Below are 137,816 nucleotides of genomic sequence, written 5' to 3' on the forward strand. Positions count from 1 at the left end.
TTTCCATTGACATGGTTCCAGTTGGCACTAAAGGGCAGCTTGTGCCTGGGCTGGAAATAGCCGGGTCGATTGTGGTTCTCCAACCCACCGCTCTCAGGAGGGTTTGTGTGCTCTCTGCACAAAGCAGGGTGGAGTCCATCCCTTTGCAAGGCTCCTGGGAGGATGCTCCTGGCTGCTGGAGATCTTCCTTCCCTCCCACAGAGGCCAGACCTGAAGCCAGGAGTCCTAGGTGAGGCCGACTGCTGTTATGGAAAGGGATGGTTGGGGTGGCAGAGGGTGAGGCAGGAAGGGCATTGCTGTCTCCTTCCCCTAGAGGCAAAGTGCATCGGAAAGGTGAAGGCAACAAGCCTTGGAAATGGTCTGGGGCTGGGAATCCCATGTGGAAGGAGCCACCTCCTGGAAAGAGTAAGGCTTGCAAGCACTGGAGGAGGACAGTCTCCTTTCTTTCTTGCCCTTCTCCTCATGAGCCCTTCCCGGTGCGGGTTGTGCTCCCATCACAAGAGCAAGATGCTCAAAAGCTCGGAGCTGCAACCCTATTGTGCCACGGCCATAATTCCCCTTGAGGTCTAGTGGATGATGCTACATCTGCATCCCTCAGCTTGCAGGAGCCCCACTGGCCTTTTGCACAACCACCAGTGGCTTCTCCTAGGAGAAAATAAAGGAGTGAAGGGCAAGATGTGGCCAAGATCCACAAGGATTGGGTGGGAGAGCAGTGGGAATGGAACCAACACAAGAAAATATCACTCTGGAGACCTTCTCTTGAGTGTCCCAAGAAGCCATAACTCTAAGTGTCAAACCCTGGTGATAATTAGATGTATTAGATATCAATGAGTTCAGTGCTTTTGAACCCTTTACCTGGCATTACAGCAGTTCAACGCCTTGGGTTGCAGTTGGTTTAACTCTTCTGAACAAAGTCAAACTGAAACCCTCAGACTGGACCTCTTTTTGCTGATGGCAGCTGACTTCTCATTTGGAAACGGAGCTTTTCCCTGGATGAATTCTTGAATTGAAGGATGGGCAGAAGATGAGCTCCTCACACGGGACTGGGAGCTGGGAGAGCATGACTTGCAGTAGGCTATTGAAGGAACTTAACCCATTCAGTGCATCAAAACCCAAGAGCCTCTCAACCCATCATTCAGCTGTGTGTCTAGTGACACTGGGAAATACTGGATTTGATTAGGCTGGAAAGGGATAAAATGCATAACACTAGTCAATGGCCAGGACTTGCAGGTAGGAGCAGTCGAAGACACTGGTTTTGGTGGTGACTTGGCACCGTGAAACTGAGGAAAGCATTGAGAAGTTTGATGTGTGCAAACCCAGAGCAGATGCTCCTGGAAAACACTATAGACATTGGGCCTGGCAAGCGGTTGTTTGGGATGAAAACTCCTATCCTGGGACAAACATAAGGACCGGAACTGCTTTCCTGGCCCCTAAATCCCAAAGCCTGTGTCTGAGCAGCGCATTGGATGCTGCGCTCTGTCCCTGTCCAAGTGGATTCCCCCCAGGCCCTCTGTCCCCCCACCTGCTCTATCAGATTGACTGCTTCCCTTGGTCTCTGGCTTAACGGTGCCGTTTCCCTTTCCAGTTTGGACAGGGAGCTCTGGGTTAATGCCACCCGCACAGGGTGTCAGCATTGCACAACCATTAACCCCGGCTGGGGAATGAGGAGTTGGGGTAAACAAAAGGGAGAAGCAGCAGCAGCGAATTCTCTGCCGGTGACACTTTCCCCCAGCCAACAAACACAAGTTTTATGAGCTAACCCCTCTGGATGCTGCATTCCAGCTTGGTAACAGTTCGGTAACACATTGCAAACGTTTGACTCATAGAAACTTGGAAGGCTGGAGCCGGGGGAGGGGGAAGAGCGTCACATTCCCGTCCCCATCCCCGTTCCCGGGCAGGGGTTTGCTTGTTGGAGTCTTGAATTTATTTGTATCTTTACAAGAACCGCAGCTTTCCCCTCTCTGTTCCATGCAAAAAGAAGCCTTGGAGCCCGACGGCTTTCCCTGTGCTGGGGAAAGGGGCTGGAGGAGGAGGAGGAGGGCTCTGCCAAGGGAGGAACCCGGGGCAGCTCAACTCGCTTTCCTTCTGCAAGTGGGTTCTTTTTTTCCCCTTTCTCCCTCTGTGTTCCCAGGGCAGGGTTGGCTTTCTAGGTTTGATAAAGCATTTCCTTCCATTGTCATTCTATACGGCCTCCGGGCCCGTCTCTCAGTCCCTCCCCTTTCGCCGTTCCCCTCGCTTTCTCTCTCTCTCTTCCTGATCTTTAGTGAATCTTGAGATATAAAGAAAACAGCTGCCTCCCTTTAAGCACCTCTTGAACAATGAGACCTCCTCTCCAAGGGCTTTAATTCCTCTGGATGCAAGGACAAAGCCAGGGTGAGTAGCCCGTTAGTAACCGTGATCACCGCATCCGCAAACGGGGCCGCTCCCGGCGGGTGCTCGCGTCCGGCCGCGTCCTCCCGCTGCTCTCAGGCGGCGGAGGTTTTGTGTAGCACAAGGACGGATGCTGTAAGCGTTAAAACTCTCCCCACCCGATGCTGTCCCCATCGGAGAAGGTTTTGCCCCCACCCTGATTTGGGTCACCCGCTGCCTCCCCTTCCTTGTGAGACCGGGTAAAATCTCCGCAAGGTGGGAGGAATCCTGGGCTCCAAGGCAAAGGAAAACAAACATGATGCAATCGGGAGCGATCCGAGCTGGGCTGCGGGAGGGGGATCCTCCTGCAGCTCCGGGGCTCTGCAGGCCATGGGGGGACAGTAACGGAGGAGCTTGGAACGGCACAGGGTGGGAGACATCCTCCTGGTGCCTGGCTTCGCTGTGCTGTGCGGATGCTGGGGACCTTCCTGGGGGGTTTCTGCTCTCTTGCCTTCGACAGGAATTTTCCAGTCTGAGTTTAAATGGAGACGGGAGAGATGTGCTGGAGCGCTGGGGATTTCTGCTCGGAGCAGGGAGGGCATCGGCGGGTTGTAGCCGCTGTGTCCGTGCTGGGGACCGCGGGAAGCAGGCAGAGACGCAGTGTGTGCTGTTGTAAGGTGTTATCTGGAGTCTGGTTTTGCCCAAGGGATCTATTCAGATTGTTTCATGCACAACAAAGCAGGAGGCAAAGTACAGGAGGTCTCGGCAGCAGCGTGGTGTCTGTCAGCTAAGGGAATTCGGGATGAGTGAGTGATGAAGCTGCTGCCGAACACGCACTTCCCAATGCGGGTTTCCAGTCTCACCCTCCCAGGAAGCTGTAACCCATTCCCATGGGAAGCTGTGATGGGCAAGCAGGCCGATCCCAAAGGAATCTGTGAGGTCTTCCCAAGGGATTGCATGCCACAAAAATACAGCACTTTGCAAACCTGCCAGCTCCTCCTCCAGAGCAGCTTCCCAGGACACTTGCTCCATTCGGTGCGCACCAAACCAGCTCCGTGCTCTGGCACTTCCCCGCTGCTCTTTGTGGCAGGCCTTTGCCAGCAGCTGAAATGTGCTTCTCTTAGGAAATCTTCCTTTGAAGGTGTTTGCATTCCCTGTGTGGGGAATCTCTGATGGTCTCACTGCTCTCATCACCCCGCTCTTTGCCACAGCCAAACTTGCTTTGCTTGCAGTGCCCAGGTGACAAAGGGAGCAAAGAAGCGGGGACCATGGCTCTGAAGGGTGTCAGAGGCCAAATAATCCCCTCTTTCACTTGTACCAGATCCTGTAGTTGCTCAATAGCTTGCAGTGCATTCCCTCCATTCATGTGAGTTAGGGGAACTGGGGGAAAACTGGTGGTGATGGGATACAGGGGATGGATGCGTGGTGATGGTGTGGGAAGCTGCAGTGGGACAGTGGTAGGAGATGTGCTTCAGCAGGTGGGAAAGGCTGCATGCTCAAGGGAATCACAGAATCTGGGGCATTCACAACTTAGGTTGGAGATAAAGAAGCTCTTCCTTGTGAGGGTGGTGGGACACTGGCATAGGGTGCCCATGGAAGCTGTGGCTGCCCCATCCCTGGCAATGTTCAAGGCCAGGTTGGACACAGGGGCTTGGAGCACCCTGCTCCAGTGTGAGGTGTCCCGGCCCATTGCAGGGGTTGGAGCTGGATGATCTTAAGGTCCTTTCCAACCCAAACCATTCCATAATTCCAAACCATTCAAAACGTGGCTGGAAGTTTTCTCGGAGACCTGCAGAACTTGTGGCTCGTGCCAAAGTCACCCTGGGTGTGAGCCTGTGTGGTCTGCTCTGTGGCAAGGCAGAGTAGGGTAGACAGATATATCTTTGAGTTTTTCCTCTATAAAGCCACATTTCTGGTCTAGATGGTGTTTTCCCTCCATCCCAGCACAGCTGTGTTTGTGCCGTTTGCTCTTAGCCAGGGACATCTATTACACCCAGCAGCTTCGGGCAGCGTGCTGCTATCTCTGAAACCAGACTCGGAGTTGTCCTCGGGGATGGCGATGAGTAGGATTACTCCAGGAGGATCAGAGCCTATCGACACAAGGGAAGCTGTCACGTTCACCTTCCATCCCACTGGCTGAGTTGAAGGAGTTGGATAAAACTGGGCTTTAAAGTAGCAGAATGAGGGAGGTGAAATGAGCATCTCCAGACTTGATACTGAACAGACCTCAGCCTCCGAAGCTGTTGTGCTACTGCCTGGGACAGGCAATTTTCCAGCAGGAGCTGGCATGTGTTAATAGAAATGTAGATGGAACCTTCAAATTAATGAAGCTTTCCAGAAGCATAATGGTGTCCTCTTGATTTTCAGGAGGAGAGGAGAACTTTATTGCCACATCCATCCCTGCAGGTCTTCCCCACCTCTGTGCCCATAGTCCCCTCCATAGCAGCCTCCAGGAGCTCCTCCGGGCTCTTGGCACTTGCACAATGAGGAAATTGGCCAGCAGTTCCATATTAGCAATCAACTTTCCAGGGATGTTGCATGTATTTTCCAGCAAGGGATGGAACAGCATCAACAACCCTCTCACCTGCCAGGCCAGGGCTGCAATCCTGCACTGGGAAGGACCAGATGTTGTTAAAGAGGCTCAGACAAGAGCATTCAGAGGGCAAACACCCAGAGAGGCTTTTCCTTGTAGTCAAACCGTGTCCTGGCTCTTGGCCATCACGTTTTCTCCTTGTTGGGGTGGTCTGGCAAGGCACAGGGATTGCTGCTGCCACCACCAGCATCAGCCCCAGTGTCACACCAGCAGGCAAGCGGGTAGACTGGGCAAAGGAAGGTGGGATGGCAGTGCTGCTCTGTACACACTCAATGTACCATCGAGTACTTGATGCTCTTGAGGGACTGACTTTGGTACTCATCATCCTGGCTTTACGGCTCTATTCCCTTGGTGAAGCTGAGCTTGGGGTTGCTCCGTGGGGCTGCCACACGTGGAAGGGAAACTGGGCCAAAGAGCTCGGAAACAGCCACCTGGAGCAGGCGGTGTGTTGGGATTGAGGTGGCACGATGTGTTTGACCACCCTCATGGTGCACAGGAATAGGAGATGCCGGTGACCCTGTTGCAGTGACACTCTCCTCTTGGTATCTGTCCTGCTCAGACACAGCCGCACATTGTGTTTGCATCAGGAGGACGATGCACGTTAAATATGTATTAATTGGGCTTGGTTAATTCATCAGGAAGTTTAAAAGCAAATAAAGGCAGGGAGCAGCTCTAATGGCAGGAAACAGGTTTTCTTCCCCCCCCAAAACCAGGCAGATGAGGCAATTCCCATCTTGCCTGAGCTGCAGGCGTTCAGGCTGTACCTGATGGTTATAATATCACCATCAGACTGCTAAATAAGGAGGTTTTGTGTGGTGGCCACACAGGAAGACCCTCATGGCCACACACATCCCTCCATCCTTGAAATTTGCTCTTCAAGCCCATCGTGGGGCCATCAGTGGCTCTGGAATAGTTATTTCTTCAGCCTGTAGCTGGATCTAGCCTTGCTGTTGCTTCGGCATCTTTTAAATGCATTGAAGAACAGCATCACTGTGCTCTGCTTTGTGTGGGGCTGTGAAACCCACCCCGAGCTCTAATGGAAGGTGATGCCCACGGCAGGGGTCGGAACTGGATGAGCTTAAGGTGCTTTCCAACCCAAACCATTCCAGTGTGTCAGGACCCGAGGTGCTGCAGCTTGCACCCCCGGAATGGGGATGGGATAGGAGGAGATGGGCACCAAGTCCTCCCTGGTGCTGCTGCAACCCCGGGCTGCCGGTCTGTGGCTTCTGCTTGTCCCCAGCAGGCCAACAGGCAGGTAACACTGGGGTTCAGTCTGCTTTAGCCTCTCTTTCTCTCACCCCAGCCTTCTCCTCCCTGGTAACTGCTCCCCATCCTTTATCCTTGAACCATTTCTCACCAGGGCGCTCTATGGGACGAAGAAAAGCGTTTGCTCCCTTTCAAACCCCAAGGCCCAGCACAGCTCCAGCCTCTTTGTTCCTTTCTTTCTGTGCTCACTTTCATGCTGGGAGAGGAGTTTTCCCAGCCAGCCTGGCTTTGGGAATGCCCAGAGCACAGGACATGGGTGGAATGAGCAATGTGCAGCATCAGGGCTCAGCCTGCAGGACCCTGGGCTGGCTGGATGTGGATGGAGGACCTGGAGGCAGGCAGAGGAGAGGGCTCACCTGGGTTTTGGGGACAGAGCATGCCTTTGAAGGGAATATAGGCTTTCCAGGGATGGATTTCATGCTGGATGCATCCTGAGGCTTCAAGTGTGGAGCAAACCCATTTCCTCTGTCTCGTTGTGTCTGTGCTTTAAATCTGGGAAAGAGCACCCGGTTGGTTTGTGTCACTTCTTGGGTGAGACCCAGACCCTGTCACTCACGGGATGAACGCTGCAGCAGAGTCTGCTTCTGGCACGGAGGCAGATCCGAGCCCTGCCAGTACATGGGGTATGGAGGACGTGGCTGTTGGGGCCTGCTGACCTTTCAGATCGATCTCTTTGCTGTGATTTATGCAGACAAAAGGGCTTTGGCTCTTTGGAAAACCACTGTGAGATTCCTGGGCGTTTCAGAGCCCTCAGCATCCTCTGGGCCCTTTACTGGAGGTGAAACCCTGCAACAGAGGCTCGAGATCGTATTGCTGCGCAGTCCTAGGCATGATTTATAGTCCAGGGACTACAGCTCCTGCTCAGATGCAGTAAGAAAAGACCCCTCTTCCCATTTCCTGAATTCATTCTGTATAAGACAAGTGAATCTGCATTAGAACCAAAAAAAGGCGATAATCTCTGTAGCAGATCAGAAAGGAAACATCCCTCTACATGAAACCGAATCTCCAACCAAAACTGAGACAAGCAGAGGAGAGACCAGACCCAGGGACCTGGCTTGAAGCCACGTGTGAAGTCACAGGTATCCAAGATGGGCCTTGGGCAGGAGGAAGGAGCTATCACCAGTTTAGTGGCTTACACAGCCCCACATGGGAGGTGGGCTCCCATCTCTCGTGGAGGGTTGGAAGGCACTGAGCTCTTGTTGTTGTCCTTGTGCAAATGCTTCTCAACCTCTTCTTCAGAGCCATAGGGCTGGAGCAGGAGGGATTTAATGAAGTTGGGGTTCCTGCAGCGCTGGAGAAGCGTGGGGCTGAGCTCAGATGGTTCCCAAACCAAACCCAGGGGTTGGGCACATTGCTGGGGGCCACCTCTTCCACTTTGAGTCATAGAATAGAATCAACCAGGTTGGAAAAGAGCTTCAAGTCCAGCCATTCCCAGCACTGCCAAGGCCACCACTAACCCATGGCACCGAGGGTGTGTGAACACTTGCAGGGATGGTGACTGCAGCCCTGCCCTGGGCAGCCTGTTCCAATACCTGAGCACCCTTTGGGGCAGGAATTGTTCCTCAGCTCCATCTAAACCTGCCCTGGTGCAGCTTGAGGCCGGTTCCTCTTGTCCCATCCCTTGTTCCTTGGGAGCAGAGCCTGGCTCCATCCTGCTGTCAGTGAGCGATCAGGTCCCCCCTGAGCCTTCTCTTCTCCATCTAAACCCCCCCAGGTCCCTCAGCCGTTCCCCATCACCCTTGTGCTCCAGGCCCTGCACCAGCCCCATTGCCCTTCTCTGGCCCCTCTCCAGCACCTCAATGTCCTTCTTGGAGTGAGGGTGGCTGGGCCCTGGGATGGCAGCACCCAGCCCAGAGGTTGCCCAATCCCTTCTGCTTGCCGCACATGCAGCGTGAGCAGCGTCTCCGCGAGGGGAAGAGGACGAGGGCCCTTTTCAAGGTTACAAGCTTCTTATTGTTGGCCGCCTTTCCCTGCCGCTGGAGCCGACCCAGGCTGCGAAGCTGTTGAAGTTTGAGGGCCTTTGTTTGTTTAATTGAAGTGCTGTTTGTTTTTGATCACAGGCATTAGATAGGCGCTTCCTCTGCAGGCAGGAAGCAGTGATTTCCTGTTCGCTCCCTGGCCAACTCTCACTGCGCAGGAAACCTCGCTCTGCTGAGTGCTCACTTTTCAGGCCCCACTTTCCGAAGGCCTTTTCGGAGGGGTTTGGTTTTCTCTTGGTTTCCCTGCTTTTTCTTCCCCTCCCCTCTGCAAGTGGCCCTGGTGGTGCCGGGGCTCCATAGGAAGGATGCGTAGGGACAGCCCTGAAGCAAGGCGCAGGGGGCTGAGTGCGCCGAGTGATGCTCGGTGCTGAGAATGGTTCCATTGAGGCTGAAATCATAGACTCATGGAATATTTTGGGGTTGGAAAGGGCCTTAAGATCGCCCGATTCCAACCCCACGCCATGGGTAGGGATGCTCCACGCTAGACCATGTTGCCCAAGGCTCTGTCCACCCGGCCTTGAGCACTGCCAGGGATGGGGCAGCCACAGTCCCCTTTGTAGTATCACCCTACAGTAGTAGTGGCATCCTTGTGGTCCCATTTCACATATGGGGGGCTGTATATCCTGTATCTCCTTACAACCATGTGTCCAGGTCAATCCCATGAAGTAGCAGGGATGGGGTTTGAGGAGATGCTTCACACCTACCTAGGTGTTTCTGGGGTGGAAAAGACACACTTAGGTATTTCTATCATGGGATGGTTTGGGTTGGAAAGGCCTTTAAGATCATCCAGCTCCAACACCCTGCCATGGGCAGGGACAGACAGGCAGCAGAGTGGCCCCTTGGCAGCTGCATGCACACGGGGATGGTTTTGCTCGTCGTGTTTATCGTGGTAGCAGCTAGGAGCTAACCCCATTAGGGCTTCACCGCTGGGCACACCCAGCACTGCCGTATCAGATAGCTCCAGCCCTGGGAAGCCCGGACAGGCAGATGGACAGGGTTGCAGGAGGGCTTTCCAGCTGCCCGAGGGTTTCATTCTGGTGGTGTTGTAAAGGGGCTCCCCTGCAGGGAGGGAATTGGCGATGGGAAGAAGAGCCAGCTGCAAGGAACAAAGCAGGGAGAGCGAGGGCAGGGGAAGGGGGAGCAGAGCAGCTCAGCCCCCGAGGCGAAGGGTGGGAGGGATTAATGCTGTGCATGGGAGCGAGGATGCTCGGAGGTTGCACAAGAGCGGCTGCTGTGGCACACACAGGGATGAGAGGCCGAGGGATGCACAGAGGGATGGGAGCTGGAGGAAGGAGAGGGCAGGGTGGGATGGTGTCCCTATAGCCACAGCGCCAGGCTCAATCCCGCAGCAGTTCAGCCGTGGCTTGTGCTTGGGTCTATCCAAGGGAAACATGGCCCGGGCTGCTCTCCTACAGCCCCTGCAAGCGTGTCCCAGCCATCCCAGCCTCCCCTCTCGCCTTGTTCCTGGAGAGCTCTCCATCCCCCAGGCCCCTCCTGATCATTGCCCGTCGGTGACATCATTGCCGGTTGCCATGGAAAAGCCAGGTTGTCCAAAAACATGACCCCTTGGCCTCATCCCGTGTGTGGCAGGAAATGAAGGGTTTATGGCACATCTCTTTGGCGGAGCACAAAGAGCCCAAGCAGGAACCCCAGCGCTGGGGGCAGGAGCGCAGCCCACCCTCCTCATGGGCTGCCTGGTGTGCGACAGCCCCTGATGGGCAAACGGGGACCTGTTGCTTGGGGTTTCGAGGCTGATTTATGTCTCCTGAGCTGTTTCTGGCCTTTCTGCTCGGGTTTGAATTGACCCAGAGGGGAGGTAACGTGAAGCAGTTCTGCCTGGGGAGGAGGCACAAAGGCTGCATGGAGCTCTGAGCAGAGGCAGAGAGCAGTGGGGAGACCTGAGAGCAGCTCCAGCACCTAAAGGGGCTCCAGGAAACCCGAAGAGGGGCTTTGGACAAGGGGTGTAGGGACAGGCCAAGGGGAATGGCTTTAACCTGCCCGGGGGGAGACTGAAATGAGCTCTTAGGCAGAAGCTCCTCCCTGGGAGGGTGCTGTGATGCGCAGGGCCAAAAGCAAAGGCAATTGGGAGCCTTGGCCACAAAAACTTCCCTGAAGCCATAAGAAACCTGCCCCAGAACTGATGATTTCCAAAGGCCTCACAGATGCCGCCAGGGCTTGGGAAGGGAAGCATCAGGTGCTGTCCTATGGCAGGGATGGGACGCCGCTGTTAAAGGCTGCCTTTGTTTGGGCAGGAATTACAACCAGACTCTCTCATCTCTCCCACAGTGTTTGGGAGCGGAGGTGTTTCCCTAAGGGAGGGCTGGAAGCTTGACCCCTGGATTCTCCAAAGCCAGGCCAGGGAAAGCATGAGGTGTCCTGCTCTGCCCACAGAGCCAGGCTGGATGCACTCCCTCGGTCTGCAGGAGCATAAAGAGCTCCTGGGACCACCTTTTCCAGCCCTGGCTTCAGCTTCCCTTCCAATCCCATGGCAGGACCAGCCCTGCATCCTCACCTGGGCATCACTTTGGGTGATCCATCCTGGGTATCACTTCGGTTGATGCATCCTGGGCATCACTTCGGGTGATGCATCCTGGGCATCACCTTGGGTGATCCATCCTGGGTATCACTTTGGATGATGCATCCTGGGCATCACTTTGGATGATGCATCCTGAGCATCACTTCAGGTGATGCACCCTGGGCATCACCTTGGGTGATCCATCCTGGGCATCACTTTGGGTGATGCATCCTGGGTATCACTTTAGGTGACACATCCTGGGCATCACTTCGGATGATGCATCCTGGGCATTACTTTGGATGATGCATCCTGAGCATCACTTCAGGTGACGCATCCTGGGCATCACTTTGGGTGCAAAGCTCAGATTGTGACATGGTTTGTCTTCCCCCTGCCCTTCCTGCTCTCAGATTGGCAGGGAAAGGCAAATGCTGCTTCTCTCGCTGTTTCCAGATAGGGGCTGAGCATCTGTGGCTGCATGAGCTGCAATGGGAGAGCAACCCTAGTGTGAGGTGTCCCTGCCCATGGCAGGGGGTTGGAACTGGATGAGCTTTAGGGTCCCTTCCACCCCAACCCATCCCATGCTTCTCTGAAAACAGCGGCTCTGAGCAGGTTAAACAGCTCATTCCTTCAGGGGATGTGCTGGAAAACAACACGTTGGAGCCTTTTGGCTTTGCATACCCCATCCGGGCCCACGGTGCCGGTGCTGAGCACGGAAAGTGCTTGCGTGCCTTGTTTTGGTCTCACTTTTCTTGATGATCTGCCAATGCCACAGTCCCATTAGCCCGGTAAACAAGAGCAGGAGGCAGAACAGTGCTGACCCACTGCAGGCTCCCCCCCACTCCCCACTGCCGGGGGGTGTTTTGGGGTTAAAAATAGCCTGCAGGTTTCAGTTAGTGAACGCGGAGGCAGGGAGCAGGGAGCTGTTTATCAGGGCCAGGGTTTCCCCTGCCACGCTGAAATGAGTCAGATAAGAGATGGGCACAACCGTGCGCATCCCCTGCTTCACCTGTGCCGCTGCCCCATGCCAGGGAGCCTTTTCCTATGTGCCACAGAGCCCCTGTGGATGCTCAGGGTGACTCCTGCCCCTGCCACATTTAGATGCTTTCCACCATCCTCTGGGGCCTCAGAATTACCCAAACCCTCGCTCTTCAGAGGGGGATGGCCCAAGCAGCCCCCAAATAAACCCGGATCTGGAGGAGGAGATGGGCAGCATCCCGGCCATGGCAGCTTCGTGCTGGCCTGGAAAACGGGCTGGAGCCATGGGGCCAGGTCCTAAGGGTGCTTCTCCTCCCTGCCTACCACAGCGGGTGCGCGGCAGCGGCTTCCTGTTTGACTCACACCTGAGGAGTCGGGGCCTCTCGCGCCTGAATGGGGCTGTTTACAATTAGAGACCATGGGATTCCCAGAAAGAAGCTCAGCCCGGACATCCTGAAGCGAAATACCCCGGGCGTCACCGGCTAAAAATAGCCCCAGCGCCGCCAGCAGCGCGGCAACACCGGCACCGCGCGGTCACGTACCCCATGGCACTGGGGAGAGGCAGCCGGAGCACCGCGTTCGGGTGTAATAGCGTTGAATCATGGCATGGGTTGGGGTGGAAGGGAGCTTCAAACTCATCCAGTTCCAACCCCCTGCCGTGGGCAGGGACCCCCGCCGCCGGAGCAGGGTGCTCCAAGCCCCTGTGTCCAACCTGGCCTTGATGGGATGGAGCAGCCAAACCTTCTCCATTGAACCCATCCCAATGTCCCAGCACCCTCTTCTCCCTTATCTCCAAGCTGAACTCCCCCTGTTCCAGTCTGAACCCATCACCCCTTGTCCCATTGCTCCGGTCCCTCTCCAGCATCCTTGTAGCCCCCTTCAGCCACTGGAAGCTGCTCTGAGGTGTTACGCAGCCAAACGGTGGTAGCTGCCACTTGCAGTGTTTCCTCTTTGTTTCTGTTTCATTTCATGGGAGGGGGGAGTAAAATCAGGGCTAAAATAGAAATAAAGCAGGTTTCAACTAGAAATGGCTGGTGGAAATCAGTTCATCCACTGATGGGCTGGGGGAGGCCATGGAGGATGGGAAGCGAAGCAGGAACAGCCTCTGTGAGGCATCAACAAAGTGGTTGTTAGGAGCAGATTGCACGTGAAGAAGACTCAACAGGGCTCACTCATTCCTTAGGGAATATTCCAGGATCTGAGCTGGAGCTCAGGAAGGGGAAGGTGCTGAAGTCCTTGGTCCTCAGAGCAGGGCTCAGAAAATGGGGCCATGATGGTGTTGAGACAAACCTCAGCCTGAGCTGAGCTGCGCATTGTGGTAGCCCCAACCCGAGGCAGGGAGCTGCTGGCTTTTTGCACCTCCTCAGTGCTCAGCAGCTTGAGGAAAGGCAAGAAGATGGATGAGAGCAAAAGGGCACAGAAAAGAGGACACAGACTCAGCCCAAGAGCCCTATGGTCCAGCCAACCCCTTTCTAACAGGGATGTCAGCAGGCAGGAGCTCCCGTTACAAGGCACTTGTGCAATAGGTTGCTATGAGAGGAAGTTTCTCTTTAACCCCAGGCAGTTGGTGGTTGATTTATGTCCTACAGCTTTAGGTTTTATAAGTTGCAGGGGTGTTGCGTAAGAAGATCATTTGACCCTGTGTGTCTTAAAACCTTTCTCTGTTGGGGAGCATCTGCCCTTATACCTGTCTCTCACATGCCTGGCACCTTGATGGTGTAAAGGGAAGGAAAATGATATGGCTCATTATCATCATACTGCTCATTATCATCATATGGCTCATCAGGTTATCATGAGATTCAGCCCCCAAGTTTCCCAGAGGCAATGCTGGATTTGGGTCTTACAAAGCTTTACCTGCCTGCTTCTTGCTATTCCCCCTCCAGAGCAGCAGAGTCTCTGTGCTGTGAGTGCCCTCAATTTCCCTTGCTTTCTTCATGCCCGGAGTTATCGCCAGTGGCTTTTGCTGTTCAGCAATAAATACCGCAGTAGGGATGCTCCAGGAGTGGGGATGTGGATGGTGGAGTGCTGGGGACAATTCCGTGCCATGTTCCTTAGTTCAAGCCCTGGATTTAACAGCCCTGGGACCACTTCCAGGCCTGAGGTCAGAGCTATTGCTTAGTGGGAGTCCATTCATTTCATAGCAGGGGAGACAGAGGAGTCTTCTGCCTCGTGCAAACTGCACTGGGGCTCTCCTCTGATTTGCCATTTGCCTTTCGCCTAAACTGAAAGTCATTTAGTCTAAGAGCACACATTAGCAGCTTGTGAACAGAAGGGCAATTACAGGGAGAAAACTAATTTCCACCAGTGTGTGTGGGGGAAATAGAGACTTGAACATTGGCAGAGCTGGGGTGGCCTTCCCAGCAGAAGAACCGGGCCAGGTTCTCTGCTTCCAGCTATTCCAAATGATGCTCATTTGTGAACTTGCCTTCTTGCTCTCGGCCTCCTCCTTAGAACCACCCGTGTCCAAAGCTTCGTTTGCTCTGTGGAAGACCAGGCTCCATCTGTTCTCAATCAGTGCAGAACCTGAGCTGCAGCCCATGAGGGATGGCTGCAGAAGCAACCAGGAAACACTGGCACCGGAGGGACAACGAGGATGATGTGGGTGCTCTGAGATGCTGGGTGGAGGGCTGGGGCAATTCCTCTTCGTTAGTGCCTCCCCCAGTACCCTTCAGCAAGCCCGCTGCACTTGGGCATCTTTTTGCCCTTCTTGCAGAGGCAGATCCATTCTCTAGTCTCTGTCTCAATTGGGACCATCCCTCTGTTTGTGTGGATGCTGCTGCCACGTGGAAATATCCTGGGCTGCATCCACATCAGTGTGAGCAGCAGGTCCAAGGAGGTGATCCTGCCCCTCTGCTCTGCTCTCGTGAGACCTCACCTGCAGCATTGGGTGCAGTTCTGGTGTCCTCAACATAAAAAGGACGTGGAACTGCTGGAACAAGCCCAGAGGAGGCCACGAGGGTGAGCAGGGACTGGAGCACCTCCTGTATGAAGACAGGCTGAGGAAGTTGGGGCTGTTCAGCCTGGAGAAGAGAAGCTGCGTGGAGACCTCAGAGCAGCTTCCAGTGTCTGAAGGGGGCTGTAGGGATGCTGGGGAGGGACTCTTCATTAGGGACTGCAGTGACAGGACAAGGGGTAACGGGTTCAAACTGAAACAGGGGGAGTTTAGATTGGATCTAAGGAGGAAATTCTTTGCTGTGAGGGTGCTGAGGCACTGGAATGGGTTGCCCAGGGAGGTTGTGAATGCTCCATCCCTGGCAGTGTTCAAGGCCAGGTTGGACGGAGCCTTGGGTGACCTGGTTTAGTGTGAGGTGTCCCTGCCCATGGCAGGGGGTTGGAACTGGATGAGCTTCAGGTCCTTTCCAGCCCTGACTATTCTATGGTTCTATGATTCTATGATTCTATTTTCCCCCTTCCTGGGTAGCTCCGAAGCTGCTCCCATTTTGGTCTCCCCCCACCACCCAGACACAAACCCGGGCATCCTGCTGCACCTGCTCCTGGCATCTCCATTGTCCGGGAGCCCCCGGGTGACCGGTGACGCCAGCGGGAGCGTTCATGGAAACAGCCCATTTTCTGCGACAGCCCCAAGGCTTTGCAAGGGCTTGGTGGAGCCCCAGGAGCTTGCGGCAGCTTCGTTTTTGTTTTGAAGCCCGTTGGCCCCCAGCTGGGTGCGAGAGTAAACCGAAAGGATGCGCGGCAAACCCCGCTTGTGCGAGAGCAGCGCCGCAGCAGAGGTCGTCATTCTGAAACCAAGCATGGAAACTGCAGCGAGGAGAGGGCTGGCGAGCAGGGCTCGGGCTCCTCGCCGCACACGCTAAAGAACTGCTCTGCCTTGGGGCTCTCACGTGCATCGGGGCGAAGGAGAGGCTACGGGGCAGCAGATGAGCGCTGACAGCAAAGGTACCCTCCTCTTCTGCGGGCTGCTCTCAACCCATCTCTTGCGTCTCAATGGGCTTTCTTCATCCTCTGCTCTTCGCTGAGCATCTCTTGGTGCGTTGCGGTGATTGCGGGTGGTTTTAGGCGTTCCCTGCTTGGGAGGATGAGGAGATGCAGAGATGGAAGGGAAGGAATCCATGGAGAAGAGGAGGCTCCAGTCGGTTGCCAAAGCTTGTGTTTGCATCTTGTTTACAGCTGCTGAAGAGCCTGGGTAGGGGTTGTCAGGAAGCACGGATGGGTTCTGTGTTTGTAGCTCTTGGCTCCCTCCCCTGCCCAAGAGCACTCAGGGAATGAGGGATTCTAGTCCAGCTGACCTGGGTTTGTGTGCTATTCCTGACTGCTCCTGCCTGCAGAGCCCCTGGTCAGCATCTCCATCCCCTCCGCTGGTACCAGCCTCTTGTGTTTCAAGCGGCTGGGAGATGCTTTAATGGATGCGGGCTTAATGCAGGGGCTCTCATCAGCCAGGAAGGGAATGGCTGGCAGGGCAGGCAGTTCTGGCTCATGTTCACTATCGGTTCCTCAGCAGTTCCTCAGTGCCAATCTCCTGCCGGGTGGGGAAACCTCCCCTCTTTCAGGTGAGGAAGGCGTTGAATTGATGCAGCATGGTGCAAAGCAGCACTGGGTCGTGTGGGATGCCAGAGCTCTGAGCTTCCAGGCTGGATGCTCACTTACAGGTTTGCACCTTCAAAGCATGAAGTTCTCCTTGGTGGTCCTCAATACCCTCCTGTGTGGGCTGTGCTGTGGGCACTGTTGCTGTGTGACCCACAGCATGGATATGAGCTCACCTGAGGCTCTAGCTCCATATGCAATACCTGCACCATCTGCTTACATTACAGGAAGGACTTTCCTCCCTACATCAGTATTCACCTTGCAGCGCCCTGGCCTGGACCAAGTGATTGGAGCCAGGACATGGGGAGCATCTTTCCACTCTCTCCATCCCATCACAGCTCTTCTCTTGCATCCCCTTGGTGCTTCCTTGCTCTCTTCCTGTGAATAGGTTGGGAAACTGCATCAAGATAGAAACGTGCAGGTCCCGAAGCTGTGATGGAAGAATTGGTTGTGTTTTGCTCTACCTCAAAAGTGCTGAGACCGGTGAAACGCTCCCACCTGGGAGTTTCCAGCTAAACCCAATTGGTTTTGGTTCTCTGGCCTATAGAGGAAACTGAGTGCCTGCTCAGGATGCCCGAGATGGTACAAACAGCAAAACCTGGTGCTTTAAAAGCACAGGGACCCTTAAAGCTAAATCTCATGATCTGTAGGCATCTGAGGTGACTTTGGAGGGTTGATCTTGGCAGCACAGCTGTGTTTCAAGCACTTCATCTCCTGGCTTGGAAGGGGATAGTGAAAGGAGAGGGAGAGGACGCAGACCTAAGGAGAGCTGAGCCCCACACGTGATGGGATGCTGTTGAAACAGCACCTGATAACGGCCAACAAGCAGTGCAGACGAGAGGCAATCACAGCCGGCAGCAAGGGGAAGGAGGTAGATGCGGCAGCCTCACTCCTCTCACCCACTCTTTCCTCTGGTATTAAAGCTTCATCAGTGATGAGCTCTGGCTTGGGGTTGTCTTTGTTCCCTGGCTATGGCGATGAGGCCAAGTGCTGCTTTGGAGGAGAGAGGGGAGGAACTGAGTGAGAATAGCAGCTAGAGATGCTTAGAAGTGCTGAGGATGCTCCAGGATAACCAAAGGCTTCCAGGAGAGCTGCAGGGGGTAAAAGGAGCAAAACATTAAAGATCCTTTGTATTAGAGGTGATGAGCTTTATTTACCAACTTGTACCTGAGTTATCAGGAGCTGGTACAAGCCCTTGGGTAACAGTGCAGTCACAGTGAGCCCCATCTCACCATTACGAGGCTGGGGAGATCCTTTTTAACCAAACCAGGATGATTCCCAGCCTATTGGTTTGAGTGTGAAGGATGAGTAAGTGCAGTTGTGTGGATGGGGAGGCTACAGCTGTTCAGTGGAAGCCTTAAAAGACATCGAGTACTGTGCTCATAGCTCACATGAGGGCAGCACCCACGTAGTGGGGGCACTGTGCTGAAGGGTTGCTCATGAAACCTCAGGCTTGATGGTTCCTCTTGGAAATGTTCATCTCCATCATGGACAATTGCAGCAGAGAAGGCTGGGAGAGGACATGGGAATGTGCATGGGGAGGATTTCCTGCTCCTTGTTTCGGGGATAGCTCTTTAGGAAAGGAAAAGAAACCTCCAGCTCTCAGCAAGAGGAAGTGGAGAGGAAAGGGACCCTGATTCAAAGCTGAAGAGGTTTATTTGCCCCTCTGAATTCACCTTGGAGCAGGCACTTCATGCTCCCTGCCCTGGACCGTGAGCTCTGCTCCCCAGCAAGCTGCAAGAGCATCTCTGTACGTGGCTGTGTCCACTTGGTGGCACTGCGAAAGCCTCGGGTGCTGCAGGTGAGGGCATCCATCGTCAGAGCAGGTTATACCATAGGGAGGGACTGGGGTGAGTCGCAGCAGCGATGCTTTGGGTACCTGCAGCCACGATCTTCACCACGGAGGAGCAACGAGCATGGATGGAAATAAGAAAGGTTCTGGCTGGATCTGGGGAGGATCTTCCTTATGAGGACAAACAAGCACTGGAACAGGCTGTGCAGGCTTCCTCCTTGAGCCTTTCAAGACCAAAGCCCCAAGCAACCCTCTCTGATCCCATCGCTTTCCATGCTTCAAGCATGGAGATTGGAGTAGAGACCTCCAGAAGCCCCTTCCCACTGGGATTATCCTGCGATCCTCCTCCCAGCCACCTCCCTGACCATCGGGGTGTCCAGCTCCTGCCTTTCCCAGCCTCTCTCAGTGAGCCCTGAGCATGACACAATCCGTTCCACGCCGCCCATGCGTGCTGCTGATGGGTTGGCCGAGGAGCCGGCACCAAGGAGCTGAGCTCATCGCTCGCTGGGTGGAAAGATTTACTAGCACGTTGCTCCTGATGTGTTTTCTGAGCCCTTTTGGAAGGCAGGAACCCACCTTCCCCTCCAGACCCGCCTCGTCTGGTGGAGCGGCTGCTTTGCTAAGTCTGGAGACCGAGCATCCAGGTGGACCCTGTCCAGGAAGGGGACAATGAGGTTGCTGTCATGAAGCCTTGAAACACATGGGTCCTCCTTCTCTAGCCCAGTCCAGCCTCATGGTGTTCAGGTGCTGGGACTGGAGTGCTTGTGTGAGCTCTGCATCCTTATTCACAGCGAGCAGGTATTGAATTGTTCCTTGCCCCTGGCTGGGTTCTGTCATCCTTTAGATGCTCCTTAGTCTTCACTGAAATCTGTGTATGTCCATTTGGGTCTTGCTCTGCTGTTGGATGAGAAAGATCCTTCCACACTGAGAAACACTGCCCCTTGCAAGTACCTCTGACCGCGGCTCATCCATCCCATAACCTTCCCCTGGCTGCACACAACGCTTTCAGCCCCTCGTTGCATTGCAGGACTCTGAATCTTCACTGATGCGCTCTGATGTTTTACCACCCTTCTTCAAGGGCAGATACCAGAGCTGGAGCCCATCCTTGTGCCTTCCGAGGGCTGTTAGGCTTTGGAGGAGCCAAGCACATAGATCTGACAGTGGGACTTTCCTGAAGGCATGAATTCAGCTCACCTACCTTGAGATGCCTTCACCTGAGCATCACTTTAAAGTCAATGGTAGGAGAAAACTGCTTTTCCGGGCCATGAGTCATCTGGGCTTATTTTGGAGCTGCTCTGCCCATGGATTTCACACGTGGGTTGTCACTTGTGTGCACATGGAAAGTCACCCTCTGAGGTCCGTTTGGTTGTTTTCTATCAGCCACCCTATGGCAAGCTGCTGCCTTCAGGTCAATGTTTCCAGCTCGATAAGAAAATCTCAACTGCCTGGCCCAGGTTAAGAAACTGCTGCTTCTCTTTCAGCAGCTGCTGCCAAGTTTAAGTTGAACTCGGGTGCTTCCTGTGCTCACACTGCCTCGGAAGGGCTTTAAGATGAGATGCAACAGTTTTTGCTGTGACCTAATGTGCTTTATACACCTAAAAGGGTTGGAGAAGAGAAGCCACCGCAGAGCCCCGTGAGCCACCCAGAGCCCTGTTTGCTGGGGAACCCTCTGATCCCATTTGGGGACCGAACATGGACTGATGGCCAAGGAGATTGGGGGGTTCCAGCCGCTGATGCCAGTGATCCCAGCAGCTCAGAGCAGTGCCCAGAAGCTTTTGTTCATTCTCCTGGTGTTTAGGAAAACACAGATCTGCCGGCTATTATTTCTTTATCTGGATACAAACCCTCTGGGCATTTTAAAGGGAAATAAACAGTTTCCAGGCACTCAGGGGGTGACATTTGCAAACTGCTGTAAGCTTCTACAGCCCTTTTGTGCGAAGCTGTTTGACCTGAGCTCCTCCAATGAAAAAGGCAATGTAGACATGCGATGGGGCTTTTGTGTGTTTGCCATATCAGGGCTGCTTTAAAGATGTGTTTAAAAGGCTGAAATCCATAGAAAGTCCTGTCTGAGTTGAGCTGAGAGCATAGAATCATAGAACGGTTTGGGTTGAAAAGGACCTTAAGATCCTCCAGTCCCAACCCTTGCCATGGGCAGGGACACTTTCCACTAGAGCAGGTTGCTCCAAGCCCCATCCAACCTGGCCTTGAACACTGCCAGGGATGGGGCACCCAAACCGTCTCCATTGAGCTCATTCCAGTGTCCCAGCACCCTCTTCTCCAACCTAAATCTCCCCTGTTCCAGTCTGAACCCATCACCCCTTGTCCCATCGCTCCAGTCCCTGATGCAGGTCCCTCTCCAGCATCCTTGTAGCCCCCTTCAGCCACTGGAAGCTGCTCTGAGCTCTCCACGCAGCTCCTCTGCTCCAGCCCCCATGTTCTCAGCCTGAGGAACCCATCAGAGCCTCCAGATCCCACCTCAAAGGCTTGAAACCGGAGGGAGGGCGATGGCGAAGCCCCCGACTCAGCGCGTTCGCAGCCGGGCTCGGGAGGGGGCGCGGGGCCGCGCTGGCTGCGCGGAGCGGAGTCGGAGGCAGTTTCGAAAGCTGAGCTCAGCGGCGCGGCCCCGGCCCCCTTCCCCTGCCCATTGTTGCGGTTTTACAATCACATTTTCCTGTTTTTCAAGCCCGTGTTTTTCTCTCCCCTGGGGCCGTCCGAAAGCCCCACGAGGAAAGCGGCTGCAGACGGGGAGCAAGCCCCAGCCCTCCGCTTGCTTTGCGCAACGCAGGGGTGTGTGTGTGGGGGGGAACCAGGCAGAAGCGTGATTGATTTTCATCAGGAGGGCATGGAGATGCCTCGGGGCCACGAGGATGAGCAGGGGCTGGAGCAGCTCCCATAGGAGCCAGGCTGAGAACATTGGGGCTGGAGGAGAGAAGCTGTGTGGGGACCTCAGAGCAGCTTCCAGTGTCTGAAGGGGGCTACAAGGATGCTGGAGAGGGACCTGCATCAGGGACTGGAGCGATGGGACAAGGGGTGATGGGTTCAGACTGGAACAGGGGGAGTTCAGGTTGGATGTAAGGAAGTTCTTCCCTGTGAGGGTGCTGAGGCGCTGGCACAGGGTGCCCAGAGAAGCTGTGGCTGCCCCAGCCCTGGCAGTGTTCAGGGCCAGGTTGGATGGGGCTTGGAGCAACCTTCTCCAGTGGAAGGGATCCCTGCCCGTGGCAGGGGGTTGGAACTGGAGGATCTTTAGGTCCTTTCCAACCCAAACCATTCTGTGATGCTATAAACGCTGCTGTGTTTTCAAGCCGCCGGTTCCTCTTTCCCGTGCTGCGGTTTCGCGCTCGGCAGCAGGAGGGTGACGGTATCTCTGCCGCTCTGATTCAAGAAGGGCCTATTTCAAACAAAGCTCTCAGGCTGCCAGGCTCCTTGTTCGGTTCAAAACACAGGCAGAGGAGGGGGGGCGTGGGGAAATGGGTTGGCTGGCGGCAGCCCCTTGTGGGGGCTCCTCAGAGCCCAAGTCCCAGCTGAATCCATGGGGTGGACCCATCCACGGCGCAAGAGAAGGGCTGGTGAAGGAGAAGCCAGGTTTATTATAGAAGTTCCTGTATGCAGTGTTTGCACGCTCCTTTGCATTTAAATATGAAGGGGGCCTATAGGGATGCTGGGGAGGGACTCTTCATTAGGGACTGCAGTGACAGGACAAGGGGTAACGGGTTCAAACTGAAACAGGGGAAGTTTAGATTGGATCAAAGGAGGAAATTCTTTCCTGTGAGGGCGGTGAGGCACTGGAATGCGTTGCCCAGGGAGGTTGTGAATGCTCCATCCCTGGCAGTGTTCAAGACCAGGTTGGATGAGGCCTTGGGTGAGATGGTTTAGTGTGAGGTGTCCCTGCCCATGGCAGGGGGTTGGAACTGGATGATCTTAAGGTCCTTTCCAACCCTAACTATGATTCTATGAAGGGTTTTACATGTAGTGAATGCAAGTCAAGACTTTGAAATGCTGAGCTCATCCAGTGGGATGCAACCGGAGCTAAAGCTGCATCGTGAGTGGGTCAACGCTTGCCCAGCACGGCCAGGACCTGCTCTAACCCCTCTTTCTTCACTTGTACAGCTTAGACCCTGAGAAAGGAAACACAAATGCTTTAGTGCTCGGGATACATCCCAAGGACCCAATCGATTCCACTGCTCTGGGCCTGGTTTCCCAAGGCATCGCTCGGTGCCTCCTTCCCAACCCAGCTGAGTGTTTCCCAATGCAGGGTGGGAATTGCTGCTCCCGTATCACACATCCGGAAATAAAACAAGGCATCAAGGACTCTTGTACCCGAGTCAGCAGCTCGCCCGCCTGCTTGTTGGGATGGCCTCAAACCTTCCTAAGCATCCCCAATTCTATCCCAGCAGGGAAGAAATAGGGGGGAAAAGGGGGAAATCTGTGATGGGAAGTTAGGGTTGAGAGGAATGCTGTAATCCTTGCTTTGATCCCTGCTTGTGCTGGCTTGCAGAGAGATGCCAGGCAGCTCCATGCAGGGCTCCCCAGTGCCACCAGCACCATGAGGCTGGAGCTGAGGTCAGCAGGAGGGTGGTTTTATGTGGGATCTGAGGAGATGGAGCAGGTTTCTGTTCCCATTGCATCTCCAAACCTGCCAGTGCTGGGATGTGCTGCTGTGGCGGCTGTGCTCCTTGTGACAGCTTCATCTCCCGCAGTGGGGTAGTAACATCCCTGCCTTGGCGTGTAGGTGGAAGATAGGAGCATGCTTGGAGCAGATGCTGTGTGCTGGAGCATCAGCAGATTTGCAGCTCCTGAGTGAGAGCAAGCTGATTTTCAGCATCTTCTAATGAGGCTAAAGCATCCTACTGCAGTCCAAGGAGCCAAACTACACCCGAGACAAGCAGAGCCCCGTTTCCCCTGGAAAGCAGGAGAAACCTTCATTGTTTTACCTGTTTGTGAGGCCTATAAGGGAAGGGACCTGATGAGAGGAGAGCTTTGTGGTTGCAGGCAGCAGAGTGTGGGGATGGAGGGAGGAGGACATCAGCAGCGCAAAGACAAGGCAGATGGTGTTGGGCTGTCCCTGAGGCTGTGGGTGCATCCACAGCTCTGGGCACTGCCCTCTTACGCTCACACAGCCCCTGTTTTACTCCCTGCAGTGCCATAGGGATGCAGTCAGTCCCAGTGAGAGAATGCTGGCTGCTGCTGCCTGATTTTCCCATGTTCTTCGCTGGGATCATGCTTGAGCAGTCCTCCCGGTGCCAGGCGTTCTCCTGGTCACCACCAGCGGTCCCAGGCAGTGTTGTGCTCCCAGGGCTCGGGTTAGGACAGCCCCATCATGCCAGGAGAAAGCTGGCTGGTACCCAGGTTCCCAGCGTGGCTCCATAAAGCAGGGCGGGCTGGGAGCAGAGCACGTCAGAGGATGCTTCCTCCGGGAGCATCGCTCGTGGCTGATCGAAACCGCATCCCTCCTCACCTGCCTTCTCCTATGGGGCCTCTTCCTCATCCCAACGATCCCACTTGTAGCAGGCATGGGGAGGGGAATGCGGTGGCCCTGAGCGAGGCAGGAGGTGGCAGCTGGGGGCCTCTGAGGTGGTCCTGGATGGGGACAGAGGCTGGATGGAGAACAGGGCTCCCGATGCCTCCCCATGCACAGGTCTTCGCTGGGCATATGCCCAGCCTTGTGGCTCCTGCCATTTGGGAGGCCGGGAGTGCACCCCCAGCCCTGGGGACATTCCCAGCCTTATCCTTACATTTTCCCCTCTCTCTGGCTCGCTTCGGGAGCATGGTGGGATGGGTGGGAGCTAGGAAAGCACGCCTGGAACCACCACCATCGTCCACCCTCCATCCCCATCGCAGGCAGACCAAGAGCATCTCCTGGCTCTCCTGCACCCTGAGCACGGGGCTGAGCCCATGCAGGGCTGCTGCAGGATGAGTCCCCATGCACCCTGAGCCGCTGCTGGGGAGCTTGGCCGAGTCCAAGCAGCTCTGGGTGCCTTTGTCTCCTCCACCAGCCCTCCAAGGGTTGCACAACGGGTAGGGATGAAGCACATTCATCTCCATCAGTCAAAATAGCACACTTCTTCTGCACACATCCCCTCCCCGGGCACAGCAGAGCCCCAGCCCTGCTGGCACTGGTCTGGGTGGGAGGAGAGAGTCCAGAAAGGGAAGCTGTGCCTAAAAATACTGCCTGGCCTTCTGAAATAGTCCCTGGTGGTGATCTCGATTGTCCCAAGGCTGCGGCTGCTTCAGTTCCCCAGTAACTTCAGGCTGAGTGTGGGCCACCAGCATGGAGGAAGACCTTGGAGCTGGGTTTTGCTCTTTGTATGGGGTTCTAAGAGGAGGAGTGCCCCATCCCTGGCACTGTTCAAGGCCAGGTTGGATGGGGTTTCAAGCAGCCTGCTCTAGTGGAAGGCGTCCCTGCTTGTGGAAGCGGATGAGCTTTAAGGTCCCTTGCAACCTAAACCAGGGCAGCCTGTTTGTGCCTCAGGATCAGTGAAGTTTGGAGAGTTTGGAAGTGAAAGGGAAGGAAAGGTTGATCCAGGTGAAAACTGGCACGAAAGAAATGGAACGAGAAAGCCCCAAAGGTGAGGTGCACCATGAACCCCCAAAATAACCACTTGGTAACTGAGGCTTACAAGTGCATGCCAGCCCATGTGCACACGTGTGTGCTTGACGTGTAACTTCCCATATTCTCTCCTGGTATAGTAAGAACAAGTCCAATAGCTCAGTAAAGCCACAGCCCTCCCGTGTTTCAGTGTTCAGCTCACTGCATATGCATGGATGGAGCTCTGGAGACGGAGGGGAGCAGTGGCTCCTCCAGGTCTCCTCACTCTTGGGATGAAGTTTTGCATCTGGAGTGGTTTCTTTGGACAAGAGAAGTGTCATTCAGTGGGCAGAGAAGCCCCTGTGCTTTGGATTGGCTGGAAAAGCAGCTCTTCTCCTGCAGAGGGTCTGAGGGCAAAGAGCCACTGTCACAGGCTGGGCACCCTGTGCCTTTGAATGGGATTTGAAGCCCCTGAGCACCACTTCCTTGGGGCTGAATTTGGCTCATTCTTTTCCTTTGGGGTGTCAGATCCCCTGTGGGGATGCTCCTGTCCAGGGGGATGCTCCCACTGTCCTGCCCTTACCTCATCCCCTTCTCACCCCACTGTGCCCAGCTGCATCCCGGCCCTGATACCCCCGAGAGGGTCCATGGATGAGCTCCTGGTGCGGGGTGATGGGAGAACCCCGGGAGCAGGGTGAGCTGCTGGGAAACATGAAGGAGAAAGGTGTGTCCTAAGCCTGCAATTCCATACTATTGAGGAGTTTCACTCGGGGCTATGTGGAAGTGTCTGCAATCGGGTGTGCAAAGCTCTCGTGGGGTTAGGGCCTCCTGCCAGCGGGTTTGCTGCCCTTTTCTCAGCACTGCTGTGGCTTGGATGCTCACCCAGCATGGGGGGGACTCAGGGTCACGTTTGGCTTCTAGCGACAAGGATCTGAGCCATGGTCCCACTGCCTTGGGTCTTTCTAAGCACCCAGAGGAGCAAGCAGCTCGTAGTCCCTCCTTTCGAAGCAGCTCTGCTCTATATAATATCGTATGTATTGGGTATGAGACGATGCGATGCCCTCCTCCTGGAGATGAGGGTGCTCCTGGGTGCTGCCATGGGTGAGCAGCCTGAGTTTGGGTCTTATTCTAATGAACTGGAGCCTCCAGAGCTTTGGTCAGCATCTGAAGGCATCCACCTGTCCCAGGGTGGCTGGTGTTCTAAAGGGAAACATCACCCGGTCCCAATGGGATGCAGAGATGGGGGAATACTGGAACCTGGCTGGAGTACCAGAAACCCGGGATGCTGCCTGCTGGCTGGCTGAAAGGCAACCTAAATATTCATGTGGGGTTTGGAGCACCTGAATAGGAATGTTTGGAAGAACTTCAAGGAAAGAGCTGCTCTGCTGCTTGAATTTAAAGCAGACTGTGATCCACATAATGTTCTGGATTAATACTATTTAATTTTCAAAGCAAATACACTTCTGTCTAATATAAATAGCAGGGGAAAAGGCTGGCGAGCTCTGTGGCTCCTTCCTGCTTGCACATCTTGTATCTTCCTGGAGCCACCCTTGTCCTTACCGGCCGAATGCATCAAATCCAAATGAGGGGGCCACTAGAAAGGGCTTGTCCTGGCTGACTGAGTCCCAAGGAAAGGGGCAGGAAACGGCACCAAAGAGAGCCCCGCGTTGCCAGCTCCGAGTCCTCCGTGCTGCTGCAGGGCTCCAACTGCAGCCTTCGGGCTGGAAGTAAATCCATGGTGGAAGAGCGGGTTCCAGAACTTAACGAAGTGAATGAATGTGGGCTCGGGGTCCAGCCTCAAGAGGTTTTAAACGGGCACGTCCTGCGTTTGCCTCTTGAAACGTGCCTGTGGATTGTGCTGGTTTCTCTCTAGCAAAGAGCTGGCAGGGCTGGGGAGCAGCAGCGCTTCCTACTGAAGAGCTCTTGCTGCAAGAGGAGTTCTCTTCAGTTGCTGCGTGTAACCAGCCTGAGCCTTACCTTTACTGTACCCGGGGTTTACCAGCTGCAGGGAAGCTTCTCTGGGGCTCACTGGTCTCAGTGGGATGGGTTTGATAGGGCCAAACACAGGGGAGGAGCCGCTGAACCTGCAGAGGATGCATTCAAGCGCTTTACGATGGGACTTTGTATGATGTGTAGATAGAACTGAAACAGCCTTCATCCGAAGCAAATGTGAAACCCAAGGATGGCACCAAAGACACAGCTCAGAGCAAGCCTCCAAAGGCAGCAGCCCCAGCACTTAAAGGCTTTAAGGCATTTTGCTGGGGGGTTTACATCCCACTGAGCCATCACCAGGGTTCTGCCCCTCTGCTCCCTGTGGTACAGAGGATGCTTTCCTGCTTGCTGCACTGCCTGCCCCATGCATGTGTGCGCACGGATGGCCCCTGGAACACAGTGACCGGGCACCATGGAGCATCCCGGTGCTGCAAAGAGCAGCAGCGCCAGGATCTGACCCCAGGCCTGATCCATGGGGATCCCAGTGCACAGGCGATGCTTTTCCAGCCCGTGTGTGCAGAGGGATGGACCGAGGGGCTCTGCAAGCCCATGGTGGGGGCCCCGGTTTGGCTCAAATGGCTGAATCCTGGTTCTGCCCAGAAGTGCAGGATCCCGGGTGCAGGATCCCGAGTGCAGGATCCCAGGGGCAGGATCCCGGGTGCAGGATCCCAGGTGCAGGATCCCAGGTGCAGGATCCCGGGTGCAGGATCCCGGGGGCAGGATCCCAGGTGCAGGATCCCGGGGGCAGGATCCCGAGTGCAGGATCCCAGGGGCAGGATCCCAGGTGCAGGATCCCGGGTGCAGGATCCCGGGTGCAGGATCCCAGGGGCAGGATCCCAGGGGCAGGATCCCAGGTGCAGGATCCCGGGTGCAGGATCCCGAGTGCAGGATCCCAGGGGCAGGATCCCGAGTGCAGGATCCCAGGTGCAGGATCCCAGGGGCAGGATCCCAGGTGCAGGATCCCAGGGGCAGGATCCCAGGGGCAGGATCCCGGGTGCAGGATCCCAAGTGCAGGATCCCGGGTGCAGGATCCCAGGTGCAGGATCCCGAGTGCAGGATCCCAGGGGCAGGATCCCAGGGGCAGGATCCCAGGTGCAGGATCCCAGGGGCAGGATCCCGAGTGCAGGATCCCAGGTGCAGGATCCCAGGTGCAGGATCCCGAGTGCAGGATCCCGGGTGCAGGATCCCGGGGGCAGGATCCCGAGTGCAGGATCCCGGGTTCAGGATCCCTGGTGCAGGATCCCAGGGGCAGGATCCCGGGTTCAGGATCCCGGGGGCAGGATCCCTGGTGCAGGATCCCAGGTGCAGGATCCCGGGTGCAGGATCCCGGGTGCAGGATCCCAGGGGCAGGATCCCGAGTGCAGGATCCCGGGTTCAGGATCCCTGGTGCAGGATCCCAGGTGCAGGATCCCGGGTCCCAGGGGAGGTCCCAGGATCCCGGGTTCAGCAGGATCCCGGGTTCAGGATCCCTGGTGCAGGATCCCAGGGGCAGGATCCCGGGTTCAGGATCCCGAGTGCAGGATCCCGGGTTCAGGATCCCAGGTGCAGGATCCCGGGGGCAGGATCCCGGCTGCCCCCGTTCCGGTCCCGCTGCCCCCCCTCCCGCTGCCCCCCATTCCCCGCTCCACGGCCCCGCTCCTCTCCCTTCACCCCCGGTTCTGCCCAGCCCGGGGGGGGCGGCGGCGCCATTGGCCGCTGCGCGGGGCGGTGCCGGCCGCAGACCGCGCCGGGGGCCGGGCCGGGCCGGGCCGCTCCTCCCCTCCCCGCCCGGTTCCGGTGCGGCGGCGGCGGCGCAGGTGGAGCCGAGCCGCCCGCGGAGCCTCCGCGCCCGCCGCCCTGCGCGGCCCGGCCGGGGGCCGCTCCCGCCCCGCTCCGCCGCCGCCTGAGCTCCGCGGACGCAGCGGCCTCGCCTTTGTCCCCGCCGCCGGCCGCGGCCCGGCCCTGGCCCGAGGTAGGCACCGGGGACGCTTCCAGCGCGCCGGGCTCCGACACCCTCAGGGCCGAAACCCCGGCCCGGGGCGGGAGAGGCCTCCCCCGGGCCAGGCCTGGCCCCGTTCCCCGCACACGCCCCGGGGGCAGCCCCGGCCAGGGCCCTGGGGCTGGGCAGGCTCCCGGGAAGGGGTGGCCCGGAGCCGGGCCCCGCGTTCAGCGGGGTCCGTGAGCCCCCGCTGCGGCCTGGCCTGGGTCGGGGGGTCCCGTTCCCAGGGGGGTTTGTTGGAGCCCCGCGGCCGATGGAGCCCTGAGGCCACCGGGTCTGCAGTGAACCCCGTATCGATGCCGAGGTGCTGGTTTGGTGCACCCCATATCAATGCTGATGTGCTGGTGGTGGTGCACCCTGTATCGATGTTGAGGTGCTGGTGGTGGTGTACCCCATATCGATGCTGAGGAGGTGATGCACCCCATATTGATGCTGAGGTGCTGGTGGTGGTGCACCCCATATCTGAGATGGTGGTGGTGCACCCCATATCAATGCTGAGGTGCTGGTGCTGCTGCACCCAATATTGATGTTGAGGTGCAGGTGGTGGTGCACCCCATATCAATGTTGAGGTGTTGGTTTGGTGCACCCATATTGATGCTGAGGTGCTGGTGGTGGTGCACCCATATCGATGCTGAGGTGCTGGCTGTGGTGCACCCCATATCAATGCTGAGGAGGTGGTGGTGCACCCCATATCGATGCTGAGGTGCAGGTGGTGGTGCATCCCATATCGATGCTGAGGTGCTTGTGGTGGTGCACCCCATATCGATGCTGAGGTGCTGGCTGTGGTGCACCCCATATCAATGCTGAGGAGGTGGTGGTGCACCCCATATCGATGCTGAGGTGCAGGTGGTGGTGCACCCATATCGATGCTGAGGTGCAGGTGGTGGTGCATCCCATATCGATGCTGAGGTGCTTGTGGTGGTGCACCCATATCGATGCTGAGGTGCTGGTGGTGGTGCACCCCATATCGATGCTGAGGTGCTGGTGGTGGTGCACCCCATGTTGATGCTGAGGTGTTGGTGTTGGTGCACCCCATATCGATGCTGAGGAGGTGGTGGTGCACCCCATATCGATGCTGAGATGCTTGTGGTGGTGCACCCATATCGATGCTGAGGTGCTGGTGGTGGTGCACCCCATATCATTGCTGAGGTGCTGGTGGTGGTGCACCCCATGTTGATGCTGAGGTGTTGGTGATGGTGCACCCCATATCGATGCTGAGGAGGTGGTGGTGCACCCCATATCGATGCTGAGATGCTTGTGGTGGTGCACCCATATCGATGCTGAGGAGGTGGTGGTGCACCCCATATCGATGCTGAGGTGCTTGTGGTGGTGCACCCATATCGATGCTGAGGTGCTTGTGGTGGTGCACCCATATCGATGCTGAGGTGCTGGTGGTGGTGCACCCCATATCGATGCTGAGGTGCTGGTGGTGGTGCACCCCATGTTGATGCTGAGGTGTTGGTGATGGTGCACCCCATATCGATGCTGAGGAGGTGGTGGTGCACCCCATATCGATGCTGAGATGCTTGTGGTGGTGCACCCATATCGATGCTGAGGTGCTGGTGGTGGTGCACCCCATATCATTGCTGAGGTGCTGGTGGTGGTGCACCCCATATTGTTGCTGAGGTGCTGGTGGTGGTGCACCCATATCGATGCTGAGGTGCTGGTGGTGGTGCACCCCATATCAATGCTGAGGAGGTGGTGGTGGTGCACCCCATATTGTTGCTGAGGTGTAGGTGGTGGTGCACCCATATCGATGCTGAGGTGCTGGTGGTGGTGCACCCCATATCATTGCTGGGGTGCTGGTGGTGGTGCACCCCATATTGTTGCTGAGGTGCTGGTGGTGGTGCACCCATATCGATGCTGAGGTGTTGGCTTGGTGCACCCCATATCATTGCTGAGGTGCTGGTGGTGGTGCACCCCATATTGTTGCTGAGGTGCTGGTGGTGGTGCACCCATATCGATGCTGAGGTGCTGGTGGTGGTGCACCCCATATCAATGCTGAGGAGGTGGTGGTGGTGCACCCCATATCGATGTTGAGGTGTTGGCTTGGTGCACCCCATATCGATGCTGAGGTGCTGGCAGTGCTGTCACCCCAGTACTGGGGTATATAGAATGCCACAGTGTGTGTCCTGGCCACAGCAGAGAGCCTGGGCTGGTGCTGGGGTAGCACTGGGTGACGGTGACTTCCAGAGCAGCGGATCCACCCCTGCAGGAGATGGGTGAGAGCCTGGCCAAGCTGAGGGAGAGATTGAGGCTCATGAGGCTGGGTGATGCCTGCAGCCTTGCAGCCGCCTGGGATGGGTTTAGGTAAGGTCAACCTGAGCCTCTTGTTTGCTGGGGTGCTTTTGTCACCTTTCCCTTCTGAAGGCACTTGCAGGCAGGGAAGCTTTAGGGGCAGAGGAGCGACAGCAGGAACAGCTCGGCTGGGCTGCATCCTCCTGGGCTGTATTTAAAATCCCTCTTTCTCTCCGGATCCCTTGTTGGGAAAGGATGCGAGGAGCTGTCAATACCCCCAGTAGCCTGGCTCTATCTGGAGCCAAAGCAGCCCACAGATCTGTGAGTCGTCCAGGATTTGCCCTGTGCTGGCAATCCCAGAAAGCAGATCTTCCCACACCTTGTTCCATGGGAAAGGTATTATCCAGGGCTTGGCCATGTCAGGAGGCTCTGCTGAGTAATGGGACGTTGGGAGGCTCCTGCAGAGGCGGTGATGAGATGCGCTGGACCCGGCTCAGTGGCGGGTGTGCGGGAGAGACGAGGTGTCACTGGTCATGGGAGAGGAAGGGAAGGGAGCGCTGAGGATTTGGGCTGGTTTTACCCAACTGGATGCTCTGTAAGTGGCTCCTGCGCTGGGTTTGTTCCAGCAGCACAAGCCAGGAGGATGGGGAGGGGGGGGCCCATGCTCTGAGGGTCCGGATGCGATGCCCCTGACCAGATGCTTGCAGGGGATTTCAGCCTGGAAATCGGAGCCGGTCTCAGGACATCGCTGGTGCTTCCTGGTTTGCAGTGAGGAGCAGAGGATTTTAGCACTTCCTACTCGGCTGCCTGATGTGAGCAGGAAGCGGGAGCATGAAAATGGCAGCAGAAGCTCGACAGGCATAAGAGTGTGGGATGGCAATGAGGTTAGACCTGTCCTGAATGGTCCTGAGCCTTCTGGATGTGACCTTTTGGGAATGGCCGAGTCACAGTGTCAGGGCCGTCTGCAAGTGTCTGTCTTGTCCTGGGACAGCGTAGCAGGAGGATGGAGGTGAGTGTGGATGGGTGCATGTGAGTGTGGCTTTTCCTGTACTTTAAGTGGCTTTGTTGGATCCTGCTGAAGCTCAGACTGGAACGTCCCCAGGGCAGGGAGAGGCTCCTGCTCTGGCTTGGTGCTGGGTGCTGTCCCGTGGGGTTCTCATCTGATAGAGGTGTTTCGATGCGACCGGTGATGTATATAGATAGAAACATGATAAACTTCGTGTCCTCATGAGATTGTGGGTCTGGAATTGCCCTGTGCCTCTGGCAGAGATGAGGAATCCAGGCTGGAACATGAGTGTCACCACTGTGGCCCTGGGTTCTGTGTTCACCCTTCACTGGGCTGTGAAGATCCAGGTTACACCTGGTGCTGGGAGCAGAGGTTGGTTGCTAAGGACTTTTGATACCTAGGGATGTGAGTGGCCACCCCGATGGCTTTGGGATACATGGCTTAAACCAAACATTTCTCCCACTATGGGGCACTGGGATAGGAACAGCTTTTGGGAAGCTGAAAACCAGTGCTGCAAAGCCCCAAACCACTTAGAAACTGTTGGAGAAAAATGGGGCTGGAAAACGGTGTATTTGGAGTCGGTGGCTCAGATTTTCAGGCTTTTTTCCTGTTCAAACACCGGGCCATAATGGTTTTACGTGCTTTTCCAGGGCGCCTGGGAGATCCTGCCATCGTGTTCTGAACAGCTGGGACCTTGGGGAGGGGAGAGAGCAAACAAGTGTGTTGGCACTGCTCCGAACGAGGCAGCTCCATCAGCCCCGCTGCCTGCCTCTCATAGAGCTGGGGTGCGAATCGCCTCTTCAGCGTCGGTTCAAACATCAAGACCTCAGTTTTTCTGCTCTGATTTATTCCCTTTTGATCTCCATCCAGCCCCGCAGCTCCTCTCTTGTACAGAGGGACGGGACGTGAGTCAGTCTGAGCTGCTGAGTCCTTCCCGATGTCTGCGTCTCATTCCCTTGCTATGCTCCCTGAAGGCAGGAATGCATCCGTCCCCAGCTCAGGCTTTGCCAGCTTCCTACGAGCAGCTTCTTTGCTGACTTTTTGTGACGCTGGTAAAATGGGGGAGATGGCAGAGAAGGCAGAGAAGCGTGTCCTGGCCAGGCTGAGCTTGAACAGACTGCTTGCAGCTGGGTGGGCTCGTGTCAGACTTGAGCAGCGCTCTGTGACCGAGGCTTTGAGAGCCCCGCATGGTCTCTCATCTGCTGCTCTGGCTGCCCTAAAAATACTGCCAACCCCCCTCCTGCTTGCACCTCACTGCATGGCTGTGCTGTTTTCCTGCCGTTGCTGGTGCTTCAACGCATGGGGTTTGTTTCTGGTCTCTTTGGGTGTTGTCCAGGCTGAATTGCCTTACCCAAAGAGCAGGGCTGGGCCTGGAGTATGCTGGGAACAGCTCTGTCGCTCCCAGGAGGTCTGAGTTGGGCCATTTGCTGCGTGATGTGATGGTGTCTTGAAGCTTTCAAGGGGGTGTACAGAGCTCCAGAGGCATACAGGGGGTGGTGGGGTTGCAGTGGGAGTTGCTAGTGTTGTGAATACGAACTTCTTAGCAGGAAAACTGGAGTCTGGTGAAGTTTAGGAGTTGCAGCTCCGTCCTGCAGAATGCAGACGAAGGATTTGTTTTCTTTCCCTGCCTTGGAGAGCTCTGTCTTCTCTTGAAACTGTCTTCCAGATATAGCAGCAGTTGCTAACCCTGAATGAATGCGTGCTGAATTTAGGCTGCTGTGCGTCGTGCAGGCTTCAGTCGTCTGGCTTTGAGCTTAGCCAGAGCAAGCGAAGCTGCTCTGCTTGGGTGGCGTTGTCCCAGTTGTCCGACTATAAATAGCAAACGGAGCCCAAGTGCTTCTTGAACTGGCTTTGGAAATTTCCCAACCTCACCTTGGAGGAGGGGTTTGTGCCAAGGCACATCAGCCCTTGGCACAGTGGGGCTGAGGGCGGTGAATGCGCAGCGTGATGCACAAGGACCCATAAGTGCGTCGATGAGGTGGCAGGGTTGCTGTGGGTGCCGTGTGTCCGTGTCCCTGTGATCCCTGTTGGGCAATACCTGAGGATGCTGAGGAAAGAGCGTTGAGTCAGTGCAATGCTGTCACACGAGAGGTCTTCAGCAAGGAGGGAATGTCCGAAGTGGAGACACGGAGATGGAAGGGCTGGAGTGAGGTAAAATCACGGAATGGGTTGGGTTGAAGGGACCTTAAAGCTCATCCAGTGCCAGGCCCTGCCACGGGCAGGGCCACCTTCCACTAGAGCAGCTTGCTCCAAGCCCCTGTGCCCAACCTGGCCTTGAACACTGCCAGGGCTCTGTTACCCTTTGATGCTTTAACACATCACACCCTTCATCCTTGAAGTTCAGTCCATATTCAAGGCTAAGAGTGGTGGATGATGCTCTTGTTCTGTTGGTGTTATTGTCAATGCAAGAATTCTGCAGGTGTCTCTGAGGCTGGAGTGTTCCCCAGTGTCTGTCTGGCTTGCTCTTTGCACCTCAGCACAGCAACAAACTAGATGGCTCCCCCATGGGTGGATACTTTGGGCTTCATCCCATGAGGTGCTTGTATCCAGGAGCAGTGCCAGCAGGGGAATTAGCTCTTCCACAGGGTTGCATTGCACAGTTGAATCCAAATACTGCTCACATCAGTGCAAAACAACCACTTGCTGCTGGTCTGGAACACAGTCCCACTCACCCCATGGCCTCCCTGTGCCACAGTGAATGACCACGTGTGCTCAGGAGGACAGAGGCTCCATGCTGGAAAGGTGGGTGCTCAAGGTAGGGAGTAGGAGGAGCACAGAGTAAACCAAGCTGGAAAAGCCCTTTAAGCTCATCCAGTCCAACCATTCCCAGCACTGCCACGGCCACCACTGACCCATGGCACTGAGGGCCTTGTCTCCATGGTGTGTGAGCACTTGCAGGGACAGTGGCTGCAGCCACTCTCTTGGGAGCAGAGATCTACCCCACCTCACTACCACCTCCTTTCAGGATGGAGGTAAATACCTGGGGAAAGAGCTGGAAGCTGAGGGTATCTCATATTCATCTCCAGAAGAGACTCATTTCTCTCAATGGAGAGGTTTTCCAGGTGCAGAGTGTCCCCAACAGTGGTGCCTGCCTGGAGCATCCTCCAGTGTCCATGAGTGGGACAGGAGCAGGAGTTGCTGCTGGCCCTGTGTGGCTCCGAGCTTCTGGCACTGATAGCTGATGGCTTTTATTGGTCTGTTTGTGCATTGTGGCGTGTAACGTAGGATCCAAAAAGCACTACTGGTCTGAAGTAATCCCTCAAACCAAGACCCAGACCTTTGCTTATTTTAGAAATGACTCATTTGATGTTATGGAGATGAAATAAGCAGGTAGGGCTTCCTGGGGCATTTGGGTTACTTGACAGGATTGCTCTCATCTGTACTGATTCACTGGGTCATGTTAGGTGATCCTGGACTTCTCGTCCATCTGCTTTCCCACTTTCGTCTCCTTCTTTGCCTCTTTTATTCCCTTTCTCCACCTTTTATTAGAGTAGACCCAGTTCTCCTGCAGCTCCTGCTCTGCAAGGAGAGTGAGGTAACATAGGAAGGTGTCCTGATCCATTTGGTGTTCCAGTTGCAGCCAGAAGGATATCAGCCTCTCACCTGGGTCATGGAGCAACATGTCCAGGGAACCTCTGGAGCATACTGCCATCCTGGAAGTGCCTTGGAGTTCAGCTTCCACAGAGGGTGGAAGAAGGGCATGGAGGCAGCCTCCAGGGAGAAGTGGATTCCCTGATGCTGCAGGAAGGAGTCAGGACATCCCCCTGGGAGCACTTCTCCTGGGGATGTTCTTGAGCCTTCACGGAAGGAGACTCTCTTACGCAACGGAGGGGAAACCAGGGCTGATGCTGAGGCTGCTTTTTCAAGCGCTGCTCTTGTGTAAGAGCGAAGCCTTGGGCAGCACAGAAAATGTGGAGAACATCCTCCAGTCACTCAGGCCAGCTCAACGTGAGGGTTGCTCCGTGAATCTCTGCCTTTATGAGTACCTTCAGCTTCAAGGGTATGTAAATTCTCCAGGTTTGCTCAGGGCTCGATGCACTTCAGTTGAGGAGGAGATTTCCATATGTAGCCTGGGGGTGCGACTACCGAGTGAAAAGAGTCTCTTCTCTTCCTGCCATAGACTCTTTTCTTCATGTCGCTGCCTTCAGCAACACTTCAGAGGCTGGGGAAAGCGGCTGCTTTCCAGTGTTCCCTTCCAGTGGCTGCAGGGTGGGAATATTCACAGCAGAGAGGCTGTATCTGAGATGGGAAACACATCCCCACATGTCCTTTTTGCCATCCGTGTGGGCTCACCTTTGCTCCTCTGGCTTCTGGCCCTGGCCCAGGGTTGTGGCAGGGACCAGCACATGGCTCCTTGCTGTTGCAGGGATGTGGAGGATGGAGGGCTGACCGTGGAACACTGGTATGCAGGAGCTTCCCTTGGGGCTCATGTCCTGGCTTCTGAGCTCCTGGCTCCTTCTTTCCTCCTTCCAGCACTGCACCAACACCTCACTGCAGCAGGAGAGGGGTCCCCGAGTGAGGATGTGGTGGTGTTGGTGGGCAGACTTGCACTATGGTCCATTTACCTTGAGCACTGCTTCCACAGAGACCAAGCCTGAGAGCAGACACACTTCCCCATGTCTCAGGGCTGCATCAAAGCCTGATGAAGCTACCAGCCCTGTGCTCAGCCCCCTTTGTGGCCTTGCTGCTCCCCTCTGCACTGGGGCTGAGATGCGCTGGATCCTCCTCATCCTCGGTGGCACTTCCATCCCCACAGCACAAGTGCAGAACAGAGCAGAGGTGGCAGTGGCTCAGGAAAGGGGTTCCCCACGCAGGGGGACAGCCCAGGGTGGCTGGGTTTGGTCTGGGTCCCTGTGGCATGGGACAGGCAGGACCAGCAGTGCTGCCTCACGCCGCTGTAAGCATTGAAGTGCAGCGTTAAGCAGATCTGTGGCTTGTGATCTTCATTCAGCGTGGTCAGCCTCTTTGAAACTCTGGGTTAGTTAATACAGAGGCCTTAATAAGCAGTTGCTGTCCGGGTGATGACTGGAACTGGAGGTGCCCTGGTCCCTTGACGCTCTGTGGAAGGTTTGGAGGGTGGTTTTGTAACAGACAAAGCTGGGGGGTTTGGGGAATTCAGTTGTTTAGTGCTGTAGACTCTCAATCCCTGCTTAGGACATACCCCTGTCCAGCAACCAGTGGAAAAGACAGTTCTTGGGTTTGAGAATAGACTGTATTCAAATGATGGGATGGACATGCTATGACCTAGCAGAGAACTGCTGCAGGGACTGCTTTCAGGTGGTGGGTTTGACTTCCGGAAGCCATGGCTTGTATGTTTGTTTTCCCAGTATCCAAGGGTTGAAATCAACCACGCTCCAAGTGTTGCCACTTAGATTTCCCTATATTAATGTTGGTTGCTAACCAAGACCAGATCTTTCCTAAACACGTCTGGTGCCTGGGCACGATCAGCCTTTCTTCTAAGGCTGAAGAGCTACGAGGGTCTGCTTGAGGTTAGAAAGCACCGCCAAGGGTTGGGGTTTGTGGCTGCGTTGGTTGCTTTGGCTGTGGCGGCTCCCTTTGAGGCAGGATCTCTGGCACGGAGCTCCATGGAGGTGCCTGGGCAGGTTGAACCTGTGGCAACACGTTCTGCTCCACGTGGGCTGCGTGCTGGAGCTGTGGGCAGCACAGGAGGTGGTTTGCTGGGGTTTTGCTGGATCCCATGCGGGGAGAAGCGATGGTCACACCGGGCTGCTGCACCTTGGGCTCCGGTTGTAGAGTTCTTGGTGGGCTCAGATGGGCCTGGAGATGGCTGGTGCTGGACCCAGGACAACCCGCCTGCTCCAAACATGGATGCTGTGGCTTGGGATTTGAGGAATGAGCTGGCAAAGCGGCATGGGGATGGCCTGGAGGATTCCTCACAGCCTCAAAAGCACGCACCTTCTGTTGCCCCAGTCTTTCGTGGTGAGGTGAGAGTTGTTGTGCAGAGTTTCCTCTTTATATCCTCTTATGTCACGCTCCCTCGCCGGCTGAGTGCACCCAAAATAGCTGCCAATCCCAGGAGGTTTCACTTCAAGGTCTCTATTCTTAGCTTGCTGGTTAGCTGAGCAAGCCGCCTGCCTCAGTAGTCATGAGTTCAAGGAGCGTAGGGTAAAGACTCAACCCTAAGTCATGCAGGAGTTCTCTCTTGTGTTTCGTGGCAGCCTTGAAGGGGCAGTTTGGGCAGAGCCCGACTCAGCAGCCTCAGCCTCGCGTGCTCAAAAGGAGAGCCGCATGGATGTGAGGGTGAAATGAGAGCTGCTGGAGCTGGGATTTAACTCCGGAGGAGGCGGACGGCTCCGGAGCCGGGATGACTCAGTACGTGAGAGTCTCTTCAGTGGCCTGTTGCGTCTGCCCCATCTAGGAGCAGCCTTGTCAGAGAGCAGCCTTCTCAGATGCCTCTTACCGCTGCGCTGATGATCGGATGCGTGCGTGCGCGGCAGGGCTGAAGCAGAAGTGAATGTGGGATGCGGAGCGGTGGCTTCCCAGGAGCGGAGCTGGCTGGTGTTGCGCCGAGGCTGAAGATACCTGCTGCGCTGGTGATGTTCAGCCCATCCTGTAAGTGCCTGTCCCATCCCGTGGGGACTTTTTCCTGCCTTGCATGGCTGTGATTCCTTGGTTCGCTCGTGGTGTGTATGGGAGCATCCTTGTGTACACAGCGGTTCGCGCAGGGGTCTGAGCTGCAGCTCTAATCTGTGTCTGGTGGATGCGGCTACCTCTGGGGCAGGTTTGAGGTTTAGATCGCCCCTATGCAGAGTCCCTGCTCTGGAGCTTTCTGAAGCCTTGTGGCCACAGGAGGGGAGCAAACAGCATCAGTCCCAGTTGCACCAGCACACACAGGACAGGCTCATCGGTCCCCTCTCTGCCTTTTCTGGCTGTTTCACTGGCAACTCAGCATTTACCCACCAGCTCTTGCTCGGATCTGCTGAAGGTGCTGCCTAGATGGATGCAGAGGCACCTCTCAGAGTCTTTCATCAGGACTTAGCTATTTTCAGAGTGTGTTTTGGGAGAGATCTTGTTTTCCGGGCTCCATTTACATTCCTTTGTCCTTCTCAAACTATTGTTGAAGCTTTGCTTGGGTTTAGATGGGTTTCAACCCTGGAGTGGATCAGAGCACAGCATTCCGGCGTTAGGGTACGGGTAGGAGCGGCATCCTGCACCTCAGGGACTTATGGCACAGGAGGAGCAAGCCCATCCTGAGGACAAAAGGTGCTGGCCGTGGCTTTTGCTGTGTGCTGCGGGGTCGCTTGGGACGTGGGGTTGCTGGGGAGGGAGCGTTGTGTACGGAGCTCGCATCCTGCCTACGCTGCGGGTACCGGTCACGTGCGGACGAGGCCTTTGTCCTGAGCCTGGCTGCTTTTTGAGAGTTTATTTTTAGGTGCTCTCTGGCTTCCTCTTCCTCCCTCGCTGCGCTCCCTCCCTCTTGCGAGCTCCCTCTTCTAGGATTGCTTCTTGAACAATCAGTTCCTCCTTAAACCCAGTTTTGCAGGGCCTTTGTCTGCGCTTGGGAGCCGGCCCAGCTTTCGCCTTAGCAGCTGCTGGCTCCTTTGGGGTAAGCAAGAACAAATCAAGGCTTACACTGCATGAAGCAGTTGAGCCTGAGCTGTCTTTCAAACTGGAGACAGCTGTGCAGCCTCTGCACGGAGCCTGCCTGGAGGGCACAGAGGCTCCTTGGATAGAAACTTCTCCTGCCAATGGCCTGGGCTTAATGGGTTTGTGCTGCTGATCCCTGCACTGCCCCAGTGAACTCCTCTGGGTGCCTCTGGTTACAAAGCACAGCTCTGGAATAACTCCCTTTCCTTGAAGGCTTGGTCTCCACCAACTTTGCTTACAGGCTCCTGTGGGAATTCAGCTTTTGGAATCATGGAATCAACCAGGTTGGAAAAGCCCTTTAAGCTCATCCAGTCCAGCCATTCCCAGCACTGCCAGGGCCACCACTGCCCCATAGCACTGAGGCCTTGTCTCCATGGTGTGTGAACACTTGCAGGGACAGTGACTCCAGCCTTACCCTGGGCAGCCTGTTCCAATGCCTGAGCACCCTTTGGGGAAGGAATTGTTCCTCAGCTCCATCTAAACCTGCCCTGGTGCAGCTTGAGGCTGTTTTCTCTTGTCCCATCCCTTGTTCTTTGGGAGAAGAGACTTTGGGATGCTGTGAGTGGTTTGATCACCATCTGAAAGCACAGATTCTGGCTGCAGAGCATCGTGGTGGGACCCACATCGTGGTGGGACCCATGCAGTGGACAAGCTTTGGAGGCAGCGAGCTGTTGGCATCCCCTTGGGCTCTTTGCTAAAGCAGAGGGACACGGCAGAGTGGCAGCGCTGCAGGAACCCTGGCCTGGCTCTGCTGGTTTAAGGGCAGGATTTGTAGATAAGCAGCATGCGTTGGTTTAAGAACAGCAATGTGGGAGAAGGGAGGGGAGCAGCAGATAAGCCTTGGGCTCGTGCAGGAGAAGTTTCCATCTGACACTAGGGCAGGGAGTTGCACCAGGGACGGTGTTTTGCTGAGATGAACGGGGCAGTTTTCTCTCCCCTCATCTCGTTGTCCTCATCTTCTGGTGCTTTAGATTAGACTTGGGTTATCCTCTTTCGACACCCGGCCTAACCGTAATGAAGAGCTCCCCAACAGATCTGCTGGTGTTCAGTGTGCTGCAGCCTTGTCCTTCTCCCAGCTCCTATCCCCTGGTTCTCAGAGCTCATCCGAGCCAGCAGCAGGCTTGGACATGGGATGCAATGGTGGCAAACTCCTCAGAGCTTCTTGCAGTTTCCCTTTATTTCAGTTCTCCAGAGGATATGTGCTGCAGGTCCTGCCCATGGTCCCAGGTTTGGGCTCTGTGGTTGGGATGCACTGCGCTCCTGCAGACTGGAGGTGCTGGTGGAGCTTCCTAACCTGCCTTCCAGGTTTGATTCATCCCACACTCAGGGCTGTGTATTGAGACCAAGAAAGGGATTTGGTGGCTTTGGTGCTGTAAGGCATTGAGGACACACTTGCAAGACCAAAAGTCCATCCTTTCTGGTGGGCCAGGCATTGAGAGGTGATGATGATCCCTTCTTTGCATGGTAGCATGGGCAAACCTTGCTGTTGACTCAATAACAGGAATCAGGGGATTAAAGCAGACCTTGGCTCCTGAATGCAAGCGGTCTTGGCACTTGGACTCCTCTATAGAAGATCCAGAGGCTGCTCAGAGCTGGGCTTGTGGAGTGCATGGTGGGTCATGAGTTGTCAGCAAGGTCTTCTCCTGCCTTGTTGGTGACCCCCCTAGGGCTCCCTGGAGCTGGGTTTGCTCTTATGGCCAAGGCACTTGCTCTACAAGCTAAGGCAGTTTGGGGCCAAATCCAGGGAGCTTTTGCATGGAGGGTTCCTGAGGGATGCCTTCAGCTTCCTGCCACCCTGTACCGATTACTGCTTGACTTCTGCTCTCTCTGCCCATGGGAGGCAGACTCTGAGTGCCCCAGTGAGCAAACAGGGCTTGGACAAGCGTTCCAAAGCTGGGGCTGGAACCTGCTTTTCTAGTATGACAGAGCAGCTCTCAGCCACTCTCCCTCTTTAAAGCAAGTGTACTCACAGAGGGTTTGGCTTCTCTGTCTGGAACTGATTTTTTAGCCATTAGCCATAGACGGGGCAAAAGTCCCTGCAGGCTTTATCCAAGCAGCTCATTGTGGAGCTGTCGGAGGTGCTTTGCATTGCAACGCTTTGTCTCATGTGGTGGGTCCATCCCTGGCCATAATGGGCCTGCACGGATGCTGAGTGTCGTCCCCCCCTGCCTTCCTCATCAGCTGGATGCTCCATAAAGGGAGCAGGAATAATTCCCCTGGATTAAATCACGGCTCTTCTCTCTCTCCTTCCATCTCCAAGGCTCTGCCATGGTAAACAGCCGCTTGCTGGAGTAGGTAAGTGGAGGCAGCGCAGTCCTGCCAAGCCCTCGTGTCCACAAATGACTAAATCCTGCCTGAAAAGTCAGAGTATGAAAACATTAGTTTTGGGGTTTGGCTGAGCCTCGGGGAGCGCTGGGATCGAGCCCAGCAGGAGAGCAGAGCCATCCCTCTGAATGCGGCTGGAGGATGGCTCTGCTGCTGCAGACGTGCTTGGGGGGGGGGGGGGGGGAAGACAGGGGTCTGGGATGCTGAGGGGTGCTGGACCAGTGCTCCCAATGCTTGGACCATCCCTATAGCCGGGGCTCAGAGCTCCTGCAGATGCTGTTGTGCCCCTTGGCAAAGCGTGCTGGCTGCAGGGTGGTGCTGTGGCTGCGAGCCCTCCTGGGTCATCAATAACTGCTGTCTGGAGAGCTGGTGGAGGAGCTGTCTGCCAGCCCTGTGCAGATGCAGCAGCACCTTGCCTGGGTTGTCTGGCTTTTAAGCTGGCTTTTCTTCCATGTGCGCTTCCACGGTGGGGCCCTGCACGCAGCCACGTTTCTGGGTGCTGCCCTCATTCGTTTGCTGCTCTGACATCCCATGGTGGGACAGTGGGGGGGGCTCGTTGCCTGCTTGGGGCTGAGGCAGGAGCCTTGTGGAGCTGTGTTGGGTCCATCATCCTGGCACAGCCTGGCTGGTTGGCTCTGCCATCGGCTCATAGGGAATAGGTGGATATGAGGTGTCCCTGCCTGGGGCAGGGGGTTGGAATTGGATGAGCTTTAAGGTCCTTTCTGATCCAAACCATTCTATGACATAGGAGATACTGATGCTCTGGGAAAGGAGAGCTCTGAGCAGCTCCGTGCTAAAGCCTCTTTGTGCATTTTGGTGTCTGGTTAACATATACTGGAGCAGGAGCCTAAAAGGGTGGAGAGCAGCCTGGTAGTAGCCCAGTCCAGCTGGGTGCCCTGGTGTGCTCCTGGGAGCATCAAGTCTTGCTGCCTGAAACATCCAGCATGTTTCACCTCAGTGGCCCAGGCTGCAGCAAGAGCAGGTCAAGCAGAGCAGTGGCAGGCTTGTGATGCTCTGCTGGCTGCTCATCTGCTCCCAGTGGCTTTCGGTGACCATTCCCTGCCTCCACAAAGGAAGCCCCACTCCAAAGAGCAACCTCTATCGCTGCCTGCAGGATCTGACCCTTCTCAAAGGCTCTGCAGTGTCTGCATAGAGATAAGGGTAGGGTTTAAGGCCAAAAATTAGGAGAATTTCCTGCTGCTAGAGATGGAGCCTGGATAATCCCGATTTAGGGCTTTGACTCCCATCTGCCGCCTCCCTGGGCTCCCATGGGATGCTGACCTGCTTCCCAGCTTGTTGGGCTCTCCCAACTCACGCCCATTGCAGGGTCAGTGCCTCGCTATGGGATCTGTAGGTGGCTTGAGCCCACGGATCCCTGCACTGAGGGCAGCCCAGCTCCCAGGTGCCGCCTCCTCCCGCGGCAGGGCAGAGCCCGGCAGCGGGCCGCCCGCTCCGCGTGGCCAGGCTCCGTGGGGAGACGCTGGTATGTGAGATGTAAACTCCATCGCAGCGTTTCGATTACAGCCCTGTGAAAAACATCAGCTCCCCTAAATGGAGCCCAGATGGTGGCGGAAGAAGCTGTGCAACGCATCGGAGCCCAGGGCCAGGAATTGCAGGAACCGGGTGAGCAAAGGGACCGGGGCTGAGGGGGAGGGAGAGGAAGGGAGCTAGGGTTACAGCTCATGGAGCCTGCCTCTGCACCAAGGGTCAATTCCTAAACCAGGCTGCTTAATCCAACTCGCCCCCCCCAGAACAGCTTTGGCCGCCGAATGTCTCCCACGTTGCATCACTCAACGCAGCGTTTCCAAAGCTGAGGTTTCCCACAGCTGAACTTGTGGATGGCGAGAGGCCAAGAGCTCTTGGGCAAATCCGAGGGGACCAGGTAGATCTGAGGCAATGAATACAGAGCTCAGGAGCTCTTCCAGAAGAGGAGCTTCCCAGCTTCCCCATGCCAGCAGGTTCAGTGCCCCGGGAGAGGGTCGAGTGTGCACAGGGAGCCTGGAGATGGAGACATGTCTTAGGTGAGACAAGCTCTGACACACACCCCAGCAGCCGGGTGATGGCATGGTCAAGGGCAGGCTGTGGGGAGGCTGACCATGACTCAGTATCCTGGTCTTGGGATAAAAGCATCCCTGGGCACTGAGAGAGCTGTCTGGGAAGCTTGGAGTGATCCTTCACCCCGCTGTGCTGCAGGGGCCTCCAGCAGACCTTGTTCTGGGTGACTGGGAAAGGCATGGGGTGATAGAGGGGTACTGGGGGGACCACGGAGCATATCTGGTAGGGCTGGACCCCATGAAGTGCACACAGGAGACCGAAGTGGAGGCTTCCAAATGATGCTGAGGTGATGTGAGAGCAACTTAAATTTGTTGGTGATGGCTTTGGACTGCAGCAGGTAGACCTTCCCTCTGGGTCAGGACAGGTCCAGTGGTGAGGAGGTGCTGGGAGGGTTTGGCCACATTACATGACCATTAGGAATGGCTGAGTTGTGACTTGGAGAGCTGAGGGGGATGGTGGGAGCTGAGGTGTTTATGAAGAAATCAGTCTCTTCCTGAGGTCATTGTGTGAAGAGAAGTTGTGGGGAGACCCCAGACAGGTCCAGATGGGATTGGGGCTCCTGTTAGGAGCCCACCCTCCCTCCATTCTCCCTGCTCTGCCCTTCCTCTGTCTCCTTCTTTTCCCTTCCAAGAGCTGCTGCATTCCTCAGTGCCACCCACTTGATGCAAAAGGGACTGGGGTGAGCTGGGGACAGGAGCAGGAGGGACAAGGGGGGCTGAGCCCAGCGCAGGTACCAAGCTGTGGGCCTGCAGGTAAGCTTGTCCACACAGCCTTCACCTTAGAGGAAGGCCCACATCCCTCGGGATAACAATGTGTGCAGGAGCAGCGCACCCTTCCCCTCAGAGATAAGTTTGTGTGCAGACACAGCCCGGAGATAAACACCCTGGAAGGCAAACACCCGAGTCCTGCACTAGCAAACAGCCATCGTGTGCCTGTGTCTGCCCTCCCAGGGTGCCCAGCAGAGCCAGGTGGGTGCTCAGCACCCACCGCACCAGCCCTGGACCTGATTTTGTCCTAGAAAATCATGTGTGGTGCCCCCAAATGGGATGTTCGGGAATGGAGAACAGGAGGAGTTTGGTGTCATCTGCAGCTTGAACCGGCTGCAGCTTTCAGAGATGCTCAGAGCATCTTTCTGCTCAGCCCCCAAAGTGCTGTTAGACCCCAGGGTTTGTGTGCCTGAAGGATGCTGGCATCTTTAGGCTGGGGATTTACTTTTCCAGTAGCTCTCAGGTAACCTTCACGTGCAGCACAGAGCTTTTAAAAGCTCCTTTAAGCTGCAGGAGGGGTTTTGTTAAGCTCCTTGTGTCTTGGGGAAGTTGTGAAATGGTCCCAAATGAAACCATCACACTGGGAATGCTTCTCAGGGGGTTTCAATGTGTGTTTTGGGACCCTCCCTGTGAAGGGAGGTTGGTTGGGTTCCACTTGGGCCCTCAGGAGCAGCCTGAACTGGGTTTAAGACCATTTGGGATGTCCATGAGGGCTTACTGCTGGTGTCTCTGCAGCCAGCTCAGCCATCTGCACTGAAATGCCGACGCTGGCAGCTGCATCCCAGCTGGAGCTGCTGGATTGGGATCTTTCCCCGAAGCCAGACTCCAGAGTTTTAGTTTTCAGGACTGGCTGGGAAATCTTTAGGGCATCGTCCCATAATCCCAGCTGAGATAAGGGGGAGTTGTGGTGACGTTCAGCCCTGCGTGTGCTGCTGCGGCCGCCTCCCAGCACATCCTGCAGTATCTCTGAGTTGAAGTTTAATGGCAAAACAACAACCAAGAGCATGTAAACCCATGTTTTGGTGCAAGTTGTGCTGTCTCAGGAGCGGGGAAGCCAACAGGCTGCTGTGGTTTAAGCAGGACACAGGCCAACAGCTATTACAGTGTGAGACTTGTGAAATGCAACGGTGCAAGTGCGCAACTGCAGTTTATGGACAACGTGAAGGAAGGTCACGGGTGCTACTGCCCCTCTGCTCATCTCTGATATGGTTTGGAGATGTTCAAGAGTTGGAGGTAAAGGCAGTGCAGAAAGAGACCCTCATGCCGTGATAATTGGAGGGGCTCTTGGTGACATTGCAGTCACCCCATAGTTACTCTGATGAAAGACTCATCATGGGTTATAACCAAGCAGGGGTGGTGGTTCCATGTCTCACCGAGAGGGCTTGCTCCAGTGCAGCTCAGTTCTGGGCTGAACAGCAGCTTGAGGAATGCTGTACTGAGGTTTGACTTGTGGATCACCAGCATCCACATCCAGGACAGCAGGAGCTGAGCTGTCAGCAGGGAGATGATGCTGGTCCTGCTCAAGCAGGGCCATGGTGGCTGTGCTCGAGTCCTCAAAAGTAACAGAACAGGGTTGAAGGCTCCACTGGGTCTGTGCTTCCTGAGTGATGCCAAGAAGGATCAAGCAGGAGTAAGGAGATGCCGTCACCCCTGTAATTCATGATTCCTGAGTGATCTTAATGCTGGGGCTAGCACTGTGCTTCAGCAGGGGCAGTGACTCGATGGGAGCAACCCATAACTACCAAAAAGTAGGATGTGCTTTGCAGGGAGAGATGATGATGATGAAGCTCGGGCTGCTTATCTCAGCAGAGGAGTCTCAGAGAATTGGCTCCTTTGGCTGATGGACCAAAACAGTGATGTGTTGGAAGCTTGTGGTTTCTGTGTTGGCCCTGTCCATCTGATGTGAACAATCTTGTAATGCCACATCTGATCTCTTCTGGTGTCAAATCACAGCAGAAGGGAGTCCCTGGAGACACGTCTGGAGTCTGCTCCTTCCCTGGCAAAGATCTCCAAGTCTCGCCTGTGGTTCCTCTGTGTTTTACTGGCTGCCTTTTGTGTTTGTGTTTTGAGGTGTGGGTTTGTAACAGCGGCGATGACGAGCCCTTGAAAGATCTGTCGAGACCAAGGAACTGGGAGCACTTTTAGCTCTCTTTCCCTCGGTGGGACCTTGCTGTCAGGGCTGGAGGGCTTGTTGGGTCTGGCTTGCTCACGAGTAACTGTGCTGCTTGGGTGGAGGTTCACTTGCTCTTCTGCAGAAGGCCAGACTGCTTGATAGCCTGGGACAGCGATGGGAACAAGTGATAGCGCTCGGCTGCTTCCCTGCTGGAGAGGTTGGGATGCTGGCACGGAGAGGCCCCATCGCGCCGCGCGGACGTGTCTGGGATGCCGTGCCAAGCGAGTGAAGGTGTGTCTGGGGAGAAGCCTGGGAGGGGAGCAGGGTGTAGGATGGGGTGCTGGCACATCTGGAGGTGGGACACACAAGCTTGCAGCAGGATTTGTGGGCTCGGCCTGCTTTGAGCTTGGGTGTGTGTGCTGCATCTGCACAAAGCGGCATGGCCTCCCTCCTGCCGCCTTATCGTCGGGCTTGGTGGGGCCTCCCAGCAGTGCTGCTTGCTGCAGGAGAGCCTTGCGAAACCCCATGGCTTTCCCCTCTGCCCGTGTGGCTTCTGGGTTCACCTCCTCACAGCCACTCTTGTGCATTCATGACCCTGGAATGAGGTGAGGCTTTGCCATAGCTGGCCCACTGACCAACATCCCAGTTGAGAACAGAGGTTCCCCATTACATGCTGGTCGCTTTTCTGATGTACTTGGCATTAGCACAGGGCTCTTCTGGTCGGAGAGATAGGGATACCCCAAACAGCAGGCTCTGGGATGAGCATCTCTGGCATCTCATTACAAAACCTGGTGGGTTTATGTTGTCAGCATATCTGAATTAATGGCAGAAGGACCATGAATTACGTGACTTTGAGGCGAGGGTTTGGTCCCAGTGAAGAGTTCCCAGCAGTTCTGTGTTTTAGGAAGTCATTTGACACATTGTCCTCAAGAATCTCAACTGAAGAATGTGCTGAAATTGCCTTGCCTGGATGGTGGCTGATGTGAGAAGCAGGAGATGGGGGTGAGAGCAGCGAGCGGCACCACACAATGTGTATGGCCGTGGGCAGGGGATGGTGATGTCTTAGTGAGGAGAGGAGTTTGCAGCCCCTCCATGCCTAGAAAGTCTTATTTCACTGAATAAGGAACTTTATGGCAGGGAATAGAAGTCACAACCCAAAAGTCTGGCTGTTTGCTGTGGCTTTCATGCAGAAAAGGCAGGTTGGATGGGGCTTGGAGCAGCCTGCTATGGTGGAAGGTGTCTGTGCCTGTGGCAGGGGTTGGAGCTGGAGGAGCTTTAAGGTCCCTTATGATTCTATGAAAAAAAAAGAGCTCTGTGAGGCAAAGACTAAGCAGGGGACTGGATATCGGGCTGGAGGTGATGGGTTTGAGTCTGGAACAGTGCAGGAAGGGTTTGTGCAGCTCAAGGCTGTCCGTGTGCTGGATGCACCCGCTCCTGCATCAGACTCAGCTCTGGCAAGGCTTTGCTGAGCAAGGGGGGGCAAGCAGCTGGGAGAAGAGGTGAAGCTGGCAGAAACCAGGCCTCGTAGGAGCTGATTTATCTGGACAGATGCAAACACTCCGTATCCAGCTGAAATCACAGCCTCCATCTCGGCTTCGCTCGCTGTTAGTTCCGCATCCCCGCTGCTCCCAGGGTCCTGCTGCGCTTGGCCCCAGCAGGAATTGCCCCGGTTGCTCCGTGTCTGCCTGCAGCAGAAACAGCCGCAGCACCTCCACAGCCTGTCCCACACAGTTGTGCTTGGGTTGCAGCGGGATACAGGAGCAGTGTTCCCTGCCAGGGCTCTGGATAGACCAGCTTTTCTCCTTCCCTTATCACCATCAGCTTTGGGAGCAGGGGAAGCCACTGCTGAGTTGTGGAAGAGCTTTTAGGCTTTGGCAGCAAAGGGGGAACGTCAAGAGGTGCATTGGCTGCAGAGGGACCACCTAAGAGACCTTGGGAGGTTGGCAGCAAGCAGGGCTGAGCAAAGAAATAGCAAAGTGATGTTGAAACTCCTGGAAGGGGCAGTTGTTGCTGCAGAAGAAGGGGGGGGAAATAACACAGAAGCATGGGAATGGCTTGCCACTAGATGGAGCGAATGGTTTTATGGGGGTTTATCCTCAGCCTCTGGTGAGTTCAGTCCAGGACCTCCACAGTGGGAATGGGAATTGGATCTTTCTCCTGGGCTTGACTTTGGGCATCAGCATCTTCTCCAGCACTTCTCCATCACGCTGAGGTGATGTGGTGATCCACGCTGTTGGATGTAGAGCAGAAGAGTCACTTCCAGGTATTGTGGGCACAGAAATAAAATCCTTGAGCTCTTGAAGCCCATGTCCTTCAGCAGAAGCAGTCTGGGACTCTTGTTTCCATGTGTGAGTATGGAAGAAGCTGTGCAGTGAAAAGGGCTTCTTTCCTGCCTTGATGGACCAGCAACAGAGCTGGTCCTCCTGAGGTTATGGGTAGGGGCAGTGGCCTTTTGGGAAACCACTGGTGCAAGAGTTGATGTCCTTGTGATGTGCATGAAGTCACAGCAGGACCTTGCCCACTGATCACAAGAGGCTCCACTCGCCCCATTGCCATCTTTTGGGAGCTGATGACTTGCACTATGGGGGACCCCCATGTCCCCTCCTGATCCCCCACCTCTTGTGGGGCTGCAGACCCCATCAGGAACACCACAGAGCTGCTAAAGGAGATCCATGTAGGAAAACCTTGGGCTGTCCCTCTCCAATGCCGATTGGGAGCATAAGGAATCCCTGCAGCAGCTCCCTGGTGATGCAGGTGTTGGGTCGGGGTGGGATGCAACATCTTCCCACCACCCTCACGCCAGGGGAGGGGTGAGCTACAGCAACAGGAATGCTCCCTTCCACTTGGGTGACTGCTCCCAGTTAGAGATGAAAACATTTGTTCCTGCACTTGGAGTCATTCCTGGGATTGCAACACCCAGGCTGTGTTTCCAATTAAGCTGCTGAAGTCGTCATTGGCTCAGCAGAGAGAAATCTGGCATTGCCTTCGTGTGCTCAAATGCCAGCTGAGATGTGCACGGTATTGAATGGGAAGGGACCCCCCCCAGCACCACCAGCACAGCATCACCCGGGGGTCCCTGGGCAGCTTCGGGCCGGCGGGGAGGGATGTGGCCGAGGGCAGAGCATTCCGCATTCCCTCCTCCTGGGAATGGAAACGCTTGGAATAGTTGTTGAGTTACTGCTGGGTTTTTCCTGCCTGGTTTCCTTCTGTTTCTGGGTGTGTGTTTTGTTTTGGGGAGAAGGGGAGGGGGGTGAAGGGAGTTGTGTTTGGTTTAGGCGCTGCGTCTGCAGGGCTCTTATTTACAGCCCCGCTGCTTAGCGGTGATGCTTGCCGTGCGTTGGGGATGATGATGTGACCTCTCCACCCCAGCCTCCTCCCAGGCCCTCCTTGTGGGGGGGTTCTCCTGTTCCATCGAGGCTGGAAGCTGTTTGGTTTGGGAGTTGAGTGATTCCTGAAGCGATGCCTGCGTTGGGGTCAGTGCCTTGGTGTTGCATGGAGGGCCCTGGTGGTGCATGTCTGTGTTAGCTGCATCTCTATGTTAGGCACCTCTGCAGGGAGGACAGACATCCCCTTGCCCATGGTTTTCTCTCTCCTAGGGCTGCTTTTGCAGAAGTCAGGGTTCCTGCCTGGAGCTGGAAGTGACCCCACACATTCCTCATCTCCCGTGTGGTGATCTGAGCAACGAAATTGGCTCAGGAGCCCGGTCCCAGCTGGGTGGGAGCAGTCCAGTGCGTTAGCACAAACACTCACCAAAGGCTGAGCCTGTGCAGAAATCTTCCCTTTCCAAGAATGAGGATCAGGCTGAGGCCCCCCTCCCTCCGGAGTCAGCAGGGATGGGAGCAGGGACAGGGAAGCTCAGTAGGTCACTGGTGGCTTTTCCCTCTAAGGGGGAAACACAAAGGAGCATGTGGACTCCTTTTCCCTGTTGGGAACTAGAGCAGGGATGGAGTGTCTGGCTGCCCCCTGCTCCGTGGAGTCCCCTCTGCCTGTTCCATAGGGATGCTGTTATCCACATCCCTGCAGCAAGGCTTCCTTGAGAGCTGGAAAGCGTTAAGTGAGGACGGTGACAAGACCACTCCCAAATTGGATCCTGCTCCTTTCCCATCTGCGAGGGCAGCACCGGGGCAGTATGTTCTTCAGTGGGAGTGTCGTGCAAAGCCTGTGCACCCTGCCCGGAGGCCAGCGCAGGCAGATGCGTGAAAGCCTGGAAAACACCCCAGGGAAGCGAGGAGAGGAGGGGGAAGGCAAGTTTACCACTGGTGTTTAATGCTGCACTGCATCCATGTAACAGATTCTGACGGATCTTGTGCTAACTTCCCGAGTTCCTTGCTCCAGAAATGGAGCTTTCCGACGTGCCTCCAGTAGAACAAGTCTGTGGCGCACAGCTTTTTAGCAGTGAGGATGTAATGGTTCTATATTTGCTTGCAGGACAATAATACTGATGCTTTCTATTTTTAACCACATCAGCGGGGCAAAAATGCACTTGGGAATCTTCAGGGAGCAGAGCAGCTCCGCTCGGAGCGCTGCCGGACCTCGGGAGCGACGCCAGCAGCTCAAGCAGCTTTGGGGGTGCCTGGCCCCACATTTTGGCAGGTAACGAGAGGCCAAGGGCTGGTCTCCCTGCTCCAATGGGCCCAGTGGAGCCTATGCTCCGGGGGGCACAGGGCTGGGGGGTGGTGGGGAGGAGTGGGATCATCCGTCCTCCTTTTCCTCTTGTTTCTCTCCCTGCTGTGGCCCTTGAAGGCTGCGGAGGCTCTGTGGGTCTGTCTCTGTCCCTGTGATGCTCATTTGGGTGGTGCCAGTCCTGAAATCCCAGCTCAGGTCCTACAAACATCTCAAACCTTTTATATAGATGTCCTTTTTTTTATCCTTTTTTTCCTAAGACAGTTTCTGTCACCACCTTAAGCATGGAAAAGGGCTGCAAGCAATAACCTGCAAAGCCCTCCGAAACAAGAGGTGAATAACAGACCTGGCACCCGCTTGAGGTGCAAGCCCAAGTCTGGGGACTGATTCATGACTTGGAGTGGTTCTGCCCTGGCCAGGTCCTTCTGCCACATCTCCTGTGCTCGAGCTGCCGTCAGGGCTTGCGTTGGTCCCTGCTGACGTGCGTGCTGGAGGAGCCTGCACGCGTGCACCTCCCATCTGGAGGAGAAAAATAGGGATTTAGGGTGGATTGTGCTCCCTGGGGCCTTTGGTTCACCCTCCAGGCTGGGTCCACAGAAAGCATCTTCTGCCCTCTTGTTGTTTTGTTGGGCTTTTTTTTCCGTGCAGTGGAAAATCCCCCTGCTTTTAGGAGTGGGTTTATCGTGGTGTTTGATCTGATTGCACAGGCGCTGGTTTCCAGCCCATCTGCAAGCTCATGCGAAACAATCACCGTGTTCCCACGGCAGATTTAAGCCAAAACCAGAGGGATTTGGAGAAGTCTTCCCTTTCAGGATCAGGCTGAGGTCCCCCCTCCCTCCGGAGTCAGCAGGGATGATGGATGGGAGCAGGAAAGGGGGGACAGCAAAGCTCAGTAGGTCACTGGTGGCTTTTCCCTCTAAGGGGGAAACACAAAGGAGCATGTGAACTCCTTTTACCTGTTGGGAACTAGAGCAGGGATGGAGTGTCTGACTGCCCCTTGCTCCATGGAGTCCCCTCTGCCTGTTCCATAGGGATGGTGTTATCCACATCCCTGCAGCAAGGCTTCCTTTAGAGCTGGAAAGCATTGAGTGAGGACGGTGACCAAACCAAAGGGGTTTGGATTGAATCTGAGACCTGTCTCTTGTGCTTTGGGGTCCTGGGGAAGGTGGAATCTGTGCCTGTGGCCACCCCCTACAGACAGGTTTGCATTCTGGGCCTGATCCTATGGGACAAAGAGGTGCTTTTGGCTTCGGTATCCCGGGTGTGCAGCTGCGTGGGGCTTGGGACAATGGCAGGAAGCTGGGAGCCGCGCGCAGCTCCTCATCCTCACGGAGCGGCCGCTGCTCCTCCCTTGCTATTTCCATCGCATTGTCCGGAGGAGAGGAAGGATGTTTCCAGCCTTCTTCCTTTTTGCCTCAAAGGGATGTGGGGTGGGTGGGGAGGGGAGGGGAGAGGATTTCTCTTGCTGGCTGTTGTGCAATAGGCGCTATCGCTGCTCTTGGAAGCACCGCCCAGGTCAAGGGGGTGATGCGCCTTGGCCTGAGATGTTCCTGAGCTCTCCTCTCCTCTGCACAGTGCTGGCAGTGGAGATGTGTCTCCTCCCGTGTCCCTACTGGCAGCCAGCGGGCTCAGGCCTGTCCTCCTGTGAAGGCTGGGGCTTGGAGCTCCATTGGAGGAGATGCTTCTGCAACGTGGACACGGGCTTGTGGTGCTCAGCAGTGCTGGGGGAGATGCCGCTGCCTCCACATCCCTTATTCCCAGCAGTGGCGTGAGGTTGTTGGCACTTCATGGAAGCTATTTTGGGAAGGCAAGGTGGGATCCTAATGTTCTGAATGCCCCGAGAGCTGTGTCGTGGTGGGGATCTGTGTGTGGACGTGTCGTGGTGGTGCACCGTTTCAGGTGACTTCTGGAAGCATTGCAAGAAGGGGAATGGGAATGTGATGGAGAAATAGGGCCATGAAAAGAGGTTCTGGCTTCTTATATCTTTAGTTCTTCATTTGTGGAAAAAGCTCTGATGATGACAAAGAAAAGCTGCAAAGTCCTTCCTGTCTTCTTGCACAGCTTCCATTGCCCATGGCCATGCAAAGCTGAGGCTCCTCCGAGCTCCCACGTGCCAGGAAGTGAAAGCAGAATGAATTAAGATGGAAAATGATCTTAATTTGTTCTGGCTTAAATCCCTTTAGCGCCAGTAAAACCCAACCATTTGAAGCCCAGATCTTGGTCGGAGCATGGCCACACCTCTCCCATCGTTCAGAGGTGGAGAACTGGCCCATGACGCATGTCTAAGGGCTTGGCTGTATGGGGGAGTGACACATCTCTGTGTATGGGAGTGACACAGCTGGGACAGCCCCAGGATGTTGCAGCACTGCTGACTTTTCCATAGGGAAGCACAAAGCTTTAAGGATCCCTTCTGGCTTATTTCCTTTGCTTGTCCCAGGTGGAAGCGGGATGCAGCGTGATGATTCTGTCCGCAAATAGCATCCGTGGTACCCACCATGTGCCGTTCCTCAGGGACACCCTCCATACCCTGCCTTGGAGCTGTTGAGCACTCTGACAAAGCCCAGGGTGAGGGCCAGCCTGCACAACCTGCCAGGAATACCGGGAGCTCCAGGATTTTGCTGCTGACAGGAGGTGCCCAGCAGCACCAGGGCGATGGAGCAAGTGCTTGACAGCTGCCAGAGCAAGCTCTTTGCATTAGTGGGAATGCCACTGATGTGGCTTGGGAAAGAACCATTAATCCCTGGGGTCAGGGTAGTGATCTGAGCAGTTTCCTTCATGGATTAAGCCTTCCTGATGTCCCATTGCATGTGCTGGTGTTGGTTGTCCTGCACTGGGGTACACGGGGGAGGAGAGGCTGCGTGGAAGGAGGAGGAGATGCGCTGCTCAGTTGTCTCCTTCATCCTCGATAGTTTTGGGGTTGTAGGGATGCTGTGAGTGTGGAGAGCACAGCAGAGGAGAGATTTTTCTGTAAACCAGCTTAGAAATGATGCCGGAGGAGCTGAGACAATAAAATAACACTTTAGGATGGAGCAGAATCATGGAATGGTTTGGGTTGGAAGGGACCTTAAAGGTCCTCCAGTTCCAAGCCCTGCCACAGGCAGGGACCCCTTCCACTAGAGCAGCTTGCTCCAAGCCCCTGTGTCCAACCTGGCCTTGAACACTGCCAGGGATGGGGCATCCAAACCTTCTCCACTGAGCCTATCCCAGTGTCCCAGCACCCTCTTCTCCCTTATCTCCAACCTGAACTCCCCCTGTTCCAGTCTGAACACATCACCCCTTGTCCCATCGCTCCAGCCCCTGATGCAGGTCCCTCTCCAGCATCCTTGTAGCCCCCTTCAGACACTGGAAGCTGCTCTGAGGTCTCCACGCAGCTTCTCTTCTCCAGCCCCAATGTTCTCAGCCTGGCTCCTATGGGAGCTGCTCCAGCCCTTGCTCATCCTCGTGGCCTGCTCTGGACTTGCTCCATGGTCTGTGTTCTTCATGTTCCCATTTACAAAGCAGAGAGGGGTTTGTGTTCGTCTGGAGCAGGCACATGTGGGAGCAGGAGCAGGGCTGGACCCATGGACCAGCCTCTGCTCCATTGTGGCTTTTGCTTCCCCAACAAAGACCTTGGTGTTTCCACCTGCCTCCTAGGACCTGGGTGCCAACCACCTGCCTGGGCCCACGCAAAGCCTCCCTGTTTATTTTGTCTATAAGCAATATCCCCCAAAGGGGCAGGGAAAAGGTGTGGGGGGGAATATCCACTCTGCTTTAATTGCATTTAATGAATGTGCTGGGGCTGGCTGCCAGCGAGGGCTCTGCCAAGGTTCCTACTTGCCCGTGAGAACAACTGGGATGTGGGGTGCGGCTCTGTGGGGTGCAAGCAGAGAAATGAGGGCTCCCTGCAGCACCGGTGCTGCTCACCCCATGCCACACCATGTGGGGCTCAGCTCCACCGGCACCGTCATCCCCAAGGACTTGGAGGAGCAAGGGGTAATAGGTTTAAATTGAAACCCATTCAGGGGGTTGGAACTGTATGAGCTTAAGGTCCTTTCCAACCCAAAGCATTCTGTGATGATATCTCTAGGTGGATGTGCCAAGTGGGTGGGAAATGCCCTTGCAGACGTTGCAGGGCTCTTACAAAGGTGGGTTTGTATTGGATGCACCTTGAGCATCCCTTCATCTGGAGCTGGGTCCGGTTCAGCTCCCCAGTGTGCGCCCAGCCTCTTTCCTTGCCAAATGACCTAGCGGGTCCTGGATGGGATGTGCTGCTGACTTGACACTAAATCTCATCCTGAGAAGGTCCCAACAGCTCAAACCCCACCACATGCACCGATTCCTCAGTGTGTGAGGTTAACGCTGCTGCCCCAGGCTCACGGGAAGGGGTGTTCAGTATTGATTTTCTCCCCTCCCCACCATGCTCGTGCAGCCCGGCTCGGGATTCCCCCTGTTTGGGGGTTAAACACCCAGGGCAGTGTTGCTCCATGCGTGCAGAGCACACACCCCACCGCACCCTCCATCCCCGCCAGGCTCCTTGGCTGCCTCGGGACACCCGCGTTCTGCAGCCGTCAGCGGGGAGCTGCGTCCTCCTCCGAGGCTTCTCCTCCTCCTCCCATGCTTCCCACTGCTGTTTGCTCCTGCTTTTCCCCAGGCAGGCCCTGGCTCCATGCGGGACACAGGGGCCTCCTTGCAGTTCTTCACCCTGGTGTCTTGGCCATGCTGTTCCTTTTCCAGTCATTCCTTGGCTTCAGCATCATGGATCTCTCCTCAGCCTTGCCCCCAGCATCATGGATCTCTCCTCAGCCTTGCCCCCAGCATCATGGATCTCTCCTCAGCCTTGCCCCCAGCATCATGGATCTCTTCTCAGCCTTGCCCCCAGCATCATGGATCTCTTCTCAGCCTTGCCCCCAGCATCATGGATCTCTCCTCAGCCTTGCCCCCAGCATCATGGATCTCTTCTCAACCTTGCCCCCAGCTGCTTGCATGCACCAGTGCTAACCCAGAATGTCGCTGGGGTCCCCATGGGGTGGCAGAAGGACTTGTTGGCTCCGGGCACGGTTCAGCCTCCTCTGCAGGAAGGATTTGGTGCTGGCACCTTGCCCAGCTGCAGAGGTGCTCGTTTTAAGCCAAAGGCTTCTTCAGGAGCACCCAGGTATGGGAGGCAGTGCCAAAGAGTGGAGGATATCAAAGTGTATTTGGGCAGGAAACTGAAAACGCTGCAGCTTCCTTCCTCTGACATAAATAGCTCTCACCTAAACCCCCATCTCCGCTCTGCGAGCTGGTGATCTCCAGTGCTGGCTGGAGGGGACACTGGGATGGGTGGGATGTGGTTGGAGAACCCCATGTGCTGATCCCCTCACAGGGCAACGCTGGGTCTGCCCAGCACCTGATGCTCAGCACTGGAGCAAGGCTTGTGGAGGAGCTCTGGTTGTGCCCTTGCTGGTGGTGCTTGAGCAGTCTGCAGATCCACACAGGGAATATTGTGTCTCATTCCCTGGGATGCTCCTGATCCGGCTCCTTGTTCTCCTGCTCTCTGCATTGTGGGCCTGAGGTTCTTGGCTTTGCTCTTTTTCATTCAGTTTTCTTTCCATGCCTGAATGTGCTCCCAGCCCAGCCTTGGACCTCGGCCAGCGTTTGCCAAAGGGATTTCCTCCTCTGCAGCACGCAGAGAGGCTCCAATTAATGGGCAGGTCCCCTTGAGGAGTCACTCCCTGAGAAGTGGGTACTGTGGGAGCCCAGGCTTTTTGTCTCAGCACTTCCACATCAAGCAAGGCACCGCTTGGGAGCCCAGAGCTCTGCCCTGGGGGCTCATGAGTCAAGCTGGGCTCTTGGTGCGGTTGCACAGAGCAATTGCAGGGTAGATGTAGGTTGAGCTGTAGCACTGGTGACAGCAGCCCCTGGGCCATGGTGACCCTTTGCAGGCCACAAAGGGCGGTGCAGGTTGTAGGTTTGAGGCAAGTGGATGGAGGCATCGCTCCGTGCTCAGCCTGTGAGATTCCCTGTGCCATGGAGGAGAGGTTTGAGGTGGAACAACCCCATGCAATGCTCCAAGCTTAGGGAATTGCTTGGAGCCTTTGGAAAGCTGTTCATGGAAAAGGACCTGGATTGTTGGAGCTGAACTTGAGCAGCTTGTTGCCCAGGCAGCCAAGAAGCCCCCAGCATCCTGGCCTGGACCAGCACCAGTGTGGCAGCAGGGCCAGTGCAGGGATTGTGCCCCTGCACTGGGCACTGGTGATCTTATCGCTCCCTACAAGTGCCTGACAAGGAGGATGGAGCCAGGATGGGGCTGGGCTCTGCTCCCAAGGAACAGGGGATGGGGCAAGAGGAAAAGGTCTCAAGCTGCCCCAGGGCAGGTTTGGATGGAGCTGAGAAACAATTCCTTCCCCAAAGGGTGCTCAGGTATTGGAAGAGGCTGCCCAGGGCAGGGCTGCAGTCACCGTCCCTGCAAGTGTTCCCACACTGTAGTCCTCAGTGCCATGGGTTAGTGGTGGCCTTGGCAGTGCTGGGAATGGTTGGACTTGAGGAGCTTAAAGGTCTATGATTCAGTGATGAGAAGGCACCAGGACAGCAGCCAGGACCCCTCTGCGTTGGCTCTGGTGCAGGGCAGAGGTGCTGCCGAGCCCTTTGCGGTGCTCTCCAAACCGGTTGGGAACGTTCTCCTCCGCTTATGCAAAGGGCTGGTGATTGAGGAGAGGTTGGTCTCGAATCGTTTGATCTCTCCTCTGCTTCCCTTGGCACGGAGGCCGCATCCTCCGTTGCTGATGTCATCCAAGCGGGTGCGGGAAGACGAGGGCGTCCTGCACCCAGAGGGTGCTCGCTCGCATGCCGGGAGCGCTCGGCTGCGGCCGTGGGGCTGCTCCATGGCTCTGCCTCCTTTGGCATCTCCCTGCTTGGAGAACAGAGGCTTGGAGGAGCTCATCCTGCCAGGACTGGTGCCAGAGCCTCACTCCGTAGAGCTGTGTTGACTGTAGGCAGGGGGGATGATGCCGAGGGTTGTTGCCTCTCGCTAGAAGCCTGCTTGGGGGGAGAATAGGGCTGTTAGAAGGCACCAGGCTGCTCCAGTTCCAGCCGAGCGGGGGTACTTGCTTGTCTGGAGATGCTGTCTATCATCCACATCCATCTTTGCCTTCAGGCCTTGGCAGGGTTTAAGGTTTCAGGAGCACAGCGCCAACCCTCAGCCCTTCTCCGGCTGCGGCTGTAGCCGCGTCCGCAGGGAGAGGACATGGGAGGTGAGGATGCGTAGCAGCCCCTCTGCGGGCTGCGTTGGCAGGGCCGCTGGGGCAGGAGGAGTGGTGGAGCTCAACGTCACCCTGCTGCAGAGGAAGGCTTCAAGGGGAGGACCGGCACTGCCTCTGCATCGCGTGATTCCAGAGAGCAGGATGTGCGGGGCTGCTGGGGGATGAGCCCACGGTCCCGGTCCAGGCTGTGGGAGCAGGTGAGGAAGGAATGCGATGGGGTGGGCTGTGCGAGGGGGGATGTTTCCCTTCTGGGAGGGGAGGATTTTCCCTGTCTCTTGGGTGTTCCCATGGGCAGAAGCTGCCTGTGCTGTTGCGGGGAGCCCGAGGCACCACCAGGCAGCCTTGGCTTCCCTTCAGCAGAGCCCTTTGGTCATGAATTTCCCTCTGTTTCAGAGGAAATGATGGCTGTGAGGTTTCCTGGGGATACCTTGCACTCCTCCGCCCTGCATCCTCCCGCGGGGGCCTTGTGCTGCTATTTGGGATGGGGCTTACGACCCGTGGGGGTGGGAGGATGCAACTGCTGGCAGGAAATGACTGCCAGAGGTTTCCAGCTGTGCCAGAGGATGCATGGAGCCCACTTGCTGTCCCTCCCGTCCCATGGCCCGCCTGCGGTTGCAGGAGATGAGCTCTTTGGTCCCACCTTGCACCTCGTGTTGCCCACGCTCAAACCGTGGGGTTGGGGACCCGATCCTTCTGCAGGGAAAGTGCTCAGAGCACTGCTTTATTCCCTTGCTTGCTTCAGATGTGCTCCAGCACACCCGTGGAGGCCCGGCTCATGGTGCCACAGCCCAGGGCACGGCTGAGGAGCAGCCAGCAGGGATGGGGATGCTTTACACTGGGGTCATAAGCAGCTGTGGTGTGATTCTTTCCTGCTCTTTTTGTGGCTTCTGTGTGTTTTCCTGTGACCAAATGATCTCAAGTTTAGACTTGCAGCCTGGCCCCGGGTTTTGCTGTGCAGGTTTTGCCTCCATTTGCACCATAGTTGGTGCTTTGAAGGCTTTAAAAACTCATCCCTGGGAGAGGGGCAGCATCTAGGATACTCAGCCCTGGTTGCTCCAGCTCCAGGAGCTGTACATGAGTATGAAGGAAGGTGTTTGGTGGTTTAAGTAGTACCCGAGATGCAGTTTAGGTTCTGTGTTAAGGTTTGGGGTTTTGGGGTGATTTAGCAGGATGCAGGATTACCTTGGGATCCTCCTGACCAGCTTTGCCCTGCAGGCAAAAGGCTTTCAAAGCCAATCTGATCATTTGAGAGCAAGGGGGAAACCTGCCTTGAAACAGGCACCTAAACACCCATGTGGATCTGCTCACCCCACTGACCACATCCATGGGGCAGCCCAGGGCCCTCACATAGCCCTGGGGCAGCAAGGAAGGGGCTTGTGGTTGATGGAGAGCACAAGCACCCACATTTCCCCCGTGGATGCAGCTGGCCCATGTTCATGAGTGTTTCATTTAGTCCTGAAGGGTTCACTGCACCTCTTCCTTTGGCAACGGGGTCGTGCCTTCAGCTCTCCACGGATGCTGTGGGAACATAGCGTGGTCCCTTGAGCCTGGGTGGGAATGCTGATATCAGAGGGTGGGTTGGAACGCAGCGCGTTAAAAGCAGATCCAGGTGCAAAGCATCCGTGTCCCAGCGCACCGTGAGATTTTTGGGTCCTGGAGTCATGAGTTTCAAGCTGGAACAAGGCACATTTGTGGGGAGAGAATTCCAGGGAGGGCTATTAAGTGTCTGACTCAAAGGTCACGAGCCACAAATAACCAGGGAGAGTAATGAGGGGGAAGTATCTCGCCCTGATCTGCTTCCCGAGGCCTGATGTGGATCTCATCCACAGGCTCAAAGAGAGAATTTCCTGACTGATGGCCTTCAAACGCATGAATAATGCGTTTGAAAGCCCGAAATGATGCGCTTTCCTCGCAGGTGTTTGTGTGCAGCCTGGGTGGTTTCAGGTGCGTTGCTTTCGCCATCATCTGTCTCCAATTCCCACCTGGAAACTTTGTGCACGAGGAAGTTTGGAAGAAGCAGAGTAGGAAAAAAAAAAACCAAACCTGAGGATTTTATCCTTGTGGAAAAAAACTCACGGGGGCTTCTCCTAAAGAAACCTCGGCCTCTTCTTGTTTTAGAGCAGGAATGTGATGGCTGGTAGGGAGGAGAGGGATCCACCCACATCTGGCCAATTCATAAAGCCCTTGAAACTCCCACTTAACACGCTCCAGAAAGAGTGATCAGAACTTGGCAACCGACTGCTCCAAACATGACATCTTCCCTCAGCAGCATCTGTTCTGCTATGGCTCGTGCGGGACACTGCGTACTGCAGGGCTTTCCCTGGAGCTGCATCCCTGGAGCTGCATCCCTGCAACGTGGTGGCTCCTCAGCAGCAAGGTGAGGCAGGAAGGAAATGCCCCAAACCCTCAGGTTTCTCAGGGACCTGTGAGGAAGCCCCCCCAGGGACCCATAAGCAGCTGGAGGTAGGGAGAGCGGAGGGGCACGCTCCGTCTGGAGCAGCATCCCTCCTGTCCCCATAGAGCAGTGCCTGTGTCCCTGCTCCTGCTGTAGCTGGGAGAGGTGCTGGGGTGATGCTGGTTTTGTGCTTCTCTCGAAGGGGAGCCTAAAGTTTGGTCCCCTGGTGAAACCAGCATCCCGGTGCCTGCACCCCAGGGCGAGGTTATGCGAGGTACCCCGACTCCGGGATTTCCTATTTCTCGAGTTCTGCCTTTGTGATCTTCATGTTGTTTCAACAGAGCCCTTTTCGTGTGGTTTCTTCGTTAAGTGGTTTTAATTTGAGCACATTCCCTCCAGCTAATTCTTGCTCCTTGTGCGTGGCTCTGCAGAAGGCCTTTTCCTTTTATTAAAGAGGAATGTTTTTAATCACATGCATTCTTCAACCCGCCTGAACTCTGAACCTTTCGCAGCTAATCAGCATAAGATGGGAAATGGTTTTGAAGAAAAACCCCTGCCTTTAACCCCATTTGGGCTCAGACAAAGCTCTTGGCTGGGTTGGCAGCGCTGGCACGCGGCATGGCTGCACAGAACGGCGTAGCTGGGATGCGACCGCTTTGCTCCTTCATAACGTGCCTGCCCTGCTTTGTTTGCTTCGTGCTTTCTTTCTCCGTTAGGAAGTGCAGCTCTTTGCTGACGGCTCCTTTTGCCTCTTAAAATGCCGCAGGGCATGCCGAAGCACCGATTTCTGGGCTGCTTTTTAGGGGGATCTGTGCCCGAGAGCAGCAGCGGGAGCAGTGATTTAGCACCACCAGCCCAGGCAATGCTGCCACCAGGTTTCACCCCAGCCAAAAGCTTAAGAGGAGCCCAAGAGGCTCCTTGCTGTTTGCAGAGTGGGGATCCCATCCCTTGGCCGCAGTTTCCCCGTGTCCTTCCCACCTTCCCAGCTTGGAGCCCTTCGGCTGCTTTCCCTGCGCCGCATCCTGCCGACGGCCTGGAAAATGCTGGTAACCCGTGCTGGGTGCTGAGCACAGAGCTTGCATTCATGCTCATCCCACTGCCCAAGGCTTTCCCAGGCACGGCGAGAGCCTCTGCTCCTCGGAAGCTGCTCGGAAGCTGCTCTCCTTGTGTTGCAATCTCCCCCTTCCCATGGAGGAAGGGTGGAGCTGCCGCTGCTTCTACCTGCCCGGATTTGTGCAATGGTGCTCGCTTCCATGGTGCTTCCGTGTTCCATCAGGGCAACGGGGCTGGTGCAGGGCCTGGAGCACAATGAGGAATGGCTGAGGGACCTGGGAGGGTTTAGTGTGGAAAAGAGCAGGCTCAAGGGGAGACCTGATGGCTCCCTACAAGTGCCTGACAGCAGGATGGAGCCAGGAGGGGACTGAGCTCTGCTCCCAAGCGATGGGACAAGAGGAAACGGCCTCAAGCTGCACCAGGGCAGGTTTAGATGGAGCTGAGGAACAATTCCTGCCCCAAAGGGTGCTCAGGCATTGGAACAGGCTGCGAAGGACAGTCCTGGAGCCACTGTCCCTGCAAGTGCTCACACACTGGGTAGCCCTCAGTGCCATGGGTCAGTGGTGGCCTCGGAACGGCTGGCCTGGATGAGCTGAAAGGGCTGTGATTCAATGATAAGAAGGCACCAGGTCTGAAAGGGGCTGAGTTTTGCTCTGGTTTCATGGGCTCATGTGCAAAGCCGTTTGCCCTGCTTGAGCTGCTGGTGATGGGGTGGCTGCCGAGCCTCTGCCAGCCGCAGTGCTCGTGTGAGGCCGGCTCTGCCACCAGCTCCAGCCTTCCCATGCGAATGTTCCTGGGGCCTAAAAACAACCCTCAAGAGATGCTGGCAGGGCCAGAATCCTTCCACCTCTTCCCTGGGTGGCTGCTCCCGGTTTGCTTCCCCCTGCTCCATCCCTCAGCCCTGCTCCTGGACCATGCAGGTGAGGAGGAGGAGGATGGATTCAGCCCCCTGGCGATGCATGGGGCCGGTGGAGCATCCCAACCTCAGCCCATCTGGGCCACGTGGTGGCTTGCAAGGGTCCATTAGGGACCAGCAGGAGCTGGGGTGGTTGGGGAATGGGGCAGACACCCCCAAGGAGCTACCATGGGGCTGTGCTTTTGGCCTTCTTCGGGTGAGGGGAAGAGGAGGAGCTGCTGGCCTGGCTGCCTGCCCCCTGAATCATGTGTGAGCAGCCGAGGGGAGTTGTTTACTGTACTGCTTGGCCCAGGTCCCAGCATGAAACCCCAAATGGATTCAAGCTGCAGCAGGAGGTCATGGCTGCAACAAACAGCTCCCAGCACAGGAAGGCCTTTGCTGAGGGGTCCAGAGCCTGCTGGAGCCCAGCCTGGAGCAGCAGGGATGTGGAGCATCCCTGGGGAGCTGCCATGCGCAAGGTACCACAGGGTACCAGCATGGGGATGGCGGCCAAGGCTCCTGCCCAGGGACTGGGACACCCCTGTCGCCCTGAGGTGCTTGAGGCCAGTCTGTGCTCCTACAATCCCTGTTTTCCCGTCTCATCCTTCCTTTTTCCCACCTGAAAATGATGCTCCAGTGTCGCCATCCGAGCAGGGCTGGTGCTTCCTGTGCCAGGAGGAGGGTCCACACAGCCTGGTCCCTGGCTCCGGTGCCTCTTGGCCCTGGGGATGCTCGACAGCCTTTTTCCTGGCTTGGGCTGAGTGCTGAGGAGTTGTTTTGCTGGCTGCTGGCCGCTGGCCTGCCCGGCCTCCCTGTCCCTGTCCCTCCCAGCACACACGTTCCCTCCCACTTCTCCTCTTCCCTGCTTCGGAGCTTGGATTTAAAGCAGATGAGGCAGAGAGATTCCCCCCCATGTGTTCCCCATCAGCTCTGCCACTCTCCATGCCCTTGGAGGTTCCTGTTGTAGCCTCTCCTTTGCCTCCGAGACCTTCCTGCCCCTTTTTATCCCCTGGAGGTGCTGAGCCTGAGGATGCTGCCCATGGGGAGGTGAGGATAAGGCTGCTGCTGCTGCTGAGCTTTGCCTTGTGGGAGCTCCCCATGGGCATCTTTAGCATCCCAAGCAGAGAAAGGTTGTGACAAGCGTTCTCTGGATGCCATCAGCTCTGAGGATGTGGCTGGTCCCTTCCTCCCCATGCCCCCACTTTCCCCTCGGCACAATGATCCCTCACCTAAGCAGCCCTTTCCGTGTCTCCAAGCTGAGCCTGACGCCGATGAACCCCCGGCAGCAGTTCCCAGCTCCTGCCCCCTTTGTCGGATCCAGCAGGACAGTGACATTTGGCTGGGGGGGACTGAGGGATGGCTGAGCTTCTGCAAGTTCCTGCAGATAGACAGCATCACGTGGCAGGGATTTGGCTGGGCTGGGAGCTGTCAGAATTCCCTGTTTCCCATCCCTGTTACACTCTGTCCTTGTCTGGCTGCCAGCAGCCCGGCACATCGGGTAGCACTGCACATGCCCTGCTCCTGCCTCGTCAGCCTGCATCCCTGAGGGGCTCCAGCAGCACCCATCCCTCCGGCATCCTCCTCCTCCTCCTCCTCCTCCCTGGGAGGTGGGAACACACATGAGCTGGGAAGCAGGAGGTGACAGCCCAGTTCATCGGTTGCATCCTTCAACATCGCTGATGTTCTGCAAGCTGGGAGGCCCTTTGGCTGGGAGCTTCGTGGAGCAGCACGCAGGTGACGGCCTCCCAGGGTGCTGGTGCTGGCACCCTGCTGCAAGGAGACGTGTTGGGATGCTCCTCCTTTTGGGGAGCCCTGCTTGGCTTCCTGCTCGGGCTATGGGGCACGTGGTAGGTGAGACAAAGGGCTGAGAGAAGGTCAGGATCTTCCTGCATGGGGTAACTTCACCTGGACTCTTGTTTGCTCATGAAGTTGCAGTTTAAATGTGCTTGGGCTGTACCTGACCCCCAAAGGGAGTGCTGGGGCTCATCCTGCCCTTCTCGTGGCATTGCACCGTGTCCACCCATGAAGCCTTGGTGGTAACGGAGCAGAGGAGCTCCTGGGTTTGAGGCTCTGGTTGTTAATGGCCCTCGAGCTCCACATCATGCTGGATACATGGGGCAGGCAGTGAGTAGCAATCAGAGCCCATTAGGGATAAGTTATCGGTGATGCAGGGAATGGAATCAAGCCTATGCTGGCGTTTACTGGGAACACCACCTCCTTCTCTGGCCTGGGCTGAGGTTGGGGATGTTGAGCTGGTCAGAGAAGTGCTTGCCCTCGACCAGAGGGGATTTTCCTGCCTGGGCTGCACAGGATGTGGTTATTTATAGTCCTGGTGCCTTCCTTGGATGAATACACTCATTCTCCTTCCCCGTGCACCTTGGCATGGGCCAGGGTAGGAGTTTGCTGGGTTTCCCCCTGTGCAGATGCTGTATTACGGGGTAGAAACCTGCAGAGGTTTCTCCTGAGGCTGTTGAGGTTGGGATTTGAACAGCACAAGGTGTGCTAAACTGCTTTTGGAACACAACCAGCTCTCGAGCTGCAGTGGCCCTGCTCCTGCATCCAAGAGCATCCCCCTTGCAGTGTCCTTTAATGCTGAATTCCTGCCTGCTTCCACCTTCCCCCCCACCCCGTGCTGCAGTGCCCATGGCTGCGTTTGGGCTGTGGGATGCCACAAGCAAAGCATTTTTCAGCCGAGGTGTGAGGAGAGATGCCCTCCAGGACCTATCGCTGGCAGGATTGCTTGCCCAGAAGGCTCTTGCAGCCTGCAGGTGGTGTGTGGGCAAACCCTTCCCGATGGCAATACATCGGGATAGAGCCGAGCCCTATCCTGGTGCTTCCTGCAGGCATTGAGCAGGCCAGGGCCTGAGCTGCTCCTCTCCTTGTGTCTCCACAGCTGCCGTGACCCCGTGCACCTCCCCACGGGTGCCCCAGAGCGTCCCCATGGACCTGCGCATCGGGCAGCGCGTCGTCAAGCCTGGCTCTGACACCACTTTGCTGGCCCTCAAGCACACGCAGCAGCTCCAGCACCAGCTCTTCCTCGCCAGCCTGCACCAGCAGCAAGTGGAGCAGCTCGCCCACCAGCACGTCAGGGTATGAGCACCCCAGGGTGCGAGGGGGTAGTGGCTGGGTGAGGGTTTGGCACCCCCATCCCTCCTCAAGCACGTAGCTCATGGTGCTGTGTGTGCCTGCCAGCAGTGCCCTGCGCTGGGGCTGGCTTGGGCCGAGCTCTGGCAGGGATGAAGAGGAAGAAGCTGGAAAACCCTACCCCAAAATAACCTTCCCAGGTGAATTCCTGCTTCTCCCCTGAGCTGGAGAGGCCGCAGTGCTTCAGAGCCAGCCCAGAGACCTCTCTGACGCAAGGAGGCTGCTTTAGGAGTCAGGTGGGGTGGGTTTCACGTCTTCCTTTCGGGGCCAAATCCCTGTCCTGCCAAAGGCTGGGGCCTCCTGGGATGTGTGGAGCAGGGCAATGCTCTCAGCCGCTGCCAACCACGTGCGCTGAGGCAGGAGCCAGAGCGGCTGGACAGGATGCTGGGTGGCTGGGATGTGCCCCTGCGCTTGGCCACCGCTGGCTCCCTGCCCCAAAGGCAGCTCCTGTGCTGCTCTGCTGGGAAGTCTGCACTGGAATTCCACGGTGTCAGCTGGGATCACAGCCCCATCCTGCTGCCAGGCTCTGCACTGTCGCAGCCTGACAGCAGGAGTTAGCTTGGCGGGGTCCCCTGGAGACCCCAGCTTCAGAGGTAGGGCAGGTTGTGGAGGCCACGTCTGGGCAAGCACAGAGATTTCCCCCCCTCTGCCTGTCCCGGTGCTCATGGCAGGAATCAGTTCCATATATCCAGGTGGGATTCCCTTCACGGTCTGGCCTGTTGTGGCTCATCCTTTTGCTGTGCCCCTCGGGGGACCCAGGTTCCATCCGCTCTGTAGCCCCCTTTGGGTGATGGAAGATGCAGTTGTACCCCCCCCTTCTCTGGACTAAAGCCTCATCTGCTTCTCTCACATCCCTGTCAGTGCATGGCGTGGGCTCACTGGTCCCAGTAACCGTGTCTGGAAGCCCTGGGGGAATCATGCTGAGCCTGGGCACCAGCATGGTCCACACGCAGAGAGTTTGAGATGCTGCTGCTGCCACGACTGTTGGGTGCTCGGAGGCGTTTGTGCTTTCTGACCTCCCTATGGAATCATCCTGAAAAACCTCAGCTCTGGAAAGCATCAAGAGCCAAGCTTCTGAGATGTGTTTAATAGCTTTTTCAGGGCTTTTCCCTCCTTTTTAGTCAACTATAACTTTCCTTTCTCCTTATATCACAACGTGCCCTAGCTCCAGATAAGCCAAAACACCGGCAATTTGAACCAGACTGGTTTGAGTTCTACCATGTCCCTGGGGAGAGCATCTCTGGTGACAAAGCTGCATCTGTTTGCTGTGGTGAATCAACTTGACCATGCTCTGCCCACCAGGTTCCCCAGACTGACCTAACTGAGCGGTTCAGATGGGCTCCATCCCTGTGTCATCGTGCCTTGGGCTTGGGGAAAGGGCCAGAAGCCTTTGGTCTGCACTGGGCTGATGTCGCTCTCCTCTCGCAGGTGACCATGGAGTCCCCACACCGTGAAGCTGAGCCTGGGCAGCAGGAGCAGGAGCTGCGGCAGATCCTCAACAAGGACAAGAGCAAGAGAAGTAAGAGCCCCCTGCGTGTGTTGGCACGTGGCAGCGGGGACCACATCGCTGCCTGAGGAGCCGTGTCCCCTAACCCAGGGAGATCAGCTCACAGAGGGGCTCTTAGGAGGGGGATCAGAGGATGGTTCTGCCCTCTCTTGGTCTAAAGGTGTGTGATAGCACTCGTGTCATGGAGCATCTCGGTCCTGTGCATCAGACTGAGCCCTGCTCTGTGCCTGCCTGGGGCCGAGAGGACAACACAGTGTCCATAGGGAAGTGCTGCCCTGAGCAGCAAGCAGTGATACCAGCAAGCTGCCCTTAGCAGTTGGCAAGAGGGTTTGGGGGCTGTGGCCTGGCTGGTGCTTGTCCTTCATATCCCTCCTGGTGATGCCAGCCTGGGGGGGTCACAGCTCCGGGCTAACGTTGTGTTAGCCACTGCAGCGATGCTCCCCCAGCTGATGGTGCTTGTGGCTGCCCTGAGCAGGGTGTGAAGTGGCCGCTTGACCTTGCAAGCCCCAGTCTGGAGCACCAGTAGCAGAGGGGAGAGGCTGGTGGGCAGAATGCGTCCTGCTGCGGTCTCCCTGCGCCATCTAGTGCTGGTCCCTCTGAGCTGTGGGGTGTGCAGCTGCAGCATCCGTCAGATGCACTGCACCCATCCCAGTGTCCATGTGCACCTCCTGAGCTCCATTAGGCTGCTGCTGTTTCCCCTTCGCTCCCACCTCGCTCCTCTGTCGGGGTTTGAAGGGTTGATGGGGCTCGGTGTGATGCTGATAACATGGTGCCTGCCCTTTCCATGCCTCTCCTGGGAATGCTGCACACAGCCCCTTGATGGAGACTGAGAGTTCATCCCTTGCAGGCTGGACACAGGGGCTTGGAGCAAGCTGCCTAGTGGAAGGGGTCCCTGCCTGTGGCAGGGCTTGGAGCTGGATGAGCTTTAAGGTCCCTTCCAACCCAAACCAGGCTGGCATTCTATAAATCAATTTACCTGGGCTCAGAGGTGCTAAATGCTAGCACAGAAGTGTGGAGCATCCCTCTTGTAACCCTAGAGCATCCCTGCTGGATCATTCAGATGGGGCTATAGCCTCGCATGGGTAGGAGCATGCAAATGGGTTCTATCCGAGGTGGGAACCCCCATGGGTGCTGGTGATTGCAGCACCCTGCAGCAGCCAGAATTCTGCCTGGGATCTGGGTGTTGAATGTGGGTCGCTGCTGTTTGGCAGTGGGTTGTGGTCAAGCTCATGCTCTTCTGGAAGAGGCCATCAAGAGGTTCAGGAGCCTCAAACTGCATGGGATCCTTTAAAGTGCTCTGTGTTGGCTCTCAGCCCCGTGTGGTCACTGCTGGTGCTTCTGCAGGTGCCGTGGCCAGCACAGTGGTGAAGCAGAAGCTGGCTGAGGTCATCCTGAAGAAGCAGCAGGCAGCTTTGGAGAGGACCAGCAACCCCAACCCTTCAGCCATGCCATACAGGTAAAGCTTTTGTCCCAAGACAAGGCAAAACCAGCAGCTGGAGCCCTTCTATAGGTGCTTGTGGTAGTGGACAGGTCAAGCCTTTGTGTCCACTGGCACATGCCTGGGAAGGGCAATGTCCCGTGGGCCACCCTTGCATTGGAGACCATAGCACGGGAAGCATGCGGCTGCCAGCTGGGAAAGGTCTCTAACAAGGTGACTTCTCCCTGTAGGTCTCTGGAGCCTCTGGATCCTGAGGGCCCGTCCCCTCCTGTGCTCAGCACCTTCCTGCCCCCTGTTCCCAGCACTTCCCTCGACCCCCCCGAGCATTTCCCACTGCGGAAGACAGGTAAGACCTTGGCAGTAAGAGCATCTCCCTCGCAGCCTGCTTGCAGGGGCTGCCTGGAGCTAAGACCCAGGATGTCCTGGCCCCACAAAGCCACCCTAGCTGTGTCCCCATCAGCAGTGGGGCTGGGACCAACCTCCTTGTGTGCTCACAGCATCTGAGCCCAACCTGAAGGTGCGGTGCAAGCCCAGGAAGTGCCTTGACCGACGCAAGAACCCCCTGACGCGGAAGGAGAGCGCTCCCCCGTCGCTCAAGAGGCGGCCACCCGAGGCCATCGGTGAGGCCTGCATCTGGATGTGATCCCTCAGCAGGGTTTGGAGACCCCTTGGGGCCAGGCTGGAGCAGCTGTGGTGTGCCCAGGATCCTGGGTCACATCTGCTTGGGGGCTGCGTGGCCGGGGCTTGGTGTGTTATGGGTGCCAGGGCACGTGGAGGGAGCTCTCTGGAGGATGCTAAGGGAGGATGAGCAGGGGCTGGAGCAGCTCCCATATGGAGCCAGGCTGAGAACATTGGGGCTGGAGGAGAGAAGTTGCATGGAGACCTTAGAGCAGCTTCCAGTGTCTGAAGGGGGCTACAAGGATGCTGGAGAGGGCCTGCATCAGGGACTGGAGCGATGGGACAAGGGGTGATGGGTTCAGACTGGAACAGGGGAAGTTCAGGTTGGAGATGAGGGAGAAGCTGTGGCTGCCTCATCGCTGGGGCAGTGTTCAAAGCCAGGTTGGATGGGGCTTGGAGCAAGCTGCTCTGGTGGACATTGTCCCTGGTTCAAACTGGATGAGCTTTAAGGTCTCTTCCAACCCAGACCATTCCATGATTCTATAGTGGTGCAGGGACAAATGAGCCAGGAAAGGACATTCCTGCCACTGAACCCTGCTGCTTTTCAAGCCCAGGATGAACTTCCAGAATGGAAGGGTCTAAGGTCTTGAGCAAATATTGCTGGTCAGGATTCCTCGTTGTGCTTTGGAGCTTCCATGTGCCCAAGGGAGATGTCACCCAAGGAGGGTGGTGGCAGCTGTTAGCGGAAGGGAGGGCGATGAAGGGCTGGGGCAGGGGCTGTGCAGCCCTGCTCTGGGTGCTTTCCCCATCACCCCTGTTGCTCTTCCCTGCAGACTCCTCCCCGAGCAGTAGCAGCACCCCTGTGTCCGGTTGCAGCTCTCCCAACGACAGCCTCCCCGCCGAGCACGGAGCCCTCCCTGCTGCCTCCAGCATGGCCCACGAGGTGAGATCCAGCAGCCAAAGGGCCACAGGCTGGGGCTTCCCAACCTCTGGAAGGGTCGTTACTTGTTTCTCTGCTGGCTGACGGAGGTGAACATGAGCAGCTTGTGCCCAGGCAGCCAGGAAGCCCCCAGCATCCTGGCCTGGCTCAGCACCAGTGCAGCGGCAGGGCCAGGGCAGGGATTGTGCCCCTGCACTGGGAACTGGTGGGGCTGCACCTCGAATCCTGTGTTCAGCTCTGGACCCCTCACTCCAAGAGGGACATTGAGGTGCTGGAGTGGGGCCAGAGAAGGGCAATGGGGCTGGTGCAGGGCCTGGAGCACAAGGGTGATGGGGAACAGCTGAGGGACCTGAGGGGTTCAGATGGAGAAGAGAAGGCTCAGGGGGGACCTGATGGCTCCCTACAAGTGCCTGACAGGAGGATGGAGCCAGGAGGGGCTGGGCTCTGCTCCCAAGGAACAAGGGATGGGACAAGAGGAACCGGCCTCAAGCTGCACCAGGGCAGGTTTAGATGGAGCTGAGGAACAATTCCTGCCCCAGAGGGTGCTCAGGCATTGGAAGAGGCTGCCCAGGGCAGGGCTGCAGTCACTGTCCCTACAAGTGCTCACACACTGTGTAGCCCTCAATGCCATGGGTTAGTGGTGGCCTTGGCAGTGCTGGGAATGGTTGGACTTGAGGAGCTTAAAGGGCTTTTCCAACCTGGTTGCTTCTATGAGCAGGCATCAGGTCCTTCAAAGGGGCTGAGTTTTGCTGTGGTTTAATAGCACTCCCCCAGGCAAACGGGGCTCAGCCCCTTTTGCTGCTGCCCGTGCTCAAGCTGCTTGTTCCACGTTGGAGCAGGACACTAATGCCTTGTGTTTGGTGCAGACACCCCTGGCCCAGCGCCTGATGATGCAGGAGAGCTCACTGGCCCAGTTTGCCCTGCAGAGCGCAGCCTCCCTTCCGGCCATCACGCTGGGGTTGCCGGCCACCACTAGCGCCAGGGTAGGTAGCCAGCTTGTAGGTGGCCTCAGAACTGGGCAGAGGGTGCCTATGGGGCAGGGGAAGCCCATGCCTTTGGGCCTGGGGTTGCTGGGGTGTGCTAGCTCTGAGTATTCCCGAACACCTTGGGCACGGTGAGGATGTGCTGTCCCCTCCTCACACCGTGTCCTGCGGGATGCTGACCCCATCCTCCTCCTCTGTGCAGGGAGAGGCAGATCGCCGGCCCCTCTCCAGCCTGGCCCACCGGGTGCCCGTGTTGAATGGACCTGTCCTGGCGGGCACACACTCGCCCGTGTTCATCCCAGCTGGTTTGGAGCAGCACGAAGCTGGGAGCCCCTTGTCCTCTCGGCTCCAGCCCGTCATCATCCTCGAGCCCTCGGTCACCCACACTCCACTGGTGGCAGGTAAGTGACAGGCGCTGAGGCTGTGACGGTGCTGGCAGTGACCCTGAGGGCAGGCAGGGGGTTGGGGTGCTTGGGAAATGCCCACTGGCCTTGATCTTTCCATTACTGTGCCTTGAGATGGGGCTGAGGGAATGGAAGGTGTTGGCCCGGTTCTGCCTCACCAGCAGCGTGTCCTTGCCGTGGATGAAACCAGAGTCCTGCACACACCATGGCCTTGACAATGCAGGGAGATATAGCTTTGGCTCTTCCCTCCAGCTGCCCCTTGCCCTGCCTGGGCTGGCGTGGACCTGTTCATCCCCTCCAAGGGGTCTTTCTCACCTCTTCCTATGCTCTTGTGCCAATAGATTTCAGTAGAGACCCTGCCTTGAGCAGGGCAGCTCTGACCTCTTGGCTGTGGCCCCACTCTGACTGTAGCAGAAAGAGAATTGGCTCCTTTGTGCTCATTCCTGGCTCCATCTCTCCCTGTTCTGTGATACCAGCAGTGAAGGAAGCTTCTCCCATTGAGGGTGAAGCTGACTGAGATCAGCCAGGTCCTGTCCCCAGACCCCTGCTGCCAAAGCAATGGGGACAGAAGGAGGTGAACCATGAAGGCACAGCCCATGCCTACCAGACCCTGGGCTCCAGGGCTGGGTCACCATCATCTTTAGGGCTGTCTGAAGATAGTCTACATGGGTCCAGACCGTGCTGCTGCTTGCCGTGGTGTGCAGACAGCTCTGCAGGGTGCCACCCTCACCTCTCCTTCCTCTCCCCTCCAGTGCCAGGCCTGGGGACCGTCCCCTTCTCCTTCACCCCCTCGCTCATCTCTGCAGAGCGCCTGTCGCTCCCAGGCCACCATAAACCACTGGGCAGGACCCGCTCGGAGCCCCTGCCCCAGAACCCCAAGGCCATCCAGCAGCAGCTGGTGTACCAGCAGCATCACACCCACTTCCTGGAGAGGCTCAAGCAGCAGACGCATCTGGGCAAGGTGAGTCCTGGAGTGCCAGCTCGGGCTTGTAGGAGGCAATGGGATTGATGCTAGAAGGGTGCAGGACACCATCGCTACCTGCTGGGCAGTGAGCAGGAGATGTCCAGGGCCAAGCCCTAGCCAAGCATAGAACCATGGAATGGTTTGGGTTGGAAAAGACCTTGAAGCTCCTCCAATTCCAACCCCTGCCACAGGCAGGGACCCCTTCCACTAGAGCAGGGTGCTCCAAGCCCCTGTGTCCAACCTGGCCTTGAACACTGCCAGGGATGGGGCAGCCACAGCTTCTCTGGGCACCCTGTGCCAGCGCCTCAGCACCCTCACAGGGAAGAGCTTTTCTGCCTTATCTCCAACCTAAATCTCCCCTGTTTCAGTCTGAACCCATCACCCCTTGTCCCATCGCTCCAGTCCCTGATGCAGGTCCCTCTCCAGCATCCTTGTAGCCCCCTTCAGACACTGGAAGCTGCTCTAAGGTCTCCATGCAGCTTCTCTCCTCCAGCCCCAATGTTCTCAGCCTGGCTCCATAGGGGAGCTGCTCCAGCCCCTGAGCATCCTCGTGGTCTCCTCTGGCCTCGCTCCAGCAGCTCCATGTCCTTATATTGAGGACACCAGCCCTGCACACAGTGCTGCAAGTGGGGAGAGAATCCCCTCCCCGAGCTGCTGCTCACGCTGTGGGGGTGCAGCCCAGCACATGGGGGGTGGGGGGTGGGTTCTGGGCTGCAGCTGAGTCAATGGGGAGCTTCTCCTCACCCATCACCCCCAAGTCCTTCTCCTCAGGCTGCTCTGAAACGCATCTCGCATGCGAGATGCTGCCTTGCGCAGCCTCATGGCAGCAAGCTGAGGGTACCTGCTCAGCATCCTTGCTTCTCACATTCACCGTGCTCCTCCCCTGTATCCTTTCCCCCCCCCCATGACCTTCCCGGCCTGGGCTGTCCCCTGCCACGTCCCCGAGCTCACTGTGACCCTGTGCTGCAGCGCATGGTTAAATCCAGCGAGAAGCCCCGGCTGCGGCAGATCCCCTCCTCGGAGGACATGGAGGCCGAGGGGACGCTGCCAGAGGCTGAGAGCAGTGACCCAGCAAGGACACGTGTGGAGCCACCACGGCCCGGGAGCAGTGGGAAGGAGCCTGAGAGGACACAGAAGATGATGCAGCCTCAAGAGGAGCTCGTCCTCCAGCAGGTACCCAAGGGCTGGCAGGGGTGAGGGAGCTGCAGGCAGCTCAGACCCTGAGAGCCACCTCCAGAAAGGGCTGCTGTGTGAGTAAGGCCACGGGCAGCCCAGCTGTACCTTCCCTGAGCCCCGGTACGACAGGGATGGGAGGTGCAGTCACCCCCCGCAAGGCTGAGCATCATCCCATTGCTTTGCCTTGCAGCAGGGCAGCCCTCCAGCAGAGAGCAGCAGATCATAGAATGGATTGGGTTGGAAGGGAGCTTAAAGCTCACCCAGTCCCAGCTCCTGGCCACGGGAGCTCCAGATGCTGCAGGATGTGTCCCAGCTCCTGCAGCCCCTCTCCAGGCCCCCCCCAGCATGGTTGTATCCAGACCCAGGGAGGGTGCACAGCGCAGGGCTCCCTTTTCCATGCCAAGTGATGCTGCTCTCTGGTTGTGCCTTGCTCTGGATGCTCACCGACCCCTCTCTCCAGCAGGCCTATCTGTGGGATTCCTACCAGCGTGTGCAGCAGCAGCTCCTCAAGCGCCAGCCCTCGGCTGACACCCCCATGGTCCCCACCATCCACACGGGGCACAGACCCCTCTCCAGGGCCCAGTCATCTCCTGCCACCGCCACCATCTCCCTTCCTGCCCAGGACACGGCCTCCAAGGCGCTGTCCCTGCCCGTGCAGGAGCAGCCACCCAAGCCCCACTTCACAACAGGTACCAGCAGCCCCTGTGTGGGGCTCTCACCGCCGCAGCAGTGGCTGGGGAGGAGCTGGGAGGGAGGTGGGGATGCTCAGGGGCAGCTTAGCATCAGTCCTGCTCAATCCCACTCATAAATGCTTGCGGTGCTCTGCCTGGCTGCACAAAGAGCAGAGAAGCCACAAGGGTCCCCTTCTCCTTATCTAAGGTGGCTTTTCCAAGCAGGATTCGCCCATCTCGCCCCTTGACTGCTGTCCTGGTCCAGTGATCCTGGCAAGGGTCAGCTCTCTTACACATCCCGAGCAGGATTTGCTTCAAGCATGTTGGGACAGAGGCTCCCATGGTTTGAGGGAGGCTCCAGTCAAACCAAACAGTTTTGGGTCTCATCCAGCCCCTAAAAGGAGCTGATTTTGGGGTCTGCACCACCGAGGCCAGTCCAGTGTGGTGACAGCAGCTCTCCTTGTGCCTTGCAGGGCTGGTTTATGACTCGGTGATGCTCAAACACCAGTGTTCCTGTGGAGACAACAGCAACCACCCCGAGCACGCAGGCAGGATCCAGAGCATCTGGTCCCGTCTGCAGGAGAGGGGCCTGCGCAGCCAGTGCGAGGTGAGCGCCAGCAGCAGGGTGGGAGCTGGAGCCCATCCGGGCTGGGGGTGCTGGTGTGAGCTCTCATGTTATTGGGGTGATGGGGTATCCTGCTCCCACCTCCATCCCTTGCTCTCCCACATCTTCTCAGCTTGTTGACCACCGTTATCCAGAGGGCTTGGGCTCACCCATCGCTGGCAGTGCCAAATTGGAGCATGTTGGTGTGACCATAGAACCATAGAGTGGTTTGGGTTGGAAAGGACCTGAAGATCATCCAGTTCCAACCCCTGCCACGAGCAGGGACCCCTTCCACTGGAGCAGCTTGCTCCAAGCCCCTGTGTCCAACCTGGCCTTGAACACTGCCAGGGATGGGGCAGCCACAGCTTCTCTGGGCACCCTGTGCCAGCGCCTCAGCACCCTCACAGGGCAGAGCTTCTCCCTTATCTCCAACCTAAATCTCCCCCGTTTCAGTCTGACCCCATCACCCCTTGTCCCATCGCTCCAGTCCCTGATGAACTCTTTGGCTGGCAGCAGCCTTGTGCTCTGCTGGAAGCTGGGTGTAGGGAGAGGGCTGATCCCTATGGAAAGGGGGTTTTGGAGCATCAGCGTGGGTTCCACCGTGTTGGGAAACCTCACCCTGGGCTGTCCCTCGGAGCTCGGGTGGGAGAGCCGGCATCTCCCCCTCGGAGCAGCCTGGTCACAGCTCCCCCGTGTGCCGCAGTGCCTGCGGGGCCGCAAGGCCACGCTGGAGGAGCTGCAGTGCGTCCACAGCGAGCGCCACGTCTTCCTCTACGGCACCAACCCCCTCAACCGCCTCAAGCTGGACAACGGGAAGCTGGCCGGTGAGTGCCCAGCCCCAGCCCTCAGCCCCCTGCCCTCCGCTTCCCTGGCCGCTGCTCCTCACCCTGCTGGCAGGCAGCTCCAACCTGGCTGTCCCGCGGCGTTCCCAGCTCTCAGTGCTCGCTGTGCCCTCTCTCCGCAGGGATCCTGTCCCAGCGGATGTTTGTCATGCTGCCCTGCGGAGGGGTGGGGGTAAGTGCGCCGTCTCCGAGCTGCCTGGGGTGGGATGGGGCGCTGCTGTCCCCAGGGAGGGTTGGAGGGGAGGGGGAGCTCCCAAAGCCATTTGGGCTGCTGAGGTTTGGGCAGCCTTAAGTGGGACCTGTGCTCCTGTGTCCTTGGGATGGTGCTAAGCATCCCAGCCCTGCCGGGGGAGCTTTTAATGGCTCCTTACTCTAGAGGCCACAGCCCATCACAGCCGCTTCGGAGAGCCTAGGGTGCCAGAAGGGATGGAGCTGGTGGGAGTGGCTGGGGGAAGCCACAAGCCATGGTCTCCATTGAGGAAGGGGAGCAGTGTCGTGGGGGACAGCAGCTCCCCACTTCTCTCCAGACACCTCTGTGGCCTCTCCTTTCACAGCTTGCCGTTCTGGTTTCTCTCCATTCACTGCGTTCTCCTCTCTTCCTCTCTCTGTCTCTGTCCTTCTCTCTCTTTCAGGAAGGGTCTCACTCCATGCCTTCCTGCTGCCTCTTCTGGTTCTCCTCCTCTCCTTGCCCCCGCTGCTGGGCACCAGCTCTTCTCAGCCCCGTTTGCATCTACTTTCCCTGCTCTGCCTCCCCCTCCCTGCTCCCCTCTGTGCCCCGAAGGCAGGGGGGGGGCTGGAGCTGCCCCTCTCCATGGGCATTGGGGAGCCTTTGAGTTGCACACATGGCGTTGATCAGAAGAGACATTGGGTTTTCCGGCTCTGGCTCAGCCCTTGACGTGATGCTGATCAAACCAACATGTTTGCTTAAACAATACAATAAGATAAAGAAGGTAAAGAGCGTTTTCTTAGTCACTTCCTCCAGCCCCCGGGTGCAGGGGGAGATGCTCTGTGTGGAGCTGAGCTGGGGCTGCCAGCGGGCAGAGGAGCTGCCAGCCTGGAGCTTGCCCCATGGCGTGTGAGGTGGTCCAGCTCCACCATCCCCTCCAGCTTATACAGAGCTTCAACCCCTGGCCCCAGGCAGGGCAGCTGACAGAGACCTTGGTGGTGTGCTGAGCTCCCCTCCACCCTGTCTCACTGCTGCTCTTGCTTCTAGGTGGACAGTGACACCATCTGGAACGAGCTGCATTCCTCCAACGCTGCCCGCTGGGCTGCAGGCAGTGTCACCGAGCTGGCCTTCAAGGTGGCCACCAGGGAGCTGAAGGTAGGGTTGGCTTCACGTGGAGGTCCCAGGGCTGTGCCATCACCCCCTGGCCAGGTGCTCATAGCCCTGTGCTGCTGTGGGCTCCATCCCTGGATGGACCAGTCTCCTGGAGGGGGTGTGTGTGCCACTGGGAGCAGCAGCTCTGAGCACCTTGCCTTTGTTTTGTCCCCAGAATGGCTTTGCTGTGGTGAGGCCCCCAGGACATCACGCGGATCCTTCCACTGCCATGTAAGGGCCCCTTCCCAAGCTGCAGGGAAGCCCCCCAAACCAGCTCCTTGGCTCGAAGTCACTCCAGACTGAGCCCCATCCATCTCCTGGCCAGAGGGAGAGTGGGGAGTGAGCCCATCCTTTGGGGGGAAGCAGGAGGGAAGGATGCTCAGGAGGCATTAACCAGCTCCGACTCCCTCTTCCCAGGGGATTCTGCTTCTTCAACTCAGTGGCCATTGCTGCGAGGCAGCTGCAGCAGAAAGGGAAGCTCAGCAAGATCCTCATTGTGGACTGGGTGAGTGGCCCTGCGTGGCCCTGCTCCTCCCTGGGACATCCCTAAGAAGAGGTGCCTGCATCTCCTCCCAGCTCTGGTTTGGAGCTGGACAATGAGAGCATCAAAACCTCCTCCTGTCGGGAGTGTGACTGGGAGCCACCCATAGGATGGGGAACCAGGAGCAGATCCTGGGGATGGGGGTCCCAGCCAGAGATCCGGTTGCTTTTAGCTCTCTTAAGCTCTTGGGCCACCCTCAAGGCTGAAAAGGAGAGCTTCTGCCAACCTTTTTCTCCCTCCAGGATGTTCACCACGGCAACGGGACCCAGCAGATCTTCTACAGGGACCCCGAGGTTCTCTACATCTCTTTGCATCGTCACGATGACGGCAACTTCTTCCCCGGTAGCGGGGCTGCTGATGAGGTACAGAGCACCTGTGGCCAAGGTGGCAACCAGGAGGGCAGGGCACTGGTGGGCCAGAGCAGAGGGCAGTTCTGTGGCACTGCCTTTCCCATTGATGCCTCGTCCTGCCTGGTTCACCCAGTTGGCTGCCCCAGCATCCCTGCATCACCCAGCATCCCTGCAGGCCTCATCCAGAGCTTCACTGCTGTCCTTGCTCTCTCCCAGGTTGGTGCTGGCCCTGGTGAGGGATTTAACGTCAACGTAGCCTGGACTGGGGGGCTCGACCCCCCTATGGGTGACCCTGAGTATCTGGCTGCTTTCAGGTAGTTCCTTGTGTCTCTGCTCATCTCCTCTCCCGCCCCGTGTCAGGCTGAGCCAGCGCTTCACCCCCCTGTGCTTGCCTTTACCCACAGGACCGTGGTGATGCCGATTGCACACGAGTTCTCACCCGATGTGGTGCTGGTCTCTGCTGGCTTCGACGCAGCCGATGGCCACCCACCCCCCCTGGGTGGCTACAAAGTCTCTGCTAAATGTAAGGAGGTGGAAGCAGCACCAGAGCCTCAGGGCAGGATGTTCCCACTGCCCACCCAGGCTGGGACCGCAGCAGAAGGGGGGGGGGTGCTGGGGAAGAGCTTTGGGGTTGTATCAGCATCAAGGGGCAAGGCACCAGCATTTTGGGGCTAAAAGCCTCCTTGTTGGGCTTTCTCCTCCAGGTTTTGGCTACATGACAAAGCAGCTGATGAGCCTGGCTGGCGGAGCCATCGTCCTCGCTCTAGAAGGTGGCCATGACCTCACAGCCATCTGCGATGCATCCGAGGCCTGTGTGTCAGCCTTGCTGGGCAACGAGGTGGGGGCTGAGGGCTGTCCTGGTTCCCTGAGCCCGGGCCTGGGCACGGTGTCTTCCTGCTGACCCTCTCGTGTCTTCCTTGGGCAGCTCGACCCTCTCCCAGAAGAAAGCATGAGGCAGAAACCCAACGCCAACGCTGTGCGCTCCTTGGAAGCGGTGCTGCAGGTCCAGAGTGAGTGTCCCAGGGCTGGGGCTCTGGGCAAGGGCCAGGAGTTGCCATTTCCTCCCCTTCTCCAAGGGGACACGTGGCATAAAAGACCCCGGTGGAGCCCTCCATCCTCAGGGGAGGGTGATGCCCTTTGGGAAGCCCTGAGCCCCCCCCCTTAACCCTGATGTCTCTTGTCCTGCAGGTAAATACTGGGTGGCTCTGCAGCGCTTTGCCTCCAAGCTGGGCTGCTCCTTCCTGGAGGCGCAGCACCACGAGGCAGAAGAGGTGGAGACAGTCACAGCCTTGGCTTCCCTCTCGGTGGCCGTGATGGTGGAGAAGAGGTGATGCTCTCAACCGACCCTGGGAGATGCGGGTGGCCCTGGGTGCAAGCTGTGCTCCCGCAGCGGGGGCAGCAGAGAAGGGCCCTGTCCTGCAGCCCCGTGAGCTTCTGGGAGGTCAGGACAGCGCTGGCTTTAAGCAGGCTGTGGGACATAGACATTATAACTGCCCTCCCCACCAAGAGCTCTGGTCCTGCAGCCCTCCCGTGCCAGCAGACAGGACCCCAACGTTCAGCATCAGTGGGGGGTTGAGGTCCTGCAGGACCTGGGTTGGCTTCTGGGACATTCAGCGTTGGGGTCTCCCCAGACAAGGTGCAAATGAGACCAAATCCTCCTTGAAGGATGGAGGGGGGGGGGGGGGAACATCACCTCCTTTCAGGACCCTCTCTGTGGGTCTCAATGGATGGACCAGTGAGGCTTGTTGGCCACCTCCAGAAGCCAGCCCCTGGATGCTGTTGTGTCACACAAGGCTCCTCCTCATCTCTCCTGTCCTATTCCAGGCCCCAGGACGAGCCCATGGAGGAGGAAGAGCCCATGAACCAGTGATGAGCGGTGACGTTCTCTGCTCCCCTGCTTCCAGGACGTGGCTGGACTCTCCTGAGCCCAAGCGCTCGCCCTTCACTCCTGGCTTCCCAGCCTCCACATCCTCCTCCTCGGCCCCCCCCCCCCATCCCCCCCCCCCCTGAGTCCTGGCCCCCAATGGCCTGGACCTTTGGCTGCAGAGCCCCATCGAGGATGCTCCTGCAGCCACCTGGAAGACGTCCTCGTGCTCGGGACCGCTGGAGAACCCCCGGCTCCCTGTGCCCGGCGCGGCCTTGCAGACATAGACCTGCAAACAGCCCCCAGCCCTTGGGACCTGACCCCCCCTCCATCCCTCTGGCCTTCCCCTGGGATCTTCCCCCCCTCCTTTGGGCCAGGGGGTGGGTGCTGGGATGGATGCTGCGGCCGTGCTGCGGGTGGTCAGAGCCACCTGTGGGACTGCACCCGGAGCTCCTCCGTGGCCTGGTGGTGATGCCTTTGAGAAGCAGCCCTGTTTAGCTCGGGAGGGACAGGCTCTGTGGCTTCTCATGAAGGTTTCCTGGCTGCCCTTCCCCTGGCGGGCACAAGGTGGATGCTGACATGGGGCACGGGCGCAAGGAGGGGTTGGAAAGCTGTGGACGATGCGCCCAGGCCCTGGGGCTGGGGAAGAGCAAGGGCTGGAGTGTCTGCAGTGCCCAGGATTGCACCTCTGGCTCCTCCTAACCACTAACCAGAGCGGGACCCCTCTGGTGCTGGGGCTCTGATTTGCACTATATACAATTGACGTGTGCTAATGTGAACCTTCCCTGCTCGTCTTTCCATGGGGATTCCAGGAGCAGCCACCTCTTTGTGTGGATGTTCCCGAGGTGGCTCGAGCCCTTCTCAGCATCCTGCTGACCTGAGAGCATCGGTGGTGATGTAGAGTGATCCCTCTGTGGTCCCTAAAGCAGGGGTGGCCCAGTCCCGTCACCCCCTGAGCCCACCCTGGGTTCCTCTTCTCCAGCTCGAGTCCTGTTACCATGGAATCATGGAATGGGATGGGTTGAAGGGACCTTAAAGCTCATCCAGTTCCAACCCCCTGCCATGGGCAAGGACCCCTTTCACTAGAGCAGCTTGTTCCAAGCCCTGTCCAACCTGGCCAGGGATGGGGCAGTCACCTTGGGGTGACAGAGGCAGGGTAACCCCCCCCCCCCCCCCCCAATAAGGTGTCCACCTCCATTTGCCTTCTTCCCATCTCCTCCTGGACCAGGGCATCATCGTGTGGCTCCTCACGCCAGGAGCCTTCCCTGTGTCTTTCCCTGTGTCCCATGGGTTGTCCCATAAGGACAGGTCCCTGCTTAGGGTGCTGGGTGCAGTGGGGCTTGGGGAGGGGATGGATGGGCCACTGAGAGCTGCAGAGGTTGCAGGCTGATTGCTGTAAGGAACAAGGGACGAGAAAGAAAGAAGGAACAAAAGGACCTTGGGAGAATGAACCAGAGCAGGGGCTGGGCTGGGGGGGACAGGGGGGGAATGAATCCCTTCAGGCCTGGCTGGCACCCAGAGCAGTCATCGTGGCATCACCATGGTGCTGCCGGTACCCTCCTCATGGCTGCCTCCAGCCTCATCCTGCTCCTGGTCCTGGCACCCGCTTGCTGGGCAGGAGGGAGGCTCTCAGCCCATGGGGTTAAAAGCACCCCAAAACCTCTCTGTGTCTCCTCAGCTGTAGGTGCTGCCCCTCCAGCCTGCGCTCTCCTGCCCAAGGTGGGCTGATGGGAAGGACCTGCCTTGGGGCACTTGGGTGTTTCTTGTGTCACCAGCAGCCCCTTCCCTCTGCTCCATCCTCTTGGTCCCCCCCATGGTCCCCATGATGCGGTTCCTCTGGTGCCATCTGCCTCAGTTTCCCTTCCCTGCTTGGTCCCAACCTCATTCCCAGTGGATCCCAGCAGGAGCGACGTGACCAGCCCCATCTCCCAACTGGTCTCTTGGGGTTTGAACCCCACCAAGCAATGCAGTGGTGGCATGGGGGGGGTGTTCATGGGAGTATGTGCTTGCTTGGAAGGGTCCCACCTCCCCATAGGGTGTCACCTTCTTGTCCCCAGATGTCCCCTAAACATCCCCTAGGGGGGTATCCACTGAGCAAGGGAGGCTGCTGGGTCGCATGGGTGGAGGTCCTGCCATGGGGCTGCTGGGGGGGATGCTCCCACTGCTTGCTTAGGACCTCACCGGGTTCCCAGCAAGCAGAAGAGTCCCACCATGAAGCCAATGGTGGGATCTCCTCCAGCTCCAGCAAGGAACAATCCTCTGCAGCATCCCTGTGGCCTTCCCCGTGCACCCCAGATGAGCATCCTCCACCCCACTGTAAATGGAGCATGTGGGACCTCCAAAATGGGTACCAGCTTCCCCCAGTCACCCTCATTCCCAAGCTGATGGAGGCTTTGTTGGCCTCGTGCCCCTAAGGATGCTGTGGGACACCCGACGTCGCACTGGGGTGCCCATCCCTTGGGAATGGGGGTGCCTGGGGCTTTGTCCCCACGACAAATGAAGATATTAAGAGCCAGAGCATCTCCAGCTCCTTGCCCTGAACACCTTTCCCCCCCTATAACAGCATCATGAGTGTGAATAGAGAAGAGCAGCCAAGACCTCAGGGCTGATGTTTTCCCCACTTGGGAATAAGGCAAATTTAAGGAAAAACCCCAGGACTCAACACAGTGGTCCTTAAAATAGCAGGAAAAAAGGGAGATTTTAGCCTTTTATTACAAAGTCAGGTCGGAAGCCAAAGCCTCCACTTCCAGAGGTGTTTCCCCTTGGCTTTTAAAGCCCGTTTGATGGGGATGGGGGGGAAGCAAATGTCCATGTCTAAAGGTAGTTTCCCCTTTCCCATATCCAACACATGGCCGGAGCCACCCCAAAGCCCTTTGCAATGGGACTTTCCCTTCCCTGAGCACATTCAGCTCCTTGGGAAGCTCCCGGAGCCGGGAATCCGCTCCCATTGCTCAGCCAGCAACAGGGAATTGCAGAGGGAAAGGCAGCCTGAGCCTGGCTGTCGCTTCCTGGTGGATTCTCTGGTGTGTAATAAAGCCTGAGCAGTAACTGAAGCTGCTCTGGAGTCGCTCCCAACGCTTCTCCCATGCGGATCCCTCCAGGTTCCACTTTATTTCCCCCTTTCTCTGCTATAAGAAGCAAAAAGCCCGGATCCTCTTTTGCCCAATGGATATAAAAGGGGCCGAGCAGCCGCTGATGGGGGGCGCAGGGATGGGCACCAGTTCCTTAGGGATGAACCCGGGAAAATTCCCCCTGGGTTTTCATTATTGGGATTGTCGGGAAGCCCCAAAGCCCCTCCATCACCCCCCAGGATGATGCTGAGACCCGTCCATGGTCTCTGGGTAAGCGGAGGGCGTCGGGAGCCCTGGGGTTCATAGAGGGGGTTCAGCAGACCCCCTCAAAGCCCCTCCATGCCAGGCAGCCCCACAAACCCTGGGGTCCTTATGGTGGAGGCCTTCGGAGGAGGATCAACGTGGACATCACCCATGGAGCCGCGCTCCAGCCTCGGCCAAAGCCTTGGATGCGGCATCTCACATCCATGAGAGGGGCTCTATGGAGCAGTGAGGACCAGGCCGGCAAGGGAGGGTCCAACCCCTTCCCATCACCATCATCATCATCATCATCATCACCATCATCATCATCATCATCATCATCCTGAGAGGAGTTGTCCTGCCTGGTCCTGGCAGGAGGCAGCTGCAGGGGGATATGGGGAGGATGGAGCCTGTTGATCCGGGAGCATCGACTTCTTGGGAAGCAGGAGGAGAGAACTCAGTTCTTACCTGCGAGGCAGGGATAACTCGCCCCCTGAAGAGTTTCATGCTCAGCATCCAAACGGCTCATTCCAGAGCCTGGCTCCGGGATCGGGTCCCTCTTTCCCAGCCCTGAGGTTTGGAAGGGGTTGGCGGGCTGGGATGTGAGGCTCCCATTCTCCTGCTCGCCGCAGGATGCTGTGGTCCGTGTGGGGCTGCTGGGTGGCTGGGGCTGCTCTTCCCATCGAGGTGTGAGACCTAAAGGGAGACAAGCAGGCTCAGCCCCGGCTTCGGCTCGGCACGGCCAGCGCAGGCTTCCCGAAAGCGGGAATAACCCGGAGCTCGCCTGGGAATGTGCGGAAGGGCAGCGCTGGGCTCCTGAGCCCTCGTGCTTTGCATCCGCAGACTTCCCCGGAGCCACAGGGATTTGCATGGGACACGCTGGGAAAGGTCCCAGCACCTGAGCTCCTCAAATCTCTGCTTCTCTGTGAGCTGCTCCATAGGGAGAACGGGAGTTATCCCGGAATGAGCTGTTCCCTATGGAGCCGCTGCCAGCTTGGAGCCAGGGGCTGCGGAGCAGGGACAGGAGCCCTGTTGGTGGCTCTGGGTTTCCTCCCCATCACACCCCCCCCCCCCCAAGCTTTGCCTCCTGCTTTTCCTTGTGCAGCAGCCAAGACCTTGGATGCTCCATAGAGGAGCCTGGAGAGGAATAAATCAAAGCTTCCAGTGCTGGGCACTGACTGAGGTAATGCAACCCCTGCCCACCCTGTCTGCAGGAGAGACAAAGCAACCCCACAGCCTGACGTGGCCCAACGCTGATCCTTTGGGATGGGGGTCCCAAAGGCCTGCCGTGGGCCCCGTGCGCATCCAATGGGGCATCAGGCAAGCAAAAAGGCTGGTGTCCAACCGGCACGGCAAAGGGATGCTCTGTGTCATGGGAAGCATCGGCACGAGCATCCCGACCCCATAGGAAACTGAATAATCCTCATGGAATAGCCCTGTCTCCAGAGGGAACCAGCCCTGCTCTGAGCGTGCAGGTCTTGGGGATGGATGGACCTGACCGTGGAGCTGGGGAGCTGCAACCGTCCTCAACGCCACCATTCCCTCCCTCCTGCAGCAGCATCCGCAGCTCAGCTCAGCTCAGGTGCATCCCCCATTAAAGGCAATTACACGCAAACCCCATCTGAAGGCATCTCCTTCGTTCCCCCTCAGCTCCCAGATGCATTCCCCTGCCACCCAGCAGTGAAATACGGGCTCGTTCCAAAGGCATTCCCTGGGCTGAGACGGAGCAAGCCGGGATCATAAACCAGCGGATGGGTTGATGCCCTCGGGAGCTGGCTCTGGAATTGCGTCTCAGTTTGATGGGGACGAGCCCGGTCCCCTCCGTGCAGGCTGAGTTTTCCCTTCTTTTAACCGAAAGGTGGAAGTTTTTGATGGGGAAAAGGGGTTTTCTGCTGGTGAAATGCATGGCGGCCCCTTTGCAGTGCCCCTGTGCCAAGGGACTCCGAGCGCGATGGATGGATCCCTGTGGGATAGATTCCCTGCTCTGGGAAGCTTGGCACAGCACGGGGATGCCACCCCATGTCCTTACACAGCAGTTGGGGTGTCCCATGGGAGCACCAGCACGGTGTGAGCTGCTGGGGTCGGAATGAGCATCCCCAGCCCCATCTGGTCCTGCATCCTTACCCGTATCCTGCATCCCTCACCTAGGGCTGCTCCTATGGGCACAGAGTTGGAGCCTTCAAGGCACCAAGCATCTCCTCTACCTGCTCATCCTCCATGTGATTGTAGAGGGAGACAACAGCCTTTGGAGGCACCATGGGGCCTCTGAACCTGCTCAATGCCAGAGCAAATCCCAGCAGCACCCTGCCAGAGCATGCGGATGGGAGCAGAGGCCTCGACCCGAATGGAAACCAAGAATTCCCGGGATTTGGACATCATCTCTTCCGGGAACCCAAACCAAAAGGGAAAGCTGGAGCACAACTCCCCACCCATTGGAGCCAGCTAAGGGAGCCTGGGGGCCTGGTTTGCCCCAGCACAGGGGTCTGGCACCACCTTGACCAGCTTAACCAGTAGGGAGCGAACGGAGCCGCTTCGTGATGCTGTGAAAGGTGCGGGGTGGGAAGGAAGCGCATCCCATGGGACCGTGCTTCCCTGCAGAGGGATCTGGAGGAGCATTGTGAGGGCAGATCTGATGTGGGGAGGGGGCTCTGCCCCAGCACCTTCAATCCCCTCGTGCTCCAGCGCGGTGCAACGAGACGTGCTTACAGACACAGGCAAACCAAGGCTGCGAGCAAGAGCAGCAGGCCCCGAAGGGAAGATGTATCCAAGGTCTCTCCGGGTACAGTGAAGCGAGGGCAGCACGACCAGGGTGATAAATCCAGGGGGACAAATGAAGGACAAGGAATATCGCCCCTTCCAGTCCACCCCCCCCCCCCCCCCCGACCCCAGTTTCCAGCCTCATCTCTTCAGCAGCAAAAGGAACCATTTGAATGCACTCAACCCCAGCGCTCGGGGTGGGGGGGGGACACGATGACTTCAAACACTGCTTTCCATTGCCTGAGGGCTCAGTGCTGCTTTCCCCGGCCGATGTCTCCTGTTTAACAAGGGCACATCCACATCCCGCTATTCCCGCACCCTTTGATGTTTAATAGGCTCAATCCCAGTGGAGACCAGGACACCGTTGGCTGCTTTGCATTAGGAGTTACAGCCCCATTGCAAGCGCTGGGTTAATTCACTCTCCAGCTCCAGCATCGCTTCCCCTGTGGCTCTTCCCTCCTTTTGCTCTTTGCTGAGCAAAGCTTTCTGCCTTTACAAGCGGGGTTTGCAGGTGGTACCCAAGCCCTGCGGCACGAAGCGGGTTGTTATCTATCCAGCTAAAGGATGCTCTGCCGCCGGGCGAGCACCGGAGCCGCTTGGGATGAGTGTTAACCAGGAATGATGAGCAAGAGGGCAGGAGGGGTTTTACCAGGGAGGCTGTTTCATTTAGCATCGAGGTCTTTATGATCACGAAGGGTCTTTAATCCCCTCGTTTACCACGGGAGCACGATTCCTGCCAAGCACTCAGCTCAAACACACAGGTCTCGCCATCAACGATGGGTGCAGAGCCAAATGCGAGCCCATAAACGCAACGGGGAGCAGGAACGTGTGTCTGGAGGTGATGGGGAGCATGCACGGAGCATCCCAAACCCCCCAAAGAGCCACGAACGCACAGGATGTGAGGATAAAGGGGGGATGCAGGCTCGCTGTGCTCCTGGGGCTCAGCATCCCCGCTGTCCTGGGCAGCTTAAAGTGGGAATGAGCAAGCACACGCTTTGGTCCTCGCTGTCCCAAAGGGGAAGGTGATCCTGTGTCCAGCAAGGCCTCTCTTTCATTCCTACATGGCCAGATCTGCCCTAAGCACATGGCTTTAGACAAGTGATGGTTTCCCTGTTGGCTGGACTTGATCTCAGCGAGGCTTGCTGGGATCTGAGTTTAAACATGGCACATCCTTAAGGGCAAATCCCCTGGGAGCTGGGCAGCATCTTTACCCGGTGGCCTCAACTCAGTGGCCAAGCCCAGTGGTAGGAGGGCTACTGGTGCTCCTGGGGGTCACTGGTGGTGGCAGATGTCCCCCCATTTCTTGCTCATCACTTGGGCCGCATTGCAGGGGTTTCTATGATGGATTTGGTGTCACAGCAGCCACTCTCCTCCCTTTCCCAGCCCCTTTCAATAGGCGACTGAGCAGATCCCCTTTGCATTGTGGCTTCTCCCACTTGGACCTTAAAGGCACTGGGAGCTCGGCACGGCTGCTGGTGCTGCTGGGCTCCCATGGGGCTGCAGCATCGCACCAGTCCCTGTCCTGCTTAAAGTAGGGTCTTGGATCCACCCAGCACAGGGGCTGGGCTCTCTTGTGTTATAAATGGGATGCCTCTGCCTGCATCCGGCACGAGGGTCCCTGCATGGAGTTGGGACTGCAGCTCGAGGAGCAATGGCCCTGGCAGAAAAGAGCAAGAAAAGGGCCTCTCATGGGCGTTCTGTAGTGATGGGTGCACGAAGCAGCAGGAATCCTCTTGCATTTGGCTTCCCAAGAGAAGCCGGTGGCCCCTCAGCCCTGGGGTGACACAAGGCAGGGGTTAATGAACCAGTGCCCAAGCAAAGCCAGAAGCCCTGATCCTGGTTAGGGCCCAGCACTGAGCTGGGCTGGGCTCCTGAAGTCTGCATCTTGGGAATGTCCTATAGAGCTTTGAGCTCCAGGAAACATGGGCACGCATCCGACCCTTCTCCCCTGGTCCCTCTTTCTCCCAGCCCAAGCAGACCTAAAGCACTGCCAATGGAATCATTCCCCTCTCCTCTCAGCAGCTTTGCCATAAAGAGGATGCTCAGATGCTGCTGGGCACCTCAAACAGAACCCTCCCTCAATGTTCCATTCCCTGCAGGGTAGGATACCTCCAGATCCAAAGGGATTACGGATCCCATCCTACCTGCAGCACTTTAGGACAAGGACAGGAGATAGCCTGGAAGTCTGGAGCCGCCAGGGCCACCCAACGGCTGCTGGGTGAAGGATGGCTTTGGGGTGCCGCTGCTGTGACCCAAAGGCCTTCAGGAGGGTGCCTGCTGATTCACAGGCGTTAACGTAGGGGGATAAATGAGACCTGCTTTTAAAGCTTCCACCAACCTGCCCCAGCCCAGACCCTTCTCAATGGGCTCAGGCACCGCTTGGCCCCCTCCAACGTCCTCCAAGCCCCGGCGAGGTTGGGAATCGCCACCTCCCTTGGTGGCATCTGGGCTTTGTTAAAGCCAATCACTTGCACGTGGAGACGAGGAAGGGGCTGCGAGCTTCCCCCCCCACACACTCCCCAGGGAGACAACCCGAAGGATGCAGGGATGCGCCAGCGCGGAGGAGGCGATACCTACCCCGGGCTCAGTGGGACGCCGACATGGACCAAGCCCCTTCCATCCTCCAGACGGAGAAGGCGTAGCTGAGCCTCTCGTGGGCCAGGTAGTTGCAGCTGGCGACCTTGTGGTCCAGCTCATCGCTCTGCAGGACCTGGTACAAGAAGTCGATGTAGCGGGCGGCCAGCTTGAGGGTCTGGATCTTGCTGAGCTTGTCGGAGGGCAGCGTGGGGATGATCTTGCGCAGCTCGGCGAAGGCGTCGTTGAGGGACTGGGTGCGCTGGCGCTCGCGCACGTTGGCGATGACGCGCTGCGTGTGCGCGTCCTCCACGGGCTGCGGCGCGGGGCTGCGCTTGCTCCTCTTGCCCTGCGGCGAGGGGACCCCCCGCTCCTCGCCCCCCTGGCACCGCTTGCGGGGGCATTTCTTAGGCTGGCGCTCGCCTTCCTCTTCCTCCTCGTCCATGCTGCCCTCGGGTGAATCCGGGCACAAGTTCTCCTCCTTCATGCTCTCGGCTCCGGGCTCTTCAGGGGATGCGATGGGTGCAGGACATGGGAATGGTGGCCTGGAGAAGTCAAGAGGTGCAGCTTGGAGCATCCAAGCCTTGCGGAGCCCTCCAAGGAGCTCGGTTGGTTTTTCCTTTGGGCTACGGGGAGGAAGGCGTTCGGATAACTTTGGGGAACGGCTCTTGCTGATAGGGTGAGGAGGACAGTGGGCGGACCAGGCACAGACCAATGCAGCCGTGCAAGGTAATGCAAACAGCAGTGGAGCTTATGGGTTCCAGATTTCCTCCTTCCCTCCTCCACCGACACCCCCAGGCCCTGCGGCACAGATGCTCCTGCCTGCTGCCCGGATGGCAGGGGACATCGCCTCTGCCGATGCGAGCACCAGTCATGGACATCAAGGGAGATGTCTTTGAGGTCCAGGCTTTCCATTTCTAAGCCCAGTTGACCCTGCAAAAGCCAGCCAGAGATTGTTCGCTTGTCAATAGAAGACTTTTCTCTATGAGAGGTCCAAGTGGAGATGGGAAGCCATGGGTATGGATTTTCTATGAATCCAAAGGAAGAAGCAACAGTGACAGGAATCCATTCTGCTCTTGAGAAATGGTAGCATTCAAAATGAACTTGAGTTTGCATCCATTCATCCGTCCTTTCATCCATCATCCATCCATCCATCTGCCCATCCACCCACCCATTCATCCATCCATTCATCCATCATCCATCCATCCATCCATCCATCCATCCATCCATTCATCCATCATCCATCCATCCATCCATTCATCCATCCATCCATCCATCCATCCATCCATCCATCCATCCATCCATCCATCATCCATCCATCATCCATCCATCCATCCATCCATCCATCCATCCATCCATCCATCCATCCATCCCTCTTCCTCTGCCTCCGTTTCTAGCAGTCTACAATAGAATTCTACCAGTAGAATCAGCGCACAGAACTGGAGCCCATTGGTGCCCATCATCCTCCCATGCCCAAAATGCTCCTATGCCTTTGGGAACCCCTAGAACCTTCCCATCTCCCTCTCCAAGGTGTTTCTTCTCCTTGACCTAATCCAAGCTGTCTCTGCTCACCAGGCTCATCAGAAACTCTCACCCTGAGTCTCTTTGGGAGGACATTGAAGTCCTGGCAAGATGCTCCAAGGGGATATTGGGCTCCATCGCCCTTGCTCTGTCTCATGAGAGCCCAAAGGGACGTTATGGGAACAAGATGGTTTCAAACAGTGGCAGGGATTCATCAAAATCATTCAAATCACCCCAAACCCAGCAGCTGTTGCGTTGACACCTCCTGCCTATAGAAATAGAGGGGATTTAGCTCCTTTTTATGGCCACTACATCGAATATCCTGCACTGATCGGGCCGTGTAACATACAACAGCGTTCTCCTCCACCGAGGAGCCTGCACCGAGCCGCAGTGGGATCCTGCGCCCACCCCCAGGCAGGAATGACGTGGATGCAGCAGCTCAGGCTGAGCGTGACCAGAGGCTGCAGCTGAGAGTCCTTGGAAAGGCAACGACCTCTCCCTATTGTCTCGCTGCCCGCGGTGAATGAGCATCCTCCTCTTGTGTTACCTTCATCCTGAATAACCGATGCTGTACTGCAGGCAGCTCTCTGCTCAAAAGCCTTTCCTATAGCCTGCAAGGAGGAGGAGGAGGAGGATGTCCTCTCCCTTTAGCACTGGGGCTGGATAAGAGCCAGGGGCTTGGCCAACTGTTGTTTTTCCAGTAGGAAAAGCCCCAAATCGAGCTCAGCTACAAGGTGCTCCTTAAAACCATGCTCCGTAGACCTGCCATGCACATTAACCTTGCTACACACCCCGTGCTCCAGCAGGGCTCACAGCAAACCCCTTTGCCTCCCTAACTGCACCCCTCCGGGTGTTGCTGCTCCACTGGGATGCACGGATCCCGAAGGTGCTTCTCTGTGTTTCAAGGAAGACGTTTTCACATCCCTCCATGGGCTTCTCTTGAGCATCCTTCACGCTGGGAAGGGACCAAGTGAAAGGGCAACACTTCAGCCCCTTTCCCAGCGATGCTGGCAGCGCTCAAGGCCAGGTTGGAAGGGGCTTGGAGCAAGCTGCTCCAGTGGCACAGGGTTGGAGCTGGATGAGCTTTAAGGCCCCTTCCAACCCAAACCATTCCCTGACCCCATGGTTTGAGAGCAGATGCCCAGCAACAGGTCGATACCGGGAGCCATTGGGATGGAGCCCGGTGACTTCGGAGCATCGGCTCAACCCATTCCTCAGGATGCTGCCGAGCATCAGACGTTGCTGCTGCGGGCAGACAATGGATCCCAGGCGCTGGGAAAGCGGGAGGAAACAAAGGCAGGGGGAAAAATCCCCCCGGGAGAGCAGGATTTTGGCTGCATCCAGGGCCCTCTGATCCCGCTCAGCGCTGCCAAGGGCTGGAGAGCTGCCAGTGAACACCAGCTGAGGCCCAGGGCTCGCGCTTGGGCTTTCTTTTCTTATTAATCTTTTTTTCTTGTTTTCCTTTAGTTTTCACCCCTTTTTTTTTGGTCTCATTTTCCTTTTTTTTTTTTTTTTCCCCTTTTATTTTTTTTTTCTCTAGAAATAGCTCAATTGAATTGCACTGGAGAGCGGCTTTGGCCCAAGGAAGTGAAGCTGGGGCTTGGTGCTGATACCCTTGAGCAAAGGGAGAAACACAATGAGCTTTGATGTGCAGGAAGGATCAGCTGAACACCCCAAAAGGCTGCTTTTTTTTTTTTCTTCACCTCGATTTGGCTGGTTTATGGCAAAAATATTTTTTTTCCTTTAAATGTTCCCGTTTCTTTCAGTGGATTTGGTTTTTTTTTTGGTTTTTTTTTTGAGAAGAATATAAAATGCGGAGATTTCATGGAAAGGTCACGAGTTCCCAAAGTGGCTTCAATAACGTGGCTTTTGCAGCTGGTTGGGGGTTTATAGCCCTCGTCTTGACAGAGCGAAGGATTCAGACCTTAAACATGCACATTGCAAGCAAAAAAGCAACCTTGATTCCCTGAGGAGCAACCAGAGGGAAGATCTGAATTCCCACCGTGTCCCAGCCCTTCTGCCCGCCTCCATCCCCATCTTCCTCCACCCTTGCATCCGTCTTTCCTGAGCAGTGATTTGGGGGTTAGGTAGGATGCGTCCCCATCGCTCGGGTCTGATCTGAGCCTGAAGATGCTTTGCAGGGTTCCTGTGGGGCCGATGGGAAGAAGGGAATGGTGGAAAGAAGGCGAGGACATCACCAAACGTGGGGACACAGCAAGGAGAACTGGATGAGCAGGGCTGAGGCTCACCGTAGCATCCCAGGGGCTCCTCAGATGGAAGCTGTTCCATGGGGCTGAGGTGGGAGATGAGGTTTCTAAAGGAAAGAGGCCAAGGCAACCCCTTAAAACCGCATCCTTTTGGTGGGCTGAAAGCACATCTTGGTCAGCCCCAACCTGGATCTGCCTCTGAGCCTGAAGATGCTCTTCAGGTGTTAGGGGTTAGATGGGGTCTTTGGGGTGATGCCCATGGGAGAAGAGCTTGCAATGCAGCTGATGCTCCTCCAGCCCAGGTTTAGGAAGGGGACAGGAGGCTCCGTCCTTGGGGCTTGGGAAGGGGTTGAACCCTGGTACAACAGAGCTGCAGACCTGCAGAGCCGGGCTACCCCGCTCCATGTGCGAGCCGGGTGCTGTCCACCCCATCCCCGTGACGGGCAAGAACCGGAGCAACCCTGGGCACCAAACCCGATGCAGGGTGTGTGTGTGTGTGTGTGTGTGTGTGTTAATTTGGGCTTTCTCTGTTGCAACCTCCCCTGCTGTGTTCGCAAGGACCCAACGGGGCTGGTTTGCTCCCGCCTGACAACAGCAAAGGAGGAGAACGCCCATGAAAGGAGCCGGGCTGGAGGCTGGGGAAGCGGCTTCGCCTCTCCCAGGTTTTTCCAGTTACTGCAGCCGCGGAGTGGAAACATGTGTGGTGCGAAGAGGAATGCGGAGCATCCGCCGCAGCGTGTGGTTGCCGCGGCAACCGCAGGGAATGCGGGCTCGGGGATGGGGAAAGGGATGGGAAAAGGAGGGGGGGGACGGGACGGGGACCGCGCAGGGCCTCGGCTGGCAAAGGGGAGCTGGAGCGCTGCGGGGGCCTTTGATCCGTGCGCCCGCAGCGGTGATGGATGGGCTCGGGAGTCATTTCCTTGTCCAAGTGACCTCATGGGCCTGGAACTCGCTGAGCTCTTTAAGGAGTAAAAGATGTTCCCCCCCCCCAACACACACACAGGCGTGCACCCCCCTCCGGGAGCGGGGGGGGAGGCTGGAGGGGGCTGGCACGGGTGTGAGCGGTGAGGGTGGGAGGTGGGGGGGGTTCTGCAGTGATTTGGGGCTTGCTTTGGAGAGGAGGCGTGGGACGGGGCGGGGGATGGAGGGAGGGAGGAAGGGAGGGAGGGAGGGAGGAAGGGAGGGATGGAGGGAGGGAGGGAGGAGAAGGAGGGAGGGAGGGAGGGAGGGAGGAGGGAGGGAGGGATGGAGGGAGGAGGGAGGGATGGATGAAAGGAGGGATGGAGGGAAGGAGGGAGGGAGGAGGGAGGGATGGAGGGAGGGATGGAGGGATGGATGGAGGGAGGGAGGGAGGGAGGGAGGGAGGAAGGGAGGGAGGGATGGAGGGAGGGATGGAGGGAAGGAGGAAGGGAGGGAGGGAGGGAGAGAGGGAGGGATGGAGGGAGGGAGGGAGGAAGGGAGGGAGGGAGGGATGGATGGAGGGAGGGATGAAGGGAGGGAGGGAGGGAGGGATGGAGGGAGGGATGAAGGGAGGGAGGGAGGGATGAAGGGAGGGAGGGAGGGAGGGAGGGAGGGATGGAGGGAGGGAGGGAGGGATGGATGGATGGATGGAAGGGGGGGAGGCAGGGAGGGAGGGAGGGAGGGAGGGATGAAAGGAGGGAGGGAGGGAGGGAGGGAAGGAAGTATGAAATCAAGTAACGATCGATCGAGGGATGGAGGGAGGGAGGGATGAACGGAGGGATGAAGGAAGGGATGGAGGGAGGGAGGGAGGGAAGGAGGGATGAAGGAAGGGAGGGAGACAGGGATGGAAGAAGGGATGAAGGGATGAACGGAGGGATGAAGAGATGGGGGATGGGGAGATGGAGGGAGGGAGGGAAAGAGGGATGGAGGAAGGGAAAGAGGGAAAGAAGGATGGAGAGATAGAGGGATGGAGGCAGGGAGGGAGGCAAGGATGGAGGGATGGAGCGGTGGAGGGAAGGATGAAAGGAGGGGAGGGATGGAGAGATGGGGAGATGGAGGGAGGGAGGGAAAGAGGGAGAGAAGGATGGAGAGATAGAGGGATGGAGGCAGGGAGGGAGGCAAGGATGGAGGGATGGAGCGGTGGAGGGAAGGATGAAAGGAGGGATGAAGGGATGGAGAGATGGGGAGATGGAGGGAGGGATGGAAAGAGGGAGAGAAGGATGGAAAGATGGAGGCAGGGAGGGAGGAAGGGAATGAGGAAGGAAAAAATGGAAGGAGGGAGGAATGAAGAGATGAAGGACAAAGACAGAGTGACAGTGATGGAGGGATGCAGGGATGGGCGGAGGGAGGGATGAAGGGACACCCCACGTGCCGCCTGCAGATGCCAACCACCACCCCACCCGGTTCCAGTTAATTCCTCCATGTGAAAGTTGCACTGGGGTTTCTCCCCCCCCTCTCCTTTCCTTCCCCATCTGTTTCCATGTGGCCATCAAAGGAGCAAAATCCATCTTGTGGGTCCCGCTGCCAAGAGCCTCCCCACAACCCTCCCGATTCCCAGCCTCCGGGGAGGGATGGGAATGGGCTCATCCCTGGACCTGCTTTGCTGCTGGTCATGAAGAGCAGCACGAGCGGTTCCCTTCCCCTTTGCTCCGGCTTTGTCCTCCGAAGGAGCCAGCACTTTGCAAGGCTCCTGTAGGGCACGAAGCCACCCGGGGAGGTGACACAGAATCCAGGCTGGAAAAGGCCTTTAAGTCCAACCATTCCCAGCATTGCCATGGCCACTGCTGACCCATGGCACTGGGGCCTCGTCTCCACGGGGTGTGAGCACTTGCAGGGACGGTGGCTCCAGGACTGTCCTTTGCAGCCTGTTCCAATGCCTGAGCACCCTTTGGGGCAGGAATTGTTCCTCAGCTCCATCTAAACCTGCCCTGGTGCAGCTTGAGGCCGTTTCCTCTTGTCCCATCACTTGGGAGCAGAGCTCAGTCCCCTCCTGGCTCCATCCTGCTGTCAGGCACTTGTAGGGAGCCATCAGGTCCCTCCTGAGCCCTCTCTTGTGCTCCCAAGGCCCTGGGGTCGGTGACTCACCGTCAGCTGGAGCAAGGAGCCCCATGGCTGTGGCTGCATGAGCAGGAAGCGTCTCCCCATCAGCAGCTGAGTCACTTCCAGCCGGGAGATGCTGCAGCCCCGCTCCACGCTGTGGGGAAGGGAAAGCAAACTCCCAGCTCCAAGGGGTTTCCACGGCTCAATCCCCTCTGAAGGTGCAAATGCTGCACCCATGGAGCCCACAGAAGCCCTTTGCGGAGCTCACCAGAGGCACCCCAGTCACTCTGGTTTTGCAATCTGCTCCATGCAAACCCATCCCTGCCTTTTCCTGACCCTTGGAATGTCTCATCTGTGCGTCACCCTGTGCCCATCCCCTCCGGTTCAGGCTCAGCTCTTCCAGCGTCCAACTTGTGGCTCCGCATCCGCAAGAGCATCCAACCTACGCGGCTCTATTTCCACACATCCACAGCTGCCTCGTCCATCCTTTCCCCTCTAGCTACCATGCCACTGCCACGCTGTCCCTTCCCTTTCCCTTCCATGATCCTGAAATCCCAAGGAAGCCAAAAGTTGGCTCTTTCCCCCCCCCCCCTCTCTGGTGCTCTCAACCTGGTCTCTTGCTTTCATGTCTCTGCAAGGAGGCGTTGGAAGGACCACGTCTGAGAGCATCTTCCCATGATGGGAGGAGGTACCAAAGTGTCCCGGTGCCTTGAGCTCCTGCTCACAGCAAACCCAGCAGGGATTCAGCTTCAGGAACTGGGATGGGAGTGAAAACAGGAGGGGGGGGGAGGAATGTGGGGTTTTATCCTGGGAGCACCCAGAGCCAGGCTGCTCCCATCCCGGGAAGCACAAAGGGATGTGATGGAGCACACGCCTTTCCTAGCGGTCTTCCTTGGGCCACGGAAGCACAGAGCAGACGATGATGCTGATGGTGATGCACGGCCCAGAGCACACTGGGCTCTTTGTGTGTGACTTCAGTTCCCTGCATCTCCTCCCTTCAAGCCGTGGGCCAAGGGATGCAGGAAGAAGGGCTCTTGGATAAGCCAACGTGATTGGTCTCCATCTGTGTGAGCATCCACGCTCGTCTGAGGGGACCACTCCGAGCACTGGCACCTGGGTGTAAATCCCATTTGCACCAGCTCCACACCAGTTAGGAGCAACCAACACTTGGGTGGGATGGGAGAGGACAGGATGGGGCCCTTGGTCACCCCCAGACCCTTCAGCATCACCCTCCAGCACCATTCCCCCGGGGCTGTTATCAACAAAGGGGGACAGAAAGAGGAGGAAGGGCTTTGGAGAAGGGGGAATTGAGTGAGTGGAGCGGGGTCGAGAGCTTGGACCCTTCCCCACACCCCACTCTGAGGCCGGTGAGAACCAAACTCCACCTCTGCAGCCTTCCCTCTCCCCATAGCACACCCTGGGGCAGGGAGCAGACCCGCCAAGCCCCACCATAAAGCCTGGTAAAGAGGGACCAGCAGCTCTGCCTCCATCCCCAAGAGCTCCAAACCCCTTTAAGCTGCCTATGGAGCTCCAAGCCAGCGGGAGCCCCATGGGACGGGTGCCCCATGGATGTCCCCTGCTCCTCACGACCATCCGGCACAAGGAGGGTTTGCTCTGCTCGCCCCACGCGGGCACCTCCCGAAGGGAAGAACGCGTCTCTCCCGCTGCTGTTTTCCACCCTCTGCTCCCTCCCGGAGCTGACACCATTCCCAGCACATGTGGGAGGACCCTGGAAGCCTTCAAAGCCCTGTCTGGGGAGAGACGAAAGGGCCGGTTCAGCTCCTGGCTGGAGATGAAAGGAAACTCTCCCCTCGGCGCCTGGAATGAGTTCCCGGTGCTTTGGAGCTGGGGTTGGGGCCCATTTCCTGAGCTCCATGGCACGAGCTTTCATTTCCAGAGGGACTTTGCTCCCTATCCATGGGGCTGCCACGAGAGCAGATGGCCCAAGCCTCCGCGAGCATCCTGGAGCATCCTCCCCGCACTTGGGAGGATGCAGGAGGAGCAGCCCGGATGCTCCAGCACCTGATGCTGGTGCTCGCATCCTCTCTGTCTCCAAAGGGAATGGAGCCTGGTACAGCTCAGGGGGGTGCCAAAGCCATGGGTGGGATGGGGGTGAGCAGAAAGGGGGGGGTTCACCTCCAAGCAGAGCCCAGGGCTGGGCGGATGCGAGCACCAGATTTAACTCATTTGGCCAAAGGAAATTCTCTTTGGATGAAATCCTGTTTGATCTCCTGCAAAAAGGGGGGAGGTGGGGGCAGGATTGGGTTTCTCTCCAATTGTTGGGCTTTATTGGGCTTAATGCATCCAAAGTGAGCTTGAAAGGAGGGAAAGGCAAGGGATCTGGCCACCACTTCAAGGGGCTTCTGATGGAGCGGATGTGCTGCAGAGCACAAGGGACGGGATGAAGCTGCTCACCCGGGGCTATGGGGCCACAGAGCCGAGGGGCCTGGGGGCCACCAACACCCTGGGCTGCGCCCATGTGTTGGGATGGGGTCCCTGAGCTGGGCCAGTGGGTACCAAATGGGCTCCTGAGCAACATGGAGAGGTCCAGCTGCAGCCCCGTGTCCCCATGGATGGGCTGAGCCTCCTCCTCCTCGCGGGCATCCCAGGTTTCCCAGCCTGCATCCCAGGTGAAGCCGCTTCCCAGCCACTGATCCCATCTTCCCCAGGGTGGGAAAACAAGGAGGAGGAGGAGGAGGAGGGTGCCTCAGCACCGTGGGCTTTGGGGTGCCCATCCCAAACTGTGCGCATCCCAAAAGCAGCTCCATCCTCCAGCACTGGGGAAATGGGGAGGGCAACTTCTGTTTCTGGAGGCCTTTGGAGCTCTCACTTCAGGACTTTAAATCCAACGATTCCCAAAGTGATTCCTCCTCCAAAGGGCTTTAAATCCAAGAAGCCATGGCCCAAGAGACCAGGTCCTGGCGTGGCACTTCCCAGCCACATCCAGCTTGGAGTGAATGGGACCCCAGTGCTTGCAGGGGGTGGAAGGACACCAGCTCCAGTGCCTGCCTTTGGGCTGCAGCCGGCTTCTACCCTGCAACGGTCCCCTCTTGCCTTCTGTAGCCCTTTCTTCTTGTCTCTGCTCTTCCCCCCCTGCCTTAGGGATGGATAAATGGCCCTGCCATGAAAAGCTGCTCCCAGGGGAGGACCAGAGGCCTCCAACCAGCTCCAAAGGACCCCCACGGAGGCGCCAGGACCATCGCTCACCCCTTTGCTTTGGCTCCTTTTGGCTCCCCATCATCCCCCTCCATAAACTCTCATCTCAAAGGCTCTTCCCGGCTCCTCCGCTTCCAACTTTCGGGCTCCTTGTTCCATATTGGAACCAGATTGAAGCGTTTCCCTCGCTTGGTTCTTCTCCAAGCTGAAACACGGCCCTAAAAATAACCATTCCCTGTTCGTGTGTGTGATGCTCAACCCCCTGCTCGCCCCACGGCTGCATCCCAGCTCCGGCTCCGTACCCCAACGCTCCAACAGCTCCACGGAGGGCTTTCATCCCCCTTCTTTACCATGCCCATCTCTCCTGCTGGCCTGTGAGGAGCCAAGGAATTCCCTTGGGATGAGCATCACCACGGCAGCACTTAGCGCTGAAGGTGATGACCTTCATGTCCATGAGGCCAGCACCCATCCAGCTTGAGATACAGCACTGGGGAGCAAGGGGACACCTTTGGGCTCCAGCAAAGGGGGCTTGGGCAGGGATATGCTCCTCATAGGGAGGTTTTCCTGTCCCCATCCGGACACAGAGGAATGGGGCTGGGTGCTGGGCTGCATCCATTGGAGCACGCAGCTCCCTCCTGCTCCCAGCTGGATGAGACCCATTGGGATGCAGGGGGACATTCCCAAGGGAACAGGGACAGGGCAGACCTTTGAGCTTCCTGCCTGCTCCCTCCAAGCTCTGTGCTCCCAGGGCTTGGCCCATCCACGGTCACACCAAGGATGCCTCAAGGCCTCTTTGCCCCATGGCTTAGAGCTCTTGGGCACCCCAAGCACAGCCCGGATCCCACTTAGAGACCCATGGACCCAATGGGCCCCCTCAGCAGGCACCGAGCATCAAACCCCAGCACCGAGGGTGCGCATTGAGCAGCCCCAGCTGCAGCACTGAAGCCTTTGAGCGGCCGTTTCCTCCCTGCCCACATCTTGAGAGCACATTTGCTCCAGTGCAAGAAAAAACCCAACCCTGGTGTTCGGTTTAAGGGGGCTTTGAACCCAAGTGGATTCAAATCCTCCGGCAGGAAGGGGGGATCAGGGCCACTGGTAGGGGGCAAGCAACAGACGTGAGCCAAGAGCCCAGCAAAGCTGCTGGAGACCTGCCCTTGGAATGGTTTGGGTTGGAAAGGACCTTAAAGCTCATCCAGTCCCAAGGCCTTGCCATGGGCAGGGGTACCCCACATTAGAGCCTGTCACCCAAAGCCTTGTCCAAGACTTGGGGTGTGATGCAGACAGAGCAGGGCTTGGCTCCATTCCGGCTCCAAAGTCTTCTGCAAGCCCCCCCCCCATGTGTGCCAAACCCTGCCTGATTCCTGAGGACTTCCTCATGCTGCCAAGTGCCAGCGATAGGAACGTGGCTGCTCCTCGGTGACGGGGAAAAGAGGGCATCTGCGTGGAGAAAATGCTGCTGGATGGGGATGGGAACTCCCGGTGTGGGCTGGGAATGGGGCTGGGATCCGAACGCCTTTGGGGAGCAGCACGTAAAGAAGGACGGACCGGAGGCCATCGTCTTAACGTGGAGCCGGGCTCCAGCCCTCGCAGCATCTCCGTGGCCTCCTCTGGACCCACATCCCTGTGATGAGGATGTGGGGATGAAGATGATGCTCCCCTTCCCAACCCCAGCCACGGCCGAGCCACTGCCGCCCTCTGCTGGCTACGTCCCGCACTGCACCCATGGGTGCTCCCAGCCGGCTTTGGTTGGGGGGCTCAGCCCCATCTCCCCCATCCCTCTCTCTTGGTGCTGCTTTGGGGCGCAGGGGGGGGGACCTTTAGTGCCCTCTTATCCCTCCCATGGGGGAGACCTCTCACAGTGAAGCTGCTGCGAGCCCCTTCCTTGTCAGGGGCCGCTTGAGTGGCTGAGACCAGCAGCAAACTCAGGTCACTTGTAGCTGGATCCGGAGCTGGCTCGTGTGCCCCCCACCCCAGCACAGCACGGGGCCTTGGAAGCCTCCCTCCTGCAGGAGCAGCATCAAAGGGAGACGCCATCCCAACACTTCCCAAATGCATTCCAAATGTTCCCATTGCCGCGCTACGGGAAGCAGATGATGGGGAGGATGCGGGGGCCTCGGCACGGGGCACAGCACAAGGTCCTGGTCCCTGGGGCATCCGTGGTACCAGGACTGGGATGGGGAGAGCAGCCCAAGGGCTCACCCAACGCAGAGTCAGGGTTGGGATGAGGGCTCCCCACCATGCTCCCAGTGACCTCCAATCTAAAGCATCGCTTTGCCTTTCCCCTCCCTGCTCAGCCCCCCAAAGCTGCCTTCTCCTTCCCAAAGTCCTATGAGGAAGAGGAGGTGCTGGCTTCCAGTGGAGGCAGGGATTGACTCCTCCTCTGTGAAGCCAGGAGAGGCTGCTCAAGCACTGGGGCTGCAGGATGTGGGTATCGATGTGGGATGGGGCATCTCCATGTGGGATGGGGCATCTCCATGCGGGATGGGGCATCTCCATGCGGGATGGGGCATCTCCATGTGGGATGGGGCATCTCCATGTGGGATGGGGCATCTCCATGCAGGGCCCCCTCCAAACCCGCTGCTCCACGGTGGATTTCTCCACCAAGGAGATGCTCACGGTGCAGGAGGAAGCTGGGCAATGCTTACTCCCACCTGGAGATGGCAAGAGCCAGCGCATCAGCACCACAGGTTTAAGGCTCCTTAGGTACCACCCTTAGGTACCACCCTTGGTACCTTAGGTACCACCCTTAGGTACCACCCTTGGTACCTTAGGTACCACCCTTAGGTACCACCCTTAGTACCTTAGGTATCACCCTTAGGTACCACCAACCCTTGTCCCATCACCTCGCAGAGGAATGACCCTGCCCTTTCCCAGGTGGGCATCAAGCTCCCACTGCACCCAATGGCCCCCAAAATCCCACAGGGAGGGTGCTCATAGGCTACAGCATCTCTTTCCCCCCATCCTTTGGGAAACCGATGGCTTCATCCAAACACATGGAATGGTTTAGGATGGAAAGGAGCCCCCCCCCGCCATGGGCAGGGACACCTTCCACTAGAGCAGCCCCATCCAACCTGGCCTTGAACCCTGCCAGGGATGGACAATACCTCCCCATCCCAATGGATGCAGCCCGGATGAAGTGTTCCACCCAAGGGAGAACGAAGAATATGGAAGATGGAATATCACATCCTGCCAGGGAAAAACCACTCCAAACCCGGGTCTGGTGAGAAAAGAGACTGTATTCCTGCTCTTCATACGAGTTCTAGTGTGGTTTAGTACAAGGAGACACTGGGATACACACTCATGAGCCCCCCCACCGTGACTGAGAGCATCCCACCGGAGCAGCAAGCGTGCAAAGGAAGCAGAACCCATGTAAAAATAGATCATGTATTTACAGAGCCCAGTTTTCAGCCCAGCCACAGTGCTGCTGCTTGCCATAACCAACACTAAACCCACCTGCCAGCTCCACAGCTTTGGGTAGAGGAGAGGGATGAGCAACTCCATCCCTCTGCATCCGGGCTGCAGCGGACAGGGAGGCTTTAGTATTGCAAAGCCTGACTCCTAAGTCATCACTTCACAGCCCAGCCTCTGCCTGGCTTCCCCCATCGACCCAATCCATCTCCTTGAGGATCTCCCTACCCAAGGGACAGGAGCACACGGTCCGGATGCGCTGCTGCCACCTCCAACATCCATCCCCTCAAGAGCTCAACCGAGGGGGCTTGGACCACTCCTCTTCCCCAGGCAAACAGAGAGCAGCGAAGGTGAGGATGGAGCCTGGGAGCGTGGAGAGGGATTCAAGCACCCCTCGGCTGGAGCACGCCACCAGGACAAGGTGGCAGACAGGACAAGCCAACAGCTCTGCACAGGGAAGCTGGGCTGAGAGCACACAGGGCTTTCCACTCACCTCTCCCTTGTCCCAGCACCCTGAGCAGGTCCCATCACCCACCCCCTGCCATGGAGGCGCTTCCAGCACCCACCTTGGTCATCTCCCATTGGGGAAGGGGCTTCTCCTGCCTCTCTCCTCAACCCCCCCTATAGAATTATCCCTGAAAACCCCCATTCCCAGTTCCAGCACCATCACCCCAACATCAGCTCAGCCTGGATGGGCCAGAGGAGCAGCCCACAGCCTTTAGCACAGCTTGAGGATGTAAAGGCTTGAAGGCTTCAGGGCAGCAAACCACAGGGATAAAGAGGTTCCCCAACCCCACTGGGGTTGAGGCTGTCAGGGCAGGGGCACACAGGGCTGAGCTGCAGGGATGCAGCAGTCATGGCCTGGGCCTTCCAACCTGTCACCTCCTAACTCACTGCACGGGAGCAATCCATCCACGGCTGCACGATGCTGAGGCCTGCTGGAGACCCTTCTTGCTGCTGAGCACCACGATCCTCCCCTCTCCCATCCTGCTACAGGGCAACGAAGGAAAGCAAAGCAAAGGAAGCAGAGGTTTTCTTTCTTGAGCACAATCGTGCCTCTGAGAGCGTGGGGTGAGCCTTTGGCCACCTCCTCTTGCACCCAAACACCTGATTCTAAATGCTCCACATCCAAGTGCTCAATATGCCCTTAATATTCCCTTTTAAAATGATCCTGGAGAGCAGCCAGAAACAACCCTGCCCATCTCTGAGAGAGCCCTGGTGCTTCTCTGCTGCTGGCCCGTCCCTTCGGGCTCCTCCAGACCACAGGAACGAGCTGACCTTGCCCCCAAGGTGTGAAAAGAAACTGCTGGGAGATGCTGCTGGCAGGTACAAAAGGGACCTCCCCACCTCTCCCGTTCTCTTGGAAGGGCAGAGCAGTGCAAAAGGAGCTTGGAAGCCACACAGCAGCGTGCTGGGGCACCACGCTGGTGAGGCAGCCGTGAGGACAAGGTGCTGGGTGCTGCAGGCATGAGGTATGAACCCTGCAGCTCCCGGAGGGCTCAGGGTGGCCTGAACTTCAGGGCAGTGCAAAGAGTGGATGGAGACCTGCTGTGTTGGAGTCTCTCCCTTCCCCAGCAGAGCCAGGGGCCCCAGGGAGGTTACAGATGCACGGACATCAGCAGCAGCAGCAGCCACACTTGCAATGGTGGAGTAAAAGCAACTGGGGGAAAAACCCCTACTGCAGACACACAAACCAAGCAGCACTTGGAGGGGGGGGGGCTCCTCCTCTGCCTCTCAGGGGGTGGGGGGTGCACCCAGCACCTTCAGACAAGGTTTGGAAGTCCAAGTGTTAGAAGTCACTGAGGATACTGATGTCTGCAAACTCGTTGCGGTAGCGGTGGGCGTACAAACTGAGCAGGAAGGCCCATTTCAAGGCCATGAAACTCCACACAGAGGACAGGTAGTAGCTCTTGGCATCAGTCAGGGCTAGGAGGGAAAAGGAGAGAGATCCAGGTTAAAACCCCATGCATCCCTCGTGCAGGAAGAACCCAGCTCACTCCCCCCCGTCCCCGTCCCAGCTCCTGGGAGCTTTGTGGTGTGTGTCTATGAGCCAAAGATACCCCAACCTCAGTAAATCCCACTCATTCCAAGCCCCACTCCTAAGCATTCCATACACAACCAACCTAATGCAGATGTTTTCCCCTCAACTTAGGGTTTTCCCTAAAATACCTCCATTTCCCTAAAAACCCCACAAATTCCCCAACCCCCAAACAGTTTTTCCTCATGTCTCCAAGGAAAGTGATGGAAAATATTTGCTTTTCCCTTTCCCTGTGTATTTCTAAGGGCCCCATACCAGTGTTTTCATGCCCTTGCACAAGGCTGAAGCACTCCAGCCTCCACAGGGAGCGTATTTAGGCTAAGCCAAGGGCTCTTGGTGGGTTATGACCATCACCACCAGGGCTCTTGGTGGCTCGCAGCCCAAATGCAGCAAGCAACAAACAGCCAGGCTCTAAAACCAACAACCCCTGAGCCTGCTCTCTTTGCTCTATGGCCAAGCAAATCCTGGGGGGGGGGGGGAATTAACCCTCCTTGGATAATGGGAAGGGATTTAAGAGCCACACAGCTTTAGCTGCTGACTGAGCATAGAAGGTATTTCCCCCCCTGTTTGGAGTTTAGCATCCTTACCCCCCCCCTGCTTTATGCATGAAGAGCATCCCCTTTGTCACAGGAGCAAGTAAATCCCAGTTCCTATAGGAAATAAAGCTGGAAAACCAGTTCCTATAGGAAATAAAGCTGGAAAACAAGGCCTGCCTCCCAGCAGCCTTTAGACCAGGCTTCTCAAGGTGGCTCCTATAGGTTAGAAGATGCCCTAAGGCAGTGGCACACGTTGGGCAGCAGAATTAGTCTTGTGTCATTGAGATATCACAGCAGGTAAAGGAAATGCAGGGGCATTCTTGCAGCCCCCCCCCCTAAAAGCCTCTTAACCCCTCTCAGAGCGATGGCAGCAGCACCCCCAGCTCTGCTCTGCAGCCTCTTCTGTTCCTTCCAGCCCCATCCCAGCATCACTGGGTCCAGCATCCCCTCTGCCCCGTTACCTGCTCGAGCAAAGCACTCACACTGCTGCTTGGTGATGGCCAGAGCGAGGAAGGTGCAGCACCCCACCACGGAGAGAGCTGAGAAGAGGATCCCGATGAAGAGGAAGAACCTCAGCCCTTTTAACCAGGTCCTCCAGTAATCCTGCACATACATCACATGCGTGATCAGGGCCCAGAGCGCCAGAACACCTGATCGATCGGACAGCGAGAGCAGTCAGTAGGGGCAGCACACACAGCCCATAGATCCCACTGGGAATAGCAAGGAATGCTAAGGATTCGTGGCCATTCCCCCTCCCACCACCACCAAAGAGGGGAATAATAAATCCCTGCCTGCACGAGCATCCCTCTTCCTCAGCACAGGTTTGAGATCCAGGTCTTCATTACAGCTTCACCTAAATCCTTCTCGTGGAATCCCAGCCTGCTTGAAGCTTAAAGCTCCTCCAGCTCCAACCCCAACCCCTTCCACTGGAGCAGCTTGCTCCAAGCTCCTGTGTCCAACCTGGCCTTGAGCACTGCCAGGGATGGGGCAGCCACAGCTTCTCTGGGCACCCTGTGCCAGCGCCTCAGCACCCTCCCAGGGAAGAGCTTCTGCCTAAGAGCTCATCTCAGTCTCCCCTCGGGCAGGTTCAAGCCATTCCCCTTGTCCCGTCCCTACATCCCTTGTCCCAGGCCCCTCTCTGGGTTTCCTGCAGCCCCTTGAGGCACTGGAGCTGCTCCGAGTCTCCCCTTCAGGAGCCTTCTCTCCTCCAGGCTGCCCCAGCCCAGCTCTCCCTGCCTGGCTCCAGCCCTCGCAGCATCCCCGTGGCCTCCTCTGGATTCGCTCCGGGAGCTCCACGTCCCCCTTGAAGATCCATTTCCCTCTGGAAAACGATGCCTCCTTCTCCTCCCTTGCTCTAAACCCTGCTCCCTCCTTCCCCCCCTCACCTCACAAAGACAATTCCAGGAGCCTCTCAACGCACAGAACTGTCTGTTCACACGCTTGCAGCCTGTCAAAGCCTTCATAACCCACCAGCGCAAGCCTGCCTGTCATTCCCCATTACACAACCCCAAGTGCAAGCAGCATCGAGTCCAATTATAGCAAGTGAAGTGGCAGTGTGACTAAACCTCCTCGAAGCCCTTAACTCAACCTAGAGTTAGAGCCAAAGGAAGCAAGAGCAGCTTTGCCCACTCCTGTTTAACACCAAGGCCGGCCACAAGCTCCTCTGTTACTGGATGTGGTCACTGATGCGTTCCATACCCTATGGAATGCATCAGAGCACACAGAGAACAGGAGCTGAGAGAGGAGAGTCACTGGACTTGGGGGGTTGAGCTCCCCAGCAGCTTCCAGCTCCTTTGCAGCTGGCATCCAGCTCCGGATCGAGTTGAATACACAGAGAGTCAACTGGAGGCTTGATGGGAGAACCTGCCAATGGGGTTTGTCCCTTCAGCGTGCTGGGATGGAGCAAAGCAAGCTGAAATACCCTCAAGGGTGGCTCAGGAATGGAAAACCTGCCCCCAGGCCCCAACAGAACAGCAAAAGCACTCAAGAGTGAACTAAAAGCCCAAGGGTACAGTGCTGATACCCAGCAAACAAGGCAGAATGAGTCCATTGCTTCAGCTAAGCAGTGTCTCGGTGTGGTTTCTGGCTCCAGGCACTCAGTATCATCCCTCTGAGCCTCAGGTACAGACCCTGCTCCACATCCCAGCGCCGGTGGCTGATACTCTGGAGCTCTGCAGATGCACCAGTGCCTTGGCACAACCCCTGCCACGGGGGTTACCAGAGGAGCTGATGCCTCAGCATCTCAGAACCACTTCCTCTCCTGCACTTCGCCTTCCAGCTCCTGCTCGAGGAAGTTCGAGCCCCGTCTTGGAAGGAAAAGGGGAACTTGTGGGGTTGAAGTCAGCAAAAGAACCTGCTTCTCCTCCCAGATGATTTGGCACAATGGATGGCAGAGTGCTGAGTCAAGCTGCTGCTGCCCTTTCCCTCCCCGAAACCTGCTGCTGGCGCTCCCAAAGCTCTCCATTGGGAGAGCAGAGGCAGCATGTGAGATGGGGGTCATGGATCTTCCTGCCCTGCCCCAAAGCCTGACTCAGCACTTGACACCAAGTGACTTGGCCAAGTGATGGGCTGGGTTCATTCTGCCTCGAAGCAGAAAGAACACGGGGCTCACACAGGGCATCCCTTCCCAGGCAGCTCAGCCCCATCGTCTCCCTTAGCCCCTGGCAGAGGGGGAAAGGAGCCTCCTGCAGCCCTCAGGGACAAGGAGGAGCCACAAAGGCAGGACTTGCTTTCTTCACTGCTTAACCTGCTCGTCCTCAGCGTGGGAGATGCTCAAGTGGGCACCTGAACCCCATCAAGCGCTGCTCAGAAGGAAGGAAGAGCCGCAAAAGGGAGTAAAAGCATCCTCTGGATGCATGGGAATAGCTGGGGCATCCCAAGCTATTGGAACTGGGATGGAAGCTAAGTGCTAAATGAAGTTATCACCAACAAACCCTGCGAGAGATGAAAGCCCTTTGCTAAAAAAGCCTCTTGAAGCTACTCCTTACTCACGCAGAGCCTTCAGGAGGAGGAAAAACCCCCACTATTTCTATCAGACCCCAAAGGCAAAGGGTGGAATGGAGCATTGCATTCCCGTTTAATGCAACCAAAACACTCAGGGAAGGAAAGCTCACCTCTATTGACCACCAGAACACGTTCACTGTCCTGTTTTACAGCAAAGCCTTGCCACAGGGAGCAATTAAAACCACCCCAGGAGCTCCAGTCCACATCAGATCTCTTTGGAGAGCAAAAGCTTTAACACAAAGCCACGGGCAGGTTCCAGTTCCACAGCTCCAAACCCCAGGGTTTAAAGCAGGTTTGACTGGGCCAGATGGACCTTGTGCCCCATTGAAAGCTGGGTAGGATGAACTGCAGGAGCTTCAGGTTTCCTTTCCCACCTCAGGCTATGCCCCCCCCTAAACCTCCTCCTCCTTTGCATTCACACCCAACAGCAAAGCCTGAACCTGCTCCTCCGCTCCGGTGACATTCCTGCTTCAAACAACATCCCAAACCTCACCCCCCCTTCCACGTCAGGCCTGGAATGAGCCTCAAATAAGACACAATCAAGGGATTTCCGACTGGGAGCAACGGGAAAGCTGCCTTTAAAGCCAAGCCTGCTTATCCCAAGAACACAGAGCTCCAGGAAAAGGAAACAGCCCCAAGGCCATCTGAAACAACAGCGAGGGAGCAGGGGGGTTGTGAGCTCCAAGCACACAGGTACTTGGACATGATGAATTCCTATTGAACCCCCCCCCCCCAAAAAAAAAAAGCAGCAAGCTTACAGCACACTTGGATCCACTTGAAACAAACCCTGCACGTTCAAAAGCTCAAACGTGGGAAGGAAAAACCCCTCCTATCTAAATATTGCCCTAAGCCCCCTTTGAAAGCCAAACCTCCCCCCTTCTCCAAACATCAACCCCATGGCAAACACAACGGGGTTGCTCAGCCCCCAGCTGCATCGCATTGCTCAGAGCTCAGGACATTGTGTGTAGGAAGAGAGGCCAAAAAGCAGCCCATAAACAACGCTGGAGCTGCTGGGCGATGCCAGAGGAGGATGGAAACCACGAAGGAGGATGGAAAAGAGGTCCCTAGGGACTTCTCCCATCTAAAGAGCCTTTCCCACCCTCCCTTGCACCAGCGGGAGCATCACAAAGACCCACTCCAGAAGCCCCACGTCGCTGTTCCTTTGCCCGGTGGATGCTCCCAAAGGGTAAAACGCTTCCATGTGGGAGCTAAAGCCAAGCTGAGCCCCAACTTAGAGCTTAAAACCAGCTCTTCTTCAAGAGCTCTGCTGCCCAAAGAGCAACAGGGGAGTGTTTTAGGAAACCAGCTCTGGGAAGGAGAGGAATCGATGGCTCAATGGCCACTTGGAGACCAGTAACGAGTGGTGCCCATCAGGGATGGGGTTGGGACCGCTCTTGTTCAACATCTTTGCTGCTGATGTGGACAGTGGGGTTGAGAGCACCCGATGACCCCAAGCTGTGTGTGGGTGCTGCAGGGAAGGAATGGGATCCAGAGGGACCTCGACATGCTTGTGAGGTGGGCTGATGCCAACCCCATGCCAAGGGCAAGGTCCTGTACTTGGGTTGGAGCAATCCCAGGCACAGCGACAGGTTGGGCAGAGAAGAGGTTCAGAGCAGCCCTGAAGAGGAGGACTTGGGGGTGTTGGTTGATGGGAAAATGAACATGAGCTGCCTGCAGTGTGAGCTCACAGCCCAGAAAGCAACCGTGTCCTGGGCTGCATCCAAAGGAGGTGATCCAGCAGCTCCAAGGAGGTGATCCTGCCCCTCTGCTCTGCTCTCGTGAGACCTCACCTGCAGCATTGGGTGCAGTTCTGGTGTCAACATAAAAAGGACATGGAACTGTTGGAACAAGTCCAGAGGAGGCCACGAGGATGAGCAGGGGACTGGAGCACCTCCTGTATGAAGACAGGCTGAGGAAGTTGGGGCTGTTCAGGCTGGAGAAGAGAAGGATGCGGGGAGACCCCATAGCAGCTTCCAGTATCTGAAGGGGGCCTATAGGGATGCTGGGGAGGGACTCTTCATTAGGGACTGCAGTGACAGGACAAGGGGTAACGGGTTCAAACTGAAACAGGGGAAGTTTAGATTGGATCTAAGGAGGAAATTCTTTGCTGTGAGGGTGCTGAGGCACTGGAATGGGTTGCCCAGGGAGGTTGGGAATGCTCCATCCCTGGCAGTGTTCAAGGCCAGGTTGGACAAGGCCTTGGGTGACCTGGTTTAGTGTGAGGTGTCCCTGCCCATGGCAGGGGGTTGGAACTGGGTGATTTTCAGGTCCTTTTCAACCCAAACCATTCCATGATTCTATGAATCTTAGGAGAATTCCAATGAAAACTGCCTTTCAGTTGGCAGAATTCCCCCCTGCACTTGAGTGTGCTGCTATTCCAGGCAGCTTGGGTTTGGTGGGACACCCATCGGGATGCACATGTGTGAGGAGGAGGTTGCTGTTGGGACACCTCAGAGGCAGGACACGAGGGGTCAGGCTTGAGCTGCTCCATAGCCCAGATGGATCCAGCATCACATTTTCCAGCCCTTCAGCAGGACTCATCCTCTCCTCCCATGAAATCACCGTTAAGCACAAGCCAAGAGCAGCTTTTCCTGCACTCCCACCGGAGTTTTCCCTCCCTCCTTAACCATGGACTACAACAGGGGCCAAACCTTCAGCAAACAACGTGCAGTACTCCCTATGCAAATCCAACCACTTTTAACTGCTTTCATCCCCAACTGCAATGCTTTTGGCCGTGGTATTCCAGCCTGGATGGGCAACAAACCCATCTGCATCAATAGATCTACTGCATGGAGTTACCAGCCTTCAGAGAACCTCTGCCTGCAGCACAAAGAAGTTGCTTTTGCCTTCCCTTACCAGGTATTTCAAGGGTCTGAAAGGCACGTTTTGTGGCTCATCTCCTCTGCAGCTGCTGTAACGCCTGCTCCACATCACATTCACGGAGCACAAGCTCTGTATCTTGCCAGAAACGGCTTGGAAAAGGCCAGGGAAGTCTCTGCAGAGCGGAAAACCAACCCCTCTCTTGCTATTCCATTGGAAAAGGAGGAGCTGGCTCCACCAGGCCATTAAAAAGCACTCAGGAAAGGGCTGGATGCATCCTGAAAACACACAATTGCTTTCTTCCCTTTGAAAGTGCCTCTGGCAGAGTGCAGCCATGGGAGCTGCTTAGAGATGCGTGGCTGGCTTAGGAGAACCAGCTCATTTGAGGCAGCGAGGGGAGAAGGTCGAAGACACAAAGAGCAATGACCAGCTCCAAACGGACTGGGAAGTCACCAAAGCAGCTGCTGTTCCCCCCAGGAATGCCTTTCCCAGCTTGGGATTAGGCTCTGGAGCCCCTCAGGTCATCGGAAGCACTGGGCTGGGTGGTTCTGCTCCAAAGAAGGGAGCATACCCAGGGTGTGGGTGTGCTTGCAGGTGATCCCCACCTTCCCAAGTCTGCATGGCCAGAGGCGTGAGGATTAGCAAGTGGCTTTTCCTAGGCGTTGTGTGGAGGGTTTAGGATGAGCCAACCTGAAAGACTGGAAAGGGAGCTTGCTCAGCACCTTAAATCACAGGCTTCTGGGTTCATAACTGAGGGTTCCAGTTCCAGGCTCCTTTGTGTGGCAGTTTCCCCTTTAATCCTTAAGCTAAATCCTTACTTTAAAGGCCAGGAAAGGTGTCAGAGCAAGAGAAAGTCAGTGCAAGCAGCAGAGGAGGGCAGATCTCAATGCAAGCCACGGCAGGAAGGGTTCTCTAGAAGATAAGCAAGAGATGGAACTGATAACAGAGAAAGACACAGCCTCCTAACACCAACAGGAGTCCCCTAACAGAGGGGAAATAGGGTGAACAAACACCCTGAAACACACATCCCTGGCAACCTAAAGGCACAGCAACCAGAGCTGCAACCCCTCCCAGCACCCAGGAGGTGATGGGTAAAGCAGAAAGAGCCTTCCAATGAGGTGAACACTCACAGAGGAGGCTGGCATCATCAGAGACACGATAACAGGGAACACAGGTGCCTAATTCACCAGCCCAAGCACTCTTCTGCCCTCGACCTGCAAGACTCTCAGGTCACTTTTGGAAGCTTCTGCATGCAAAAGGCACACAGGAGTCAAAATAACCCCCTCTTCGTGCTAAAGACACCGAATGCACCCAGCACAGGGGTTTGGTTTCCCACCAGGAGCTGCACACTTGAGCCACATCACATGTACTGGGGTGGAAGAAGGTCTTTGTCTCGTACAGCATCACGTAATGCACAAAGGGAGTTGCCAAGAGGTTTCGGAGCAGATTACAAGGCACAAAGCAGTGCCTGGTAATGAACTTTGCAGGGGCTGCACAAGGGAAGCTTTCAGGTCAGCAGCTTCCTTTCCTGCCCTTCCCTGCCTGGAGAACAAGCCCTGGGCAGCAGGGCACCAGGGAGAACCTGTTGGTTCAATGAATTCTGCCAGACACAAAGCAAATGAACACCCTCTTTACCTGAACCGGAAGAATCCAGTGTAGTATCCCAGTATAACAGGGAAGTATCCCAGTATAACAGGGAAGTATCCCAGTATAGCAGGGAAGTGTCCCAGTATAACAGGGAAGTATCCCAGTATAACAGGGAAGCGTCCCAGTGTAACAGTGTAGCATTCCAGTATAACAGGGAAGCATCCCAGTATAACAGTGATGTATCCCAGTATAACAGGGAAGTATCCCAGTATAACAGGGAAGTATCCCAGTATAACAGGGAAGTACCCAGGTATAACAGTGCAGTATCCCAGTATAACAGTGCAGTATCCCAGTATAACAGCGTAGCATCCCAGTATAACAGCACAGCATCCCAGTATAACAGTCTAGTATCTCAGTATAACAGGGAAGTATCCCAGTATAACAGGGAAGTATCCCAGTGTAACAGGGAAGTATCCCACTCCAACAGTGCACTATCCCAGTCTAACAGTGCAGTACCCCAGTCTAACACTGCAGTACCCCATTCCAACACTGCATTACCCCATTCCAACAGTGCAGTACCCCACTCCAACAGTGCAGTACCCCACTCCAACAGTGCAGTACCCCAGTCTAACACTGCATTACCCCACTCCAACAGTGCAGTACCCCAGTCTAACAGTGCATTACCCCAGTCTAACACTGCATTACCCCAGTCCAACAGTGCAGTACCCCAGTCTAACACTGCAGTACCCCATTCCAACACTGCATTACCCCATTCCAACAGTGCAGTACCCCACTCCAACAGTGCAGTACCCCAGTCTAACACTGCATTACCCCACTCCAACAGTGCAGTACCCCAGTCTAACACTGCATTACCCCAGTCTAACACTGCATTACCCCACTCCAACAGTGCAGTACCCCAGTCCAACACTGCATTACCCCACTCCAACACTGCAGCACCCCACTCCAACACTGCATTACCCCACTCCAACAGTGACGTACCCCCGCACACAAACCTCCTCCACACTGGCGTTTTCCCCCTTAGATCTTCCTTCGGAAGCCACCTCCTTGGCAGCAAGGAGAATCCCTGCCCGATTCCAGCCCGCCAGCAGCGAGCTTCCCCGCTCCACGACCCCCATTCCCCTGTTCCCCCAGGGAGATGAGCACCCCAACCTCCACGTGCCCCATAAGCAGACCCCAATACCCGAGCTAACACCTCCCAGAGCCTCCCAATACCACTTACCCCTCACAGGCACAAGAACCCCTCATGGACCACAACAGCCCCCCTAAAGCACAGCACCGCTGACCCCCCCCCCCCCACCAAATCCCAACCCTGCTTTGGGACGCAGGGACCTCAAAGCCCAAAGCCCACCCTGCCCCAAGCCCCCCGTGTCCAGCGCGGCCTTGGGGCCATGCAGAGCTCTCCCCCTTCACCCTCCTCATCCCCAATGGGGTCCCCGTCCCGTCCCCCCTCCATTGCCCTCAGGCCTCCCGGTGCTCCCTTTACCCAGGGGCCCAGCAGGCCCCGGGTGTGGGGGGCTCCCCCCCAAGTCCCTCGGCCCCGTGGTCACCGCTCGTACCCGAGAGCCCCCCGGCCGCCGCCGTTGCGGGCTGCCGCAGGCCCGGAGCCAGGCTCCAGCTCAGGAACACCGAGAGCCCCGTGAGGGCCCCGGCAGCCGCGTAGGCCAAGCGGAGGCCGAGAGCCCGGCTCACCGCCATCGGAGCGCTGCTGGAGCAGGCCACGCCCCCGCGGCACGGCGCCCCCTGGCGGGAGGGAGGACACAGGGGAGGGGGCGAGGGGGGGACGGAGAGGGAGGGGGGACACGGGGATATGGGGGGGATAGGGGACAATGGGACATGGGGGGATATAGGGGACAATGGGACATGGGGGGACAGGGGGGATATGGGGATACAGGGGACAACGGGAAATGGGGGGATATAGGGGACAATGGGAAATGGGGGGACATGGGGGGATATAGGGGACAATGGGAAATGGGGGGATATAGGGGACAATGGGACATGGGGGGACAGGGGGGATATGGGGATACAGGGGACAATGGGAAATGGGAGGATATAGGGGACAACGGGAAATGGGGGGATATAGGGATACAGGGGACAATGGGAAATGGGGGGACATGGGGGGATATAGGGGACAATGGGACATGGGGGGATATAGGGGACAATGGGACATGGGGGGATATGGGGATATAGGGGACAATGGGGCATGGGGGGATATGGGGGGATATAGGGGACAATGGGACATGGGGGGATATAGGGGACAATGGGACATGGGGGGACATGGGGGGATATAGGGGACAATGGGACATGGGGGACATGGGGATATAGGGGACAGTGGGACTTGGGGGGACAGGGGGATATAGGGGGCAATGGGACATGGGGATATGGGGGACAATAAGAAATGGGGGGACAGGGGGATATGGGAATGACTTGGGGACATGAGGGACAATGGGACATGGGGACACAGGGAGGACATGGGGGGATGTGGGGGGACATGGGGAACAGTGGGACATGGGGGGACATGGAGAACATGGGCGACATGGGCTATGGGGACATGGGCACACAGGGGGACATGGGGGACATAGGGGACAATTGGACATGGGGGGACATGGGGGACTTGGAGACATGGGGGGACATGGAGAATATGGGGGACACGGGGACACAGAGGGGGTATGGGGGGACATGGCGAGACTGGGGGTGGGGACTTAGGGGACAATGGGACATGGGGCGACATAGGGAAACATGGTTGGATCCGAAGGACATGGGGACGTCGGGACAACTCCCAGGGCTGTGGTTCGGGGCCACCTCTTTACGGGCGGCTTTCCCGTTCCCTTTCCCGTTCCCTTTTCCCTGTTTCTCCCGTGTCCAAGCTCGCGGGCAGGTTTGGCTGCAGCGAACGCAGGCAGCGGGAATGTGCCGCGGGATGGAGGCAGGAATGGGCTTTTCCAACCTCTTTTGAGTCCATTCGCTGCAGCCATGTGAGCCTGGAATGCGGGGCTTGCTCCGGTCCAGCTCCTAATGGCTTTCCCTTAACTTCCCACTTTTCGGCTCTTTCCAGCGCTGGGGAAGCGCATCCTGACTGCTGTGAGCGCACACCGAGGAGTCTCTGCTCTAGATGGCAGCAGCCTCCTTCCCCTCCAGCCTGAGGCATCCCTAAAACACCCCCTCCCCTTCCCTCCCTCACTTGGAAACCAGCAGGGATGGAGCTGCTCCCTGTATCCCATGTGAATCCCTCTGATTCCACTGAACCCCCATGGAGAACCTGGCTCCGTCTCCCCAATAACCTCAAGGTGCTGTTAGGGGACACCAAGGCTTCTCTTTAGGTTGGACAAGCCCCGTTTCCTCAGTTTCTCCTTATGGAGAAGTTCCAGCTTCCAACCATGCTCCAGGCTCCAACCGTCTTGGTGGCTCTCCGTGGAATTCACTTCTGGAATCATGGAATGGTTTGGGTTGAAGGGACTTTAAAGCTCATCCAGTTCCAACCCACCTTCCAGTAGAGCAGGCTGCTCCAAGCTCCTTGATGTCTTATCTCATATGGGTGGCCCAAACCCAGACACAGCATCCAGGTGTGGTGCAACGAGTGCTGAGTGGAGGGGAACGAGTGAGGAACCATCGGAGATCACAGGGATGATGCAGAGCATCCTCGTTTTGGGCTGGACACGATGATGAGGTCCACATGCATTGACCTTCATTGGGGTTGAGCGATGGGGCTGAGGATTCAGCTCCTCCGGCTCAAGGACAGCTCATGGGGTGTGACCCATGAAGCCTCATCACGTTCTTGGCTGAATTCCCAAGAGGAGAAGCAGCATTCCTTGGATCTTGCAGCGTTATTCCATGCGCACCTCGCTCCTGAGATGCTGAACGCGCATCGCTCACGGTCCCTGGGGAAAACATCCTCTTGGAGCTTGTCTGGGTTCAGCAACGCCAAGTCTCAGCCTGACTCATCCCTCAGAGACAGCAATAAAACACTCAAAGGGCCTTGGGATGGATGCTGCAAAGATCCATGCTCATGGAACGGTTTGGCTTGGAAGTGACCTTAAATCACATCCACCTCTGACCCCTCTGGACGTGACATCCATGAGGCCACTTTATTCCGCTTCCCAAAGCAACATTCACTCTTCCCCAGGGTTTCCCCACGTTGATGCCCTGTTGTCAGCCCAAGGTCTCCATCAGCCAGCCTGGAGAGAAGCTCTTACCCACCTCCAGACCCCTCTTGCATCCTTTGAACAGACCCATTGCCCATCTCCAACATTGGTCTCAGGGTTCGACCGGCTCCCCAGATCCTTATTCTATGTCCCCAAATCCTTATTCTATGTCCCCAAATCCTTATTATGTCCCCAAATCCTTATTCCATGTCCCCAAATCCTTATTCTATGTCCCCAGATCCTTAATTCTATGTCCCCAGATCCTTATTCTATGTCCCCATATCCTTATTCTATGTCCTCAAATCCTTATTATGTCCCCAGATCCTTATTCTATGTCCCCAGATCCTTATTCTATGTCCCCAAATCCTTATTATGTCCCCAAATCCTTATTCCATGTCCCCAAATCCTTATTCTCGGTCCCCAAATCCTTCTGGATGACTTCCTCCTCCCTTTAGACCTTGCTCTTCTACCAAAGGACAGACTTGCTTGTTCCAAGCACATCAGGGAGGTTTCTACCTCCAAGTCTGCCCCACAAACCCCTTTGGTCTCAGCCCCACAAACCCTTTTGGTCTCAGCCCCACACGTTCGGGCAGACTCAGCAGAGCTGCGATGACTCCATGGAAGTCGCCTCCAAATTCCTGCTGGGCAATTGGCAGGAGGTCGGGGTTGAGAAGAGCCTGGGTGGAGGGAATGGAGCCGGAGCTGCTTCTCTTCTACCTGTGCCGGCAGAGAATCGCTGACTGGCGCTTGCTGACGCCGCTTCTTGCTGCCGGGTACGTGCAGGCAGCACGGAATTCCTGCAGGAGGTGATGGGAGCTGGAAGGAAGGGGTGGGATCCAGAGGGATGAGCTGGAGAGGGGCCAATGCCAACCCCATGGCGCTCAACAGAGCCAAGCGCGAGGTCCTGCACGTGGATGGGGCAATCCGTGGGGTGGAGAATGGATGGAGGAGGCCTGAGGAGAAGGACTTGGGGGTGTTGGGTGAGGAGATGATCCCCATGAATTCTAAACATCCCCCGTTGTGTTCCTTTGCTGGCTGGGAGGAAGCAGCTCCCCTGCATTAGAAACCATCCATCAGATAGGGCTTGGGAGCTGGGGGGGGAGATCAGCCACTGGGTCCCCTATGTGTGGGTCTGCTGAGGAGCTCAGCTCCAGGGTGCTTGGCTTGGTTATGTGACAGGACATGAGACCCTAATCATAGACTCATAGAATAGGGTTGGAAAGGACCTGAAGCTCATCCAGTTCCAACCCCCCTGCCATGGGCAGGGACACCTCACACTAAACCAGGTCACCCAAGGCCTCGTCCAACCTGGTCTTGAACACTGCCAGGGATGGAGCATTCCCAACCTCCCTGGGCAACCCATTCCAGTGCCTCAGCACCCTCACAGCAAAGAATTTCCTCCTTATATCCAATCTAAACTTCCCCTGTTTCAGTTTGAACCCGTTACCCCTTGTCCTGTCACTGCAGTCCCTAATGAAGAGTCCCTCCCCAGCATCCCTACAGTCCCCCTTCAGACACTGGAAGCTGCTCTGAGGTCTCCCCGCATCCTTCTCTTCTCCAGCCTGAACAGCCCCAACTTCCTCAGCCTGGCTCCGTACGGGACAGGAGAAGCTGGGCTGAGGCTGACACCAAGCGAGGTGCCGAAGCGAGCAGCGCCCGCATCCCTTGGGCAGCAGCGGGGTGAGAGCGGCGCTGAGATTGCGGCAGGCACCCAGAGGGGTTGGCATCGCCCTCGGTGCCCGCTGCAGCGCAGACGTGCCCGGGCAGCCGGCGCTGGGAGCAACGGGAGCTGCAGGGCATTGAGTCACCGCATCCCAAGGGAGGAGCTCCGGCAGCGCTGGAGAACGGCACCCGAGATGCGACTGCGCCTCCGAGCCCTTGCAGTGCCTGCTTGGGGGCAGCGCCCGGCTTTGACGTGGAGCACTTGGGATGGTTCGGGTTGGGAAGGAGCTGAAAGCTCATCCGGTTCCTGTCCCCTTTTGCTGGAGCAGCTTGCTCCAAGCCCTTGTGTCCAACCTGGCCTTGAGCACTGCCAGGGATGGGGAAGCCACAGCTTCTCCATTCCAGCATCCAACACCCTCATGGGGAAGAACTTCCCAATATCCCATCTGACTCTTCCCTCTTCCAGCTGGAAGCACGAAACTCCTCATCCCATCCCCGCATCCCTTGCCCCAAGCTCCTCTCCTGGTTTCCTAGAGCCCCTTTAGGCACTGGAGCTGCTCTAAGGTCTTCCCTTAAGGAGCCTTCTCTTCTCCAGGCTGAACCACCCCAGCACTCTCCACCTGGCTCCATAGGATCAGTTTGGTGTCACAGTGATCCCCAGGTGGAAAGGCAGTGCTACCCGGATCAGCATCCCTCCTTCAGCAAATGGGGATTGTCTCCATCCATCCAAGAAGCAATGCGAGGTGTTCAGTCTATGTGTCCTTCTTTGCCCAGGAGATATGCAATCACTGGACAAGAACCCTTCACTGTGGAAGGAGGGAAAAAGGAATCCAATGGGAATGGAAAACAACATCCCAAACGAGCAGCTTTTTGGAGATGCTCAGCTAAAGAAGATGCGGTTTCCACCATTCCCTGAGCCTCTGCATCACCCTTATCCAGCAGTGCCATGAGCAGACACAGTGAGATGGAGCAGCTCCCCATGGGCCATGTCTCAGGGCAAGATTCACATCAGAACACAAGGAAACCCCTGCTCCCATGGGACAGGGAGGGAGCCGTGTCCTCCAGGCACACGGGGACAGGATGAGAGCCCTGGACAAGGGTGTTTTGATGCCGTTTTGGCTGCAGAGCAGCTCACTTGGCCTTGCCAGCAGCCTGAGGCTGAGATAAACCCAGCTCCGTGTCCTGGCTGACCGCAGGGAGAGCTGGAGCCAGGGATGGATGCCAGCCCCTTGGCAGCCAGCAGAGACCTTCTTCAAGCAGTTTACAGATGCTCCACATTAGCAGGAGCCCACAACAGTGGGAACATAACCATCCCAGAGCAGCCCTATCCCAAAGCATCCCCATCCCAGAACATCCCCATTCCAGAGCATCCCCATCCCAGAACATCCCCATCCTAGAGCATCATCATCCTAGAGCATCCCCATCCCAGAGCATGCCCACCCCAGGACATCCCCATCCCAAAGCATCCCCATCCTAGAACATCCCCATCCCAGAGCATCCCCATCCCAGAACATCCCCATCCCAGAGCATCCGCATCCCAGAGCATCCCCATCCCAGAGCATCCGCATCCCAGAACATCCCCATCCCAGAACATCCCCATCCTAGAGCATCCCCATCCCAGAGCATGCCCACCCCAGGACATCCCCATCCCAAAGCATCCCCATCCCAGAGCATGCCCACCCCAGGACATCCCCATCCCAAAGCATCCCATCCCAGAGCATCCCCATCCCAGAGCATCCCCATCCCAGAGCATCCGCATCCCAGAACATCCCCATCCCAGAACATCCCCATCCTAGAACATCCCCATCCCAGAGCATCCCCACCCCAGGACATCCCCATCCCAAAGCATCCTCACCCAGGGACATTCCTATCTCAGAACATCCCCACCCTGGGACATCCCCATCCCAGAGCATCCCCACCCCAGGACATCTCCATCCTAGAACATCTCCATACCGGAGCATCCCCACCCTGGGACATCCCCATCCCAAGCAGCCAAGCGTGGTCCTGCTCCAAGGGGTGGAAACCTCTGGCAGGCGATGGAAATGAGCAGTAGGGAAAGGAGGAGGAACCACTTCAGCTGGGAACAGACGCTCCTGTCCCACAGCTTGGATGTTTCTCATCCCAATATTTTCCACTTCCCAACCCAAACCGGGCTTCCCAGCTCCTTGGCACTGCCACAACAGTGGGAAACCCCGGATAGCATCCTCGCTTTGCTCCACCACCAGCACCCACTGAGCCGGTTGCCCAGAGCAGAGTCTTCCTCCTGCCTCTTGTTCCTGCTCCAAGCACAGCCAGAGCTGGGAAAGAGCCGGATCGACCGGATGCGGGATCGCCTTCCTCCTCCTCCTCCTCCTCCCTCCGCCCTGCATGATGTAGGTGGGAAAGCTGGATCCTGCCTGGATCTGGGAACAAAAGCAGGAAAACCATTCGAGATGGGGGGGAGCCTGGGTTGTTTTCAGCGAGCTGGGAACAGGCTGGTGATTCCTCCTGCAACCATCCCATTCCCTCCTGGAGAGGGAGGGATTTGTCCTCGGGGCTTTGTTTTGTCTCCTTGAAGGAACCGTTTGGGATATGGGAATAACAGGAAAACAAGGATGTAGACCCCATGAATGTTAAAGCCTCAGAGGAAAAAGGAAGAAGGAAAAGTGAAGGAAAGGATGCTCCGGCCCTTCCTGCTTCGAGGGAGGGTTTCATGGTCCCTTGGCACAAAGCCCTTGTTTTGCCTTCTCCCATTTAATCCTTCCTTAACTCAAGCCTGCCAGCTCCTCATGGGCTCCCAATGGACTCTGGTGTGATTCCCTTTGGGGGTGCTGGCTCTCAGGGATGCGCTCCATGAGATGCTGCCGTGTATCTCAGCATCTTCCTGTCTCCTGGTCACTTGGTGTCTGTCCTGGGGGTGATTTGGTCTCTCAGTGTCTCTGTCTTGGTGTCTCCTCCGTGGACCTAAAGCACTTTGTAAGGAAAAGCCTCTTAAATTCAGCATTCCCGAGGGATTGCAGCCATGGAGGGGCTGAGGGGTGGTGGAACGGTGTTTGCGGCGAGGCAAACTGGCCTTGGAGGCTGGCTTTCCTCCTTAGGTTGGTTCACATCCATGCCTGGGACCGTCCTGGTGCAGTGATGCTGACATCCGCTTGTGATGGACTGGGTTAGGCTTGGCCTCAGGTTTAGGGGTGGGGATGGGTAGATTTAGAGATACCCGGTCTGCAGAGGGAGGTGAAAGCATCGTTTCCTTGGAGGGCTGCTGATAAACCATCCCTGGCTTAGGATCTGAGCAGCTCCCACCTCTGGAATCCAGGCATCACGCTCCAGGAAGAACTGGAAGGAGCAAGCAGGGTATGGAAATACCAGGAGAACAAGACTCATCACGCTCCCCTCTATGATAATGAAAGGAGTATAAATGCAACTGCTCGAGAGACTGAAACCTTCCTTCCTCATAAAGCAGCACCACTTCCACGGCACCAGCTTCCTGCTCCTACCCAATCCACGCTCCCAAACGGCTCCCGTTATGGCTAAAGTGATAGCTGGAGCTGTTTCCTTCCCCTCAACACACATAAGGGTGTTAATGGTAGAAGAGATGCTCCTTCTGTGCCCTTAGGAGCAGAGCCGCTTATTCAATCCCGCAGCCTGAACGCGAAGGTTATTTAACACCGAGGGAGACACTTGCAAAGCTGTGCTGGAATAATAATGTCAGGGGGAAAGCAGCATTAATCAAAGTAATGCCAATATAAATTAGGAAAGGCTCGGCCAATAAAGTGGGAATATATATAGTTGGAGGGAAAGAAATGCATAAAGTAGCCGCGGTAAGGGATAAAGCACCGGGATTGGAGTGCCGTGATTTAAAGCCCTTTCCCCCAGCATCCTTATTTGCAAGCCTGATTTGTTATCTCGCCCCGGGAAGCCAAAGAGATGATGAAGAGACTGGGTTTCTCCAACCATCTGCTGGCAAACGCATCCATCAGCACCGCAAGGACTTGCTCCTGTGCAAAGACACCACTGCTTTCCAGCCAATGGAGGCAAAAGAGGTATCCCATTTAATGGGAATATCGGGGTTTGGCTTGGCTTGGCCTCGAGCACTGGTAGGGATGGGGCAGCCACTGCCTCTCTGGGTACCCTGGGGTTGGAACTGGATGATCCCCAACCCAAACCCACCCGCACATGCAAACCCATCACGCTGCTCCCATGAACGCCCGTGGCACATGGGGCTTTATCCCTTGGGAAGCACAGCTCCTCGCTGGGAAAGGCCAGCCCTGGAGCTATCAAGGGATTTATCCTGCATCTCAGGAGCTTTATTCGGTGCTGACGTTCAACCTTGGCTGCTTTTCCCTCAGAAAGCTGGCCCCTGCCTCCCTGGAATGCTGTTTTAGCCCCACTTTGATTTATGGAAAGGCCCAAGAGGAGCCTGGGGATGGAGGGGGCTTGAAATTGGCCTCGTAGCTCTTATAGGCATAAGGGAAAAGGTGGGAAAACACCGTAGGAAACAGCTGGTGAGGTTTTTGGGGTCCCCACAGAAGCACCCAGCCCCACAGCAGCACTTTCCCCTGCCCCCTTACCCATTGCTTTCACCCAGACCTCAGCATCACCCCAGGATAGAGACTGTCTCTGCTGCCACCTTGATTTGTGCTCAGCTATTTAAAGCTCCGAGCTGGAGGCGACGTCTGGGCACTCACCCTGGGAATGCTGAGTCCCACAGCCAGGGAAATGACCACAAAATGATTGGACCTGGAGCTGCTGGAGCTGGTCCAGAGGAGGCCACGAGGATGCTCAGGGGCTGGAGCAGCTCCCATAGGAGCCAGGCTGGGAACAGTGGGGCTGGAGAAGAGCAGCTTCTGAAAGGGGATGCAAGGATGCTGGAGAGGGACCTGCATCAGGGACTGGAGCGATGGGACAAGGGGTGATGGGTTCAGGCTGGAACAGGGGGAGTTCAGCTTGGAGATAAGGGAGAAGAGGGTGCTGGGACACTGGGATGGATTGAATAGAGGAGGTTTGGATGCTCCATCCCATCAAGGCCAGGCTGGATGGGGCTTGGATCAACCTGCTCTAGTGGAAGGTGTCCCTGCCCCATAGAACTGGATGAGCTTTAAGGTCCCTTCCAACCCAACCCATTCCATGATTCCATGAAAACACAGACACTGCCCCCAGCCCCACTGCGGCCCCACCACTGCAGGACGCAGCTTTGCTGTCGATGGGGACCCAGGGCTGTGGTGACCCCTGACCAGCAAACACCAGCATCACCCTTGCAAGCCCTGCTGTGATTTGCAGCCCTGGGAAGGGGTCGGGAAGCAGTTGATGGATGGATACGGAGTGGGAGCATCCCAGAGCAATGGGAGCTTCCCATTTCCCAGGGAACAGGCCCATCCTGCTGGAGACTCAGCTCCTGGTAGGTTCCACCATGGTGATGGAGGAGATGGGGGTGTGATAGAGCAGGCCTGTAATTAGTGATGTGTGTGATGCCCATCAGGGAGGCAATGGGGCTGCATGGGCTGAGGGACCACGGGAGGTGATAAATGCACCATTTGGGCCCTGAGCTGCCCATGGAAATGGGAGTTTCACCCCATTTCTCCCCAGACTTGGGGGGTAACAGCCATTAATGTGAACGGTCCCATCCGGAAACACCAAACCTGGAGGCTTTGGGACGGGATGTCCATGGCTCCCAGCGCATCCAGTGATGGGATGTGAGGGGTCAAAGAGCTGTTGGCACCAGTTTCCCTATGGGACATCCGGGAGCACCATGAACCCCCCCCTGCCAAGCCTCCAGCAGATCCCATGGGAAGCCAGGATTCCAGGGAGCCGGAGCCTGCTCGGGGGGGTTAATCATTACCCAAGTGCTGATGGAAGGAGCCGGTTAAACACCGAGATAAGGAGCCAGATAGAGCCAAGCTGCTCTGTTTGCATTGCAGGAGCTCAACCTGCTGGTGCAGCCGGCTGGAAACAGGGCCCTGTGGCCGGAGCCGGTGACCCGGCACGATGCCGCCCCGGAGCAATGCTCCGGCATTCCATGGCAGGGGTTGGAACGGGGTGAGCTTAAGGTCCTTTCCAGTGCAAACCATCCCATGGTTCAAGCCATTCCCCTTGGCCTGTCCCTACAGGCCCTTGTCCCAAGCCCCTCTCCTGGTTTCCTGCAGCCCCTTGAGGCACGGGAGCTGCTCTAAGGTCTCCCCTTCAGGAGCCTTCTCTTCTCCATCACTCCTGGTCATGCTTCGAGGTAAACACCAGGCAGGACAGGATGGGATGAATGGGATGAGATGGGATGGGATGGGATGGGATGAATAGGATGGGATGGGATGGGATGGGTGGGATGGGATGGGGTGGGATGGGATGGGGTGGATGGGATGGGATGGGATGGGATGGGGTGGGATGTGATGGGGGGGGATGGGGTGGGATGGTATGGGGTGGGTTAGGTGGGATGGGATGGGTGGGTGGATGGGGTGGATGGGATGGGATGGGGTGGGATGTGATGGGATGGGATGGGAGTTGGTGGGATCGTAAGTGGTGGGTTAGGTGGGATGGGATGGGTGGAATGGGATGGGATGGGATGGGATGGGATGGGATGGGGTGGGATGGGGTGGGATGGGGTGGGATGGGGTGGGTTAGGTGGGATGGGATGGGTGGAATGGAATGGGATGGGTGGGATGGGGTGGGATGGGTGTGATGGAATGGAAAGGGATGGAGTGGGATGGGATGGGATGGGATGGGGTGGGATGAGTGGGATGGGATGGAAAGGGATGGGGTGGGATGGGGTGGGATAGGATGGGATGGAATGGAATGGGATGGGATGGCTGGGATGGGATGTGGTGGGATGGGATGGGATGGAATGGTATGGGTGGGATGGGGTGGGATAGGATGGGATGGAATGGGATGGGATGGCTGGGATGGGATGTGGTGGGATGGGATGGAATGGAATGGTATGGGTGGGATGGGATGGCTGGGATGGGGAGGTGCATGCAGAGAACATTCCAAAGGTCCCTCCCTGCAGCAGCATCCTTGGCTGCTGCAAACACAGAGCTCGCTCCATTAAAGGAGCAGGAGGATCCTGCACTCCCCCCCCAGGGCAGGGTTTGTGCCCCCTCCCCACGGTGCCAATTGCATCTTCTGCAGCAGAATGATCAAACGGGAGCTTTTGTGCCCGTTTCTAAGGGCCCGAGTGCCCAGGTCAGGCTGCCTCCATCAACCCACCCACATCTGCCTTGGCCATGGGGCCTCAGCTGGGAAGGGGATGGGGAACTGCTCCAGGGTCTTTCAAACACTGCTCATTGAAGTGCTCGGCCTCAGCCAGCCATTGCCCTGCTGCGAATCCCGCTGGGAATGCCACTGGGAATCCTTTAGCGAGATCCTGGAAGGGATTTGCCCCTAAGGAGGGGTTGTGCAGCAGCTCCCTGCTTTGGCTTGGGGACCCAGAGCAACCAACCACACACACGAATGGGTTCCAGGCACGCTGTCGGACCTCAGCGCGAGACTCCTCAGCACTGGAATTCCATGTGGGAGGTTGTTGTGATCCCGGGCTCGCCCGCAAGCGCAGCCTCAAGGTCTGGCAGCAGGCAATGGGAGGAAGCATCTCCTCATCCTCCTCTTCCTGCCCAAGGATTCACCCAAGGCTACGCTGGGACGAGCCTGGTGTCACCCCCAAAGGGTGCCTGAGCAAGGCAGGAAGCAGGAGAGCATCGAGGATGCTCCAGTAGAGCTGCTCGTGTGCAGGCACATTGGGGTGGGGGCCGCTTTAAAAAATGGGTTTAAATCTGGCTTTTTTAGTAAAAAACAGGGTTTATTTCCAAAGGAAAAGCTCCTTTTTGGCAGGAACCCCCCTCTCTGCAGCCAGAAGCCCCAGCACAAGCACTCCCAGGTCTGCTGGGCCGTGCTCCAGCTCTGCTCCTCCCCAGTACAAATCACCCCCCACTTCCCAGCACCAAGGGGCCCTCTTCCCCCCACCCCATCAGGCTGGACCCTTCGGGATGGAGAAGGGCAGGGGGGGCCCTGCGGTTCCCCCATCCCTGGGGTCTCAGTGGGGTCTGCAGGGGCTCCTGGAGTCACCCCAACCCCAGGAACCGGGGTCCCAGGGGGATGCACGGGACTCAGGCTGGATGGGGGGCTCCGCAGGTGGGAATCCACGCTGGGTCCTCCCCCCTACACCATCCCTAGCGCTGGGGGGGTCCCCAAAAGGCCCGGACGGGGGGGGGGGAGGGGGATGTCCCGGTGCGGAGGGTGGGGGTCGGGGAGGGGCTGAGGGCCGGGAGCGCCGTGTCCCGGCCCTGGTCCCGGTCCCTGGTCCGTTCCCTGTCCCGTTCCTGGTCCCGGTTCCTCCCCCGTTCCCGGATCCGGTCCCGGTCCCAGCCCCGTTCCCGTTCCCTTTCCCGTTCCCGTTCCGGTCCGTTCTGTTCCCAGCCCCGTTCCCTCTCCTCTCCCGTTCCCGGCCCTGGTCCCGTTCCCAGCCCCGCTCCCGTTCCCGTTCCGGTCCGTTCCGTTCTCTCTCCGCTCCCGTTCCCGGCCCTGGTCCCGTTCCCAGCCCCGCTCCCGTTCCCGTTCCGGTCCGTTCCGTTCCCAGCCCCGTTCCCTCTCCGCTCCCGTTCCCGGCCCTGGTCCCGTTCCCAGCCCCGCTCCCGTTCCCGTTCCGGTCCGGTCCGTTCCCAGCCCCGTTCCCGTTCCCGTTCCGGTCCGTTCCGTTCCCAGCCCCGTTCCCTCTCCGCTCCCGTTCCCGGCCCTGGTCCCGTTCCCAGCCCCGTTCCCGTTCCCGTTCCCGTTCCCTCTCCGCTCCCGTTCCCAGCCCCGTTCCCTCTCCGCTCCCGTTCCCGTTCCCGTTCCCGTTCCGGTCCGTTCCGTTCCCAGCCCCGTTCCCGCTCCGCTCCCGTTCCCGGTCCCAGCCCTCCCGGGGGCGGGGCGCTCCCATCCCGGCGCGGCGGCGGCGGCGGAGCCGATCCCGGCCCGTCCCGAGCAGCGCCTCGGAGCCACGGCCACGATGGCTCCGTCCCCCCCCTCCGCCGCCGCCGCCGCTTGAACGTTACCGGGGCCGGGCTGGAAGCGGAGCGGAGGGGGCCCGGGGTCGGGGCGGGGGGGGGGGGGGGGGGGAGCCCCGGAGCCGGCAGCGCGCCCGGTACCGGCGCTGGAGCGGTTGTAAGCGGGCTCTTACCGGTTGAAGATGCACTTGTTCCGGAGCTCCAGCTACGAGATCCGGCTGGAGGGCGAGGGGGGCAGCCTGCCCCGCATCCAGGGCATCCGCTGGGTGAGTGCGCGCTGCATGGGGACCCCGCTCTCAGCATCACTCCCAGCGCTGCGGTTTGGGGTCCAAACCCCCCCTCCCTCATTGAGCTCTGCTTGGGACGGGATCGGTGACCCGAGCGCTGCTCCCCCTTCGGGTGCGCTCGCTGCGACGTCAAGGAGCCCGCAGCCGGGCTCGACACGGGGCCGTTGTGGTCCTCGTTGTGCTCCGGTACACGGTGACCGGCAGCACCCCCCGGCCCCGGTGTGCTCCCTGCGAGTGCAGCACATCCCGGCCTGGACCAGCTCAGGCTGTTCCTATGGGAGGGATTCATTCCGTGGCAGCAGGAGGATGCTCAGCATCGCGTCCTAGGGGTGCTGGGGGTCCCTGGGGTGCAAAACGCACCAGGTCTTAGAACCCCAGCCTGGTTTGGGTTGATGGGTTAAAGCTCCCCCAGCTCCAACCCCTGCCGCGGGCAGGGACCCCTTCCACTGGAGCAGGGGGCTCCAAGCCCCATCCAACCCGGCTTTGAAGGTCCCTACCCTTGGGCTTTTGTCCCCTTCGGGCTGGGATGCGACCCCATCACAACCTTCACCTTCCCTCATGCTTGACCCGGGACAGAGGGGTTTAAGGCAGAAAGTGAAATTCCTTTAAGGAAGCAGCCCCCCCGTCAGCATTCCTGTGCAGCAAATGAGACATTTTTCCCTCTGGTTTTCCCTGATTTTGGTTTTTTTCCTCCTTGGGACTTTGAGGAACTTCGTTTCGGGAGGGGTTTGGAGTGGCCGAAGGCAGGGATGTGGGAGCAGGAGCAGGCGGGTGCATCGCTGTGTGGTGGCACTAGTGTGGCAGGGATGGCTCCTGGCTCTGGGATCGCTCTGTGCAGGGAAAGGGGATTTCTCCCCACTTCCTACAGGTATGGGAGAGGGGAAGGGCAGGGAATGAGCTGGCCGTGCCTTGGAGCAGCACCATTGTCCCTTGTCCCCATGTCCTGGAAACTCCTCCTCGCATCCTGGCTCCGTCTCGTCCCTCCTGGGAACCTGCTTCCCTGATCCCAGGGCAAAATCCCTCCGTGCTGCGAGGCTCCCATTCCCTGGCATCAGCAGGACATCACAGTCCGGAATCCCCAAGCAGCTCCATCCTTCACTGCCAGCATCCAAGCGCTGCATCCCTGGAGGGACAGTGGGGGCAATGAGTCCCCCAGCCCCATTCCCAAGGAGGATCCCAAGGGATCCTCAAGGCCCTGGCTGGCTGCCGTGCCCTTTGAGCCTGCGGATGGGCGAGGACTTTCTCCGGAGCCGTAAAGCCTGAAATAACTCCCGTTGTTTTCCTTGGGAATCCCAAACAAAAGCAGCCCAGGAGCCTTGGCCGGCTGCCCTCCGCTGCCGGATTTCTGGAGACGGGCAGGATCCCAGCGCCCGGAGCAGGAAGATGGGAAGAGGCGACTCCTTAGGAAGCTCTTTGGAACGAGGCAGGGGGTGAGGGTGGGGGGAGAGCATCCTGTGGCTCTGGGATGCTTTGGGAAGGGGGATTGGAAGGGGGGGGGGGACCAGCTGGGAGAGCCTGCATGGGAGCAGCAGGAAAAGGCCAGGAGGGAGCCCCCATCCCTGGGTTGCGCAAGTCTCCTCCGGTGTCCTTGTGAGCAGGATCACGCCCCATAGTGCGGGTTGGAAGGGGATGATTTAAGGCCCTTTCCAACCCAAACCCTTCCGTGCCCCTGGCTCCGTGCCTCAAGGACAAGGCCTCACTTAGGGGGTGATGGATGGGGCCCGGAGGGGGTGCCAGGGGAGGCAGCTCCATGCTCTTCAATAGGAGCAAACATTTGCTCTGCAATCTCCGGCACGTTTCCTGCCCCATGGGAGGGTCACGAGGCTCCGGAACGTTTGCAGAGGGAATAAGTCACCGTGTGCCAGGCTCGGGGACAGCATCGGGGCGGCCCCATGGAGCCGCTGCCCCATGGAGCCGCTGCCCCATCGGCTCCCTGCGTCTCTCCTAGGCCGGTTGCAGCGCGGTTGGTGGCTGATCCAAAGGAGGATGGGGAAGCCTTGGGGGTATGGAAAGGGCTGGAGGAAGTGAGGGAGCTGCTGGAGCCGGGCAGGGTGTGAGCTGGAAGGGGTTGGGATGGGCAGGGAGGCGGCGGAGGGCAGAGCATCCATCCCAGCACCCATCCCAGCACCCATCGGAGGTGGCCAGGAGGACCCCGTGGTTTCCCCTTAGCTCCTGGTGGATGGGTTTGTGCTTGGGTTCAGCTTCTGCACCCAATTACTCCTGACTTCCTTAACTGAGGCTCCCACCCATCCCTCTTTGAGCTTGCTCCTTCCTCCCCACCCAGCAGATCCAAGGGGGGATGCAGGCCTGAAGATGCTGCTTTCCAAACCCCCACCACCTCAAGAGCCTTTAGAGCCTGAATTAAAGAGGGGGGAACCACAAACCCTTCCCCTTAAGGTGCCCCCATGAAGATGAAGCCACGCGAGGAGGGAGGGATGGTCCTCACCTTGCCCTGGGGTTAACGCTCGGGGTGCAGGAGCTGCCTTGGCCAGGGCAGCACAAGCAGAACAGGTCTGACGAGCCCGGTGCACCAGCACCGAGGCAGAGGTGTTTATTCAAGGCTGTGGCCATGCGGGAAGCCGGGAGCCCTCATCCCGCTGGGCAGCACTGGGAATAGGGATGAGCTTCCAGGTCCTTTCCAGGCCAAACCCTTCCAGGATTCCAGGGTTCGCTCTCGGAAGGGGAAAGCTGGGAGAGAAATGAACATGAGGATTCAAAAGCCCCCGCTGATGGGGATAGAAGATGAGGACTCAAGCGTGATCCAGCCCCATTCCCGGGGGAGCTGAGCCTGGCTCCGGATGGGCAGTTGGCACTCAGCATCCCGGACAGCAGGGATACAGATCCAGCCCCATCACGTGCTGGGATGGGGACCACTGTGGGATGCAGGACCCCTATGGGTGCTATAGGGTGGAGGGGGGACATGGCAGAGCCCACACAGCCACCAACCCCCTTCCCTTTGGACTTCCAGACCCCGCTCTTGGACACGGAATCCAGCCTGGACTATGGACACAGCCTCACGCAGGTGGGAAAACCCACGGGGATGAGTTGTGGGGTCCTCACCCTGCCTTCGGGCTGGTCAATCCCTTGGGATCAGCCGTTCCTGGGGGTGGGAGATGGAGATCCCGGGGTGCTGGGGTGGGGGGGGACATGGAGGTGTCAGCACAGCGAGGATTCACCACCCGTATCCTACTTCCCATGTATGATCCCTTCCCACCCTCAGGCATCCCCGGATAGGATCTGGCGAGCAGGGAAGCTCCTTTACATCCACCTCACCAGCACCCGGCCGGGCCTCATCCGGGACCACAAGCATCACCTGCGGCACCACAGGTAGGAGCATCGGTACCCGCTGTACCGGGGGGCACCAGGCGAGGATGGGGACCCCAACATAGGATCATGGAATGCGTTGGGTTGGAAGGGACCTTAAAGCTCATCCAGGTCCGACCCCAAGGCCATGGACAGGGACCCCTTCCACTGGAGATGGCTTTGAACAGTGCCAGGGATGGGGCATCCAAACCTTCTCCATTGAGCCCATCCCAGTGTCCCAGCACCCTCTTCTCCCTTATCTCCAAGCTGAACTCCCCCTGTTCCAGTCTGAACCCATCACCCCTTGTCCCATCGCTCCGGTCCCTCTCCAGCATCCTTGTAGCCCCCTTCAGCCACTGGAAGCTGCTCTCCTCCAGCCCCACTGTTCCCAGCCTGGCTCCTATGGAAGCTGCTCCAGCCCCTGAGCATCCTCATGGCCTCCTCCGGACCAGCCCCAGCAGCTCCACGTCCTTGAGGCCACCACAACCAGTTGCAGCATCCAAGTGGGGTCTGCCCAGAGCAGAGCAGAGGGGCAGGATCCCCCTCCCTGAGCTGCTTCTTGCTTGGGGGGGGAAAAGCAGATGGAGGTGGTGGTGGGAGTGTTCTGAGCTTCTCATTGTCCAACACCCCCCAGTGCTCCTCAAGCTGCTCCGCTCCTCCTGCCCCATCCCATGCAGGCTTCCCTATGGGGCAGCCCCATTCCAGGCTGGATCTACCCTTTGTACCCCTGCAGGCGGTGCTGCTCCGGCCGGGAGCTGGTGGATTGGCTGCTCAGCACCGGGCTGGCCCTGCAGACCCGCAGCCAAGCCATCGGCATCTGCCAGGTCCTGGTGGATGGAGGCGTCCTGACGCACGGTGAGGCTCCTGCACGGCTCCCAGAGGTGCCCACGGCACCCATTGGGTGCCCCGTGGGTGCCTGGGTGTGCTGATGGGCGCTGTTCCCCCTGCAGTGAAGCAGGAGTGGCATTTCCAGGACAAGGACACCCAGTTCTATCGCTTTGCCGAGCTGGAGCTGAGCCCCGATCCCGGCGCTGGGCTCCGGGACGCGGAGGAGCTGCTGGAGGCTTTGGCATTCCTGGCTCAGCTGGGTGCCGATGCGCTGCTCACCATGGCCCTGCGCAAGCCGTGAGCGGGCGAGGGGATGTAGAGGGATGTGGAGGGTGACGGGGCTCATCCCATGGGGGACCAAAGGGGCTCCTGTGGATGAGGGGAGGACCCGAGCATCCTTTCAACGGCTCGGGGTTCCTTCCTTGCACGGGAAGGGATTGTGGCTGGAGAGGGCCTATGGGTGCTGCTCACCCCCTGCTCCCCCTCCCAGGCCTGCTCAGCGCACGGAGGATGAGCTGGAGCTCATATTCGAGGAGCTGCTCCACATCAAAGCCGTGGCTCATCTCTCGCGCTCGGTGAGTGCCCGGTGTGTGCATCCCCGCATCCTCCTGCATCCCACCGCTTCCCAGCCGAGCATCCTCTCCTGGCCCTCTCTGAGCATCCTTTCCCCGAGCCCGTGGGTGTCCCACCCTCCCCGAGCTCCAGGCTGGGATGATCCCAATGGAAGGGCCTCTTGCTGCAGGTGAAGAGGGAGCTGGCGGCCGTGCTGATGTTCGAGTCGCATCAGAGAGCAGGCACCGTGTGTAAGTACCGTGTGTCCCATGGGACAGCCCAAAGGAAGGGTCCCCAGCCTGGGGAGGGGGACATGACACATCTGGAGCCTTGGGCATCAGCATGGGTGCTCCTGATGTCTCTTTGTGGACCAGGGATGGAGGGGACCAGAGAAATCACTGCATGGGGGCAGGATGGGGACGATGATGAGGGATGCTTAGGATGGGGGGGATGATGAGGGATGCTTGGAGGCTTGAGATGAAGAGGATGTTGAGGGATGCTTGGGATGAGGGGGATGATGAGGGATGCGCGGGGGCTTGGCATGAGGAGGACGCTGAAGGATGCTTGGGGGCTCAGGATGAGGAGGATGCTGAAGGATGCTTGGGGGCTCGGGATGAGGAGGATGCTGAAGGATGCTTGGGAGCTCAGGATGAGGAGGATGCTGAGGGATGCTTGGGGGCTCAGGTTGAGGAGGATGCTGAAGGATGTTTGGGGGCTCAGGATGAGGAGGATGCTGAAGGATGCTTGGGGGCTCAGGATGAGGAGGATGCTGAAGGATGCTTGGGGGCTTGGCATGAGGAGGATGCTAAAGGATGCTTGGGGGCTTGGCATGAGGAGGATGCTGAAGGATGCTTGGGGGCTTGGCATGAGGAGGATGCTAAAGGATGCTTGGGGGCTTGGCATGAGGAGGATGCTAAAGGATGCTTGGGGGCTCAGGATGAGGAGGATGCTGAAGGATGCTTGGGGGCTCGGGATGGGGAGGAGGAGGAAGGATGCTTTGGATCTCCCCTTCCTCAACCTCTGGATGCTGTCCTTGACCCGCAGTGTTCAGCCAAGGAGACAAAGGCACCTCGTGGTACATCATCTGGAAGGGCTCAGTGAACGTGGTCACCCACGGCAAGGTCAGTCCTGCCCCATCCAGCCCCCCCATGTCCCTTCTCCCCCCCCCCCAGTATTGCCCTTCACCCTGCATGTCCCGTCCCCCCCCCCCCCCAAAAAGGGCTTGGTGACCACCCTGCACGAGGGGGACGACTTTGGGCAGCTGGCTCTGGTGAACGATGCTCCCCGTGCGGCCACCATCATCCTGCGAGAGGACAACTGCCACTTCCTGCGCGTGGACAAGCAGGACTTCAACCGCATCCTCAAGGTGGGCAGGGCTCCGGGGGGCCCCTAAGGGGGGTTTTTGGGGGGGGGGGGGGGGGGCAAGCGGGCAGCCCTGAAGGGGCAGAGCTGCTGGGTCCTCCCTGCAGGACGTGGAGGCCAACACCATGCGCCTGAAGGAGCACGGGAAGGTGGTGCTGGTCCTGCAGAAGAACCTGCAGGGGGGCAGCAACCAGCCAGCCGCGGCGCGGAGCAGCAGGTGATGGCTCGGGTCCAGCCCTCCTTGTGGCCACCGCGATGCCACTTGTCCCTGTGCATCCCCTGCTTGTCCCCGTGCATCCCCTGCTTGTCCCCATGCATCCCCAGCTTGTCCCTCTGCATCCCCTGCTTGTCCCTCTGCATCTCCTGCTTGTCCCCGTGCATCCCCTGCTTGTCCCCGTGCAACCCCTGCTTCTCCCCATGCATCCCCTGCTTGTCCCTCTGCATCCCCTGCTTGTCCCTCTGCATCCCCTCCTTGTCCCTCTGCATCCCCTGCTTGTCCCTCTGCATCCCCTGCTTGGCCCACTGCATCCCCTGCTTGTCCCTCTGCATCCCCTGCTTGTCCCCGTGCAACCCCTGCTTGTCCCCGTGCATCCCCTGCTTGTCCCTCTGCATCCCCTGCTTGTCCCTCTGCATCCCCTGCTTGTCCCTCTGCATCCCCTGCTTGTCCCTCTGCATCCCCTGCTTGTCCCTCTGCATCCCCTGCTTGTCCCTCTGCATCCTCTGCTTGTCCCTCTGCATCCCCTGCTTGTCCCTCTGCATCCCCTGCTTGTCCCTCTGCATCCCCTGCTTGTCCCTCTGCATCCCCTGCTTGTCCCTCTGCCTCCTCTCCTTTTCCCTGTGCATCCCCTGCTTGGCTCTCTGCATCCTCTGCTTGTCCCTCTGCATCCCCTGCTTGGCCCTGTGCATCCTCTCCTTGTCCCTCTGCATCCCCTGCTTGTCCCTGTGCATCCCCTGCTTGTCCCTCTGCCTGGGATCAGGAGGCCCTGAGGGTGCCCCATCCTTCCCTGATGTGCCCTGGCTCTTCCCTCCAGGTACTTGGTGATGGCTGGGACACCGGAGAAGATCCTGGAGCATCTCCTGGAGTTCATGAGGCTCGATGCCACGCTCTATGACCCCGTGGGTAGGTTGGGGGGGGGGGGGGTCCATGTCTCACCTCCCAAAGCCACCTTGATGGGCATGGGGCTGGAGGGGGACCAGACGGAGCAGGAGCACCTTATTCCTGGGGTTCCACCCCAAAACCTGCTTCTCCCACCCTAACCCCCACATTGAGCTGGGAAAAAGGAGGCAGCATCAGGCCCGAGAGCATCCCTGCATCTCCCCCTGCCTTTGGAGAGGAGCAAAACCGGTCCAGGAGGGAACCAGGAGATGTCCCCAGTGGGCAAAAGATGGAGCTGGAGCCGGGAGACTCCATGAATGCTGCTCTTTGGCTCCAGCCTCTTCCCTCCCCACATCCTGCAGCCCCAACCCATTCCATGCCCTTTAGGAGCTGAACTTGGGCGTTGGGCGCAGGGCAGGATGGGCAATGATGGCCTGGTCTCTTCCAGACACGCTGCTGGGGGATTTCCTGCTCACCTACACCGTGTTCATGCCGACCTCGCAGCTCTGCAGGGCTCTGCTGCACCAGTATCCTTCTGTGCTGGAGCTGGGCCCCATCCTGCTTCACCCAGCGGCACCGCAGGGGTTGCCCAGGGGACCCTCGATCATGGGATGGGTTGGGTTGGACGGGACCTTAAAGCTCATCCAGTCCCCACGGGCAGGGACCCCTTCCACCGGAGCAGGGTGCTCCAAGCCCCTGTGTCCAACCTGGCCTTGATGGGATGGAGCATCCGAACCTTCTCCGTTCAACCCATCCCAGTGTCCCAGCACCCTCACAGGGAAGAACTTCCTTATCTCCGAGCTGAACTCCCCCTGTTCCAGTCTGAACCCATCACCCCTTGTCCCATCGTTCCAGCCCCTGATGCAGGTCCCCCTTCAGCATCCTTGTAGCCCCCTTCAGCCACTGGAAGCTGCTCTGAGCTCTCCACGCAGCTCCTCTGCTCCAGCATCCCCCCCATGCCCTTGGGCAGGGGGCACATCCCCATCTCCCTCCCCGCATTAAGGGAACTCCCTGCCTGCTCCCCACCACCCCTTGACTGGTCCCAGTTTCCGCGCGGAGCCCATGGAGGGCTCGGAGCAGGATAAGGCCACCTATTCCCTGCACAAGCGCCGCAAGATCCTGCGCCTGGTGAGCCAGTGGGTGCTGCTCTACGGGCGGCTGCTGCAGGGCGACCGCAGCACCACGGCCCTGCTGCAGGTACCAGCACCACCGGGGGGGGCGATGGGATGGGATGGGATGGGATGGGATGGATGGGGTGGGTGGGATGGGGTGGGGGGATGGGATGGGATGGGATGGGGGATGGGATGGGATGGGATGGGATGGGATGGGATGGGGTGGGGTGGGATGGGGTGGGATGGGGTGGGATGGGATGGGATGGGATGGGATGGGATGGGGTGGGGTGGGATGGGATGGGATGGGATGGGATGGGGTGGGATGGGATGGGATGGGATGGGATGGGACATCCCCCCTATGGACCACGAGCATCTCCCTCCTGCAGAACCTGGCGGACCTGGCGAGCCAGGACCCCCGCCTGGGTGCCATGGGCCAGGAGGCAGCGCCGGAGCGGCGGCGGCCCCGAGCGTGAGTCCCATGGGAGTAACAGCATCCGGAGTCATTAGGGATGGAAGGGACTTAGAGCTTAGGGCCACCTGGGGCTCTGCCCCCCAGTGCCACCGCTGGTGCCCCTGGTCCTGGGGCTGCATCTCTTGTGCCTGCAGTACTGGGCATCCCATGGGAATGGCTGGCAAAGTAATGGCTGTGTGGATTGGGGGGATGCCAGCGGCTCTCGAGTTGTCATGGCCATAGGTTTGGGGTTTCCCACTTATAGGGAGGGTGTCCCATAGGGATGCTCATGGGGTTTGGTGGGGATCCTGGGCTGCAAGACCTGGTTGTCCTTATGGGGATGCTCATAGGGCTTGGTGGGGACCTGGATGCTGGGGCTGCAAGACCTGGTTGTCCTTATGGGGATGCTCACGGGGCTTGATGGGGACTTGGGGCTGCAGGACCTGGTTGTCCTTATGGGGATACTCATGGGGTTTGGTGGGGACCTGGATCTTGAGGGCTGCAGGACCTGGTTGTCCTTATGGGGATGCTCATGGGGCTTGGTGGGGAACTGGGGCTGCAGGACCTGGTTATCCTTATGGGGATGCTCATGGGGCTTGGTGGGGACCTGGGGCTGCAGGACCTGGTTATCCTTATGGGAATGCTCATGGGGATTGGTTATGACCTGGATCCTGGGGGCTGCAGGACCTGGTTATCCCTAGTGCAGGCTTTAGGGCCCTAACCTCCCCTTTACCCCCTCTCTACAGGCTGGAGAATGGAGATGGGAGTGTTTCACCCCAGCCCAAGGTAGGGGAAGCCCTTGGGGGGGGGGGCACTTTGGGGCCCTTTGGGTACCCTGTGGGGTGTCTGATGGGCTGAAGCATCCTCCCCACCTCGGCCATAGGCTCAGGGCTCGGTGACCTGGTTGGGGAGCCAGGAGGAGGCGATTGTGAGCAGCACTTGTGCCTTGAGAGCCCAGGACAAAGGTAGTGCCCCACTGCGGGGTCTGTCCCCTCCCGGGGGGTGAGAGGGATGCTGAAACCCCTTTCCCCCCCCCCTTCCATCCCATAGTGCCCTATGAGATCTACCGAGCCGACCACTCCTGCCTGGTCACGGTGCTGCCCATCAACGCCTCGGTGCGGGATGTGCTGCGGTCCCTGGCCCCATGGCTGGGCTGTGATGGGGAGCACGTCCTGGTCAAGGTGAACTCGGCTGGAGGTGAGCGGGATGCTCCCGGCATTCCCTTATGGCAAAGGGGTTATCCCGTGCCCAGCCGGGAGCTGGACCCCTTCTCCCTCCTCTCTCCCATAGACAAAGTGGGGCTGCAGCTGGATGCCGTCGGGGTCTTCACAGCGCTGGGGCTCAACGAGAGGCTCTTTGCTGTGAGCGTGGAGGAGCTCAGCAGCTTGGTGAGCACAGGATGGGGGTCCTGGCATGGGCAGCACCAGCCAAGGGGGCTCTGGGGCTGTGCTGCCCCCCAGAGCAGCTCCAGGTCGGGGTGTCCACCCCTTCGTGCTGCGGTACCGACGGCAGGAGGGCTCGAGCATCATCTCCTGTGCATAGACCCCGCATCCGGAGCAGTTGGGCCCCCAGGTTGGCTCCTCAGACACCCTGGACCTCATCAGCTCCAAGGACCTCGCCAGCCACCTCACCGACTACGACTGGAGCCTCTTCAAGAGCATCCATCAGGTAGGGCCACCAATGGAGGGGAGTCTACGGAGGAAACCCCCCGTTGGGGTGCATTGAGGGCCCCCCATCGTGGCCCTTTGCAGGTGGAGATGCTGCACTTCGTCACGCGGCCGCCCCGGTTCCACGCCGTGACCACGGCCAACCTGGCGCGGGTGATGCGGCGCTTCAACGAGCTGCAGTTCTGGGTGGCCACCGAGCTCTGCCTCTGCGCCGACGTGGCCCGGAGGGCGCAGCTCCTCCGCAAGTTCATCAAGCTGGCGGCGCAGTGAGTGCCCGTCCCCATGGAGCCCCATGGAGCCCGTCCCT

At 57.5% G+C, this 137,816-nt stretch overlaps 4 protein-coding genes across 10 annotated transcripts in view; 2 read left to right on the forward strand and 2 right to left on the reverse strand.

Moving 5' to 3' along the window:
* Positions 1-2,106: 2,106 nt before the first annotated feature.
* On the forward strand, positions 2,107-80,272 carry HDAC7 (histone deacetylase 7). 7 transcript variants are annotated; one of them, XM_057413939.1, is made up of 25 exons: positions 2,107-2,373; positions 65,696-65,892; positions 67,375-67,465; positions 68,798-68,909; positions 69,122-69,237; positions 69,389-69,511; positions 70,343-70,452; positions 71,316-71,432; positions 71,635-71,833; positions 72,589-72,797; positions 73,770-73,973; positions 74,437-74,665; positions 75,121-75,254; positions 75,955-76,075; positions 76,216-76,265; positions 77,307-77,414; positions 77,587-77,642; positions 77,829-77,916; positions 78,195-78,314; positions 78,519-78,616; positions 78,707-78,825; positions 79,007-79,140; positions 79,228-79,312; positions 79,491-79,629; positions 80,127-80,272. In XM_057413939.1, the coding sequence occupies exons 1-25, from the start codon at positions 2,355-2,357 to the stop codon at positions 80,170-80,172; spliced, it is 3,024 nt and encodes a 1,007-aa protein (XP_057269922.1). In that variant the 5' UTR covers positions 2,107-2,354; the 3' UTR covers positions 80,173-80,272. The 7 variants fall into 7 exon arrangements, with proteins under 7 accessions (XP_057269922.1, XP_057269925.1, XP_057269921.1 ...); XM_057413938.1 differs by lacking the exon at positions 2,107-2,373 and adding an exon at positions 37,858-38,324 and having other exon boundaries at positions 74,440-74,665; XM_057413937.1 differs by lacking the exon at positions 2,107-2,373 and adding an exon at positions 37,859-38,324.
* An 8,545-nt stretch (positions 80,273-88,817) lies between these two features.
* Positions 88,818-89,295, reverse strand: LOC130601709 (twist-related protein 2-like). Its single transcript, XM_057413972.1, has one exon. It carries the CDS (start codon positions 89,293-89,295, stop codon positions 88,819-88,821), a length of 477 nt encoding a protein of 158 aa, XP_057269955.1. The 3' UTR covers position 88,818.
* Positions 89,296-103,857: 14,562 nt separating this feature from the next.
* Positions 103,858-113,827, reverse strand: SLC48A1 (solute carrier family 48 member 1). Its single transcript, XM_057413945.1, has 3 exons — positions 113,662-113,827; positions 105,157-105,324; positions 103,858-104,026 (listed from the first exon to the last, which is right to left on the reverse strand). Exons 1-3 carry the CDS (start codon positions 113,798-113,800, stop codon positions 103,890-103,892), a joined length of 444 nt encoding a protein of 147 aa, XP_057269928.1. The 5' UTR covers positions 113,801-113,827; the 3' UTR covers positions 103,858-103,889.
* Positions 113,828-126,961: 13,134 nt separating this feature from the next.
* RAPGEF3 (Rap guanine nucleotide exchange factor 3) overlaps positions 126,962-137,816 on the forward strand; it is a 17,273-nt gene continuing 6,418 nt past the window's right edge. The window contains exons 1-20 of the mRNA XM_057413946.1: positions 126,962-127,117; positions 130,107-130,160; positions 130,359-130,465; positions 131,175-131,296; positions 131,392-131,566; positions 131,760-131,844; positions 132,012-132,072; positions 132,866-132,942; positions 133,041-133,187; positions 133,291-133,400; positions 134,215-134,303; positions 134,728-134,806; positions 135,326-135,476; positions 135,778-135,860; positions 136,589-136,628; positions 136,726-136,807; positions 136,893-137,039; positions 137,133-137,230; positions 137,385-137,510; positions 137,594-137,775. Coding sequence (XP_057269929.1) covers positions 127,034-127,117; positions 130,107-130,160; positions 130,359-130,465; positions 131,175-131,296; positions 131,392-131,566; positions 131,760-131,844; positions 132,012-132,072; positions 132,866-132,942; positions 133,041-133,187; positions 133,291-133,400; positions 134,215-134,303; positions 134,728-134,806; positions 135,326-135,476; positions 135,778-135,860; positions 136,589-136,628; positions 136,726-136,807; positions 136,893-137,039; positions 137,133-137,230; positions 137,385-137,510; positions 137,594-137,775 — 2,099 coding nt within the window. The 5' untranslated portion in view covers positions 126,962-127,033. The remainder of the gene's footprint in view (positions 127,118-130,106; positions 130,161-130,358; positions 130,466-131,174; positions 131,297-131,391; positions 131,567-131,759; positions 131,845-132,011; positions 132,073-132,865; positions 132,943-133,040; positions 133,188-133,290; positions 133,401-134,214; positions 134,304-134,727; positions 134,807-135,325; positions 135,477-135,777; positions 135,861-136,588; positions 136,629-136,725; positions 136,808-136,892; positions 137,040-137,132; positions 137,231-137,384; positions 137,511-137,593; positions 137,776-137,816) is intronic.

The sequence above is a fragment of the Pezoporus wallicus genome, unplaced genomic scaffold (assembly GCF_028554395.1).
Source record: "Pezoporus wallicus isolate ANWC-B61680 ecotype Strahan unplaced genomic scaffold, APGP_CSIRO_Pwel_v1 contig_1, whole genome shotgun sequence".
Taxonomy (NCBI): domain Eukaryota; kingdom Metazoa; phylum Chordata; class Aves; order Psittaciformes; family Psittacidae; genus Pezoporus; species Pezoporus wallicus.

Excerpts from the sequence above, each read along its gene's own strand:
- HDAC7 (XM_057413937.1), top strand. The coding sequence starts at position 38,234 with ATGCGGAGCGGTGGCTTCCCAGGAGCGGAGCTGGCTGGTGTTGCGCCG. Across the intron at positions 70,453-71,315 it reads CCTCCAGCATGGCCCACGAG|ACACCCCTGGCCCAGCGCCT; the intron begins GTGAGATCCAGC and ends TGTTTGGTGCAG. Across the intron at positions 71,834-72,588 it reads CCACACTCCACTGGTGGCAG|TGCCAGGCCTGGGGACCGTC; the intron begins GTAAGTGACAGG and ends TCTCCCCTCCAG.
- SLC48A1 (XM_057413945.1), bottom strand. The coding sequence starts at position 113,800 with ATGGCGGTGAGCCGGGCTCTCGGCCTCCGCTTGGCCTACGCGGCTGCC. Across the intron at positions 105,325-113,661 it reads GGCGGCCGGGGGGCTCTCGG|GTGTTCTGGCGCTCTGGGCC; the intron begins GTACGAGCGGTG and ends CCGATCGATCAG. Across the intron at positions 104,027-105,156 it reads GGCCATCACCAAGCAGCAGT|CCCTGACTGATGCCAAGAGC; the intron begins GTGAGTGCTTTG and ends TTTCCCTCCTAG.
- LOC130601709 (XM_057413972.1), bottom strand. The coding sequence starts at position 89,295 with ATGAAGGAGGAGAACTTGTGCCCGGATTCACCCGAGGGCAGCATGGAC.